A 122,836-nucleotide genomic window follows, 5' to 3' on the forward strand; every position below is an offset into this window, starting at 1 on the left:
TGCGCAATTTGGCAAAATGAGCTTGATTGTTCGCAAAATCTTTCTAAAGCAAATAACTTGTCACTTTATTGATTGGCTCTTAAATTTTCCATTTGAACAGCCTAAATTGCTTGGTTTATTCTGTACACCAGGAAACCTTGGGATGATTAGAACACTTGCAAACATGCAATTTTTTATCTTTTTTCTTTAAGTATTGACGCATTTTTTGCTTCGACGGGTCACGCAAATTAGAACAACAAGCATACAATACAGATGACAAGCAGTCAGTTCGTTTTTTCAAGATAACAGTCGTGATCTGCCGTCCATATTAAAATACCTTCTGACCTGCTCTCACACTTGGAAGAAGATTTGAGTGCTGACGTCTTTATTCTAAAAATGATGTGTTACCCAGCTGCTCTTTGGTCTGTGCAAATGAAAAATGAAAAAAAAAAATATATTTGCATATCCTGCTTCTCATACGGCGCCATAGACTTTATCAGGCGCTCATTATTCCTAATTCTTAACTTCCTCCTTTCCTTCACTCTTGATCAAATATGTCAATCCACCATTCGACTAAAAAGCACAATTTTTCATCTTTGACCAGTTGCAGGGAGGCGATCACAGCCTGGAGTGACCGGATCGAGTCCCCTGTGGAGTTCGTTGCTCCTCAAACAAATGCTGACCCTCCGGGGTATCTTTGCCTTCATTTGATCAGCAAGAAAAAGAAAATCCTAAAACATGAAAAAGAAAAATAGGCAGAAGAAGGGCAGCTGAATCGAGTCAGCTCAACGAGCAGATCATTGAAAAATACCAAATATGAAAGTCCATTTATTTTGAAAATGATATCTCATCTATAGCTTTAGTTTTCCACCGAGAAGTAATTTGTCTTCACATTCATCCTTTTTAACAAGCATGTATGTTCCGGTGACAATTTGTGTTTCATTTTCTACTTGCATGCCGAAAAGGTTGACTGGGGGACTTTTTCTTCCTTCCTTCCTCTTCTGCTCAGCACTTCTCCCATTGGCTGCACTTCACTGACGTGTAGGTGTGGTCTGGATGCTGTTTCTTGCACTTTCAAACCAGGCAGCTGTGGTCTTTTGAGGCGTTCCTCGAGAGTGTTTCAACCTGTTGTAACCATCAGGAAGGTCCGGCCAAACCCAAAATGGGAAGGAATGATGGTCCTGCTCAGATTACCTTTGACAACTTTTGCTGAAGTTTGGACTGGCGAGGAGCTCAAAGTTGCCACCTGACTCTATTGTGGTGATGATGGTGGAGGACTTTTGTTGCTTGGTAGTGCACGCATGATGCGCGGCCATGGCGTGGTGTGATCGTGGGCTGCAGACGCTCCTGGCCGTCGCGGGCGCCTTCGCCGCATTCAGCCTCATGAGCATCGCCATCGGAACCGATTACTGGCTGTACTCGCGGGCGTACATCTGCAACGCCACCAACGCTAGCGCGGACGACAGCCACGCGCAGAGCAAGAAAGTCAAAGGCGACCTCACGCACTCGGGACTGTGGAGGATATGCTGCATAGAAGGTAAACACACACACACACAAAAACAGCAACTTTTCTTTTGGTGTTCGTTTGCCGCTGATTTGGTCTGATTCCATTCGAAAGAATTGGAGTTACGCATGCACGGAGAAATGAGATTTGGTTGCGACATGGGCGTGATGTCCGTGCACTATGGCAAGCCGTTTGAGCATTTATTCCATATCCTTGATATCACACATTTGTGTATTTCACTAGTGCGGTCTTTTCCAGCACTAGTAATACATTCAGCCACACTAGTGATGCCTTTGTCGTACATGTTGCACAGAAACTCTAACAAGTGACTCATTTTTAGCAACTAGTGAGTCTTTTGTTCAACTAGTGCTGGTAGAAGTCTAACTTGTGACACCTAGATGCGCACTAGTAGTGCCAAATTCCCAGCTAGTCATCTTTTTTATGCTCTAGTGGCCCACTGGACCAAACTAGTAATGTTCAAAGTATTACAAGCTAACAGGTAAGTCACAAAAGCGTCAACATGTTAACTAGTTAAACATGGATTATTCTAACATGTTAACTAGTGACTTATGATCGCATGCACTAGACAACTAGTTGGAAATTAAATATCCACTGGTTAACTAGTGAAAGATAAACATCAACTAGTTCACTAGTGAAAGTCCCTTGAAGTCTTGATATTTAACTAGTGAGTCTAAAAAAAATTACTTGTAAACTAGTGATGCCTCAAATATCCACTAGTTACACTAGTGAAAGATTTTGACTGAACTAGTTCCACTAGTGAGTTCCAAAATGTTCACTAGTAGCACTAGTGGATGCCAACCTGCTCACTAGTTAACTGGTGAAATTGTCTTTTTGGATTAACTAGTAAACTACTGATGTCCAAATTTTCACTCGTAGAACTAGTGAAACACAAATTGCTCACTAGTTGCACTAGTTACACTAAATGCTAATGAGGAGGCGGGAAAGTACCATGAGTGTATGCCTCCTATTGGTTCTCTGATAGGAGCTCCACCCAGCAAAAAATTAACCCTGTAAAGCCTGATCCCGAGTGTCCAGTTTTTTTTACTGCCTGTTGCTTGGTATATATGCAGAATAAAACATTTTTTCTCAGGGAATGGCTCTCTGGGGGATGTATATTTATTATTTACATGGACATAAGGGGTAATAGTACTGCTAAAAATTCACTCCTATCCACTTTTAGTATACAAAATAAAAGGAATGCAGTATAATGCAGAAGTCCTGCAATTAATTCTGCCTTCACGAGGCTGTGATTTTTCAGTTGTTGAATCTGTTCAAAGATGATGCGTATTTGTTAAAGATGCTGTAATCTGTATTGTAAATGCGGATTTGGGAGAACAGCACAATAAAATAATATTACAATACTTGATGACATCACCCCCTGCTCGTCTCTAATGATTGTTTGTTGTGGAAAAACAACTGAAGTAAATAAAATACAAAAACACAATCTTCTTACCGTGTAATATCAAATAAATGAATGTGTGTGCATTTTGAGGTTTCTACAATCTTTATTGAAGCCACTGATTGTGTTTTGTTTTTTAAGACAGGAGATGTGACCGAGCAGGTTCGATGTTGGAGGAAATATTAGTTGTGGTTTCACCACTTAATTTCAGACAATGCATATCCAGAATACAGTTGAAAAACATTTTATTGTAAACATAATAAGTTACATGAAATATATAATTAATTTAACAATGAATAAACGGGATGTTTTTATCAAGATTTCGGGAAGAAGTTGTGTCTCTCATCCTCCTGGTGTTATTTAGGGAAGCTGATCACCCTTTAGCTTCTATGAACAGCATCGTGCTGCAGAAGATGCGCCGTCAGAAGGGTCCGAATGGAGCTGCTCATCTGCCGTGGGGTCTCCAAGCAGTCAGGACCTATAGTTTGTCCAGTAACATATAGCGCAACCTTATTTATAATACACAGTTACAAAGGAATACGAATACTGCGTGTAATGAAGGCAAGAAAATAATTCAAATATACAAACGCAGCTAGCAAACGATAATGAACGATTATGTTCCAACGTTAATTGAACTCTTGTTCCTACTCTATTAGCTTGTGAGCAATGAACAAACTACACCGTGAAGTCAAAATGTGAGCGTCAAATGCGCGGAAATCTTCATCTTTTGCGGTTCGCTATAAAACTAGCAGCGGCAGATTTCAGAAAGTCCTGCCGGCATGAAGCTGCTCTCGGCGGCAACTGTGAGCGTTGAACTGCCGCCATCCGCCATCAAAACCGGACACCGACATCTCCGAAATCGTTGAAGCAAGTTTTTAAGCAGGGCTTATCTTGATAAATTGACCACACATTTGACGTTTACACCACTACTTTGTCGCCTAAAATAATCGTAAAATCAAATTTGGTATCACATTAAGAGTAATATTTACAAAAAACATTGCAATACCTCTGAAGGTTTTCTCTTCGGCTTAAGTCGCTGGTTGGCACATCATGTATCGTGATTGGCTGTCCGAAAAACAAACGTCATGTCGGATGAATCCTGGGTAATGTAGGATCGTGACAAGGCGTCCGTTGAATAAATATTGAAAAGGCTTGCCGAGGCACGCCATTTGAGTATTTATTCTATGGCCTTGAGCATGCATTTCACACTAGTGCCCCACAGCATTTATGGGCTTACATGTTCACTAGTAAGATACAAAAATGAGCTTACTAGTGAACTAGTGGGCATTTTTATCTTACATGTTAACTAGTAAGATACAAAAATGAGCTTACTAGTGAACTAGTGGGCATTTTTATCTTACATGTTCACTAGTAAGATACAAAAATTAGCTTACTAGTGAACTAGTGGGCATTTTTATCTTACATGTTAACTAGTAAGATACAAAAATGAGCTTACTAGTGATCTAGTGGGCATTTTTATCTTACATGTTAACTAGTAAGACACAAAAATGAGCTTACTAGTGAACTAGTGGGCATTTTTATCTTACATGTTCACTAGTAAGACACAAAAATGAGCTTACTAGTGAACTAGTGGGCATTTTTATCTTACATGTTAACTAGTAAGACACAAAAATGAGCTTACTAGTGAACTAGTGGGCATTTTTATCTTACATGTTCACTAGTAAGACACAAAAATGAGCTTACTAGTGAACTAGTGGGCATTTTTATCTTACATGTTAACTAGTAAGACACAAAAATGAGCTTACTAGTGAACTAGTGGGCATTTTTATCTTACATGTTCACTAGTAAGACACAAAAATGAGCTTACTAGTGAACTAGTGGGCATTTTTATCTTACATGTTAACTAGTAAGACACAAAAATGAGCTTACTAGTGAACTAGTGGGCATTTTTTAGCTCATGGGGATCAGTCGGAAAGAATACAATGGTTTCCTATTGGCTGCCCATTTGAAAATAATATAATCCACCAGTCACGGCTCATGATTTTGGAATTTCTCTGCCGAACTAATTTTTCAACATAAACATGGCCGATAGCGTACTGAGACGTATCAGGCGAAGGTGCAGGGCAATAGAGAGAGTTTATCGTCAAGGATCTGCCGGTGGAAGTGAAATACGCGCGATAAACATTTCCATTGCTAATTTAAGAAGAGTTCGTCAGCACATTAGCACCGAGGCAACTCAAAATTTGATTCAAGCTCTGTCAGATCTCAGATCTGTCATCGCTACGGGACCCGCTCCTATTGAAGCACATGTTTGTTTCTCTGCGGCAACTCATTTGCATCCAGGTAAAGTGGCTATAATTCTTATTGTATTTTTTTGTGTCTGTTTCTTCTAACTACCCATGGGTTTCACAGACGCCCTGTTGTTCCTTAAGTGGTTAATATACAGTTTTCCTGTCTTTATATGAGCTCTATAGATTTAGACTGTTCAGTAACACAATGGCTATCCACTTTGAAATATATATATGTATTAAAACTCTTGTTAACAACTCATACCTATGTCATAAAAATGGTTAGAGAAAGTAGCTTCTTGTGGTTTGCAAGATAATTGTTGGTCAGATATATAAAACTGCTGCAAATATATATATATATGTGTATAAGCATATAAAAGATCACACTCATTAATTTGCTTAGATTTCTTAATCCTTTTAATTCCATATTTTAGGTAGACGCGGGAGACCAGCCCTTGATATTACAAGGGATCAAATTGAACTACTCCTCACTCAAGGCTTTACAGTGAGAGCCATAGCAGGGATGTTGGGCTGTTCCTCTTCATATCTCCATAAAAAAATGAAGCCTTTTCAGATTTCAGCCAGAAATAGATTTACTCCCATTCATGATCTTGACCTCGAGGAGCATGTCAGAATATTGCACAACCAATTTCCAAGATCAGGCTCGGAAGTAAGCATTCTGCAACATAGTCGCTTTATGTATATGATATCTTTATATCCAGTGTGAAATTTCACTTTTTTAATTGTGTTGAAATATGAACCTCTTTCAGATGATGAGGGCATACCTTCGTGCTGCTGGCATTGTAGTACAAAGAAAAAGAGTTCGAGAAATCCTCAACCATGTTGACCCAGCTGCTGCAGCCCAGAGATGGAGCCAGACTGTGGCTAGAAGAACATATTATGTGCCATTTCCTAATAGTTTATGGCACATAGATGGTCACATGCGTCTCATTCGGTAATGAAGGATAATCTCTTGTATTTGTTTGTATTTGTTGGAGCATTAGAAAGCAGATAGTATTGTCCGGACGGTGCAGATTAAATTTTATTTCGTAATTTCTCTTTGTATAGGTACATTTCACAAACTCCCGACTTGCGCACTTAAATGCGCAGCAATATAATCTCAGCCAGTAGGCCCTAACATCAGCCAAAACAACTCCTCCCTCTCTAGCACACAATAGATATTTTTTCCTTAAGTCTGTAGTTACATTTATTGAGTTTTCAACATCTTACTATTGCTCAGGTTGTTGACTGGTTGTGACACAGTCACTCTTCGTTCAAGGTCTTCACTGTTGGCTTGCAACTGGTTGAGATGTATGCCATATCTTGCCAAGCCAGTTTCCAAATTTTATTGATTATAAGGGTCTTCTCCAAATACATTGTTGAGAGCTGTTGATTGCTGATGGATGTTTGAAAGCATGCCTTCCATCCAAATTTGTGTTGGCGTCCGATTGTTTGCAGTTCTCAACCTGTGGTTGTTCCAGCCATGTCTGAATATATCCAGTCTTTTCTGAATTTCTGGCTTGTGCACAATTTGTAGTGCCATTTTGTGAACGTTGTCATCCGGGTTCAATATTTGTTCATCTTCAAAAGAATAGAAAAGCATGTAAAAGTAGTGCACAACCTGATGGAAAACGTCTCTCCAAAGTCGTTCGATACGTTGGTTGTGCACAGATTGGCCTGTTATGTGACTTGCATGTTCTTGAACCTGTTCTGTTCATTCATCATTGGGAGATAGCCTTGGTGGAGGTCTGGTGGAGTGTTTTTCTAGGGAATAATTTCATACAAATAAATGTGATAAAACTTTAATGCAAATATAATGCTATACTGATTTTCTTGTAAGGTAACCACTATTGTTTTTATTTTTGTTTTACAGGTGGGGGTTTGTGACACATGCTGGTATTGATGGAAATTCCAGGCTAGTAACATACATAAACTGCAGCACAGACAACACAGCTTTGACAGTGCTGAAATATTTTGTCCACGCTACTTGTCTATATGGGTTACCCTCCAGAGTAAGATCAGACCACGGTGGGGAAAACACTCTGGTTGCTCTTCTAATGAATCTTCTCCAAGGACAAGAACATGCAAGTCACATAACAGGCCAATCTGTGCACAACCAACGTATCGAACGACTTTGGAGAGACGTTTTCCATCAGGTTGTGCACTACTTTTACATGCTTTTCTATTCTTTTGAAGATGAACAAATATTGAACCCGGATGACAACGTTCACAAAATGGCACTACAAATTGTGTACAAGCCAGAAATTCAGAAAAGACTGGATATATTCAGACATGGCTGGAACAACCACAGGTTGAGAACTGCAAACAATCGGACGCCAACACAAATTTGGATGGAAGGCATGCTTTCAAACATCCATCAGCAATCAACAGCTCTCAACAATGTATTTGGAGAAGACCCTTATAATCAAGAAAATTTGGAAACTGGCTTGGCAAGACATGGCATACATCTCAACCAGTTGCAAGCCAACAGTGAAGACCTTGAACGAAGAGTGACTGTGTCACAACCAGTTAACAACCTGAGCCCTGAGCAACACCAAGAGGTTCAAAACTTAATACATGGAACAACAGACTTAAAGGAGAAATATCTGGTGTGTGCTAGAGCGATTGAAAACATTCAACGCTCAACAAATTAATCCACAATGGCTACACCTTCCCAAACCCCAATGAGTCTCCTATTGACTGGCAGAGCATGTCATGTAGGTCGTTCTCCTCAGTAATACCTCTTGGGAGGTACAGGCACATCATGCATGTTGATGCGTAAGGAAGACGACGTATGCCCTCAGCCTGTTCATAAAAATCAATGGCCAGTTTGTCGCGAAAGCCCAGGACAGGAACCTCATCAGCTCCAGTTATGAAGATGAGAAGGTCTTCAAAGGACATTTCTGTCATTTTGTCTGCCGTGAAAAAAAGAAGGAAATTGAAAGTAAAATCTGCAATTGTTTTTAAAGGGAAACATCAATTCTGGACTTTATATACTGTATTTCAGCTTGGCCTTGTGTAGCAAATTTAGGGTACGTGAACATAAATACACAAAAACACAAAAATAACAATACCATTACAATTTCTAACTGCCCCTTGTTCTGGTATTTACATTGTTCTCAAATGTAAAACATACAACAATAACACTTTCCGGTCAATCAAAGTAGTGTACATTTTAGTGTGCCACTTTGTTTGTGTATGGAGTTCAGTTTCATAAATTGTGCTAGAAATGCTTAATTAAAATACCTTCGATCATATTCAGAACCATTTCCCAGCTGTAGATGGTGTCCTCCTCCGCCTGCCGATGGTTGGTTCCTCTGCTGCTATAATTATAGGTGAGGATGTCTTTGAAGGCTGCCTTTGACATAGGTTCGTGCATGTTTGTGAACAAGGGCAAGAAGGCAATCCAGTTTTGTTTGACAAGGTCCCACAACTTTCCGAATGCGTTCATTCCCTCTGTGAACTGGTGTATCATCTTGGCTGTTCTATAATGCAACAGAAAGAAAACATGCAGTATAAATGAGTATATATTGTCAACCATGAAACATGTTTACATTTTGTATAGTTACATTTTTTTAACATGTCAAAATACAAGTTACAAAGGGCTGGGTTAGATTGATATCTACTCCATAGTTACAACACTTTGTAAATTCCCGTTTGATAGTGACACTTTCGTAGCAGTTAGAAGTAAAATTCTTATTTTACCTGAGAAAGATGTAATGCTTTACCACATATGCATAGATTTTTGTTACATCTTCTACTTTGGCACTAAATATTCCTGGGATGCCGCACTCAGCAATCCAGTCCCCCATCTCATGTTGGAGTGTTGTCAGGTCCTCAGTGGTCTGACACTCTTGAATCTTAGAGAGAAACATGAGTGGGAACAATGCAGCTTGGTCTCAGATTGACCTTTATAAAAAAGTAATATTTCATAGAAATGAACATATCATCTGGTACCAGTTTGATTCTTTACCAATTCCTGTGCAGTAATCCCTTGTTTTTTTTTTTTTTGCCATCAATCTTGACCAGAACCACCGCAATAAGTGAGAAACGACTAGGTATAGGTTACCTTTCTTTTATAATTATTTTTAATTTTGGGGAGTTTTATAACTCTAGTATGCGTGGCGACCGCCTCAATATGGTTCCCAACTTTCTAAATACTTGTTTGACAACAAATGTAACTTTAAAAATGAAAAATGGAAATACCAAACCTGCAGGATGAAACAGGTGATCTACAAGTCAACGTTGTGCTGCCGGACAATTACAACAGAACATTCGGTTATAACTATGTTAAAGTTTTAATTTTTATCCTAAATTTGGCTTACCTTACTTAACTAGTATCCCACGTTGTAAGGTCCTTGTTGATGTTACTGTAGTAAGCAAAAGTTAAGCCATGAATACTTTTGGCGACGAAGTGCACTGTCGTTGGAAATCATGGCTCATTTTTTGCTTCTCACAATAACATCAACAAGGACCTTTGAATAAAATGCAACTCAGGATTCTAGTTAAGGTAAGCTGTTTTGAAATGTACTTTACCAAACTCTTTAAAGCTTTATTTGCCGATGTTTTGTCACACTTGCCGTCCTGAGGGAGCCGTGCTTGTCGGGTGGACAAGACTGGCAGGATACAACAAGAGAAGATACTGAGTCATCGGAGCCAGTAAGTTCACGGGATAAATCCTATCATGATTTCGTTAGTCGTTCTCGCACCGGGAACCAATCACACGCCTTTATGTGATTGCCTGTGGGTATGTCCGAACCCTCCCATTCAACTCATCTCTTTGAAAAAATTGTCTTTCTGCATTATGGCAGCTGATATGGCTGTAATTTTTCTGTTCTTTTTTAAATGAATATTTTTAAAAAAATCCACAAAAAACTTAAGCTGCAATAATTGATGCGTGAAATGGTGGGGGGGTAGTGTACATGTTCATATGATAATATTTAAGTACCCTCTTGACTTTGCTTTGCACTTCTGGGTCCGGCAGCAAATGCCAGTTGAACTGGTCCAGTGGTGGGTCTTGACCGCACATCAACTGGAAGAGGCAAGGATCCAGGGCCCTGATGCATGGACCACCATGAGCAACTGACCAAGCAATTAGGTTGCCACCTCTGAAATATTTTTGCTGGTCTAGAGCAGTTTGGTCATAAGTTAGAAAGACCTGACCAGCCTTTCCCTCGAAAATTCCAAGAGAGGTCTGAACCTCTAACATCAGCAGTCTATGACAAAAATAAAAAAGAAAGAGTTTAAAAAATTCATTCATCTTCAGAATCGTGGTAGATGGGATACACCTTGAACCAGTCGCCAGCCAATCGTAGGGCACACAGAGAGGAACAACCATTCACACTCGCCATCGGACCGACAGACAATTTCGGTCAGTTGACCTACCCTGCATGTATTTGTAATGTGGTAGAATACCAGGTGAAAACCCATGCAGACATGGAGAGAACATGCAAACAAGGAAGGCCAGAACCAGAATTTTACCCTACATCTCAGAACTATGAGGCAAGATATCCGACAATATATAATACTGAGCAGTTCACCAGAATACATGTATAATGACGAGTGGCATTCATACCTGAAAAACTCCCGCTGTGGTCCCCCCATATCATCTGCATCTTCTCCTACAAACTCAATGTGTGGTGAATGGGTCCAACAGAAAGTCACTCTGGAGAATGCTTTAATGGCACTCTCCAGAAGCTTACGCCTTCTGATACAAATGGTGGATACCAGATTGCCTGAAATGTGATCCTCGTGAAAAGTCTTCAAAATAGTGGCAAGATCCACTTCTTCCTAATATATATTATAAGAACAATACATTAGAAATTAATGGGAGAAAGTTGCAAAATCATTCCTTCCACTTAGGAGTATTTAACAATGCACAGTCAGAAACAACCCATGAAAATTTTTTTTTACCATAGTTCTGTTTAAAAAAAGTTATAACTTACTGATGGAGGATTGTCATTTTCAAAAGGAACTGCAATGAGGCCCTCATCTTCCCCATCTTCCCCAGAATCATTAATGAAAAAGTCATTAACAGGAGTCCTAAGAATCAGATTACGCAGGTCATAATTACGCACAGGAATCCTGGAATCCAAAACCATTTGCATAATACAGGTTATGCATTTTGATTTATCTACAGCTGTATTGTGATTTAATTCATGCATGTGTAGCTTCTTAATTTCTTGTTTATTCAAATTAGCATGTGTATATAGTAATATTGACCAGTCATTTGTTTTCTGTATTTTTCATAAGAGAGTGACATTAAGCTATCTGTCAATATACACGGCACAGCACAAGTGTTGAGGACAAAATAGTCATTGAATAGAATTCAGTGTCACACATGATTCATGTTTGTAGTCCTACAAAATACCTGTTCATTGGTTCCAAACATGTTCCTCTGTAAAAGACCTTGAAAAGTACAAATAATGCATGATAATGTGTTCAAACTATAATGGCAAAATTACGGATTATTTATCATGATCATGTAGAGATTTACCTCTGGGGTCCCGGCATTCACCCACTGTGCAGAATCCAAACTTGACTCTAAACTTGACTCCTGTTTGCAAGAGTTTAGACCTTCTTATATCCAGCTGTCTTTTATTGAGGGTGCACTGAAAGGGCAACTTCTAAACTCCAATTATTAACATTTCTTATCACAATTGTCTTCAGTCTGAATTATCAATTACATATGAAATACATTATAGTTTACAATTACTTACAGGTAAAGCGTTCAAGCCGGTCCTTGGTGAGCTTCCATCAATTTCCATCTATGAAGACAAAGCCATGGCATTGAGGGGCAAAGACTGAGAACTTGCATCAGAATTGCTGTCAGATGTGACAAATGACAAGTGCGCTGCTACTGCAGGAGCAGTGAGCATAACCTGAGGGACTGCAGGTGATGCCAGAGATATGATATCTGATGATGCAGGGAATTGAGATGGAGTATTGGGTGAGACCTCAGGTCCGGTGGCTGTCGGTGTTGCAGAGGGAGAAGCCATCAGTGTTGTGGATGATGAAGGAGGAAAAGACTGTGAAATGCTGTTATGTTCAGTTGGCTGGGATGTCTCTGATCCAGCAGGAGTACTTTCAGATTCAGTGATCTAAATTGACAAGACAACGGGTCTTATTAGTCTGTCGCGATGGTAATATCCCAAAAGAATCAATTGATCAATACAAAGACAAAGACAAACCTCTAATGGCAGTGTAATGTGAGTCTGGGGAAGAATATATAATCTGCTTCTGCCAACTGCTTTCTTGAGGTCCTTTAAGGTATTTGCCTGAATTTTAGTCAGAAGCCTTGACTTATCAGCTCTTGCCAGATGAAAACCAATAACATTTAGGCTAACTGATGGGTAGCTTTGGCAGATGAAGTTATTAAATTCTGGGAGAGTCCATGAAATTACAGCATAACATTTCGGGGAGTCTGCCCTTTGCAGATCATGACTTGGAATCCCTGGAAAATAATAACAATAAAATGAAACAATTTTACATCAGTCCTGGTTATATAAAAAAAATAAAATATATATATATATATATATATATTTATATAATATATATAGATATATAATATATATATATAATATATATATATATATATATATATATATAATGTATATATATAATATATATATATAATATATATATAATATATATATATTAAATATATATAATATATATATATATATGTGATTACGGGACCACTACACCATCAGCGACCCCGAATCAATAACAATAACACATTGATTTTCCATGTAAATTAAAACAAAGCCAACAACAAAAACATTACAATATGAATAAATCTTTGAAAATATGTAGTGTGGACATTACCTAAACCAATTCTGGTCAATTTACAGCATTCTGAATGAGGTGGAAGGGCAAGTAGGTCAGGATTTGGCAACAGAAAGAGCCTTACTCTCCAGACTCCATTTGTCCCAGTGGCACGTGCTTGTGTTTCTGCATAAACAGAATATTTTATTGACATACAACTATCAGTAGTCCCTTCAGCAAATTGGGTATTCTAAAGCTAATGCTTCGGACAGTTGGGCAGACAAACAACTTTCCCTTTTTCTTTCTCACTCATACGCACACCGTGCTAATTCATAGGCCGATCATAAAAACTCGCATTTCATATTTTAATCATAATAACGCGGATTGAAAGGTTTACAATAACTAATTACTATAGCCAATTAGCTATGTCTAAAAGTTAGCTTACCTGTCGTCGTGCGAGCTCGTCTTCTCCGAAAATTATTCCTTGTCGCTCGCAATAAGTTGTCGTCCATCTGCACTGCCAGTTCCCTTCTTGCTACATCAAGGGCGTTCCAGACGCGATTAATAACATCGTTGAAACCACTTTCTGTGTTAGTTTCCGTAGAAGTCATGCTCATGTTCGCAGATGCCCCGCCAAATAACAGAGATGTCGACTCAATGCTGCCTACGCGATGTCGACTCACGCACACACACGTACTGGTCTATTCTATTCTATTCTATTCTATTCCATTCATCTATCTATCTATCTAGTATCACATCGCTGAAATATTAGGATATAGTATATGGTGAATGGATTTGATGTGATGTAATATTAAATAACTTAATATTTACTACACAGAAAGTATTGTACATGTTTTCTCTTTTATATAATTACATACCTATTTTTACACCAGCCTGTATATGGAGAGGGAGAGAGAGTAAGATTAATCATAAGTATTAAATGTTTTTATACAATCATTCTTTTCATAACTGGCATTACGGGCTGGGCTCTTAAGGGTTAAAGCGTCAAGAGATCTCATCAAGATATTGACCAATCAAAGTACTTGTCCCGCCTGCTTCATTTGAATGCAGTTCACTAGTGAACATGTTGGTGTATGAGTGACTTTAGAGACAACAATGGTCACATATTTCATTTTACATGTCATCTAGTAAGGTCCAAATGTCCACTAGTGACACTAGTTAAGCTTTTTCCCTGGCCTTACTCGCTGACTTGTCAGATTCTCAAATTGCTCAATAGTTCACTAGTAAGGCATAAAATGTCCACTAGTCACACTGGTTGAGATCTTGCCAACCCTACTAGCTGACTAGTGAGGTTCAAAATGTGAACTAGTTTACAAGTAAATACAAAGATAGCCACTAGTTACACTAGTTGGTCTAATTTTTACCCCACTTGTTAACTTGTGAAACACATGTTTTCATTCTAGTGAACTAGTTGAGTCCACAATGAGTCACTAGTTAACGAGTGACACTGATGTTTATTTGACTAGATAACAAGTAGAAGGAATTTTGTCTCACTTGTCAGACACAGAAAAGAACTTGTGCAAGATTTGACTGAACATGTTTGAATTTTCTACTACATGTTGGCCTTTTATTTTTACTTGTTAAATGTTATGCATCATGAGTGAGGCACTGTGCACAACTCGCACAACAAATATCTAACATGTGGGGATTTTTGGAGTACTAGCTAATGTTTTTTGCATACTAGCAGGCATTTATATCATACTAGTTAACCAAAATTGCTTACTAGTTGATATGTGGGCACAACTTGTGAACTTGTATAGTGTTGTAATTGGGAAACAAATCAACTACTCAAATTTGATGATTTCACTAGTTTACTTGTTGTGCGCACATGTCACCTGGTGCGCAATTTTGTCAAACATGCTCAGTTAAAGTCTGTACAAGTTCAGAATTGAGCCTGACAAGTGAGACAAAATGTCATCCACTTGTGAACTAGTGATGTGAAAATAATTGTCACTAGTTTGCTAGTGACTCACTTTGAACCCAAATACTTTACTAGTTAGAATACATGTGGTTTACTAGTTAACAAGAGAGGTCAAAATGAGCACAACTAGTGTAACTAGTGGATATCTCAGCATGTACTTGTTCACTAGTTAATATTTTGAGCCTCTCTAGTTAACTTGTAAGGCCAAAATAGATTGCAAGTATTTCACTAGTTTGGCTTTATGCATTCACTAGTCAACATGTACCCCATAAGAGGCAGCTGCTAGTAAACTAGCTTCAGTTCCCCAGGACCACTTGTCAACTAGTGTAAAACATGCACTAATAAAGTGGGTGGGACAATGACAAAAGCTGAATTCTGATTAGTGCATTTAACTGTAGAGCCAATAGGAATCTTGGATGCACACATCTGCCCCACCTTCTCATTAGTTTTTTGTGTAACTAGTTGACTAGTGAGCAGTTTGGCATCCACTCGTTCAACTAGTAAACATTTTGGACCTCACTAGTTGAACTAGTTCAGTCAAAATTTCTCACTAGTGCAACTAGTGGAAATTTGGAGTATCACTAGTTGACAAGTAACATTTTTGAAAGTTACTAGTTAAATATCAAGGCTTAAAGGGCTTTCACAAGTGAACTAGTAAGTATTTTAGCCGTTACTAGTTAACTAGTGTGTATTTTCGCTCTCACTAGTGAACTAGTGTAGGAAATCATATGTCACTAGTTAACATGTTGGAATAATCCACGTTTTACTAGTTACATGTTGCTGAAAATGAGTCACTTGTCAGAGTTTCTGTGCAACTAGTACGACAGAGGGCATCACTAGTGTAGCTGAATGTATAACTAGTGCTGGAAAAGACCGCACTAGTGAAATACACAAATGTGTGATATCAAGGATATGGAATAAATGCTCAAACGGCTTGCCATAGTGCACTGCTTGTTGCGCACAAGCCACTTTTGCTACCGTCCAAACAATGTCATCCAACGAGTATGCAACTTGTATCGGGTCTCAAAGAGGCGATGATGTTAATTATTCACTTCCCCCCCCTGCTGGATGTGCTTTGACTGATGTAAATTAAATCGAAGTTCAAATAAGTTAACAAACCGGAAAAACACGTCATAATCCGTTAAATGACAATATAAACGATTAAAAAAAAACATTTGGTGACTATATTTTCCTCCCCCATCATAATGAGAGCTGTGACTAATATTTTGCTTAATTATTTTTGAGAGACTAAAAAAATGCACAATAGTGAACATGTTATATTAATACCTGTGACAGGGTCAGTCAAAGGAGATCATTGAAAAATGTTGATTAAAAATGACGGTCAATGCTCACTCTATAATGATACTGTATAAATATGATGATCAAATATAATATTTGAGTGAGCTACAACTCTAAATGAAATATGACAATATTGTTATTTAATAAGAAAATGGCAATGATTGCCTTTTAAAAAGTGTGTTAGACTCACGCTTTGTGATGCATGTAGAATGCACTGTCAAATTGCATCAGCTTCATTTGGAAAAGAAAAAAAGCTCAGCTTCAATTTGATCGGTCGTGGTGTATGTAAATATATTGTTTTTATTTTTATATATAGTGTCATTTTTATATTTAGTCAAAGTGAACGCTTAAAAGACTGCACAAGATCAAATATTTGGTAATTTAACAACTCTAAGATAGATAGACTGTCATGGTTTATTTGACTTTTTGCCTTAGCATAAGCACAATCTATAAAATGAATAAGTAATGTTCATTTTAATACAAAATCATTTACTGCTTGTGCTTGTTAAAAAAAAATACATGGGAAGAGGACCTTGAAAAAAACTCAGGTAACAAACACAAAACAGGGTCGACACGAAAGCACCTGGCAGGAAAAGTTGGGCTTTTGATTCTTGGGCTCCCTCTGCAGTTAAGTTATCATTTTTTTTCAGTGTGATAGATAAAATAGACATTGGTAAAAATTGTGTCTTGTCTGGTCCACTAATATCGTAAACCAATTATGTGGGCGAGCACAGGTCACCATGGCGACATCATGTGATGATCTTATTTCAAAATAGTGTTACCTTATTAAAGCTGCCATGCAAATTTCAGATCCAAGCGAATAGTGCTATCATTGATCAAATTTACTTTTTTTTTCAAAAATGTGGGAGGAAAAAAAAGGGGCGGGGGGGGGGCAACATTCAGTGATTGCATGCAGTTGCGTTGTATTTGGCTTCCACTCTACTAGAATCGGATTAAAAATGCAGAACCATCTTCAAATTCAAAGAGGCATTTCCTCTCTTCTGTCGTGCTTCCAAGCACCGAGCGTAATTTAAGCGGCATCACAGCAGCGCGCACGCCACACTTAAAGCATCTGTCTGACTTTAATTTTTCTTGGGAGTATATGTTTACTCGCTCCCCATCTGTGAAGAGGTGTCTCATATCCACACAAACACACACATTGATTTCAGCTGCAGAGACGTGAAAGCAGAAGCTTCGACGCAACGGACTGGATATGGTGACTTCAAACTGTGCAATCATGATATAGTTCAGTCGACTAAAACGGAATCGCAGAAAATCTGCCATGAACATTTGTGGTTTATTTGTTGTCTTACAAAGGGATTGACAGTAGTTATCATTCGCCCATTCCAAGCGCCAAATCTTTTTTTTTTTCATCCATGACAGGGAGTAAAAAAAAAAAGGGATGGCTTTTATTGTAAGAGTCGCATTGAGTTGCACGGAATGACGAACATAAATAAAAGCTTCGTCTAAGGGCACCCTAGCTAATAATGTACAAAGCAATAAGGCTCGTCCCCATGTGGCAAACACACCTTACCTTTATGACGGAGGAGGGTGTTCATGAAGTCAGACAGGAGAAGTGTTGCACTCCAAACATTTATTCAGACTGGACTGAAAGCAGAAGCACCTCATATGTTTGGTTTCTAAATTCATGTTCGAAGATAATTCCTGAAAACATGAGCAAAGATGAGAACTTGGTTGCATCATTCCTTGGGATAGTCCACTGAAAGGGCCGATTTAGAGCGCCTCATTATAAGATTTGATGAGAGTACGGTAAAGGAGTAAGGGCCGGGAGGCGGTATTACGGTAATTCCGACAAGACAGCCGGAAAGGGGACCACGAAGATTGATAGGCAGAAGGGCAATTTTAAGGATTACGATGAATTGTGTGTGTTGTGGGTTCACAATTGTTCAGTGATATAATAATTTAGAAAAGTTCACGTTATTTTTTATTATTTTTTTTAATTTATTAGTTTGAACCCTGCGGCATGGTTGATGACTGGTTAGCATGTCCGCTTCACAGATCAGCGTTGCAAGATTCGAATCCAGGCACTGACCCTCCTGTGTGGAGTTTGCATGTTCTCCCCGGGTCTGCATGGCTTTTCCCCGGGTACTCCCGTTTCCTCCCCTATTCCAAAAACATGCATGGGTTTTTTGAACACTCTAAACTGTCCCTAGATGTGATTGCGAGCGTGAATGGTTGTTTGTCTCTGTGTGCCCTGTGATTGGCTGGCAACTAGTTCAGGTTGTCCCCCGCCTACCGCCCGAAGACAGCTGGGATAAGCCCCAAAATGGCCGCATGAAGAGAAGCAGCTTGGATAACGTAAGGCTGGATAGCTTGAATCCTTTCCAGGACAGTGGTCATCACAGTTGCTTTCTCCTCCCCACCTTATTCCTGAGGGTTCTCACGGGGAAACGATTATGTTAGCGAAATCCGGGGAGAGACTTCCGGCAAGAATCTGCTCTTTCTTACAGCGGGTTTCATTTTGAACTAACTCCCCGGACGATGACGAGAGAATGTTGTTTTGATAAACGCTACTTTTCAGGGCCTGAGGATCTGAGTCAGAGTCTTCATTTGAAAAGCCCACCACCTCAATTTTGTGCCTGTTCTCCTTCTCATGTCGTGTGGAGAAAGAGGATGGTGCCGCAACACGTAGATTGAACTTCGTCTTATGAGGTGTCCACATACGTCGTCGCAATTGTGGATACTTGCCTCTTTTGCTGCAAGGCTGTGGTCAAGACAGTGTAATTTGTGTGTGTGTGTGTGTGTGTGTGTGTGCGAATACATGAGTTAAGATGTCAAAGAAATCCTGTGAGAGGTCGGGCAAGAAATCAGATTCCGGTTTGCCGAGGGGAGGTTGTTGCCACGGTGACGTGATGCTGACTAATAAAAGATGGGCTTGCCTCAAGGGAGACAACCCCCCAGTTTCTCCTCCTCCTCCTCCTCTTTTGCGTTTTCTTTCTCTCTCATCATCCCAACGTTATTATTAAGTCTGTGTGTCTCATTCTGTCTCGTTCATCTCAATTTCTTTCTTTCTTTCCCTATTTTATTGCGACCGTCACTGGGCAATGTTTGCTTCTTCCGGGACCTTTTCGGAGGGCTCATTGGGAGAAATTATCTGGAACAATGAGCGCATGAATTTAGATGGACTCATAAATCAGTTTATTTAAAATCTAACGCAATGGCTTGAGTCCAACAGGGCTTTTTGACACAAAAATGAAAGAATAGAACATCATTAAGAAGAGGAAAACATGATAGTAGGCGATTGAGACATGATACGGTCAAGCCTATCTTACAAAGATGGAGGATAACAATTTTGCCTCACACCACTCTTGCCAGGAGCTCAATTGCATTTAAAAAAATGACTTCGAAGGTGGCGGCACGGTGGAGCCTGGGTAGCACATCGCCTCACAGTACAGAGGCGCAGGGTTCGATTCCTTCTGCGGCCTACCTGTGTGGAGTTTGCATGTTCGCCGCGTGCCTGTGTTGATTTTCTCCGGGTTCTCTGGTTTGCCACTTAAAAAAGAACGACAGACTTACTTTGACTGCCATTTAACACATTAATAGCTGGTTGTTCCAAATTTATCTGGAGTTGAATGAGGACAAACGACAAGATGTTTTTTGTTGTTTTCATCATGTGCGTTAAATTACCCGAGGAGTAAAATTCAAACTGGAAATTCCGTCGGCTCTCTCCCTTTCGGAGTCCACATGAAATGAACAAGAAAGCCTCTGAAAAAACATCGCAAGGATCAGAGACTTGATAGCAAAACATCGTCAAGAGACACTTGTGCGCTTTTTGGTATCAACTCACAAATTTAGCCACTTTTTAAAAGCTAAAATATATATTAATGGATGCTGTATGGCTGACAAAATGGTAAATACATGATTTTGATGTCGAGAACACTTACACACACATTATTTTGTAAAAAAAAAACAAAAAAAAAAACTAATAATTAAATCAGCAACGTGAGCTCCTTTAATTGAATTTTACCATTGACAAAAAGTACAGGTATCCAAAAAAAGTCTTTCTCCACGGACAATCTCAGTGCTTTGGTACCTGCGGACGTGGCTGACCAAATTCAACTCTTAATACCGCTACAATAATGTCAGAATTATAGAAACCAACGATACTATCCAAAAATGCAACATCACAGCACCAAACTGTTCAGAATCATTCGTTTTCAAATAATATAACAATCAGGAAACAATTTTAATAATACAATAAACTCACCCAGGATGCTGCTTATTGGGCGTCAAGGGCCAGTGAGATGAATTTCGAGTCTGATTATAGAATCATTTCAGCATTACTGATTCTGAAGGCCATGAAATATGATTGGACAAAAAAAAAAAAAAAAAAATCTAATGCTCACGATCTGTGTGCGCAGCCACGAGAAATGTTATAAAATGAAAATGTAACACTGTTGGGAATATATTAAAACAATTTAATGGCACGCATCTAAAATGCTTCTGATCGTGTTGAGGACAGAGTCCATACATTCCATTTCATTTGGAGCATATTCCTGTAGCCAGATCTGCTGGAGCAGTCGTATGAAATTACAAATTTGATTTTTCATTTATTTAAGTAGGAGGGGCCGGGTCGCGATGACTACGCTTCACGGGAATCGCCACAATTTCAGCATCCGTTCTTATTTTCTCGCATGTTTCTTCTCGATTCGTCATCACCACCTTCCCGCTTCGTCAACTAAATCGCTACGCTTCTTCCTTTCCTAGGTGACATAAATGCATTGTGCCACCGGGTGTTACTTGAGCTTTAAATGGTAGAGAATATTCCCCGGACATTTTTTTTTTTTAAATTGACGAACTTGAACTCCTCGAGTAGTCTTTCCTCTCAAGCGTCAACGCACGTGTCGATAGCCATCATTCAAATGACGCGAGGAAACCGAACCGAGGGAGTTGGGGGACTCATTCGTGACATCTAATCCGAAGACGAGTATTCAATATTCATAACGTTCGCATGTTTTATTCTGTTAAAAGTAGAGAAAAGAGTTAGTGTGCAAAGACTTTGAATAGAAGGTGCATGAGGGCTCCGCAACTTTCTGAAACACACAGATCCTGAGTTGGCTGCACTCAAAATGTGGCCAGAAGTGTGAGAGGTTCAACCCAGAAAAAGGAGAGTTTCTTGATGGCATTCCATTTTACAATAGACACAATATTTTTATTTTAATGATTTGTCATTGTTTGTCGCAGGTATCAACAGAGGAAGCTGTTTTCGGATCAATCACTTCCCGGAGGATAATGACTACGACACAGACAGCTCCGAGTACATCCTACGTGAGTGTGTTTCTTCGCACACTTCAATTTTTCATCCTCTCGCCTTTGCCAAGTAGCACTGATGGCTTCATCACAAAGGTGCTTAATGAGTCATGACGTTGCCATCGCGCCCACTTGAAATTTGGAAGTCATGACACTCATTGACTCCAAAGAGTTGGCGAAGGGTGTGCTCATGACTAATTGGCCCTCGTCGAATCATGTCACCTATGTGACATCCATTTAATGTAAAAAAATAAATAAATAATGTACTGAACCGATTCCACCTCATTTTGCATCTTACGTCTGGTTTGTAGATAAATGCTCCCAAGCATGGGTTTGCTTTTATGTTGTTTTGTGTAAAGTTAACCAATATAAACACTCTAAAAAAATTAATATAAATAATAATAATAATAATAAAATAGTAATGCTCCTCTTTCCCCACCACGTCATATCGGCAGGTATTGTGCGAGCTTCCAGCCTCTTCCCCATCCTCAGCACCATCCTGCTGATGCTGGGCGGCCTGTGCGTTGGAGTCGGACGAATCTACAGCAGGAGGAACAACATCCTGCTCAGTGCTGGTATTCTCTTTGTGGCTGCAGGTAATGCCATACACCAATCTGATGTATTATTATCTACCAAAAGGAGTGTTAAAAATTGCATAGATTTAAAAAAAATAAAATAAAATAAAATAAAATAGTCACACCCATTAAATGAAAATTTATTTGGCACCGCTTTTACGTCGGTTGCTACCCGACCGTTTTTATAATAATATAGATAAAGGTGAGGTATGTAGACCCTTTGTAAAATTAATGGAGAAAATGGATGGAGGGTGTTGAAGTAACTGAAGATGTTGATTTTAATGAATTTATTATTCCTTCAGCAGGGCTGGTCTGGCAAAAAAACAAAAAAAACATGGCAGGCATTTTAACTTTGTCCCGCATGACTCGTGACTACCATAGCTCTGCCACGGTTCAGTTTGCGGTGTAGATTGTAAATGGATTAATAAACTGCCCCCGCTAAATTGTGGGCCGGTCTCTTGGTGTAAAATAGAGTACATCAATAGTTCGATATCACCAGATCGGCCCCAAAAAAGACGCCCAGCGGGCATCTGCCCTGTACACCACGTGGCCAGTCCAGCCCTTCCCTCCAGTTACGTTAATGTCGTCATGTCGCGATCCATCTTGCGGCAAGGCTTCGTAATCCGTTCTTCCCGTCTCTTCAGGTTTGAGCAACATTATCGGCATCATTGTTTACATCTCCAGTAACGCCGGGGATCCCAGCGACAAGAAAGACGAGGACAAGAAGAACCAGTACAACTACGGCTGGTCCTTCTATTTTGGCGCCCTCTCCTTCATCGTCGCAGAATCTGTGGGGGTCCTCGCCGTCAACATATACATTGACAAAAACAAAGAGACACGCTGCCGAGCCAGGCGCGACTTCATCAAATCCATTGCCTCCTCGTCGCCGTACTCGCGTATCCCTAGCTACCACCGCAGACGGAGAAGCTCGCGTTCTAGCTCCAGGTCGTCTGAGCCCTCCCCAGGAGGGATGAAGCGGGGGGTAGGAATTGGCGGGGAGATGAGCTTGCAGGTGGGAGATATCTCGCTCTACACCTTCCGCAGGGACCCTTTGAAGGGGAGCAGGCAATACAGTCCTGAAAGTGACTCGGGCTTCTTACAGGTCCACAACTGCTTCCAGAAAGATGGCGGCAACAGGAGGACCACACCTGTATGAGTGCTCTTGTTGGAATTTACGACACATTATATATTACATCACGTTATGTACCGTATCGTACAGTGAAGTGAAAATGTGTACCCCATTTTACCATTTTACTTTTTTTGCATAGAATTCCCACTTTGTTTAAGATCATAAAATAATTGCAAATATCAGACAATGATAACCCAAGTTTTTAATCTGCTTCAAGTCTGGACTTTGACCAAGCCAATGCACAACCTTTTTTTTTTTTTTTTTTTTTTTAAAAGTCATTCATAAGTTGACTTGCTGTGCTGCTGCAAGACTCAAGTGTACTTCAGTTTGCGATCACAAAGTGATGGACAAATAATTGCCAGCAGAATTGAGCAGAATTTGTTTATCCATCAATGACAGAAAGTCGTCCAGGTCATGAACAAGCAAATCAACCGCAGACCATCACTAGAACCATCACTGTTTGACTGCTGTTTTGAAGTTGTTTTTCTTAAATGCCCAAAAGTATAAATATATTCAGTCAAAAGTCTTGGGGAATCATTAATTTTTTAATTATATTTTTTATTTTTTGCAAAAGTACGATGAGCCTTTATGTTCATTTTGGTCATCGCTGGTTTTTGCCTAGGAACTGAGTCATGATTGTCATTTTTGCCTTTTCTCTTCCTTTTTGTTGAGTCATGAACACTGACCTAAACGGAGGCGTGGGAGTTCTTTAGAAGTGAACCTCTTGGATGAGTCGTCGCTGTGCTCTTGGGGAAAATGTCGGCTGGCTGTTCAACCGTTGTTTTCTCAGTTTGTGGATAATGGCTCTCACCATGATTCACTGGAGCCTGAAAGCGTCACAAATGGCTTTCTAACCCTTTACAAACTGATAGATGTCCATTATTTCATTTCTCCTCGCTTCATTCATTTCTTTGAATCGTGGCATTTTGTTGCAACTAGTCAATGTTCTTTTGGCCGATTTCATTTTGTCGGACAGGTTCTATTTCAGTGATTTCTTGCTTGAACCGATCTGGCGAAACTTAGCATTCCCCAAAAATGTGATTTACAACTTGTTAATTCATGATTTAAAGAGGAGGCTAGTACTTTTTCCGCATAGGGTCAGGTAGCATGGAATATATATTTCTTTATTCCTTAGTACATCAAATCCCTGTTTTAAAACGGCATTTTTTTTGTTTACTTGGGTTTCCTTTGTCTGATATTCAAATTTGTTTGAAGATCTATAATTTGATCAAGAAGCTCTGCAAAAAAACGGAATATATATATATATATATATCTCAGACATGCACGGACGTATGAAGACTGTTACCCGTTCTTTGTTGACTGGACATTTCTCTGTTTCAAAGAGCATTATATTCCAGCAAAGGCAGCAGTCGAAATAGGAAATTTGTTGATTGGAGCGCGAGGTGCCAAAAACGTGATTAGTCAACTCCAAGCCTTAAACATCAAGGCTCATTGTACAAATCGACTAATCCGTTGAATTCTCATAATTATTGTACAGTAGATGCACAAGCATCCTCTCTTGAAGCTGGGAATCCACAATCCATTCATCCATTTTAAGTAGTGCTTATCATCATGATGACTTCAGGTAAAGGACTGGTCGCCAGCCGTTCACCAAACTACCCATATACATAATCCGATTTTAGAAATATTTCAAAATGCAACTTTTAGATTGATGACGATTTTAGCATTGTTGCTGTTCCATTTCCACCCTGCGGATGGCATCCTGTTTCAACTTGATTTTTAACTATCTGCGAAATCAAAGAGAACATTGTATCATGGCAAATTGTGGACTAAAATCAAAGACACATGCTTCATTCATCATCTGTGCCTTACTTCAAGATGAAAACCAAAATTGTCCACTTAGCGATTTTTGCTATCATCTGCTTCAACTGCGCAAAATCATTATCGGAGGTGAGCAAGGTCATCCGATCATCATGTGACGGTCATCCGGACATCTGGGTTGAAATACGCTTGACTCACAGTGTATGCTCAGCTTTAGGTAAAAACGACCTTGCGAGCTTAGATCTCAAGGTATTTTTTTTTTAACTGTCTTGTGACATGTGTATCTCCAAAAGTGTTTACATAAACTCCCATTTGTGTGTTGCTGGTGCTCTTACAAGAACGAACATGTTGTACAAAGGCCTGCTAAACACTGCCACGCACGTATAACGTGCGTTTTGTAAATAGAGATGTGCACATGTATTGCAAATTGCCAATGACAGAGTGTCTGACTTTTCCTGCGTGCATCCGAAGCACGTGTTCATTTATCTCCGCATAAATGTGTATCGTTTGCTCAGGGACGGTATCAAGGACAAAAATGTCATTCAAGGGAGTTGGAAAAAAAAAAAAGCAAGCATCTTCTTTGATGTTTACGTTCAAGCTTCTCATTGGACACCTATGGACACCTTAGGATCACAATGTTCACCGCATCAGCAGAGAAGACATGGATGGCTTCTGTAAAGCTGATGTTTATGCTGGTGGGCGTGTCTCTTTCTTTGAGTTTTCACCACAGATGAAGGCAAACAGGTCAGAGGAGCACATTGCGGTGTCATTCGTGCTGTTTTGAGCGCTAACATTGTCAGCCCACTGATGGCAGAAGTGCCTTCCTCTTCTGGATTTGTTTTGACGCTAGTTTGAAATAGTGCTGCGGACACATACGGGACATAAGTGGAACAACAAAGACGCGTGTTTATGTTTACAAGTACATAAGTAGATAAAAAAAATGGAACTAGTCAAGTATTTTCATTTTATTTGGATGCAATTATATTAATTCCAAAGCCTCATTTTTTTTTAAATTGAGTCCCACGACTGTTTATTATAATAATGTATATTATTTTAAAAATCACTTGTTACTGTGGGAAAATATATGTTCTAATCATAAATAAAAATGCATTTTGAAAAAGAATAAAAGCTGAACCCCTAACTGACACTCTGGAGTGAATGAGTACAGCCACAACATGCCACAAAGTCACTCTGTGGCCACTTTGAGAACTTTTTTTTTTAATTTTTCCACCATTTTTCACATGGATGAAATATTCTTATTTAGAGAATAAATGTGCAATTGAACTCAATTCAAATTCTAAAATCACGGCTTTGACACCATAAGCAATCAAACGACAGAGCCGAGAAGCAATTGTTTCTCATACCATCCGCAGTCAAGGATTCATGAAATAAAATGCACACATTTACCAATTTTAATAATGTTAGCGGGGAAAAAAAACAACTAACTACATCAACGAGGCTGAAAATCCTCCGCCACTGGAAATATGGTTTGTTTTTCTTACCGAAGCGGATCCGTTAATTGAGGCGAGGGCAAACTACGGCACGGGGGCCAAATGCGGCCCGTTAAAAATTTTGCATCCGGCCCGCCAAACTTGAAAAAAATTAAACGAATAAACCTCGTTAATGTTTTATTTACTAAATACTGTGGTGTGTCAAAGACATATATTTTGTTGTCATGCTCTTGTCAAATTTTAGAACCCATTGTGGCCCACTCAATAAGTGTGCCCACCCCTGCGTTATTTACTAAACTCTTTGTTATGAACGAGCAGCATTTGCACTTTCAAAGCTTGGGTTTTACGAAAAAAAAAATCTGTTGTTGGTTCTTTTGTTTGCACACAAGCACAGTGTTGGCCTTTTTCAGTGCAGCTTACAATAAATTTAATACAGTGACGTCATTGGAGTTTTTTTTTTTTTCTACGAGCAACTCTTGTATTGACTGCACATTTAAATTGTGTCATAAAAAATGCGTGAGATTCATTTTAGCATGCGCTGTCTAGTCGCTCCGAGAGGTTATATTTGGCTAATGATGCAAGCGTGCTGTGCTGAGACGCTCGATGGCAGACAGTCGGCCAACAAGGGGCGTTAAAGTGAAAATGCACGAGCAAAGTTAATGCTCGATCGAGCCAACAGGCGGCTGAACGCTTCCTCTCTCGTGTCTCATAACATGAGCTCAAGTAAAGCGGGAGGTGTTTGTATGCACAATCTGGAGAAATCTCGCTTCATTCTTGGTATCGTACACACTTGACTTGCCTTTTGGATTGTTCTCCGATTGAATATTTTTTTCCCAGTTTGGGAAAACTCAGTCAAACTCGGCCCCATTGGCAATTGTCGTCTGCAATTTCTTAACACTCAAGTCACTGCGCCTTGATTTAGAATGGACTTATTTTGAGTCCGCATGTGTGTGTGAATGTAGCTTCCTCATACCAAACGGGTCTTATGACCTTGTTTGCTCAGTGCTGAATTAAGTCGTCCTCTCCCTTCCGTCTATCAGATGGATCTGCCCTGACATTTGTATCCCTGATGATGCTTGAGCCCTAATTCTGCTTGTTGTGTCCAGTGAAACGTAATACCTGCACCATTAATTGACAAGAGATTGGAAGGGGTCACCTCTCCGTGCTTGTTAGCATTCGATCGAGATGCAGCAATGACACATGGAGCTGCAGCCTGATGGGGTGATTTGACAAATAGAAGATGACACCACAGTTCATTCCTCATATTTATGATACTGAAACACCATCGCCCAATGACACACACTAAAATCATTTACAGCCCGTGGGTGTTTATTTTGGGAGAAGTTTATGTGAAATATCCTGGGGGGGGGTTGGATGGCGGTTCGGGGAGTGGTTCACGTCATTATCTTTTTTTTTGCTTGACCAAAATTACAACAAAAGCAAATAGCAAAAATAGATGACTATTTTCTTGCCACATGTTTGCTAAGCCATTGGTTGAACTTCACCACACAGCAGCGAAAGGACGGCGACATCAGGAAGCATCCAGAGAGAGCGAGACGCTCCGGCGCACTCGCACATGGCTTCAATGCTGTTACCCCTCCCTGCTTTGTCCCCCAATGACCCATTCTAGAAAGTTTCATCACTTCACAATACTACAGCGAATGATGGATTAGTTGGAGTCTTTGAGTTTATTTTTATTAAACCGGATGACGGTCATTAGTGATGACTGTTGATAGTTTATGAGCAATCCTACTATGTCCAAGGGCATTACGGAAGTCTTCACACCAGTCAAACAATCCAAATTTTAGGCGCCAGGTACGGATTCCCACACAAGAAATCACTTGCCAGTTCAAAAGGATGAGAACTTCATTCAGCTTTAACCCATGAAGAAATGTTAAGTCAGATGGAGCTTCACCCCCCACCCCCCCGTGGCGAGCTTGGCTCTCCACAGGCACCCGCTCTCCTCTTAAGTTCTTGAAAGTGTAAAATGGCTGACATTTCTCCCGGCAGGGGTCTTTATTCACTGCATCCTGTGGATATTGATGCCATATAGTGGATCCGGAAACCACAGGGGTGACTTCTGTCACTGGGATGAGGCTCAGTTTAGCTAGGAGCAATCGGAGCGGCTGTATATTCTTTTCATTTGACTCGGATATTGACGCTTGACCTAATTATGTCACTTCCTGTATGTAATGGACACAAAAAAAAAAAATTAACTTAATAGTTTCGGGGGCAACTTTCCCAAAGTCTCATCCGGAAGTAGGGTAACACTTGGAGAGTGTTAGACAAAACTTTTGAAAGTCACAAATGTCACAGAAAGAGAAAAATTCAGGACCATAGTGGAATGGAAAAGACGAAAGAATAAAAAAAAACTGAAAATAAGGTGAAGGATAAAAACAGGTGGGAAATAACCAGTTGAGATATATTACAGAGCTAAGGTACAGAACGGAGAAAGTACCAACACTCAAAACTTGGATAACAACGGTTTCTTGAAGTCTTTTACGTTTTTAAAAGCTTCGCACAAATGCAGTAATTCCTTGTTTTTCGCGGTTAATTGTGAAAAGTGAAAAACCGCGAAGTAGTGGTTGACTTTTTATTATTATTAAAAGATTTTACCACCATAATTAGCGATTATTAGACCTACGATCCTAAAAAAAAATTTAAAAAAATAAATAAATACTACAATGAATACATTGATGTATTCAATATACTGAAATTGAAATTTTAAAACGAATGAACCCTGAAAAATCTAATCATTCTACACACTGTCCCTTTAAGGAGATTCTAAATAGAAACAGGCATAACAAATGGTGACTTAAAGGGAATAGTTCATCTATTAGTAGTCTTTTTCGGTACTCAGTGTTATTTGATAAGCGCTTCTCCCGATCTCACCTGTCCATCCTCACATGAATGACCTTAACATGTGTCTCGCCGAGCCGAAGCAAGCGTCGGGATTCCTCCATATTGCCATTATACCATGTCAAGTAACGACAGACTTGGCTTGTTAATTGCCAGCATTTCAGCGTGCTGACAGCTTGGCTTGGCTGCAAGAAGAAAGATTAATGTCAGCCATACATTCCTCTCCAAAAGAATTGGATCAGTGCAGCCGGTTCTTTTATCTTTGCTGTACACTTAAACCATTTGGGTCAGACATAAACTATGGAATATTGGACAAAATGTTGGGATTTTTGGTTACGATTCGATTAATTCAGCGTACATCTGGATCTAGCAGGTGCTCAGGGATCTATATTAAGCCTTTTTTTTTGTCCACCATGAGCCATGTTGTGGTATCCTGCCAGAACCAACACTGGCCCTGTATATTCACGAGTCAGCGTCTTTATATTGTATTACTTAAAGTGTAAGGCACATGAATAAAAGACACTCTAAAGCAGGCCTGAGCAAACTACGGCCCGGGGGCCACATGCGGCCCATTCAACCTTCTAATCCGGCCCGCTGAACTTGAAAAAAATTACATGAATAAACCTTGTTAATGTTTTATTTTCTGAATACTGTGGTTTTTCAATGACATATATACATAATGCGTGTGTTCATTTTCATTTAACATGAAAAAGTAAGCCGGGGTTGTGGCCGTTTGACCCAGTGCGAGCGTGACGTCACTGACCCAACGGGGTCGTCTTCACACTCTGATGATGGCGATGACAAGCTGTATGTAAATATTGTTTGCTCCGTATTTAATTAAAGGGGTCTCACAGCACACAAAAGACAGTAATATTTCAAAATAAAATACAGGCCCATATCAGTCACATTTATAGCATCACAAAGCCCCGTCCCCAATCCCCTCCCGCCCTGGCCATTTAAAAAAAAAAAAAAAAAACAACCGCCACTTACAGCTCCGCACCACCCAACACCACCGCTATCCCCGAATGCCTGCAAAGGCTTACAGTCGGTTGGGTCATCAGCTTTCCTGATCTACCTCAACAGCTGTGCCTCTAAACTTGCAGCCCCCTCAGTCGGAGAGCACATCGGAGCGAGCAGGATAAGGAGCATTAGTAGGACGGAGCAGTTTGACCCTCTTCATTTGGAAGCACAGGCACACATTCAAAACACAGACTGACAGAGAGACAAGAGCTTGCTGCTGTCTAAGTGAAGTGGAAAGGGTCGTTGAATGTGTAGACGACAAAAGATAGTTGTATTTTTTTCGCTAGAGTGAACACCGACAACCTGGGAGCATGGAAAAGCGCACCAAGATAAATATTGCCATTTTTGTGCTGCTGGTGGGCATGGCCTGCATGTTCACGGCGGTGGTGACGGACTACTGGGCCGTGCTCAGCCCTCAGGTGAAGAAAGTCAATGAGACATGCGAGGCGGCCCACTTTGGCCTTTGGAGGCTGTGTAAGAAGAATATCTACATCAGCGCTGACGACTACGAGGAGAAGCATGGATGTGGACCCATCACCCTGCCTGGAGGTGAGGCGAGGTTTCTTGTCATTGTAGTCCAATAAAACAGGTCCTTTATAGACCATGTCCACCTGGTTCCTCATTACCGGGTGTAGGGCAAGGTCATTGTTAACTCCAAAATAACGGAAAGATCAAAACATTTTTGTTAATGAAATAAAATAGAGAGAGCTTTAAAAAATAAATAATTGAAAAAAAAAAATATATATATATATATATTTAGAGAGAGAGAGATGTATTAAAAAAAACTAAAAGTAATACTAAAACTAATGACAACTGAATCAAGACAAACTATTTTTGTAAAAATTAAGTCAAAACTAACAGACCCACTGTAAAAACTAACTACTGCACAGTTAACTGAATTTAAAGGTAAAAGTCAACCTGGAATAAAAAATGATTGTGCTTCTAAGTCATACATGCTGAGTGGTGAATTCTCAACTTAAACAGTGACGGACAAATGACGGATTCAACATAGTAAAAAGAGTTTGTGACTCAAATATTACGGACGCAAATATGGCGTGTGATTAGAATTCACAGCCAAGCTTTCTTCTGATCATCCTCAAGAGTTTGAAAATAAGAGCCGCAGTTCGAAAATAAGCTGAGTTGAAAGTTGGAAACTGAAATCCATCATTCAAAATGTTGTGGGTTTTCTGCACTTGAGAAACACAGTTTCGGAAAAACGTTTAGAATTATCCTCCACTGTCTTCCACTCTGTGATTTTAAAACATTATTGTGCTTTGCAAAATATGCTGTGGAGCATCAAAGTGACAAATGAATCTGGCAGTGCTCCTTTTTGGGACAAACGGCAGGGTGACACAGACAACATCTGAGCCTCCTGAGCTAGCAGACTAACGCAGATGTGCAGCCCGTGATTGGAACCCTCAGACAGAAAAAATAAATCTAAATAAATCAATGATCAGTCTCAATAGGTTTATTTATTATTAAAATATACTTTTATAGCAACGGACTAGTCAAAATAAAATTTCCAGCATTTGATTTGTCAGTGTGAGTAAGGAATAAAAGTGCAAACGTCAATGCCATCTGAATTCTTGAAAAAAAAAAAAAAAAGTTTACGACAATTAAGTATCAAAACAATTACCTACCCTAGTGGTGGGCGATATAGGAAAAATATCATATAATTTTTGGGGATTTTCTTATCACAAATTGATAATGATTCAAATTGATCATTGATTTTTTTTTTTCAAAGTTTTTTAGACTGATTAGCACATTTATGACCATTTCATGTTAGACAAATAAAACATTTAAAAAGTAAATTAAACATTTACATAAACATGTATACAAAACCCTAAAAGACAAAAACATTTTAAGCCAACTAAGCTTTCTGAACAAGTTTCAATAATTTTTTTTCTTAAAATGTGTAGTGAACATAAACGCTAACATATCCTAAACACAAATAAAAACACAGCTCAGACTTCAGACTTCATTTTTGACTTTCAAAGCGCAATGGCTGGCAATGCAGTCAGCCTGCGAGCATCCAACGCGAATTCTACCGCAGCGTTACATCTGTAAAACATAAACGATTATTACCCATATTTATGTGCATAAGAGTAGAAATGTGAGGGGGGGATTTTCAAAAATGAAAAGAAAACTACTTTGATCCTTATTTGGAGTTGGAAACACGACCTTCCACTCTTTAAAACAATCTAATTTTTGGAGCTCAAAAAACAACGTCGTTCATTTTCATCAACATAAGACAAAGGACATATCGGTTCACGTTGTATTATGTTTCCGATTCCCATAGAAGCGTCATCCTTTGCAGTACGGTGCCGGCCCCCACGTGAACAGGTGATCTTCTTGCGTGTGACTCATGCAAATTGGAACTAATGCCGCTAACGAAGCAGAATAATTTTTTAGGTCTGCATAAGCAAGCCTGATTAGCGGCCACGGCGGCGCCGGCAGCCGTTGTTTACGAACTGAGTAAACCTGCTTGAGAGTCGTGAACCTCGCGGGGGATTCTGTGAGTCGGCTTGCTGTATTTGGAGAGGAACGTTATTGTTTATCGCAGCCACAAGTCTTTAAGGGTGGTGTCAAAAGCCAGTGATAAAAAGCAGGACTAGTACCATCAGTAATGCGGTGAGATGAGGTCATTGTGAGACACTCAGGGGGAAAATATTGCTGGAGCCACTGTTGAGGTCTTATTGGAGATTGCAGGATTACATGGCCGCCCCAGGGGGCCCATTTGATCTATTTGTCAGAATTAAAAAAAAAAATAAATTCTGATTGTAAATAATGAAAAGAAAAATAGTCTTTTCCAGTATTAAACAATTAAAAATCAACTACAGGCAAATTATAAGTACGTAACGTTTAAGTGCAAAAAGAAGTGAACAACTCATAAGTGTACAACATAAGAAAGGGAGGGCGTGTCTTAGCTCTTTGAATTCGCGTCAGCTTACGTCATATAACTTCCTGTGTGCATTCTTCTTCATTCTTATGTTCTTTTTCTGCTAACAGAGAGGTTCCACTTGATCTAAAGAAATTCCATCCTCGGCCAAATATGACATCACAGCTTGAATGAATGAGGTTTGACTTTTATGTGACCATCATTGCTGACATTAAATGAGGACAATGAACCCAGCATGCGACCAGACGGAAACACATGTAGTATTTATATAATGTATTTTATATATCGGAGGTGATGTGATGCTATGTAAAGTCTGCGGGAGGCAGTCATTAGAGATATAAATATAGGCCCCGCAAATACTCAGCTGTCCTGGCAGCCAGCCGTGGCGGTCAAGTGTTCACGACCAGTCCGAGTCTCCACTTGAGTGACGGCGCCACCTGGAAGAACCCAACTGAGTTCCAAAATGTGTTGGCTCACCAAAGCAAAAATTCGGCCCGCTGCCTTCACATTTGCAGACGTTCAAATTACCCCACACTCAACAAAAGTTGTGAGGCGTAATGCCGTCAAGAGAAACGGCTGCTGCCATTTGGCCTCCATTAAGTGCACACAGGACATGCTCTTCTCTGGAAAGAAGCATGCGGGTGGGGCATTTGCCGGCCTTCTCGGTGGTGCGGGTGTGTGTGTGTGTGTTGGGGGGGGGGGGTCTGTGATTTCCTATTCGGCGTTTCAGAGCGCTGTAATTGTGATAAACGCAACAGCCATTTTATTAGGTACATCTAATTAGCTCCGATATAAGAGCTTTACCAAATCTTTTACAAATATGGGTGAATCCTTTTCTTACTCGTGGTGAAATCCGGTCTTTTTAGTTGAACACAAAGCTGACTGTCAGGAAGCCTTGACTTAAATATGATGGATGTGGAGAAACAGGTTGATTGCGACGTCTGCCATCTAGTGGTCGAGCATTTAATTGTTTGTCACTGGCATTATTCTTGGAGAGTGGCCGAAAGCAATACTTGATGCAAGTATCTCAGCAGAAACGAACTTTGGTAGAAGTTAAAGTCACCTCTTATGAAGTCTAAATGTACCTGGTATTTTCTTTACTTAGGTCGAAATTATATTAAATGATATTAAATCCTCATGTATTTAACTCATTCACTGCCAGCCCAGGTAAAATGAAAGTACGTCTATATCCGTCAATGGTAGCGAATGAGTTAAGAATTGGATGTAAAACAGTATTAACAAAGTGAGGAGTCAGAATTTTTTTAGGCCTTTATTTATTGACTTTTTTTTTCTTTACAGCAGTGTAACCACCGCCTGACTTGCGTCTTATTTTCATGATTTCCCCATAGTGAGCTAGGCAGGACTATTCTTTCACAGTTCAGTTTCTTCCAAAAACAATTTAACTATGCATTTATTTTTTGGGCAAATGTAGAGGCATAGAAGTGAAGGTTTTTTGCATGTTCTCCCCGTGCTTGTGTGAATTTTCTCCAGCTTCCTCTCACACTCCAAAAACAAAGCAGCAATTTGCTGTCATTAGCTTGCATCAGTACTGCACATCAAATCCTGCGGACCACTAATGCATTTTATTATAATTTAGCGAAAACACTGAAAGGCATTCACATCACTGCTTCTAGAGTAAACGCCGATTTGGTGGCGTGCGCATGATCAACTATTTCGCCAACACAACTGAAGTTGTCATCACTTGTGTTATCTTACAAGGTGACAACAACCACCCTGTGATGACAAGATTAAAAAGAAGCTCCAACCGAAAATAGACCTTTGCTGTGGATGAAAATAAAAAGACTAATGACATAAAATGTGCTGAAATATGACGACTTTGGCGTCCCTCCCCGTATGATCCCTGGATAGATGACTCAGAAGGCCCATTAGGAACAAGAGTGGCTTTAAAGAGCTCTCAACACAGCCAAGTAGACTGCAATAAACAAATGTGATTGTTGCCTAGTTGACTTGTGGCAGCAGAAGCTAACAGACGGTTGCATTTAAATTTATGACGAAACAAGATGTCCATAGAATGGCTCAGGCCTCTACCGAGACCAACCTGAACAGGGTCATGACCTGGTTGCCCTACAGCGAAGGGCAATCAGCAGCCGGGACTAATCAGCTGTCGATTGCAGAAGATTAAGGAAGTGACCCGACACTAACTGGACAAAAGTCAGCTCCGTGAATCGTCAACTGTCCCGGATTAACAAATTTGAAAATGAAAATCATTTGCATCGCACACATGGAGAATGTGTCAAATTTTATGAATAATTGGGCAGACACATTTTTTCTTAATTTTTAATTGCAGACACAGCTTGTGATCCTTGTATACTTTTGCTGTACTATGAAAAAAAAACTTCCGTTAATTTTTTTCAGATTTTTTTTTATTTTTACCTAAGTGGGGTTTCTGTGTTATAAGGTATCCCCCCCAAAAAATCTGAATTGGACATGAATGCGACATATGTACCTTTATGAGGAACAAGACGCTGCCGCCCCCCCTCTGCATCGAAGGCGTGTGTGTGGAGAGGGTCCACACGTTCAAGTTCCTGGGAGTACAGATCTCCGATGACCTTTCTTGGAGTCACAACACCACAGCAGTGGTAAAGAAGGTCCGCCAACGTCTGCACTTCCTGAGAGTCCTCAGGAAATTCAACCTGGACAGGAAGCTGCTGCTGGCCTTCTACCACTCGTCCATCGAGAGCCTGCTGACGTACTGTGTCTCCACCTGGTACAGCGGCTGCACTGAGGCCGACAGAGTGAGGCTCCAGAGGACAGTCAAAACAGCGCAAAGGATTATTGGCTGCCCTCTCCCCCCACTGACGGACATCTACACCGCCCGGTGCCTCAGAAGGGCTCTCAACATCGTCAATGACAATACCCACCCAAACTCACACCTGTTCGACCTGTTGCCCTCTGGCAGGCGCTACAGATGCATCAAATCAAGGACCAATAGACTGAGAAACAGTTTCTTTCCGAGAGCCATCTCCATACTGAACTCTCACACACACACGAGACCACCCTAACCTCGCAAAACAGCATTGTGATGTGTTTCTATATGCCCTATTCAGTACTGAATTCCATTGCACTGTCTTCTTTATTTATCTAATTTATATATTTATCTGTATTATTGTTGTATTGCACTGGAGAGGGGAGCCCTCTAATCTCGTTGCACACTTGAGTACAATGACAATAAAGGGATTTCTATTTCTATTTCTATTTTATCAGGATCCTTAGCAAAATGTAATGGGCTTTTCATTGGCCCATGTGGAACACCTCAACAAAGTTTTTTTTTTTTTTTTTTCAATTGCACGACTGGACGTAGTTCACACAGTACTTTACCGTTGGGAACATTTTGAAATTGACAAAAATAGTGACACGTGCCATCCACACTTTTATTCCTATTCTCGCCAAATTGAAGCCGTCATACTTTGGTAAAACACCCAGCGACAAAATTTCATGCAATTTAGTTTCTTAATAAAAGCCAAAAAGAAACAGTAACTACTAACTAATGAATATGCAAAGGAACAGCGGTCAAAACATTGCCTTTTGGTGGCATAATACTACTATTACTATTATTATTATTTATAAAATAGTAATAAGCCTAAAGAGAGAGAGAGAGAGTCACATGTGAGCAAAAACCAGATTGAAATAGTGTTTTATCATAAATCCTGCAGACTGTAATGTTCTCTCTCCGTCACAGGCACTCTCTCGCACTTGCTCTACTCTAATAACTTTTGCAAGGCTACATTTCAACACAAATCCAAAAGCATGTATGGATTTAGTTAATGAAAGGATGTCACTTGACCTGCAAAGTGTTCCAGCACTTTTTGTTTTACAAAAGAAGTCTGAGTGTAGTGACAAAGGAAATATCCTGACATGTTGTACTTAAAAACAAAAGAATGACAAAAAGTGAAGCAAGGATTCGAATTTCAATAAACAAACTCAAAGCAAATATGAAATCGCATTGACTGCAAACATGCAAATCTCTCTAAAAAAAAAAAAAAAACAAGGTTTGACAAAGTAAAACTACTGTCAACAAGTGTGTCCTCCAAATGGGATCTTGTTGCTAAGTAACAATTGTTTCCCCCTCCTTGATAACATAGCCTCGCTTTCATTGGAAGCATTTTTAGTGCAGTGGATTTCTTGTTTGCTTTTTTGTTATTTTGACAGGATTGCGTACGAAGACACTTTGCGGTGGGGTGGCCTGAGGAGTAACTGATGAAATTTTGGTGCACATTCGGATAAATATGATTCCACGATTTAAAAAAAAAAAAAAAAAAAGTCTATGAATAATGCATAAGTCATGTCAAAAAGCAGAAGAGCTGCGAAGGTATACAATTTGCTACTCATTCTATTTTTGTATACGGCACTCCGAGATGAATCATTTCTAGTTAGGATTTGCAAACACAGTGCTGAGTATGTTTGGTAAAATGTAATTCACAGAAAATACGTCAATTTGTTGACCATATATATACTTGCCTTATTCGCTGTTCCATGTGACATTCTTTCAACTCATCTGGTTTCTGTTGGAGAAAAATTCCGTCAGTATGGTTCATAAAACACATACAGGGAAATGATGAATTCCACATGAACGCGTTGCAATGATGTATCAAGAGTGAGAGTGCATGGAAAGCGGGATTAAGGATCCACATGCATGTTGAACCTCATCGCACAACCCGCGTCACTGAAACGTGCTCCACTTTTCACGAGTTAATGCAATAGCATCTTGTCATGACGACTTTTCTGTTACACGCGTCAACATTCTCACTCCATATCACAAATATGTCGGCCTGAAACACGCCTTTTTCATGTTCAGAAAAATGCTGCCATTGAAATAAAAAGCTAATTTGTGGAAAGTGACAGAGCTTTATTGCGTAACCTCTTCTGCCCATGTCCGGTGGAATGAACCTGTCTGGACTATTACATATCAACTAACATGGCACCATGACGCAAATAGCTTCGATTGTGTCGGGAAAGGCGGCACGGTGAGCAAGTGGTTAGCAGTTCCTACATTGTCAGTTTGAATCTGGGCTCCATCACTTCTATGTGGGGTTTGCATGTTCTTCCTTGTGCTTGCGTGGTTTTACCCGAGACACTCCAGCTTTCTCACACATTTAAAAAACATGCATGGTCGGTACAGTGAAGACCCTAAAACCAGGGTGGGGTCACCAAGCTTTTGGACATTGAGAGCTACGTTTTTAGTAGTGATTAATACGATCGGCAGCAAGTTTCATTCAAACTTCTGAAATAACAAATTATATTTTAAATAAATAAAGAAATAAATACATACATACACATATATATATATATATATATATATGAACGAGTGTGTCAAATATGGGCTTTGTGAGAAAAGAATGTGGGAGAGACGTGAGAGTGTGAAGTTACTGATAGACTTGCATATTCACACACAGGTGGAGGATAATGTATATGAAGTCACATTGTGTGGGGCAAAACTTGAAGCATACTTTGGAAAAGGTTTGGAGGCTTAGCAAAAAATAACAAGGAAGATAACAGTCACAGTTCACTCAACAGCTCTTTATATTGCTTGCAAATTGTTGCACACCAGCTCTAAGTTTGAAGTTCTAAAACAAAATGACAGCTGGCGGCTTGCAACGTACACGCAGACGTGTTAATATGCTAAAGCTCTTTGAATAACTTGTTACATTGTTCGACTCAACAAGAAATTGCAGCTTAACCTCTGAAGTCGAGCACGTTTGTCCACCTCTCATTTGTTGGCATTAAAACATTTATGATAGAATATTATATATATATAACGGCCAATGTATGTATACCTGCAACCATAATGAGGACAAGCTCCACAAAAAATGGATGGATGTACTAACAGCAAAGAATGTTTCAGTTTTCCTGCTATTCATAGTCTTTTTTTCTCCCAATCCTATCTACCTAAATAAAATATTCTCATTTACAGAACATGAAGTGAGATATTAATATGCCAATGTCTTGTTCAGCTTGTTGCATTTTTACTCTCATTATGAAATGAACGAATATGTGACTGAACAGCTGTTGTTTTATCCCCTTAGATGAAAACTGCACTTACTTCGGCCACTTTACACCTGGACAGGACACCGAGATATTTGAACACAAAACCCAAAAAGGTGAGTCTCTTACCGTGGCTGACCCACCCTCGCAATGCTCTCCATTAAATACCCCAACCCAATTCGACAGTAGCTGCTGCTTTCAATCTGTCATCGTGCGCTTGTGCTGCTTTGCCACATTTGCATTCCCAGCTGCCCCCAGTGCAGCAGATGCATCGGATGCTACAAATGCGCGCATTAAGTTGCATACGCCTCCACACCCGAAACTAAAGATACTAATGCAGACATTCATAACATAAGCAACCTCCACACCCACCCTCCAACACTCACAAACAGTCCATCAGCCACGCCAGGGACACAGACGATGCAAGTTTTCTTGAATGATTGCCTCGTTGTTGCGTTATTCACTCGTGCGTGGGTGCAGTGTTGGTATACCATCAGAGCATGTTCATGACATGATCATGTCACCACAAGCGCCACTACAGTATAATGTGCTGTCTGTCAGAAATAATTCACTAAGGGAAAATAATAGAATAGTAAAACATCTGTAATCTGGAGCTTTAAATGAAGGATGTATAGTAATGGCTCAGTAACTCTTTTCAATCTGGTTACTCCTGATCAGTGGCGGGTTGTACGTTTCACACCGGGATGTTCAGTGAAGTCCTACTTACTACGATTTGAATCAATCCCCCTCATAATACCATCATTTATGACACCACGGCTGGAAAAATAATATACAGAAACACACTTACACAGTACTAAGTGAGTGTTGGACGACCTAGCTTCTCTTGAAAGGTCCGTCTTGAAAATGGCCTTGCAAGTGTATCTTCCATTAATCCACACTTTCCCTCCTTCGGCCATTGTGGTTTAAAAACGAAAGAATATATTTTAGATGTTCGAACGGTCGCCAGTTACGACTTCCGGGTATGTTGATTCCGCATAGCGCTGCCCCCACACGAGTGAGTAACCAATCACAAAACGCGTTCATCACCTGCAGCTTAAAGCTAGCGAGAAGGCTCACCGAAAGCAACTAGTGATCTGATTGGCTATCGCAACTGTCTATCAAATCTGAAAACTCAAACGCTTCGAAGAAGAGATATGCCCGCACGAATCACGACTGTATCTGAAGGCCTCGGAAAGAATAGTGCGCGCTACTGGTATTGTGAAACCTGCCTGGCAACACGAGCTAGCGTGATTCTGATTGGATAAAAACTCTCACCTAAAAAGGCAACGCTAGGATATAATATGATGTGAAGAACATGATCATGATGCATTAGCTCTAGCATCAGTTCTAATGTTACAATTCAGAGTTGTATGCAGTGCATGAACAAATCGTTCTATGCCATTATATGATCAATGTTAATTTCAAGACATGATGGAAAGTAGGCTAGTTTTGCTAACTTGACTTCAATTGCTTTTGCTTATGCCTTTTAACGACGTTGGTGTGTGCTGCAGTTTATTTGAAAGTAATTCCACCTCACAATACTGGGATGGGAAGAAGACCTACAAAATAAAAAAATAAATAAATGTGGATAGGGCTCTTTATTGTCGAACAGAGGTTAATTATGAACAATTTAGTACTTCTTTTACCGATCGTGAGCACTGAGGAATGTTGATGTTTGACACTTACGTGTTGCCAAACGTTGGTGTTAGCCTGCAAGCTGCAAAGTGACAGGAAGAGTGTACGGCCCACCTCAAGATGAAGCTTCATTCCTTTCCCCAAAAGAGTGGCTCCCCACTGGGTACGCTTCATGCGAATTGGCCGCAGGTCAAATAGCTTGCAAATGATCCACTTCCAGGCTGGGAGAGAGAAAAAAAATCTACTGCTCTTCATCTTGCTCAGGCAAACATGATCTGCAGATTCCATCACGAACATCCGAGCAGCAGATAGGATAACCTTTTTTCCCCGTTTTTCAAACATGCACTGACAGGATCATCAGTAGCAATCTGTCCACGGAATCTAAAATAGATAAAGATGACGTGATGCAAAACGGTTATTTTGCCTTGGGAAATTAAATCAGATTGGAAGTTTACTCCAATAATTACACATTGTTATTTTAACAATACAAAAGATTTTTTGTCATAGATACAGTATACTATAACACATAAGAGTTCGCATTGCATTTGTGTTGTGTCTCCCAAATAATTCATGGTGTCCCTAGCAGTGCTTGTGATGAGTCCTTCAACTCGTTTGTGCACTTTAAATGCATTCCACAAAATGTCATGCTTGTTTAACAAAATAAGGAGTGGAAGAAGAATCGCTGTATTTTTATTTATTTTTTTGCCTTTTTCAATGAATGAATGGAAAAAAAAGTGATTTGTCATTACAGAATACAACATCTCTGCTGCGGCCATCTCCATCTTCGGTGTGGCCTTCATGATTTTAGGGTCTCTGTGTTTGATTGGCTCATGCACGGGTAAAGGAAAAGGAAGACTCTACCTCCTCAAACCTTCCGGAATGTTTTTTGCCTTTTCAGGTAGGTTCCCTCGGCCAAACGCGGCCTCCACGCGGCAGGGCGACTCCTTATTCTCATTTTTCTTCCCAGGTCTATGTTTGTTCATTTCACTGGAGGTGATGCGTCAGTCGGTCAAACGCATGATCGAGAGCGAGGACACCATCTGGATCCAGTACTACTACAGCTGGTCCTTCGGCTGCGCTTGCGCCGGCTTCGTCCTCCTCTTTCTCAGCGGCATCGCCCTCCTCGTCCTCTCCATGCCACAAATGCCCAGGAACCCTTGGGAGACCTGCATGGATGCCGAGCCCGAGCAAGTAGAGTGAAAACCCGACTGATATAAGAGAGTGAAAAGAAGAAGAGTTGCAAGGACCGTTGCCATGATGGGAAGTTTACCTCTCAACCATTAAACAACTTGAATGTAGGTCTTTTGTACGGTTTCTAAAATGCGTGCGAGAAATGAAAATGAACATGTCATCTCTTAAAGCTGTTGATGATGGAAATGGAGAACACGGAGCCCGCTCGTTCACATGCAAAGAGACAGACTGGGCGAGACAGAATTTTGCAATTTTACATTAAACAGCCAAAATCTTAGGCAAGCCAGCATAATGATATGTTAAGCTATTCTCAGAACTCTTGGTTTTCATTAGTATGTGCAAGTGTACCTCAACCAGGTGTCAAATTGATTTCTTACCCCATAACTCGGAATCAAATAGTTGCATAATGTGACCATGGTGTGATTTGATAATAATTATACAGTGCATGACGTCTCTTTCCTTGTGTATGATATTGTACATATTTAGTGTTCCTCTTCTCATTTATTTTTGAGTATTTCACAAGTGACTGCAAAAAAAAAAAAAACGAGAATGTATTCATCTATTGAGTTTTAGACTAGTTGCATCAAGTTGAATTATGTTGTTTTGACGAATGTAATTGTGGAGTAAATGAACCTTCAGTTAATGAGCATCTTGGAGTTGCGAGTACAATGTTAAAAATGACTAATTACCAGATTCCAAATTTTGTATTGGCTGTTATTCATACTAAAAGCCCCCCCAATGATCCTCATGATGTGCTCTGCTGCAGCTGTGCTTGTCTCCTGTAGTGCATATTGTATCTCTCGACTAATTTTGTGAGGTTTTTATTGCCAACTGAAAAACAGAAAAATAATTTTGCTGATACATACTTTTTGGGAAAGTGACTATATATATACATATATATATATATATATATATGGGGGGGGCTTTGTCTGTTTTTAACTAACAAGGTGTGGTTGAATTTCAAATTGCTGCATATTCTGTTTGTGTGTAACTTTTTAATGAACAATAAATATGCTTGGGAAACTTGCCTTTGTGTTGATGATTGTGCAAAAAAATGAGATGATGATCCGGCAGCGTGCTGTAAGGAAAACAGTACCTGACACTGAATACATTTTTTTTAGTAGTTAGTATAATCTTAAAAGAAGAGTTCCCTTACTTTGTCAGAAGATAATTGTATTGAACAGACCAGATTTTATTTTCCCCAGTGTCGATTGTCAACAAAACCAGATGTGTAAGAAACAACATTCAGGGTTGTAGAAATATCTATTGGAAACAAGGTGCGTATAATATGGTCGTTACTTGTAATTGGTCATGTGACCACAGCGATTTGACCCCTTAGGCACTGTGATGTCATTTTTAGTTGACAGCAAGTGGCAAAATAGTCACCCAAAATGGAATAAATTAGGCTGATTTTCCTCCCCAAAATCACAATCTTAAAATGAATCACAATGTCTTTTTCATATAAAGCAACGTGATGACATTTCCCAATGGGACTAATACTTTATAAAATATGTCATTTCTGAACAGTTATGAAAGGAAACAAATAACTCAAACAAGTTTCAATAAAAACACTTTAATAGAGAAACAAAGTAAATAACCTTTAAAACACAGTCTAAATCCTTTATTATAACCACCATCAGTTGAAATGGAAAAGAGTAAAACAGATCTATTCAGTACTTTTGCACCCACATGGGATTAGCCATTGGGGTTGGGGCGTGGATGGACGTGCCAGTGAAGATTCCCTGCAGGGGGGAACAGATGAGAGCAAAGGGGATGACAGCAAGAGGTGGACACACTGAGCTATTTCTACTGGCTGGGCTGAAGTTGCTCCCCTCGTGCGCCGCTCACCGATTGCTCGACATTTGGGTTCGTCAACAAAAAGGCAACCAAATATGCTGTCGGGGAAAAAAGAAATTAATAAAGGCTAAACTGGAGGGCAATACATTTCAAGCGAAGCAACAGGTACAGAAGAGAATGTTAAAAAGAGAGGATAACCCATCTATCGTCTACTATCAGAATAAAAAAAATAAAATCCTTCAAGAGTCTTTGGGAGGCAGTGAAATATTAGTATTGCACAAGTTCAGCCGATGAGCTTCAGACACATCAGGGAGCAACCTCAGCTCGAGCCCTGCTTGGAACGCACAAACAAATGAGCGATACATTGTTGAATGACATGTCAGTAAAATAGAATAGCTGTCTTATGTCACATTGTTCACATCAAATACACTAAGAAATTTTGACCGTGTAAATGGTTGAACAAACGTTTTCTTTTCCACCCACAATTGATACAAATAAAATCAGGGATAGAAAGTCTAACAAAAAAATGACCATGCAAGAAAAAGGAAAAAAAAAATCATGATTGTAGTATAGCTGCATTGTGGCACGACAATTGTAGTACAGTAACATAAATGTAAGTATTGTACAGTGGAAGGGGGGGGGGGCTACGCAACAAAAAAATTTGTCATCTTGAACAAAATAATTGAAGACATTTTAGACTACCAACTGGAGTTTTGTATTTTGACTCAATTTTTTTTTTGTGAAATTGCATAATTAAAAAGGACATATCGCTTTGTTTGAACAGCATTTACAAAAATTCCCAAATTTGTGAAGACCTAGAAAATGCATATTTACAAGTATGCGTTTATCCAGCGCTATTAGACCCGAAGTGAGAAGAATATGGACCTCAGCAATGCAACGCAAATGCCAGCAAGAGTGGACAGAGGTCCCTATTCACATTTTAAGAAGTTTTAACTGCTGCATGAAAAATCCTGGCACAGTGTGATGATGTCACTTGTTTGAGCCAGACAGGGCAGTGAACACAAAATAGCCGCTGCTTACAGCTTTTTTTTTTTTTCATACTGGATAAATTAGTAGTTTTCTTATACGTTAAAAACTAGCACTGCCTAGCAAAATGTCTAATGAGGAAGTAAATGTCGCCCCTGACCTATTCAATTCATAAACCAATTCGGAGCAAATGAAAAGTTGATTAAGGATGTCACGTTCACATTGTTAGCAAGTAGATTGTCTTATTGGGAAAACGTATCATGATCAGTGTGTGCTACAATCAGATCTCAGCCATATCCAATACATCTTGATCACAAATGTCATTGGGTTCATATCCGTAAAAAGACATTTTCACTGGCAGTGTTTCCAATTCCTCAGAACGCCACACCACTCGGACTTCAAAAGCCGCCCTGTTCACATTCACGAACCATCACAGTACTGCGACATTCTAAACCATTACACCTTCTTGTCCTTCTACTAAGAGCACATTTCATATCCGCTCTGAAACGTTATCAAATTTCACTGGCGGTTGTGTTGATGCTGAATCGAACTGCCACAGCCTCATGTTTTCAGGAGTGAAATAGATTAAAAGCCGCCACAATGAGAGGGGATTGCTACCAAAGGAAAAAGTAAAAAAATAAAAATCTGCACTGTATTGAGATGATTAAAAAGTTAAAAAAAAAAACAACAGTATTTGTGTTGTTACTTTCAATTTAAGAGAATAATTATGACGACATCACCGTTTCACTGTTTAAAATTCAAAATGAGCTCGCTAGAATAATGGCGGGGAAACCAATACATGACAATGTTTCAAGAAGCCAAATGTGGAATATTCGGGTTAGCTGGCTGTCCAGAATGTCCAACATGTCTGAAAGGATAACAAGCGTCTACAATAATTTAAGGACATGTATGTGGCATACAATTCAGTCATTTATTGTCTTTAATGTACAGATTAGAGGAAACGGTCTATCTACTTCTATACACTTCTCCATGTAGATTGTGTCAGCTGACCACTTAGCTTTTGACCCTAGCCACAACTAGAGTAGTACAAAAAATAAAAGTGAAAACAACAAGCTTGACAGAAATGCAAACACGTGTGTTTAGTAACCAGCAAAACCAACTTCAATATGGAAGTAAAAATGCAGGGAAAGCTAAGTGGCCAACCAAAATTTCTTTAAAATTTTTAATCCTTTTTTTTTTCTTAGCATTACGTACATATACAATTGTAGATAATATAAGTATATATGTTCATATATACATAATGACTATGTATATATTGCAGTAATGCATTCATTATATATACTTGTTTTCTTCACAGATATGTGAAATAAGAGAAACGCTTACAGATAAAAGGTTTAAAAAGGAACAAAATGCAGAAAACAAATTTACTGATAGAAACGATTTGTAAATGAACTGCACTATTTTTTTGGGAGGTATTTTCCAAGACGAGATTTTTCTTTTTTTTTTTTTTATTTTTAAGTTTGTTTTTTTGTTTTATATTTTAGCGTGTATATATAGGGTAGAGGGTGACGCTCATTTGAAATAGGAATAGTAGCCATTGCTACCATCTGAACTTCCTATACTGAGCTCCTGAAGGAGCGAGAGTGGGTCGCTGTTCTTTTTGGCCTGCTCGGGGCGAAGGGCGCGTGGTTTGGGTGGAGCGCGGAGAGCACTGGCATAGGACATAGTGGGTGCTTTGTTTAAATTTGGAGTTGCCTGCACGGGCTCTGCGGGAGCCTGCTGTGGCTGCTGCTGCTTGTTATTGTTGGGCATGAGGGGCGGGAACTGTCCAGGGTGCTGAAGGGAGTTGAGCGCGTGGGGGTGTGTCGGTTGTGCTGCCGGGGGCTCCGCCTTCACCTGCTCCTCCATCTGACGGAGGGCCTTGGAAGCTGGCAAAATCACAAAGAGAGTAACATCACATATGCGGCACACAAAGGAATAAGCTGCCAAGAGAAGTGAACTCAGCCCTGATTAATGGAGCGTTTGTGGACTATAAATCTCAGAGGCAGCCATTTTGACACTTGCTGTCGACTGAAAATGACATTACAGTTGCCGAGGGCTCAACCACCAATCATAGCTCACTAAAGTCAGTTTGGTCATCTGACTTTGGCAAGCTATGCAATGGTTGGTCATTACGTGAACCCTGAGCAACTGTGATGTCATCGTCAGTCAAGAGCAAGTGGCAAGAATGTGATGTGAATTGTGTTTGCCATGATTTGATGTAAAAGAATGATGAATTAAACGTGGGACCTTCTTCCCACTAAATAAATGCACTTGAAGGTTCTGGATTTCCTTAGAAAAAATTAATTAATTAAAATCTTAAAGGGGAAGTCAACCTAAAAATGCAAACTGGTTGAAATATGGCCTTCTGGTTCATATTGTGTTTGTGGAATATGAGTTGAGTGAAGTAAGAGCAATAAAATCCATCCATTTTTATCCATCTCAGGGGGCTGCTTTTTTGTCACAGTCACTCAGGGCTCAGATAATGAGCAATCATGGTAAGCTTCAGAAAACAGGTGGCACACAAAAGCACACTAAATTGAAAATTCAGAATTTTGAATGTAAACAGTATGACTCATGAGCCATGTCCAAGTCAAGTCTCATGAATGCCCTGTAAGTCAGAGTCTTTCATAAGTTTTAGCCCCCCAAAAAATCTAAGTACTAAAATTGCTGATTCAAGCCTTAGTCCCGCCCCCACCACTCGCATGTCATGCAGATGTGCATTTGTGGCACGCGTCAATGATGTGACATCGTCTTTTCAAGATGTCGCAACCAAATGATAACATCAAGGAGTCATCATCTCATGACCCCAAAATATTTGTAAACCCCCCCCCCTCTGGGTAATTGGGGGACACAATGCAATCAAAAGAAAAATATTTCAAATTTTTAGGCAACCATATGAGGTGCTACGAGTGTACTCGTACATGAAAACATTTGTGGAAAAAAATGTTCATTTGCGTACCAAGAAGTTCCCGATGATGAGCGAGGGTCCCACCTCCATTACATGGAATGTTCTGGAACGGACCCGGACCACCACCGTTACTGGGCCAGAGCTCATGTGAAGCGTATCCGTAGGGGGGATGCGGGTGCTGCTGATGATGCTGTTGCTGCTGCATGTGTGGGTGGGGGTGGTCCTGATTCCTGTCTGCTGCACAGGACTGGGACTGCTGGGACTGCTGGGACATGGCATTGTGGCTATTGGCAAGAGAGGGCTGATCGGGATAGCTGGAGGATATACGGCGCTGATAGAGGGGCCGACCAGGACCTCTGGGTTCATACTGGATGCATGGTAAAAGAGGGAAAAGGTTAGTAATAGATCTAAGGCAATGTCACAAAATAAACGTTTTAGCAACTTTTTTGGTCATATCTGCACACAAATATTTTTTCTCATTGCGTGGCGCAATTACATATACAGTCAATGCGAATTTGCTTATTCATATATTCCTATTTGGAAATTTGAATGCAAAGCCAACTTGCGTCAGCCAATTGGCATAAAATAAATTACTTATTGCGTGCACTCACACACACGGAAGCACATAGCACATATGCGCGAGAGCGCACACACAATGGTGAAACTGACAATGTAGGGCAAGAAAATCAATTATTTGAAGGAAATTGAAAACGTGGCGCAAACATGTGGTGTGACCATTACAGGTTGTTTTCAATTAAAGGTAACTATCATCTTAGTGGTTTTTAACCTTTTTAAGGGGATTTAAAGGGAAAACAGGTCAATCGATACACCAATGAAGATGACTGCGACATTATGGGAAGAAAATATGATGTTGAAAATAAAGAAGTCAATAAAAAAAGAGCAATTCCGGAATTTGAAAAAAGAAAACCTAATTAACCATATTGGGAAAATGTAATTGAGATTGCGCACTTGACCTTTTTTAAAGGCCACATCCAGTTCATCTATATGAAAAACATTAAAATTACTTAATGTAACAATTTCATATTAATTCTTATAAATAAATCAATATTTTTGAAAAGTTGCACAAGATTATTTTGTGTATTTTAAAATTTGCACTTTTTAAAAACCTTATGTCACCGACTCAGAAAGCAAAAATGATGTCCTGGTTACACAAAAACGTAGGAAGGCAACTCCAAGCTAAACCTCTTCACATCCAATATAGACCAAACATCTTTTCAATTCAGATTGCTGAAAAGAGCCTGAACCAAACCAAATAAATATTTGACATCTACCTCTTCTACGCTGTGCAGGGCAGTGGTTGCAGATGTTCTGGGTGACAATGAGTGGTAGGACTCCTGGTCTTGACTTTGCTGAGATTGTTGTTGCTGCTGCTGCTGCCGCTGCTGCTGCTGCTGCTGTTGTTGTTGTTGTTGTTGTTGATGATGCTGCTGCTGCTGATGGTGGTGGTGGTGAAGCTGCATCAAATGGACTTGCTCCTGCCTGCTGGGTGCAGCCATAATGGGCAGTCCATACGGAAGGCCATGGCCCTGGTTACTTAACAGGTGGCTCTGCTGAGGCGGACTCACAGATGCACCTCCACCATGGGACCACTGGGCTTCCTGTAGAAGGTATTTGACCTGGGAAGGAGGGGGGCTGGCAGGGTGGGCTGGTGTCTGATGTGGGTAGCAACTGCTATTGTAAAGGGAATTTCCAACGGGATGCTGCTGCAGAGCTGCGGTGTTGAGAACGTTGTTGTTCAGCTGATCACGTCCGCTTTCGTGGGGGAAAGGCCCAGACGCAAATGGGCCGGTGTGATTTGAAGTGGCAGCTAAAGAAGATGAAGGGTCAGCTGAGGCACGGGACTGGCGATACTGGAGAAGGCGAGATTGAGGAGGGGGTTGAATTTCATTTGCTTCGCTGGTTTCAGGTGGTTCCTGTTGGGGGATTTCTCTCAGAAGACCCGTGTACCTGACGAGTAAAAATGCAATACACCAGATCTTGAGAACTTTGACAGCAAGGAAAATTAGACAAAATGCAGAAATCACACCACTAAATCAAAACTTTATTTTAAAAATATTTTATGTCTGGTATATATGGGCTAACCTGTTGAAAGGCGGACCAGTGGAAGCAGGTGAACCAGCTTCCTCCTCCATGTTGGCTCCAAGGCCCCAGCTGGCTGCACGGTGCAGCTGGTGGGAAAAGCGAGTCATGCCAGGCTGAGCAAGGTGGGGGATTTGCTGGGGCAAAGGGAAGGCAACGCCCCCTGGGAGGAAAGGACCTGCTGCTTCATTCCACTGGCCTAGCCTGGCAGCCTGCTGCTGCTGGTTCAGGACCTCTAGAGCTAAGGGCCGCCGAAGCTCTAAAAACAAAACAAAACATGACATTAGCTCTAAAATGACTGCCGTTCTCACTTTGCATATGACTAAGCTCAAATGGAATATATTCAAGACAACTCACCAAGACCATCTACGTGCATTGCATCTTGTCCTTCCTCCCCAAAGTTACTGACTCTGTTGTTGTGCTGTGATAGATTTGGGTGGTGACCTCCCAGGTGCGCCACGGGAGTTCTAATGGAGCTCCCCATCTCTTCAACATTTCCGGATTCTGACACATCCAAGGTGGGAGACTGGACAGCCCTATGTGGGGCGATATTGCCACTAAAGAAGGATGCACTGTGACCTCCACTAGGAAAGGCAGGGCTGAGCTGACTCTGCTGGACCATCGCTGGATGTTGAGGCTGGTTGACCCGATAAGGCAGCCTTGAGACTGGACACTGCTGGGGGAGTGCTCTTCCACTGGCAGGATGTGTGGGGAAGGCAGGGTTGGGTGGTGCCAGATGATAATTGAGGGCTCTCTGAGCAGCCGAAGGGTCTTTGCGGTGAAGCAGTGCATTTGGAAAACCAGCTATCCCATCAGTCTGTGATTCCAGACTACGACCTGTGTCAAAATCACCCTGGAAAAAAATTGAGTGGAGGAAAACAATGTGGTGGAGTTAACAACTACAAAGTTAATAAGCCTTTGATTTGATACAAAGTCTTAAGATCACAACACTGCGCTTGCGAAAACTGGCAAACTAAGCAGTTCGGACTTCCCACCCATGCAGACAAATGACACAGGCCATGTCATGTATATCTTAGTCTATGCTCTGTGCTGCTAAAAATATTTTTTAAAAGAAATGGTTGGCTGTAGTTTGGACACCACTAATTTAAACCATGCAAACTTTTTTTTCGACACTACATCTTAATAGAATCTGAATAAAGAATCGTTTAGAGTCGGAATAGGAGTGATCTAAGACAATGCACTGCATATGTTTGCTATACATGTAGTCACAGTGTACCTGTTTATCCTTAATTTCTGTGTTTTTTCTCTCAGGTGTCTGCTCCGACTTTGGACATCCTTCTAATTTTCCTTAAAAGTAGTCAACAACAATGGTGTTACTAGATAATAACTTATCACTGAACTTTTGTTTTAAAATAAAAATGACAGTAGACCATTTCTGACTGCATCTGACTGCAGATCTGTGTCAGGGCTGGGTTGGCCCACTCCAAGGGGAGAGGGGTGTACCACTCCACTGCAAGGAATCGGGGAGCCTCGATTCTGGGCCTGCAAGAGGTTGAAGTTGTAGGCCATGGCTGCCTGGTGGCTCATGATGCGCGGGTCGACAGCAAAGCGATTCTGATAACCTGGCCATGGCAGCTAAAGAAGAAATAAAACGCAAACAAAAACAGAATTCTTATCTAATATAAGAAATCCAAGCCATGCTTTTTAGCTCTTTAACTTAAATTTCAAACTACTAGATTAATTTATCAAAATCTGGCTTGCATACATTTGTTTATGTACTCAAGTGTTTTTATAGAAGCACAAAACTCACAGGAAGTGGCATGGGCATGACCATGTTTCCACCATATACTGCCGGAACGTAAAGGATGCTGGCGCCTGTGTGAGGGTCTATCCTTTGAACAGGGCTTGGTGACTTGCCCAAGCCAGCTGGGGCGGCACCCACGGGCGGTGTAAATGCCTGGATTGGGTTTCCCATCAGAACAGCTGGGTTGGGCTGGACTGCAATGAGATAAGAGTAGAAAATACTGTTTACTATGGGATTAAATATTATTTAAAAAAAAATTAACTGCATGTATGTTACTGAGCTCACTTCAAAATGTTTCCCTAAATTTCACAAGAAATTTATCGAGACAGGGATGGTGTTGGTTAAAGGGAGGAGTAGGCAACCAAAAACATTTGTTAAAAAAATAAAAATTAAATAAAAAAATAACTATACGATTAAAAAAACCTTAAGTATTGAGTCCTCATTTGGTTTTGTACTAAATGTTCAAAAAATACACACACAAATGCGGGCACGCAATGCACATACACACCTAATTATAATGAATAATGAAAAGAGACATTCTCAGTTATTTTAAGCATAATGTGAAAATCCTGTAGTTGACATTTACAGGTCACGAGATCATGGTTGATTGCAGGTTTGGTTGCGATTGTTAAGGATCTTTTCCCACTGTGAGTGATTGGCACTGATTATTTTTTCATGAGAGCGGAGGATATGACAATGATGGTGAGATGTCACTATTTTACCTCAAGCAATCACCTGCCTGCCAGAGGTGAATGCACATTCAACATACATTGGACTATGATGACACTGTTGTTTTTGAGTTGGCAACAAGTGCCATGCATTTTTCTCTCCTTAAGCAGTATCGGATTGAATTTTTTGTCCAAATTTATGCAGCCTAGAAAATGAGCAGACGATGCAAAACACTCACCATATCCTTCAGGCGGAAGGTGCTCTGTGTGGTTGGCATGTTTGCCCTGCAACATAAAGGATCATTAGAAAATCGTACCGCGTAAAAGTGAAATGTGGAGCCATGTATGGCCCCTCTACTGGAAAATCAGGACGGTTAAAGGTGGTCCTGGCTGTAACAGATGTCATGCCTGCTATTGTCGCACCATTTCATTAGTAGCGGGGAGGAGAGGCAGCAATCAAAGAGGGCAATATAGCAGAGCAACTAAATTAATCTAAATATTATTCAGACATGCAGTACTCCCTGGCAGAATAAACAATTTCAAATCTAATTTGGAGCGCAGATCAGTTATATAACTACATGCCTACGGAGCTTATGTTGCAAGTACCCGGAGCCAAATCTGTCATCAAAAAGCTAGAGTGACAGTTGTAAGTACACTATGTCACTCGTGAATACTAAAACAATGAGATGACCTTTTAAACAAGCAACATGATGCATATGCTGAAATAACACACGCTGAATGTGTCATCGGATCAACTTTCATAGCTTAATTGCAATGTCTTGTGTCGCAAAAGCCAGCTGATGCAGCAGCTCATTAGGCCCAGCGGGCGATGGCAGCAGGTTGGCAGACGTGGCGATTTCGTTAACCTTTACCTCGGGGGCAAGACAGCGGGGATAATCAAAGGCACAGTAAAAAAAAAAAACACACACTAGCTTCGAAAATGAATGACCATAAAATACTTTTCCTGTTAGGATTTGCTTTCCACGCATACAGGCTTGCTTAACAGAGGGCATTCACACCAAAACCATATTTACAAACCTGAGCTTTATAACAACTGAATAATCTTTAAGCTATTTTTTGTCCCAGCTTGTCTGTATACATAATGTTGCATATTGCTTATATTAACTTTCAAGAAAACTGCCACCCCAACCTCCAGACTGGAGGAAAAAAAAATAAATAAATAAAAGCTTACCTTAGGTGGTGATTGTTGCTGTTGCTGCTGTGCCTGCTTTGTGGATGTCTGCACATGCTGAGGATGCGGATGGTGGTGGGGATGCAGTGCCTGTGAAGATGGGTGCCCTTGCAGGGGCCTGAGAGCACGTGGGATAAATTCGGGAGCCAAAGGGTTGAGAACATAGGTCTTCTTTAGCTCCAGAGCCTCAAGTTGGGACTTTATTTGCTCGAAAGTGATGCCATGGAGGCTTGAGTTTTCATGGCAGATGGAAACAAAATGCTCCCAGAACTTTCTGAAAATGAATAGAGAAGAGACAGCCTTTAGGATGAAACGATAGACGGAGCAATCCGTGAATTGGTCAGAACAACAGAAGTTATCTTCTTGGAATGAACTGCCACATGTCAACAAAGACAATAAAGCAGGACTTCCTCACTGCTGCCGTTTATTTGTTTAATAGTGGGTTGGTTACGCTGCGTCAAGTTTTATGCTACGCCATGTATGCAGCTGACCGTTATTGCTTTGCTGCCTTGAAAATGCAAGACAGATCAGGCATTGTAGGCTTTCAAAACATTCAGATATGAGTTTTTTCTCAGATATGAGATAATTTAGATTCTCTACACTTTGACAAATCTTCCACTGGGGCGAAAAAGAGCCTATATTTACCTGCATCGTCCTACAGAGCACAGTGCAATTGGGTCTCCCACAACCGCAACCAGCGACTGAGCTCTGGTGATGGCTGTGTTGAGCAGCTTGTAGTTGGACAAAAACCCATAGTCCAGGTCCTCAGTGGAGTCCTCAACAAGTTGCTCTTTCCTTTTGATGGCTGTTTGTTTGCGCTTGCAAGTATGCCGCGTCCGCACCGTGCTGAGGAACAGCACCCGGAACTGTTTACCTAGAAAAATGCCTTGGTTGAGTGAGGAGTGCTGAGAAACTGACATTTCATTTCATAAAATAACAAAAAGGAAAAAAAGGAAAACTCCTAGAAATAATCTCACAGCTTTTAAAAAATATATATATTTCCCAAAAAGTTGTCATTTTGGAGGTGGGGGGATTCTGCCCGACAACGACGATAAATTAAATATGAGTAAATATGCACTTGAGAGCAAAACACATCACCACGCGTCTCACTAAAAAGAGCTTAACGTTGCCTTTGTAGTCAGTTTGCTTTTGAGATGTTCGAAAGTGTTTATGAAGCTTACCATTAAAGTATGAAAATGTTAATGCTTATAAAACGGCTATGTGATAAATTCGACTTAAAAAGTAAAATAAGTTGTTAGTCATTTAAAAAAAGAAACCACAACTCTAACTTGCTCCAGTAGACCAAGGCGTTACCAGAGGCATTGAACTTCTTTTGAAAGCCCTTTTGCCATTTTCTTAGACCATTTACAGGGCCAGCCATCAACAAATAGAAATTGACTTCATCTCAACAAAAGGACGAGCATTTTTGGATTTAAGTGCAGCTGAAAAGTCTTCGATACAAAATAATAGTTAACCTGGAAAAGGCTTTTTCCTCACCTTGGACATTGAGCACTCTTTCCACGCTGACCTCATGCATTCTCTTCTTTCTCAGCTCGGCCCGAATGCGAAACACTTGGTCCGAATACGGCGAAACCACTCCAATGCTGCCCTCATCCAGCTTTCCCCAAGCTACTGGCCACTTCTTGCGCAACTCCTCAACACGCTCCACAATCTCAAACACCTTTAAAACAAAACAAAAGGTAATATTTTAACAAACAAAAATTAAAAACAAAATACTTTGCAAAAGCCCTTTTTGGAATAGGGTACTGGCCCAAACCGTTTCGTTTTGTCAAACGTCTTAATAGTTAATAATTAGTTTGTAACAAAGGAACTGCCCAAACTTTACACCATCACAATAAATATAATGAAAACATGGCATGTGGTTGTGGATAGTTATGTTAAACGTCAAAAAAGTAATTAAATAATGATGAAATGAGGATTAAAAAGTAACAAGCTCAGACAAAATTGTTCGAGAATGAAAACCCCACACTGCACACAAAAGCAATTAAATCAGTAAACGTAAAAAAAAAACAAAAAAATATAATTATTTAAAAAAACAAACAAACTCATGAAACAGACCTGAACAAAAAATGTCAAGTTTAGAGGACGCTAAGTAGAGAGTTGTCTCGGGAGACAAAGACAATTACAGACAAGCATGCGAATCGTAAAGGCTCCACGACTCTCCAAGCAGCTTGATGAGCCTGTGAATACAGTGGTGAGAAAACTGAGACAACTAGAGCAGTTAGCTCATTAAAGGTGGGCCAAAATATCTGCTGAGAGGTGCAGAAATCTCATCAGAAGTTACGAAAATTATTTGATTGCAGTGATTCCTTCAAAAGTATTCAGTTATGGATACCAGAATTTTCGTCCATAATTTAGCTGTTGCGGCTTTTAATCAGGAGCATTTTGTAGTGAGGAAATTACAGTAAGTGCATTCATCAATACCTCAGCGTTGTTGTAGTAGGCAGTGCTGTTCTTCTCCTGGACATCTTCTCCTCGTGCAGTGAAGAAGGTTAGAGGATAGAAGTCTTTGTGACAGGGCTGCTTTCCACTTGCCATCAGCTTGCCATCATAAAACAACTCTGACGTGTAGCTGCAGGGTGAAGACGATAAGGAATAAGACAAGGAGAACAAACAAACTTAAGCCACTTCATACATTAGTTTCCCCAGTTATCTGCCAACCACAGGTTCATCGTTTCACAATTTGAAATTTCCATACATATGCGGTTAGACCAAAAACAACAAAAGACCTTGCCTTAGAATTGAATATGTCAACTTGCAACTGTGTTCTTTTTTTATTTGATGTTTCACAGGTCAAACTGTTGCTTTTTGACAGCATCTGCAATACGACAACTCAGTGAGCCCTAATCATGAGACGAAGCACTTTGAACACCTTTCTTTCTTTCTCTCTCTCTCTCCACTATTTAGCATTTCATCTCTCCACCATCATTACGAGACCATTGCGCTGAGGGCTCACACCTACTTGATGATAGCTTCATGGGAGCGGTAGTTCTCGCACAGGAGGATGCGGCATGGGAATTCTGAAGGGTAGTGCTCATACAGCCTGTCCAACAAGGACACATGCAGGTTTCGCTCACGGGCAAACTCGCTGTACACGAATGGACTGAGCTGTAAATCGAGAAGGAAAGGCAATTAGAGGTGATCGGTCAATTAAGCTTCAGTTCATCAGATCTGTGGTCAAGCAGCTTGTAAAAACGTATTCAAGGCTGTTCTCTTCTGATTTCAAACAAATATCACAACTGCTATCTGCAGCAAGCTGTGCTGCTCTCCCGCAAAGATATTTTGAATTAAGGAAGCCAGACAATGTGAAGACATCTCTGTATGGAAATAAATGTCAAACATCATACAAATGTACAGACTAAATTATGCTCTAACCGTTTGATTTTGAAACTCACCTGCATATGGTCTCCAGCCAGCACAATGCGCGTGGTACTGCTAGCTAAGGCAAAAGGCATGATCGTCTCGCACTCCATAGCCTGGGCAGCTTCATCCAATAAGATGTGAGTGAACAGGCCTGAACGGAATGTACAAACAGCATATTTGATAAATGGTGACTGATAAAACTGATTGGCCAACAGGACCCAGGGTGAGAAGCAAAGGCCACGATGAGCAGCACTTTGGGAAAGGTAACTGCAGTATTTAATAATAAACGACAAGTCATTCACTTCTCACACGCAACCCCGCACAAGCTTTCACATCTGCCTTTGGTATTTTTCCTTCTAATGCAGTGTGATGTATAATCCAACCATTTAAAACACATAATACATGGGCCGTGTTGTTCAGTACAAATAGTTTAAGTCAATTTTTAAAAGCTTTAATTATACATATATAAATGATCAAAATGTAAGTATATATTTCAGTATCTTGACAATCAGCATTACATACTTTATCCACATGCCAAATTCCACTTAAGAGTCCATAAATTGACATGATTAGGAACAAAACATCTTTCCGGGGTGGCCAAGCATAGCGTTAAGGATTTGTGATAGCAACTTGGTAGCTATTTCAGTAGCCATTGCCTCTGTTCCTGACTGTTTACATCACCATCAAACACTAGGCGAGCCCTAGAGATGGTACGTGGGGAGTAGGCTAATGATGTAAAATACATTCAAACTGGCAGATGGCATTCCCATGCAACAAAGCTCCCTCCACTAACATTAAGCGGCAGTCATTTGCCAGCCTTGACAAAGTGGTTCATTTACCTTGTCTTTTTACGCTACTTAAATGAGTTTCATCTCTGACTGAATAGTTTGCCTCTGTTAGGATTCAGGGTAAGATCACGGAGCCTATGGAGACAAACGGGATGAACATGGCTTTCCTTGGGCTCTCTTGCCATGCTCATGGACCAAAACGAGAGCTAACATGCTTTATTAAATGGTCATACAGATACTCATGTAATCATGCCAGTTAAGCCTTTTAGAAAAATAGGGCGCCACAAACATTGGCCACTTTGCGGCATCCGTGTATAAAGCTGTCACCTTTGCTAAATATGGAAATAATTAAAAATAATTAAATTAAATGAGTTTAATGTCTATTTCATGGCCTTTAATTTTTCATTAATCACGGAAGAATGGAGTAAAAAGTCACAACATCAAACTTATTGGTGAGCCACCAAAGGGAAGCTTTAGGCAATCTTTAATTCCCTTTAATCAAGGTATGCTTCCAACAGGCCTTTCGGATTTTATTGAAACACACAAGATGAAATTCATCTCACCAGGCTCCAAGTCAAGCTGACAGAGGTACTGGGAAGTGCTCAGGGTGACCACAACCACACGATGCCTGAGGATGTCATCCCTTGTGGGCATTTTAAAAGTGACCTGTGTGTTGGCGATGAGACAGTACTGCTGGACCACTGGGTGGACCGTCTTCACCCAGCGGTTCCTAAAGTATACCCTAGAAAAAGAGAAAATAAGAATCAACATATTAAACCAATATTTGGCAACATGGCGAGCTCCAATTATATAATTTAACATCAATTAAGGCGTACAGATGAGAGTTCTTAGGACCAGGATTCTGAGCACCTTTCTTTCCTTTCCATTTAAACCCACTTCATAAACCACTTTTATTAGATACCACAGTCAGATCTTATCGCTATGTTCTGGCTCTCTTCGGTACAGAACTCTTAGAAGGTGGGATCCTGTAACCGTTTCTCCCAGTGAACTCACAAATGATATTGAGCTCATATTAAATAAATAAACAAACAAACAAATATGGCATTGAGTCATCTATTGCCGGTTGTGCATCAGTGAAATTGTTTCAAGTTGGACATTTACAGTGGAGTAGCATCGGACCCCACCAATCCCCGTTGGAAAAAAATGTAATAATAGGTATATAATGGCAAGGAAAGAGTTAAATTTATTTCAATCTGATAAGGAGTAGAACCCTCTTCACTTCAGGTTTAAATATGAAAAATACATGAATAAGAAATAAATAACATGCAAGCAGTAAAGCCATATGAAGCTTGCATTGGACCTCAGCCATCATGTCCTAGTGTGCACATCCATACCTGAGAGGTCTGGCATGTGGATTGCCTGCTTCAACATAAGGATGAAGGTAGTCCTTAATGTAAAGGTCAGCTGCACTGTTGGAGTGGGTGCAGATCAGAACCCTGGAGAGACAAAAGACAAGCCAGGAAGAAATTATACACTGCACTTGCTGCAAATATTCTGCCCCAATTATTTCCAGGGTGAATCATCTACTCATTGAAGACAAACACCACAATTCTCCCTCACAGAAAAAAACAAACAAATGAAGTGACTAAGAAATAAAGCGATGTTATCGTTTAGACATGGGCATTTAAGAGTCAGCTGCTAAGCCTTTTTGACTTTGGTTGCAAAGGAAAACAGCTCAAAGATGATCCAAAGGGTGAATTTGACCATTTTGTTAAGTTACTTGCTAGAATTCCGGTACATTAACGAGTCGCCACTGTGCAACGCAATAGACATTTTACTTTGAACCAAAATGCTAAATTTTCTACATATAATTCCAATCTCATTCTAAAAATACAAGGTCTTCAATACCAACATAGCCTTAAATGACGTGACATAAGAGGTCAACGTCAGAGAGTAACACGAGTAGGGCTGGGCGATATGACCTCAAATCAATATCGCGAGAAATTGAGCAATTTTACCTCGATAACGATAAATGCACGATAAATTCCCCCCATGGACTAAAATCAAAATAAATGCAGGAAATGTATATTGACTGTTTTTATTATTGACCAACTGGTACACATAACTTTCAATGAAAAATAAAAGTACAAAAATCATTTGTATAAACGTTCCAAATAGCTTGCTTTGCATGACTTGAACAATGTCACAAAGAAAAAGGGTAACTCTTGCAAAATCTTTTTCTGCAAATAGATTGCGCCAAGATGCTCTCATGATGTAAATAATGGCAAATAAAAAAATGCGAAATAAAATTAAAGAAAATGTCAATGCAAGCCAAATAAACATGTGTGCATCATCGGGGAAAATGTGCCGTCTCGAGTACTCTGGTGCGCAGTCGCCACTTGTCATCTATGTAATGCACAGTCACGCTCAATCAGGGATCCATGTTGCGACCCGACCACAAGTCGGATGTAGATGCAAAATGCTTGACATGTCTAAGCTCCCGGCCCGATTTAGTCCATATCGGGAAATACGGCTTTCATGAAGCGTTTAAATCCTGTGCGCGCCACTGTAACTAGAGGAGCTAAATCTTTAGCTATGTGCTAGGCTATCGCGTCCACCTCTGAGACGTTCTCTCGTATGGTGTCGCCTCCGTTAATGGGCTGTTGTCACTTGTTGAACCTTGCTTCTCACTTTGAACTTTCAGCACAGCATGGTTGTGTTGTGGGTGGTGAAAAAGCTTCTGGATTTGAATCGCCAGCTACGACAGCGACGTCTGTTTTCTTTCTCGATCAGACGGGTGGGGTCACATGACTAGAGGCGCTGTAGCGGTCTTAAAGGGGCATGAACATTGCCACAGACAGAAAAGGCTTTTCTTTTTTTATTAAACACTGAATTTACCGACATGGGCAAAATGATTTCGGTCATTGTAATAAATTTCGGTAATTTTCGGTTTATTGCCCAGCCCTCGTGTTACACGAGTATGGTATATGTCACTAAATGAGAATGCTCAGCCCTGTTTGTCTTGGCTTTTAAAACATAGATTATTCATCCTAAACATTAAATATTGCATGCATTCAGAGTGAAAAGAAAAATAAATATTACATTTGCTGCATGTTTTTGCCCAAAGATCTTTTTCATTCGCTTTCATGTTACATATAGACAACCGTCTGACACTTAAAAATTACATTCAACAAAGTATTGCAACTTTCAGAGAACTGAGAAACATTGTGCAATTGTTTCCATCAATTGACGTTGCATAATTTATAGTGGTTATCCGCACACCGACTACTATCCGCACTAAGGATAACATTCCAAAAATGAGCACCGCTCATGACAAATTCCTCCAAATGACTCGCCTATTTCAAGAGAAAGCCAATTAGCCACACATAAAGCCAAAATGGGAAAAAAAAAAAAAAAAAAAAAAAAAAAAAACTTTAATTCATTACTCAATATTTAAATGATATTGATGGAAATATTGCCTGGAATTATATTTTATATTAAAGGAGAGCTATTATGATTGGAGTGAAACAACGGTGACAAAATCATTGGTCAAAATGTGGCCCAAAATAACACATAAACAAACGTACCTGCTAGTTTCCTGGCGGAGGATGTGTTTGACAGCCTGTGCCAGGGTGAACGTCTTGCCAGTGCCATAGGGTCCAATTATGAGGACTGGGGGCAAGGCAATTGAGAGAGGGGTGGTGATGGCAAGAATGGCCTCTTTCTGCTTGGCATTCAGACGAGGATCCAGTTGTTCATCCCACTGCCTGAGGGTGGAAGAAAGATGGGCACAATAATTATGAGAAAAAGGTTTTATTGAAATAGAAACCACTCAAAACAGACATTTTTAGGCCTTATAAAAACATTGCTTTTTAATTGAAGACGACTTTGGCCCCTTCTTCCATTAGCGTACAACTTGTGGGTGAGGCCAAGAGGGTTGGTTGTAAAAAAGAACCCGATGGCGGCTGAAGGCGGGGACATTGAGGGTCCGATCCCTGGCTACACAAGCTGGCTTCAGTGACGTGGAATGTAACCACCATAGGAGGGAGCGAGCCTCAACTGGTGTGCGAAGTAGCGAAGCTTCTACTGGATAGAGTCGGTCAGGCCTTCACACACACCTTAGGCCGTAGTATCCGTCCTCTCAAGAGGCGTTGGAGACCCTTCCACTTTTGAGTGGCCAACGTTGAGACGGGCCGACCAACTGTGAACATTGCTGCCTGACAACGTATTAAGCAGTGTTTTATACTGCATCTACCCTTAACTCTAGTTATGAAACTATTTAAAAGGTGTGGGTACAGTGTGAATTACCTGTTGGGGCTCCAGGGGATGGTTGGGACAAGGCTCACATCAGGAAAAAGAATGCTGTTGTCTTTACCATCTTTGATGCGATCCAGGGCATAATGCATCTCGCACAGTGGAAGCCTGTTCAGCTGGAACTGGAGCTCCACCTGATCCATAAACAACATCACAGTTTGACTTAACAGAAAATTTACAGCTTTCATCCCAATAACATCAAAACTCTGTTAAATGTGACCTCTAATTAGAAAAAGAGGTTAATAAAAAAGAAAAGGGACACGATGAACACCAGATCAGGGATGTCTGAGGTGGGGCTGCAGAATAAATCCTAACGTGACACACACAATTTTGGCTTTCATGATTATGTTAACCTGATCGTTGGTGATATCAACATCTAATCAAGCATTATCTCAAACAGTAGCCAGATAACTACCAGGGAGCAAATGCATTGATAAGGCATCATAAAACTGCAAAATAAGCGAGCGTATCCTGCAATGGGATCCTAAAGTCAGTCTGCAAGCCCACACATCTCTTCCTTACATCTGGGTTGATTTATTTCGACTTTCCCATGATGTTGCACAAAGAAAACGTGTGATCCAGGCGTAACTTCAATTATATCCACAAATGTCTCAAACTTAAATATTGTCAATTAACCAATCAGAAGTTTCAAAACACATGACATCATTTGCGCATAAAGGCATAGTATTATTTGGACATTTAGCAAATGGAAACAGTTTTGGTAATCCAATGGCTAAAGCAGGAACACTTAAGTCTGATTTCATGTCAGGCAATGCGAAGTTATATACTGGATGTAAAATTATGCTTTTAACTGTCGATTACAACACTGGTGGAAAAGGATGTGATTGATTCATCTTGCTCATTTTAATTTATCAACACAAACCTGTATTTTTCTGTCAGGCAGTAGTCCGAGCTCATCGCAGCAGTCTTTGCAGATCCTGAGGAAGATGTATTCCTTGGTCTTCTCCTCAATCACAGCTTCGTAGACGCGCTCTTTGACCCCTGGAGGAGGATGGCTACTGAAGCCCTCCGAGACCAAAGGTAGGAAAAGAACGGAATTCACCTTGGTCATCACTAGTCGCCCTGCCAGTGTGTCCTGAGGGGTTATGGAAACAATGTTGGATTGAACTAGCAAACATCGAATGCAAGAATAGGATCTGAAAGGCACTGACTCAATACCTCAGACAGTGTTTTCGTGAGTTTAAAACGTGCAAAGAGTTGTCCATTCTGGGCATACTTGGCTCCAACGGAAATGCCAGTCAGCATGAAGCTGGATACCAGCTGCAGGTTGACTTTGATGTTAAACCTTGGGAAACAAAAAGGAAAAACAATAGTAGAGTAGCATCATATTTGAAAACCAAAACAGAGGACCCTGAGAATTATTAAAAATTTAATTTCACGCAGAAATGAATCTTTCATGAAAATCATGAGATGTATTTGAACTTTAGAAATGCATCCGAATTCAGAAAGGTTCTGTAATTTTGCCTGTGAATCAGTAGCGGAAAGCGATTGAGTACACAGAGGAAATAATACATCAGCTCTGCCCATTTAAGGATTAAAAAATAAATAAATTAAATAAATACAAACATAAATAAACCTGTTTTTATATATCCTATTCAGTATTATTTTCCATTGCACTGACTATTCTCTTATTTATCTAATTTATATATTTATCTGAATTATTGTTGTATTGCACTGGAGAGGGGAGCTCTCTAATCTCGTTGCACACTTGAGTACAATGACAATAAAGGGATTTCTGATTCTGATTCTGTTATCATTAGACCTTATTGGATGTCAAATTGTGTTCCAGTCAAATATCAAATTCACAATGAAGATCAAGTCTGACACCTAGTGGCGGGTTGAAAACATTTTTTCCACATATCAAATTTGAAAATTCACAATGGCAGTATTTTTGTAGGTAAGATAAGACTGGCAAAAAGAGAGGTGTGGTTTTAATATTATCCCAACTGCCAGGATATGTGCAGTATACATTGAACCTTTCATCTCGTAGTGCCTAAAAACATGCATTTACTGTGGCTTAAGATAGATGGCGGAAACCTGCAAGAACGCTAAGAGGGCATGACAACTACTTTTCTTTTCAATGAAAAAAATCCTTGCCTTCTTTATTTTTGTAGATCGTGCTATTTATTCATATCCGCCTCCTTAATCGTGAGAAAATCCTTGCACCATACAACAAGAAAATAAATACAAAGGACTCACTTGCTAACTTCTTTAAATTGTGCAATCTCCTCTATGTAGAGAAGGTCATGGAGCCGGGCCTGGTAGTTTTCTCTGGTCAGAGTCTTGTCCAGAACTGACTGAGTAAAGAGCTGGTCCGCCGACAGTGGGATTTGATAGCGGGAAAGTAGACTGCGCTCCAGATCACACATGGTCTCATTAGGTGTGAACCCGACTAGAGTCTTACAGGAAGAGTCCCAACGTTTTGCAGTCATCAAGAGCTGCTGTCTGGCTACCATCAAATGTTCGATATCTACAAAATAAGAGCGGGCAAGCAACAGAGATTTAAATGCAATGAATGCAGTTTCTTTTTACAATGTTTTGTATACAAAAACAAAGCTTTCTTTGTGGGCATATACCTTCAATGGAGGCAGCATCCACCATGATTCGCTGCATTAGCACTGGTTCTGAGCCAAAGTCAAAAACGATGGTCTGTCTGAAGGTGCCAAAGATCTCTGTGGTGAAGTCCACAGTGACCTTGTAGACACAGTGGTCTATGCCATTGTCTGATGCCACTGTCCGCACAGCAAAAATGACAATCAGTGCAAAGAACCAAAATTTACTTGAACCGTTTCACACACAGTGACAAGTTGCAGCTTATGGCATTTAAATAACATAAGAAGAAAAAAAAAAAAACAGGTGACCTTGCATTATATAAGAGATCAGTTAAGGGTGAGTTACTCCACAATTTGTGAATGGATTGTGGATGCTTGGGCTAACGTGCCTGCTTTTATCGTTGTTTTAGCTTTCGCAAAAGCCGGCATCATTTCTGAGAAGCCATACGGGAATAAGACTGACTGACAATGACGAGAGACTTTGGCTCTGTCGACCAGGCTTAAAAACTGCCAAACGTCTTGTGAGTCATTTGCCTAGAATCTAATAAAAAAATTGTGTACAAGGAAGGTAATGGGAGGTGACCCATACTATGACTATTGATATCATATATCAAATGACATACCTATTGTTTCTTTTTGTGGAGTCCACTCTTGAGAGCCAGCAGACACGGTTTGTATCTGCTCCCCAGTAGAGACTCCTGTGATGGAAAAGTGGGGTCTGTGGGCATCGTAGAGCAGGGCTATGCGATATAGCTTTCTAGGAGGCTGCTCAAAGACACACGGGAAAAAAATTGTTTAGAACAGAAAATACTTTGCATTTTTATTACATTTCCCTTCTAAACTTGCAATGCTAAAATTCAGAAATATGCATGTGCTGGTTAACAATATTTGTACCGCTAGTATGAAAACATTAATAATAATAATAATAATATTCCCTTTATTAGTCCCACAATGGGGAAATTCGACATTCGAACCCAGGCCTCCTGGGGAGACTGGGTCCTGAACGCGGCGCCTTAGACCACTCGGCCATCCTAAGTTCAATTTGTTGGGCAGTATATGGATGTTCTTTTAGGCAGTTGTCAACATATTACGAGGGAGTGCACAGTAATGACGTGAGTGGGGAGTGTGCAGTGTTTTTTGGCTGGAGTTAACAAAGTGGTTGTGTTAAGTTGTTGAGTGTGACACGTTGACAAAACAACTTTAACTTGTTCTATTATTGGAGATTCACATTTGCATGAGATTCAAGATAATGACAAAAATAAAATAAAATCCGGCACAAACCAAATTCGGATTGTTGCCAACAAACCATCTTTCTTCCTACCTTGCAAAGCAGTGAGAAGGTCCAAGAATGGAAGGATTTTTTGGTGGTGACGGTGAGAGAGAGGCTTGTGCTGGTTTCAACGTTGACGCCTTCTAAACAGTCACTAAGCTGCAAAGAGGGAAAAAAATTTATTTTGTATTTTGAAAACCCTGACACGTAGACAAGTCAGTTCTACAAATAAATGAATGCAGACTTAGGACAAGTCATTCTCTATGAAGCTCGCATTGGGAATGAAGATTAGAAGGGTTAAAAGTGCGTCATACCACCGGTATTAACACATTTATTTGTCATGCATGTTTGACATATCATAGCCTGTGGTCGGTTTGTTGGAAACAAAAGCCAGCTATCCATCATAAGGCAATAAATTCAAATCTGAAGGTGAAGCTATTCACCATAAAAGACAGCATGATGCACCTTCACTCGGCACGTAACATCATGTCTAAAGTACGATATCTTGTGTTGTCTATCAAGTGAGTCACATACCACTTTCTCCGGGGAGAGAGAATTCATCCACTTCTCTATTAGTGTCTCCATGTAATTTTCAGTGAAATGCTTGCTCTCCTGCTGTTGTTTGAGTCGGATGAGGCGGGATGCGTAGCGTTTCTGCCATTCCATCAGCTCCTCCTGCGAGTGGGCCGACGTACACTGGGCCCCGTACCGACACAGGCCCTGCTCCAAGTACCTAAAGGAGAGGGGAAAAGTGTGGTTGGATGATGATAGTTCTCTGGAAGTTATTTGTTGTTTTTAATCCTCAATTAAAAACATCATATGCTCTCATTAATGTGACACTGGTCTGACAGATTTTTTTTTTTTTTTTTTACCTTTTACAGAGGGTGTACTCCTCACTGCTAGTAACTCCCCGAGGAGGGGGCCTGAACTGCCAGCCATCTTGGACCTCTGTCAGTGCACACAAAGTCAAACAGTCAATGAGGCTGAATCAAAACGTTTTTAGCACACCTCAAAGTTGGGTGCAAAGCGGTGACAGATTTTTGCCTACCCTCCTCCTGGTCATCTGTGTATTCTGGTGCCATGTCACACTTCTTTATAGCCTGGTGGAGAAAAAGATGCGGATGAATATTGTGTCATGGCTACTAGCCAGTCTGACCAGTGGAATAATTAAAACCTGCCTAAGAGGCGTGAACAAAAAAGGATCTAAGCATAACAGTGTGGTGTATGATGACTTACTGACCTCGATTTCTGAAAACAGAATTTTTAATCTGGATATGTCTTTTGCAACAATGCCATTCTGTAAAAGAAGATGGAGAAGGGACATTACATAACAACAATAAATTACAACATTAATTTGTGATGAGATATTTTTAAGGAAACAGTTTGGTTTTAGAGAGGACTGAAAAAAGTGAATCGTGTTACAGCAATGATCAAATATTTTAATATTTACATGAGTCCACGACCTTATGAGACGGAATGAAAAAGTCCAAATGAATCACAATCTGATCTGACAAAAGTAAATCCCCAGATGCCAACACCTCAATTATTATTCGATTTTAATGTTTTCATGATCGAGCGAATCCTAAATCGAAATCACACTTTCAATTAGTCGTCCAGTCCTAATTTGTAGTACACATTTATCCTGGCCTAAGATGGCTCTGGACATTCACGTCAATACTGTTCATTCAACATACCATTGGCTCTCCAAACAAGGTTTTAGACAGGATGTTGGTAACATCCTGCAGGCTGCCATCCAACTGCATGGAACTCAAGCTGGCTTGGAGCAAACCGTCTCCCCCCATCCTATCTTCTGCCAGGACTAGGTTAGAAAGAAAAGCAAGAACATGGGGTCTCAGTCACTAATAATGTACAATGTCAATACTCTGCACACAAAAAAATAAAATGTTTCAGCCATATCTCCCGTCCCTATTTTCCAAGTTCCTATTATCATGCTTATGCAAACAGTTTAATTGGTTTTAATTTGTTAAAATTTATTTTGAACAAATATACATACTTTTTCATTTTTATTTCGTACTTTTGTGAGTTTATTACAAGTATATTTCAAACTCAGAGGGTTGGGTTTTTTCGGGGGGGGGGGGGACTTTAACTCTGTCATTTAATTGCAATGTCATGCATCAAAAGTATTAGTAGTGGTATCAGTTACAGGGTATTGGTGATTACTTAAGTGTTGATTTCTTATACTCATATCGGTCTGAAAAAAAAATGATATTGAACATCTCAACTTCATTGTTATATTAATTAAATGTTAATGTCTCAATCATTACAGCCTTTCGACTCAATGTAAATTTGGAATTCCGGAACAAAATGCTTACCATGTTTGCAGTCTTGATCCGCTTCATCATATTTTTTCTGTTGCAAAAGAAAGAAGAAATTTAACACCTGCAACAAATATTCTCTGGACATGGACCTGGGGTCAAACACTCGCAACGGACTTGCTTCCACTATCACCATCCAATTTAAGTAATTTCCATAATTATGCAGCACATTGGTCCCCAAATGGGCTGCGGACCACTTTGGACCAGACTGTTGCGGGTCATACAGACAAAAGAAAAAAAAAAAAAAAAAAAAAACATACCACGTACGACACCTCCTCTGCATATGTGGCGAGCGGCTCTTGATAAAGCGTTATGGTGAGGTACATACGTCCATACACTTGTTCTGTGGTGTTTTATATTGGCACATTTCAGTAGGGCCCTGCTAATATAGTTGCATAATATGGCTTCACGTTTCTATTTACAAAATGGCCCAGTTTATGTGTTGCTCGCATGCACGTTATAGTTGTTCTGCGGTGTCTGTTGCGTTACCAGAGTGACCATATTACGCCATATTTTTGGGGTTAATGGCTCCTTGTCGTACTTAACGGGGTACGTAACCATCTTCGGCAACATGCAAAACGCATTGCTATAAATTCAGAAATCGTTGTATCCCTGCGGCAGCAGGCAGAAAACCATTGCATGCGTCGGCAGAAGTCCGCCTCCGCACCCTTCATCATCCAATCACAAATGTTTGATGTGCTAGCCTAAAAGAACACTCTCCCACTGTGCTGTCCCGGCTTTAACTATCAATGAAATGATGAAAAAAAAAAAAAAAAAGAAATAACAGGCTTTGGTTCATTAATTGACTCTTTGTGTATGGCAAGACATTGGAACAGCATCGTACTCACCAACTGAAGAAAGGCAGCGATGCGGTAAAGCAAGGCGCGGCTGCGGAGGCTTCCGGAAGGCGGGTTCGGTGAGAGGAGGACGCCCGTGGATTGGACTTGTGGATCTAGGACCGCCAAGGTGTCTGTGCTGTGACTGACTACCGCCTCATACTCCCGCCTGACTAACGATCTGCTGGCTTCTTCACATGATTTCTCCGCTCTCCTGTCCGCCATGACTCAGGGACAAAACGTCTGGGAGAAAAAAAATACATTCAAATCAGCAGTGGCACACGTGCACAGATATTTGTGGCCTGTACAGATGGGTATCCATCACATTTGAACCCGTTTGGTTGCGATAACTGGTACCTGAAAATCTATACCAGTACAACGGTACCAATTTTCAGTACTTTTTTGATGTTTTGGTAATAAATGTTAATGTATTTGTCAGGTTTAAATGCCCTGACGCTTTGTGGGAGAGCTGTTACTAAAGATGGCTGAGGCCAGAAAGAATCAGGCAAGGTTGTTCTTTTTCCGGTCGCGGCAGGGAGAGAGAGGGACAGAGAGCAAGCAGCTCACCTGTACGCAACCCAGCTCCGTGGGTCTCTCTGGCCTCCCGCCCCGCCGCCTCCGCTTTTATTAAAGCTTGAAGCAGACTCATAACGAAACAGAAACTCACTCATCATGGCTTAACAGACAACGAAAGTAAGATAACAGAAACTTAACTCATAACAAAAGTTAGATTAGACAACAGACACTTAACTCTAGAGCAAAAATATGGGCGTGTGTGCGTGTGCAATCATTAATACAATTAGTGTATAAAAACATGATTAGAAATACACAAACTGATTACATAAGGTTACTTGAGGTTAAGATGGTCTTCAGTTTATCTTACATTATTTCACAATAAAATGTCAACATCATCGAACTCATTTGCATAAAATATCTGAAATGTTATCATTAATGGGTTTGACATGAATGCATCTATGATTAGACTTCTTTGGGAGACATTTCGTGTTGCGTCCAGTGCAATGCAGGTTGGCACCCCCGCAAGTAAAAATACACAATTTGTGATCAAATGGACACTTTATCTCTTTTCATACCATGATAAGGAGGGTACAATATGCCCTACAGGAGGAAAAAAAAACACTGAGCTCACAAATTGGCAGCCTTGAACTGAATCCTAGTAACTTTTACTTGTACAATATTTGCACTTACCCCTTAGAGAACAGTTTAAATGAAAACAGATTTTTTTTTTTTTTCAAACAGTTTGGCAGTTCATTAAGATGAAACTGAGTTTCTGAAACAGAAAACATATCCTAAGGGGTCTCAACGCAAATTTTTTTTTAATATAATGGTTACCGTAGACATGCTTCTACAAGTAATTATAGTTGTGACGAATTAATCTTTTCAGAATCGATATACTGATTATTCCATCGCTGGTAGGGATGAGTCTGAATTTCCAGGTAGCCATCAAGCTATGCCCATAACCAGAAAAAAAAAACATCTTTGAAAAATTGTAATTTGGGTAACCATGTCTTTGGCGTGTGCATGTTTATTTAATTTTCTTTGGCTCTAATTTTCTTCGGCACAGAATTTCTTACTTTTTCATCTGCAGTTAAAAATGTTGGATTCATGAGAATAGTTTTTCTTTTTGCAGTTTTATAGTATTTGTAGTGCAACTTTGCATTTAGTACAGTTTTTTTGTTCAAATGAGCTAAACATTTACAGCTAAAAATGTTGAGGCCTCATTATCGCCTTAAATTTATGGTGGGAGGAGTTCGGTGAGGCCATGGAAAACGACTTCCAGACGTCGTCGAGGAAATTCTGGTCCACCATCTCAGGAGGGGAAAGCAGTGCATCATTGACACTGTTTATAGTGGAGATGGGATGTTGCGAGTCGGTGGGGAGAACACTTCAAAGACCGCCTCAATTCCACCGAAACGCCTTCCAATGAGGAAGCAGAGCCTGAGGACTCTGAGGTGGGCTCTCCTATCTCTGGCGGTTAAAAAGCTCTTTCGTGACAAGCCCCTAGGGGTGGATAAGACCCGTCCTGGTTGACATGCCTCTACAACTTTGCGTGGACATCGCGGAGTACAGTGCCTCTGGATTGCCAGACAGGGGTGGCAGTTCTCCTTTTTAAGAAAGGGGAAGAGATGGTATGTCCTAACGACAGAGGAATCACACTCCTCAGCCTCCAGTCCTAGAAGTGGTGAACACTATATTGTTATGTTATTTTACAGTGACAAAATGAGCAGAAGAGGATGCTACAGATAACCGTGAGTGGCTAACCGCTACGCTAGCACATACATTACATGTACAATGCTACTGAAGGTACTTTGTTGGATGCCATTTGCGAAGGTAGCAAAGCTAAAGTGCTATGATTGATTTTAGTCAATTTGTTTTGATAATGTAAAAATCTAAAAATTTACACAGTTCATTGAAAGCGATTCATTTCGATTATTAAAAAACAAGAATGAGAAATGCTACGCTCTAATTTTGTGTAGGTCTATCAAAGGATTTTGTAATGATTTATCTTGTTTTAAGCAATACAACAATAAAACTGATTTATAATTACTAAGCATTTTCTACACAGTGTGAAGATTGCTCCCCCCTCCCTTTAGATTCGAAATGATCTTGGTTTCTGAACCGTGAGCGGTTTGGTGGGGAGCCGAAACCCAGGACAAAGACAATGGACAGGACTGCGGTGTGGCCACCCAGGGCATCTGCCCTGAGGATATCAAAATTCAAATTTATTCCTCTCATTGACACATATGAAAACAAAAGGTAAACATTAACACAGGGATGTGCCTGTGTTCCAATACAGTCAGAGAACCTCCTAATATCCAATAGTATTCTTAACACAAACAATTTTCATTGCCGTCTCGATGTGGCGAATGCTAATACAGTTGTGACCAGAGTTTTCACCATTTCTGGCTCTGACCATCATTGGAGGAGTGTATCGCCGCATCTTATTTGGCTATCGGCGCATCTTATTTTGCGCCTTCACAGACGGTATGTTTACACCAATAGCCCGTTTTTGTTGAATGGAGAATGTCAGCGGGAATGAATTGTCTGCGATGGTAAGGCTGCAAGGAGCAGCACCACGAGGAGCTTCACCACCCCTCAAAACAACTTATCAAATGCCACATAGAGCATATATGGAGAAAGATGAGAGCAGGCGTTAAAAAGTCAAGCGAAGACAAAATGGGGAAGGAGAATTGAACAAATCTTTCTGTAAGTGCGTCACTTGCCAATGGATGAAATTTAATTGTTAGAACCTACAGCAGTTTACTTTTAAGCTCAATGAAGCACACGTGACTGACATGATGTATGCTGTGATCCAGGCAGTCAATAGAGACTTGAGGCTTGCTCCGCTGACGTCTTCTAACAGCTTCAAATATGCTCAATTTGATGGGATGTTATGTTTGGTCTGGTTTTGTGATGGATGTGTATAACAATTTATTGCAGCTGCACGTGTTGTTAAAGTGTTATAGAAATAAAGTTGCGTTTTAAGACGGTGCAACTGGTACGGCAACAAATATTTTGGTGGGAGGATTCCAATGTTGTGTGTGAAACTCGCTTGAAAGGAAAAAAAACAGCACTGCACTGGTTGAAGTAACGGATCAGCGATCTTATTAGGAAAATAAAATAATAATTTCCAAATAGGTCTCGGTTTGACAGAATTGTGCGACGCCGTTTTAAAACTAGCCGACATATCTGATCTAATCGAGAAGATCGGTAACGTTTATGCTTAAGAGGTGGCCGGGCAAGGGCTTACTTTTCTCTTTGGTGAGGAAAACTTGTTTTGACTATGACAAACGGTGACGTTTCAAAGCCTCGAAAATATCTCTATTGCACCGCGTTTCCACAGGCACAACTGCAATGCCGTTTAACAAGGGAACGCAGCGCTTGCAGTTTGCTCGCTTGACAAAACATGCATCTTGGCAGCACAAAGCTTGAAAGCTCGAATAAAGAGCAGCAGGCTGCTGGGTTAACGTTAGCAAGCTAGTTTGGCTAGCTCGGTTCGCCGTAACAAAACGGGTTCGGGCCTGTGATTCCGCTACGGTATATTGGCGCATATATTCCATATGACATCGCCCTGATGTTTACGCATAAAATCCAAGCATGCTTTATTTTCCTAACGCTCCGCATAGGTAATTATTGACATCAGCCTCCAAATAAAAAAGAAAATGAAAGGTTTGAAAATGGGAAGTCAACACTTACCTAGCTTTACTTTCTACGCCATCTTGGATCTACTTGTCAGACTCGCGCGAAGGATCATGGGATCAAATCATCTGAAGGTTGAAGGGAGTGCTTGCGTGTTTTGTTCTGTGACATTCATTTGTTCAAAAAGTCAAGTCTTACCGTGGGATTTGCCTTCTTGTCCGAAGAAAAATATATCGACAATATCAACAGTGTTCATGTAAAATATTTGGTCATAGAAAAGTAAAATAGGACCCGGTAGGTGGGTTGGCAGCAATATTGAGGGGAGAAAAAAATTCAATGTATCCATGACGTTAAAGGTCAACAGGTGAGCTTTAAACTATCACTGCTGATGTTGAGCAACCTCGACTGGTCCCAAGCCCGTCGCTAGGAATGTTTTCATATTCTATAGCGCCAGTTCTCATAATTTGCTCCCAATTAGTCAATCCCAACCACTGTACCGTGCATCAATTGTGTCACAAGAATTTTTCCAATTTCATTTCACTGGTAGAAAAACAATTCCATACAAGACAATTCTAAGTACATTTTTCTTCATCCATCACTGTCAGTGACATAATGTGACAAGCAGAACAATTAAATGCGCTTCCTGACCTGCTGCCATTCTTGTACAAACAAGATAGCAATGTGTTGGTTGCCATACTGTAAACAAATTTCAGAGTAAATTAAGACAAGATCATCATTTTATCTACTTTTTGCACCAGTTCTCAAGTGTAAAATATGTGACTAGCTCCAGCAGTTGAAAAATGCAGCTCCTGATGTGTTCTTGTCTGCCATTGTTTGCACAAACATATTTTTGGATGCAACTGGAATATTCATGAAAGCTCAATTGATTATGTTGTTAGTACCTTGCTCATTCGTATTGTAATGTTTGTCATTAATTACTATATTAGACATTCGTTACACAAATGGGAGTTTATTATTCTGAGGTTGTATTTTTTTCAACAGTTAAATGGTCAGCCTCTAACAATGCAAGATGAAGTTACCGTATAGCAAGAAGATGTGACAGGAGTATACAACGGCCCTTCATCAATTTTTAATGGACAAAACAACTGCACACAGCTGTGCTGCTGTGTTTGAACTGTGAATCTTTTGTAGGCCAACATATTGTGTGTTCAAAAAAAAAATCATCAGAAGGAGGGAAAGCACGAGAAATAAAAAAAAAAAAAATTTCACTGCAGGTTGTGGATCATTTCCTCCTTGGCGATGAGATGTGTGGTTTTGTTGACCAGTGACATGAGGGAGTTAAGTTTTTGTGACCAGTCATTGAGGAGGTCATTGGGATCTTTGGGCCTCTGGAAGTTGATGATTCCGGCAAGACGGTCCACTTTGGCGTAGATGGTCTTGTTCACGACAAGGCTGGAGAGAAACTCCTCGGATTCCTGAAGAATATAAGACGTCAACTTTTTCCTCACAGCATTTTTTCAAACTTGGTAAGACTGTGTCCTTAATTCTAAAATTTAAACAAGGATCACACTTTGCATCATGCATTAAAATTGTCATTTACATTCAAAAAAAGCATGCGACAAGTGGCCGACTGGGCGGACATGTTTGCAACCCCAAAAGATGCCCCGCCCACATTATGCAGTCCTTACATCGATGGAGAGGTCAAGGAGCCCAGCCATCCTCTTCATTGTAATCCTGGTGTAATATTTGGCCATTATTCTTATGTTCTGCGGAAAAGAAGAGACATTTGTTAAATACACGTGTATCACAATCAACAATATGTATTTTATGCTGATGTGTGTTTTAATAAGTTTATAACTGGTAAAACATTGTGGAAGGGGTGATATTTTCACCAATTTCGGGTGGGTCTGGAATATATGTCTCTCAAACTTGGGCGGTTGTATTTAAAGGCTAATGGGTCATGTGAGGGTTGCTAAAAGCATTGCTGTCCATGTCACATATTCAACCACTGAGTCCTCAACTTACATGCTCCACCACTCTATTTTTCAGATCCTTCCACCGCTTCTCCCCCTCTTCAGAATACAAAAAGACATCTGTAGCGGGGCTCGCGGGTGAGCCCTCTCGCAGCTCCTTGCCATAATCTTCCACAATTGCAGCCCAGCGCATAAGTTCCATGGTGGTGAATTGCTTTAGAAGCTCCCTGGAGATTGAGTACAAGTTGATGGATCACAGATATCACATTGTACTACTGAGGACAGACAAGTATTCAGCAGTCGAGTTGATTTTTCTGTCGACTACAATTCAAAACGCTTCCACATTTTGTGTTTGGGAAGTAAAACAAAAATCGCCATGTACATCATTATTCATTGCCTTTGCTCAATATTTGTTGCTGCACATTTGCACGTTTTTTTTTAATTGTGCCCACTCCCTTTTTGTAGCACCTCCCAATTTGCATCAGGTTTAATGAGGAGCATCACTGCATAGCCAATGTCAGTATCTCCCTGCAGGACGTGATGGATGGTAATTTTAAGGAGATGCTTCCCAATGTCTTCCATTTACAGAAGATGGAGGCCTCTGTGATTGTTAGAACCCAGAAAGCATCAGATTTATTTCTGTACCCTTCCTCAGAGCTGTGCCTCAACATATCCTACCTCAGAGGTCCACGTTTGACTTGCTGCATGGTTTCCTTTCTGTCATGCACTGTCAATTATGGGACCTCACATAAACAGGTATCTCCCAATCCAAATCTTTTCCCATCAAGTGATTTTACCATTGACTTATACTACAAATAAATTGCAGAAACACGCCAAGGATAATCAGTGAAAAGAGGATTGACCTAAGATTAATTTGAATTTCAAGGTAAAGATTATGAACACTGATGTCCAATGATGTTAATTTCTTATTCCGAATAAATTCTAACGAATTTCATCATCTTCTATTTCAGTAAAAGGCTGCAATATAAAAATGTGCAAAAAAAATTAAGTGTTCTGAATACTTCCTGAATGGAGTGTGCAAGTCAAGACACTTACTTGTATTTGGGAATCTCTTCCAATTTCTTATCTGCACTGATTCTGTGTACGAGGTCCGACTGTTCATTATCATATGGGGCGAGAATCACATAAAGCACGACACTCTTCAGGGCCTAAAACACACGATCATTTTGTGCACACATTAGTTCATGAGGACAATTAATCAGCTAATGGGAGAAATCGTGTTTAATGTAACAGATATACCTGCTGCCACTTGCTGCTGTCTTCCAAGATGCACGGGGTGTCATATATGGCCCGATAGTGTTTGCAGATAGACAAGTAGGACCCCTCATGCTGGTCCACCTGTATCATCAGGTTGTAGTACTTCAGCTTCAGTTCCTAAATTGTTCATAGGGAAGATAGTTTTCATTTCATCCGTAACATTTGTTCAGTACTTTTGCTCATTATGGTTGTAGTTTAGTTGGAGCCTATCAGAGTTGACGTTGAGCAATAGACAAGGAACACATCGATTAGTCGCTAGTCAATCAAATCCGTCTTAAAATGTGCAAAAGAAGAAAAAAACACTTTCACTCATTCTTTCTACTGGACAACAATAAAACATTGTTAAATCTCTAATTGTGTGAAGTGTCTTACCTCACTGCCCTCCTCTTGGAAGAATTTGGTGTTTATCTTTTTGCTAATGATTTGCGTGCGAATGTAATCCTTGACAGCAACACAAAGCCTCATCTGTTCCAAGATGAACTCCACCTTTTCTTTTTTCTCCATTGAGCCATATGTTTCTACCTGAGGTAAAAAAGAAAAACACACTCTGATCAGGACCATAAATGGTTACGTATTTTGTTTGCAGGACCAAAATAAATTTAGCAACAACCACCATAGAAGCCCAATCCAGTTATTACCATAGTCCCTTACCTGCAGCTCCTGAAGAATGGATGCCGCCTCTTTTACGTCTCCACTTTGTTCCTTGATATTTGCCAAGGTCTTTGTGAGCCTGGCACGCTCAATCTCGACATAGATCTGCAAAGGAAACAAAATGCAAAACTTAAAAGAAGCAAAGTTCTTAACTAACATAAACATAACCTGAAATTGGGTCTTTTACCCAAATACAGACACATAGCAAACCTTTCCAGCAGTCACTGTGCGAAGCGTGTCGATGAGCCGCAGCTTGATGGACAAATCCGTCACAGAATCGACATACTTGTAACATTCTTGCACCATTTTTGCAACAGCCTAATAAGAGAAACAGTGCAACACATAAGCATTTTTAATACAAACTTAATAAACACTATGAGCACTAAACATTAAACGATATCTGGAAAAACTTCAGAAAACTTTAGGAAAAGAAATATTGACTGACTGACTGGTAGAAAGGGACTTTGATGGAAAAATCATGTCTGACCTGTTTCAGCTGACTCCTCCTCTTGGAAAGTAGCATAATGTTTTCGTTCAGGGCATCCCAGTCTTTTGCTGCATAACACATCTGGACCACAGCAACAAGGATTCTCGACGTGGACACCATGTCAGATGCCTTTGCAGAGAGTAATTTAAACGGAAAAAAAAAGAAATTTCTTCATCTATCAGCACCAAATCACCCAATAAAATATCAAATGAATATGCCAATGACTAAATGTATCCAAAACCCCCCAAATTTATGTTATAAGTACTAGCCAGCGAATTACAACAATAAAAACACAGTTAATGATGACTTACCGTTCTTGTTTGCTTCTCCAATGACAACATGCTTTCAACTGCTTCTTGCAGCTTCCCTTCCTGATGAATAAAATATATGGAATTTATATCACACGCTTCCATACTTTTAAAATTTGCCACACTTTGCGAAACATAATCTTTTACTCGAGTAAATAAGATTGATGACTGATGATCACTGCACGGAGAGCTAAGTATGTTAGCATGCTAGTAGGCTTAATTACACCAACAAACTCACTAAAGTGTCAGGGAGTGAAACTGAAGGATATGTTGAAGCTCAACATTCTAGTGTCTACAAGCTTTTTATTCCAACACATTTGTCTCAATTAGTAAGGTAGTATTTTTCAGGCGTGTAGCATTAGCTCAAATGCTAGAAGACTATTTGACACCATGACTCAGCCGGCGGTGGCCTCTTTCACGACCACTTACTTTAGCCATTTTCTCGCATTCCGGGAGACGTTGATCGACAGTTGAACTGTAGTCGATCTCCATCTTTACAATCTTTCCATCGGATCTTTCGGATCGTTCTTCTGCCATGTTTACGACGTCCAGGTAACTATAATGCACAATGGGTTTATTGCTCGTCAGGCTACCACAAGTATGTTGCCTGTCAAATGAACGCAACTCGGAATTGACCAATCAGTTACGAGCGCCTGAAAGGTGTCCAGCACGCCTGAAGGACCCTGGAAGGACTCATATTGGTGCCTTGTTAGCATGCCTGATGGGGTATTAGTCATCCATGCGAATACTTACGCGTGTGCATGGGATGTTAAAGATTTTACGATAAATAGACAGCTGATTAGCACTTAGAGCGTTCGGACATTCACACTGATACGACTTGGGTGTGGGTGTGTTCGGAGAGCCTGAGTGCGCACTGGCTCACGGTCGTGTTTCCAGTCTGCAGACGGAGCGCCGTGTGCGCTCACCGTTCGCCAAGTCGTTTTTTTTTGTGCTCAAGGAATAAACAACCGGCAAATTTAATTAACGCTCTGAGTTTCCGAACCGTCGGTGAGAACCAGTGCGTGCTTGGACCCCATTTACAAACGCGCCCTTAGCTGGGAAGTAAAATAATGTGAACTTGTACATTAACCTGTACAAATCTAGTTTATATTTCCAAATAAAAAATGAATTATTCCCACTCTCCCATTACTATATACGAAAAAATGTAGTTTGGATTTTTGTCTGTTTGAATAAAGATTGCGGAGATTTGGGGGCCCATGTTTAATTTTTACAACGGATAGCTGGAGCAGCACATTTGTAGATGAGAAAAAAAAAACAAAAGCAGCTAAAATGTGTTAGTTAATTATCCACCCATCCTTCCATCTATCCACTCATTCATGCATTATCCAACCCTTTTATCCTCAAGAAGGTCATGTGCTTGAAATCTGAAAATTGAAATGAAAAATTAGAATCTAGTTTAAAACAGTACAATTATTAAAATATACAACCACAACTTTGTGAATGGACAAAATTTTGGGCATGAATGACTCAAGCATGCAATTTCTAATATGTACCAGTAGAGGTCTCTTGTAGCTTTCACTGGTTGCAACAGTACCACGGGCCATAAAATGATTTTAAAGGGGTCAGCAATTTCCCCGCTTGTGGCACAAACAGCCCCGAAGGCTTGAGCAATATTTGAATCCCAAACATAAACATTGAAGGCTTAAAAAAGCTAAACATGGCCTGCATGCAAGGCCATATCAAAATAGGGCAATGACTATGTGTCATCTACAGGCCTTTACATTAACTGTGTTGATTATACTCTGAGAAGAATTCAGATACATTATAAATAGCCAACCTTAATAAAGTGGGAAGAAACAAATACGTGACCTATATCACAATTGTCAACAGGTCTATTATTTTCACTGAAATGGGTTCTGAAAATAACAGCTTAATATTTGTAATACTAAAATCCAAAGGTATTTATTTAGCATAAATTTTCCGAGGTGGTGGTGTGATTCTCTGCTGTGAAACAAAACAAAGGTCTTTCACAGTTTACAGATTTGCTTTTCATGTATCACGCCTTTTGCGTGAAATCACAGCTGAGATGACATCATAGTTTAATCAGTTTTTTAATAAAGGAGACCTTATTGAAATTGTTGCGTCATCTACAGGCCTTTACCATTAAAGTTTCTGTGAAATACAGAAAGCTTTATACTTCAAAAGCTGTCAGAGTAAATGTTTCTTATGCCACGCATTAGATCATCATTAGAAACATAATGAAATCTCTGTTTGGTCACCCAGTCAGCTCACATCAAATCATGTCTCCTTTCTATATGGCCAACGGCACTTCACAAAAGCCACAGTATGTGAACACCAAAAACCTGGTTGTCTCGCTGGAGCATCTTCAACTGAATCGCCAAAGTCAAACACAAGAAGTAATAATTATTTGGCGCGCTTTCAAATGAAAAATCTGCAATCAAATCTGAATCAAAGTAGTTATGACACTAGTGCACCATCATGTCGGCAGTGTTGGGCAGCAGTGATGCTGTTTCGTCTAGCTTTTCAGGTGTGAAGCTACTTTCGAATTTTTTGTTCCACAGACACTTGTGAATTTATGTACCTATTTACCTACTAATGCCTGCCTAGACAGTGCCCGTGAATTTCGCAGAGACGTATGGGGGTCACCAAGATGGTGCCTATGGGCACCAGATAGCTCCCAAGGACCGCATGAGTAGTTTGCAGGCCTGTTTTAAAAATAGCTTACCAGTGATGGGACGTTGTGTTTTTCTAGGTCGTTTGAAAACATAAACATTGGAAGACTTATCAGTGGTTCTTATTCATATTTATTGATCCGTCTCTTCTTATAAATGATTATTATTAATTAATAATAACATAATAATCAAATTATTAAAGAAAGAGAAAATGTACCTCAATAATATTAACAGTTGAGTGAGTTGATTTTTTGGGGGAAAAAATGAACAAAATTAGTTCCTGCACTTAATGTTGGATTCTTGCTCTGCATTTTTGTGCCATCCTTGAATGGTGATTTTTATGCAAATGAGCCGTTAGCACTGGAATAAAAAAATACAGGATGGGGTTATTTAGTTGTTCGTTTCAAACCTTTTGTTGTTGTGTTTGTAGCTGATTTTTATACATAAATACTTTTTATACATATATTTATGAACTACAAGATAATGTATTTTGTCAATGTTAAAATTAGAATATTTGTCATACACCTGGTTAGGAAGTTTATGGTCCTACATGAGTCCCCCTAAGTAGCACTGATGGAAAATTTGAGGCCCCCTTTAGTATTTAAGGGGCCCAACCCTGCTGTTGAGTGTAAACCAGCCCACACATTGGAACCAGTGACAGGCTGGGCTAATTGGAGACTATTGTATGAGTTTGAAATGACATCATCGAGAACAATGTACTGTAGATGGTCCTTAATTTTATTTTATTTGTGTTTGTTTTTTAGGCGAAAACTCGTTTCGCTCTTATTTTGAAGCAAAGATGCTTCCTATTTCCGGTTATGCTTAGTGCGAGCTTGTTGCTAACTCCTGACTCTTGAGCTTTAAAGGAGGGGACAAATCCTCCAAACTGAGCTGGTTTGACGTTGTAACGTTCCGCTAGCGGACACTCGCTTCGCTGGTTCGGATGAGCGAACTTCGTAAATCGAGCCTTACTTGGAAACCGTCCTCTCGTATTCGGTAAGACGAAGCGAAGGAGTTTTGTATTTCTTTTTGTGGAACGTACATCCCGGTGAGGAGGGAGCGTTGTGAGACACGTTCTCGGCAGCACGCAGCACGGGGAAGATGTTACTGAAGGAGTACAGGATATGCATGCCGCTCACTGTGGAGGAGGTGAGTTCTATGCATTTGTGGCGTTATTATGCTCGTATGGAAGCTAAGTGTCGTTCAGCAAACTCTGTTAGCTAACTTGGATAGTGTGTGTGTATGTGTGTGCGCGCGCGCGCTCGTGGGCTTAAGTTCATTCGTGACACCCACATATCAACAGCACGCACTCATGTCATATATTATTTTATTTGATGTATATGTAGGTATTTATTCGCGCTGCGCGATTTTAATCAAATGGAAAATCACCCGCTGGTTTTCATGGGACAAGTCTATTGAAGCTCCACCAGTGTTTTTTGAAGAAGAGTTAGGTTTTGCCTCGATACGGTTCTCCTATTGGATGGCGATGTGCATTTCTAGTTGCATCTGACTGATCAGTCTTTAAAATGTATCCAGTTCCGTATGAAACTTATTGCATGTCTACACGTATTTCGCACGGCAGTATCGTGCGTCGATATGTTTCCGATATATTGTGCAGCCCTAGTATTTGTGTGAAATGTTGCTGTTCATTGCATATTTTTATTTTAATGCATTGACAAATTTTATCAATGTATTTCTCTTAACTGTGTGTGCGTACGAGAATTTATTTTTGTGTTCACTTTGTGGTGCCTCTCTCGCTTTAACTTTTGCATGGAGGCGTGCACGTATACTTACGCAACTGTTTTCATGTAGTATGAGGACCTACATCTCGCTGCTCGCTGCCCCCATCATCGGTCGAGGGAGGGGGGTCACAGCGCTGTGCAGATACTTTGAATGTCCTTGCTAGACCGTTCTTGAAGCTCAGTTTCAGTTACTAAAATAAGAGTACTGTACAATGAATTTAGGAATAAGACTTTTGACTTCAGTGTCACACAATTCGCATTGCATTTTTCTTTTCCCACTATTATTGCGGTTGTAAGCGTACAATTCTACGTTTTTCCAGTGCGAGTAAGATGCAGGTGATGGAATGACTTGTGCCTTTTCACTGTCTGTGATTCTCGGTCGACCCATGGTGTGTCTCTTTTTTGCGGTGCTTTAGCTTTGGTGATGAAGACGTGAAGAGTAACTCTTCATCTGATGGCAGTGATTTGTATGGCTTGTGTTTTGGTATTTCTTTTTTTTTTTTGGAATGGAAAATATTGCTAAAATTAAAATTTTCGGGAAGATGCTTAGCAAGAATTGTCAATACTAAACCATGGCCCTGTTCATCATTGCTGCCAATAAGCGTTTCAATCTCATCAAACAAAAAAGTAAAAAAAAATATTCACAATCCATTTCAGCAGCTCTCATTTTTACTTGATTAAATCACAGTATGTTATAAAGATGAATTCTTACCCTGTGTATCAGAGTTCACTCTTTCCCACATGTTTGTGTAACCTTTTCAAACATGATGCACCGTCTCTCATATGGCCTCGGTCCAGTGTACTCAATGGTTGCCTATTTTTGGCCCCTGAACTGTTACAGCACTTTACAATATCTGTTTAGCATGCAGGAAACCAGCCCTGTTCATGGTCTATGCGCCGCTTGTCATGTGGCAGGTAACACCTATCCAGCCATCGATTTTCGAAGTCGCTTCTCCGCATAAGGGTCGCGGGGGTGCTGGAGCCTATCCCAGCTGTCTTTGGGCAGGAGGCGGGGTACACCCTGAACCGGTTGCCAGCCAATCGCAGGGCCCACAGAGACAAACAACCATCTGCGCTCACACTCACACCTAGGGTGTTCAATCAACCCACCATGCATGTTTTTGGAATGTGGGAGGAAAGCGGAGTACCCGTAGAAAACCCACGCTGGCATGGGGAGAACATGCAAACTCCAGACAGGAAGGCCGAAGTTTTTGTTGGATCAGTACTTGTAAATTGGGGCTTTTCCTTGCCCACCATACGCAGACAGCCGGTAGAAACCCCCCAAAGTTATTCATCCACCCATCATCTGCACCGTGGGTGTGCTGCAGCCCATCCCAGCTAACTTCAGGCGTTTCGTCGGGAAAAATATGTTCGTCTTTATAAAGTAGGTGCCTTAAATATTTAGCATTTTTGTGTCCTTTTTTTTTGTATATTTGTTTTTCGAGTGGACCATTTCACCTGGATTGTGAACGGGCAGAGGTGTCAGGAACTGAATTTTGGTTCCCTCGACGGCATTGTGGAAATACATTTCTGTTTCTCAGCAGTCATTTCACACATCGCTATAATTAGTTTGACCTCACTGTGATATTGCACCGGCATGCAAGCTTTTTTTTAGTGCACACATACATGCATGCAGAGTTGAGATGTACAGCCACACACCTGAGTGACGGACGTCTCCCATTGTGCGCGTTAAGATTTTTCTATCAGGTCTAAAATTAGAAGCGGACGATAATTGCTCTCCTGCACTCGCTTGCACAACACCTTTTCTCGCCCTCAATTGTCCTCATGCTGTTGCTGGTCGTTCATTGTTGAGCATTTTTGTATTTTGAAGCCTCAGTGCTTCCCTGTCATAGGCGTTTGTCGACACCATCTGGCGCAAGGGAACCTTAACGGGATAAACGGAGCATTCTGGAGGCAGTCATGCTTACTTTGATAGAAAGAGTGAGTCCATCCAAAATGAGTCCAAAATGAGTCCATCGAGCGTGTGTTTCCTCTCGTGGCTTTTCAGTGAATTGTGCAATTTGACGGGTCTCACCAATGCCGGCGAGGTGCCTGCACGTCTGTCATGAGGAATTTTACGGTGAGCCATAAGACCTTTGCTCTTGTGACCATCTTCCTGTTGTCATGAATTGCTGCTAAGAAAAGAGTTTCCTTCGTGATGCAAGTCAAACCTCACATGCTGAAAGACCCAATAATGACATAATTACAAAACTTGTACGTGACCCAATGAAAAGTTTGGTGTTACTAACCTGTGAGAAGTATTGAGGTGTTTTCACACTGCACTTAGTTTGCATAGTACGTATCCACCACTGGGTAGAGCTCAGAATGAAGAAGGTAGGACACCGGCACAGTGCAGGTGTGCCAATGTTTGGTATTTGTTGCTAAGTGACTAAACAAAATATTTTTCCAGCCTGGTACCTTTTCTCACTGGTTTGGACATAAATTAAGCCGCAGCTCGGCAACAATGGATTTGTCAATGTTTCAATGGAACGCCCGAGCTTTTCTGATGATGATCATCATAATGATGAGGAGGAGGAGGAGACAAACAACAGCTAAAGAAGGACATGGGTCCATCACATCCTAAATGGCACAGCCAAATTTCAGGGAGTTGAGGCTTGCAGACTTAAATGTGCACCAACACCCAATAGTTGAACAATAATTATCCTGTGGAATTACAGTTAATTAGCTAATAATAAATTGAACTTGCTTATTTTGCTCCATGGAAGAAAAAAAAACTATTTTCGTCTGAGGCACATGTTAAATATCGCAATATTGACATCGCTATATATGTCACATCACAGATCGCATGTTTTTCCAATATCGTGGAGCCCTAATTTTAACACAGCATATTAGTTAAAAATTCATAACAAATTCACACATTTTCTCCCACTTGCAACTAACCTAGCACATCCAACATCATGACGATCTACTTTGGAATCAAGTTTGTTAGGTGTTGGGAAGACGCAGGAGAAAATGTATACACAAGCATGGCCATGAGATGATGTCAGATTTGCTGTTCCGTCGTAGCAATCTTTTAGTCCTTCACAACGGCCAGGTGGTTGCCGGTCTTCTAAACTTATGTTGTTGTATGCACGGGTCAGTGGCGTAAAAAAGGTTGGGGAAAACTTCTATAGACTATATACTCTCTATATTCGCTCCTACACTGTCGCAAACAGACTTCTGCATTTCCACAACCCGTTCCTCCCTTACACATCTGCACAACAACCGCAAATGGCTCAGACAGTTTCATTGGTTCAGTGTCATGTGTTCGGTAATTTCATTGGTCGGATGGGACGAGATGTTAAATCTAATGGCGGCTTGCAGCTAATCATTAAAAATTCATAAACATACCGCATAACATTAAGAACGGTTCAAAAAGTGGTGAAAGAATTAGCGGTTTATAGTCCGGAAAGTGCGATACATCTAAAATGGATGGAGGCAGCTAACGAGGGAACAGCGGGGTTATCTCTTACTCCACTTGCAAGGAAAAGTCCGATAAAGCTACCGCGCGTCTTACTGTAATTTCCCTTTCGTGACCAAATGAACCAGGATCGAGACAAAGAGGCCACTTCTTGTGTTTGTTCTTATCACGGCAGCACAGATGTCATGCCATCTCTTGTGTCTTTAAAGTTTCCTGCCTGTCCGAGTCGAGAGGAAGGAAGGCGGCTTGAGTGTCAGATGCAATGATGTAAAAACAAAGTGACTGAAGCTGACTGTTAAGGGGTCAAGCTCCACAAATGAAGGAGTTAGGAATTAGAAAATTGTGCGAGATATTTTGATGAATTTTCTCAAAGTTCTGAGCTAATACCAAATGTTTGTTTGTGTGTGCGTGCGTTTGTGTGTTTTAGTCAGACAAGGTCATGTCTCTGTCTGTATATTGTCCGGAAATGAGGTCCCAGTTGGCGTTATGACACTGTTGCATCATCACAATTGCAGATGTCGGACAGACTTTCGGAATGAACGGTGTTTATTCAAGTAGAACTGTAAATACCGAAGAAAGCAGTTAGCGATGTCAGATTGAATGAGGTCTTCTTTCATCCATCTGTCTTTTTTTGGTGGTGCTATGTTACTTTTTTAGTCAAGACATGTTGATGTTGGACTGCAATCTAAATCAACTGAAGAAATAAGGCAAATTTGTTCACATGGATTTATTTTTGTGACTCATCACTTGTTGCTAATAAGAGAGGTTTATGTTTTATTCTGACAATTTCCAGAGCTGGTCGCTTGACCCTTTTTTGCCTCAACCCTCTGACCTTATTCATAAAAACTGTCGAACCCGACCACGTTCCGTCCCCCGTGCCCCAAAAATGGGCGTCCGGCCGGGCCTGTGGGCCGGACCGTTCTGAACCCGGTACGAACTGCCCAGCACCATATTGGAAATGATTATCAATAGACTTTCCACTTCAGAATGTGCTGTACTTTTTACATGAAATGTTGTTACGCTGTAATAACATCAGACATGATTTTTTTTTTTTTGGGTGCTGTTATGTTACTCATGCTCAAGATCAGAACCTTCTGATTTGGAAAAATTAACTGTTTTGCATTTATTTATTGTTTTTTTTTTTTTGGAAATATTTTTTTAACTCTTTTTTTTTTACGCTATTGAGGATAACTTAACTAATTTTTTTGCGGGGCCAGCTCTCTGCATCTGCTGCTCCACCCAACTGCGCTTGGAAAGAATGAGAAAGGGGATGCGTCACTCTAGATGTAGTACCACTGCGCCTTTTCTTGCTCCAGCTGCTTTCACTTACACCTCCCAGTCTTCAGCTGACATGCTTATTTGCACGCTCGCCCTCAAAATGCTGACATCATGCAAAACTACCATAGCTGCCTTTAGTCAGCATACAGTATGCCTCCAGCAGCATCAATGCTGTCACGTTCACCCAAAATGATGAATAGTATTTTCATTTTGGTTTTGTGAAAATACAACAATAGGCTGCTTCTGCGTTAGTCTTTTTAATGCAAGAAAAGAATCGTTTTTAAAAGCACTCGTTTTCAAGTAGGCCTTAAATTGAAACGGTTGTTGAAGGTCAACTTGTTAATGTGCTGCTTGATAAGTAGCTCTTTGCAACATCGTAACCAAATTTACACTGCCTTTAAATGTCATCCCCCCCCCCACGCTTGTTATCGGGGTCACTATTCTGTTGACATGGCACTGACAGAGTGGGGGTGATTACCTATCTTCTAAGGTAGTATCAGGCCTGTGAGGGAATGCTGAGCGAAGCTATGAAATAACACACTCGACACTTCTTGTGTGAAAGATTTCGCAAATGGATCAAACCTTTGATTTGTTAAAGAAGAGAACCCATGTCAATAACTTGACCATTATGAATTTACTCTGATTGAAACGAATATTAACTTACGCATGTCCAAGGCACCCATCCGTCATTTTTTTCAAAGATTTCGCTTTTTAATTTTTTTAAATTATTTTTTTTTATTAATTAAGTAAGTAATTAATTTAATTGATTATTTATTTATTTATTTATTATTATTATTTGTACACCTGTGCCCGTGTATGCCAGTTTTTGATAAGTGACACCGCAGGACTGATTAGACAAAATGTATCTCTCGCAATTTCATATGTCCCTCGCTTGCCAAAGAATACTTACAAGTTAACATCTAAAGCCTCATTTGGCTTTTGCGACGCAACTCTATCTCACAACTTGCATGTTGGACAGACTGCTGATGTTGTTGTTGTTTTGAAAATGCATGCACCAAGAAGTGTTTGTCTTCACGCAGCTGGCACATCGTCATGCAGTCAACACCTGATCCGGACACCTCGTGGTGGCACTGTAACAAGATTACAAGTGTCATTTTTGCCTGTGGAGGATTATCTGTCATTGATATCCATGGAAGCACTCATGTTTTTCCATACATGATGTCATCACTCACGAATGGCATTGACAATTTGAAACCTTTAATGAAACATGAACGTATCTCTTGCTTCAGGCGATCAGAAGTGGACGCTAAGATTCAAGATTAGTTTTAAAGAGATTTTTTTTACATGTATTTTTATCTACATGGTGAGAGCAAGGGGTTGGTGAAGGGCAATAAAATTCCATCAATTTCATCTTCTACCACTTCTTCTGGTCAGGATCACAACTGAGCATGATTCTATCTCACTTTGGGTGAAAGGCAGACTTCACCCTGTCACGGTTTCCAGTCAATCCCGGGGCACATTTGAACAAAAAACATTCACACTGAAAAGGGACAATTTAGAATAATTAATATTGTCTACACTGAAGGATCTGTCTTGAGATTAAAAACTCAGAACCTCTTGACATGCTCCAAAGCTTTAACGTGTTGTGAATCACCAAAGTTTTTTTTTAAATAAACATGTGCTTAAAAAGATTTAAACTAAGTCAAGTTTTGGAGTTTTTATTTTGCTGAATTTTGACACCATTTATCCCTTTTTTTTAAACAAATAAATGTCGGCTTCAAAGTTCGGTTATCGGCCACCATGATTACTAATAATCTGTATCGGTATCGGTTTCAGCCCTGGAAAAAGCTCTATCACTAATTCAAACATAAACAACACTATATGGAGACACCAACAATTAAATATAAACAGAGGGCCCCAAACCCCTTTAGTTTCAAAAGTGTTTGATGCACTTTCCATCCAAACTCATCCAACCTCTCACATTAGAGGAGTAAAGATTTTAGATACAGACCATCTAACTTCTATGTATTAGGCTGCAACAACTTTTTCCACTCGGTGCATTTTTTTCCCCCCACCACCCCACATGGTCAGATTCCTCCCATTCACTGAAAGGGTTGTTTAGGAAATGGGCTGTTTGCTTCTTTGGTGTCATGGTGAGGTGCAAGGCTTTTTGACATCTGGTCTACAAGACAATGCTGTGATTCAATCAAAATCCCATTTACTGCTATTTGCTCCTGCGGAGGAAACCATCACGTGTTGTGATGGCCCATTATCCAACCATTCTCATTTCCTTTATGTGCGCGTGCTTGTGTGTTTATGTTCCCGTGTGCTTTACGATTGTTTAATAACACAAAAGCAACATGAGAGTTTTGCACATATCCAACAATGAAGGCAGAAGGCTTTGTTGGCTGCGGAGCAAAATGTGTCTCTCGGCTCGAAACTGTTAGGAATATGCTCGCAAATGTGCTCAACTTTTCATTGTGTGCCGGTAAAAATTTTCATCCGGTCGCACGAGAGCGAGTGCATGTTTTAATGCTCGACTGCTACTTGGGAGTTGCTTAATACAGCAAAGGCGATTGGAGCGCCTGTGTGTCAGTTAAAATGTGCACACGAGGCGCCTCTCTGTGACGCACATCGGATTATTAAATCCTTCCTGTATTAAATAAATAAATAAATGACTAAATATCCAAGTCTGGATGTGTACTTTGCCACATTAACGGCCATCTAACTTAACTAGCATTATTTTTTTCATAACTGACATTTTGAGCAGGCTTCCCATTCAGTTCGCTTCACTTCACTAAAGCGCGTCACATGACCCGCTCTGCATTTTGCAAGGGAGAACTGCCCGCTTGTCGATTTTTCTTTCAGTGTTCATGTGGAATTATAAATGCTATACTATATGAAATGTGTCACACTCACATGGTAAAGAGATGAAGACAGGAGTTTATGAAGTTTGATGCGAGGTGAATGCTCTTCGCAGTAGTACTTGACATTACAGTAATTTGATTTGCTACCCTGAGCTAAGTACCAAGGAGCAGTTTAAGAAGAAACACTTAGTACGGGCTTTTCTTAAGCTCGTTGAGCAGAGTGGAGAGAGCGACCAATGGACTTGGGAAATGATTCTGTGCAAACTATGGAGGCACTTTGCCCTGAAACACATTTTCTAATGCAGCGATATTTGGAGCGCCGAGTGCTGACTGATCGGATGAAGAGGGTATCCTTATATGTGGGGCGTTTTTATGTACACTCACACCGATCTGATTAGCAATAGGTCAAATGTTTAGCCCCCCCCACCCCCCATACTAAAAAATACTAAAATCATATTAAATCAATATTAAGATGAGTAGGAGTTTAATGTAAGTGGATGATTGTATCAGACTGAACAAAAGACGTGCATAGTTTCAAGAAGATGCCCTCCACAAGCAGCACATGCTTTATAAACTCTTTGAACACTCCATCCTGTTCTCATTTCATGAATTATTGAACAGATTCCCGTCAAAAGCAGCAGAGGTATTAACACAATAAACTGGGTTAAAAACATCATTGAAAGTTTGCATCCTTTGGTCCTCTGCTCCACTGAATTCCTTGCTTTTATGTAGGATGTTGTTGCACATTTCAGTGTCATGATTCCTTTATGTACGTTGCAGACGGTACCTTCAAGTGTGGCGTTTGCAAGTCTCCCCCCCCTCCAGATACTGCAAAGAATGTGCCCTTTGTAACCCATCTTTCTTCAAGTGACTGACTCAGTAAATTCCTCTGAGCTCTTTGTGGCACTTTGGTGTTACCCACTCTCTATTTCCAGCCGATTCTCACAAGTCTCCTGAGACTTATCTCAAATGACTGCAGTTTGTTGATGACTTTGGCAACCACTTAGGGAATGGAATCCCTCAACTTTGCTTTTGCCATAACATTTCTTCTTATCTTTCATGGTATACTCCTCCCTACTGATATGCGTTCACTTGGCTTGTCATCATTTGTGTTCACTGCTGACTCTGACCTTCAGTTTACATTAGCAGTAGTGTGGTCAAACTGATAATGATGACAACGATAAGAACTCAAAATCAATCTTGTCAACAGGCGTAAGATATCAGTCTGCTGTTTTCCTTTTAATTAATTCATTATTATTTTTGATTATTGATTATTTTGATTTATTCATTCATTTTTTTAAATTTATTTCTAAACGCTATTACAGACCTCACCGCGGTTACAAATCTGACTCTGTTTATAATAAATAAATATATAAATAAATAAATGTAGCTACTGTATATCTACAAATATTTATTTTAATTAAAGTACATTTCAATAGAAGTATATTTCAATTCATCTAATGTTAAATGGGTGGGAAAAAAGTTCTAAACGTCCCCTGAAAATTGGCACTTCTATCATTTGAGTTGAACAAACACCACATTTTTTACAGTGTGGAGAGTCTCTGGTCCCATTCTGACGGTGTGGTCAATTTCTATTCCGAATCTTTATTTTGCGCTCACCACACTCAAACGCCAAAGTTGCGTGCTCCCAGCGCTTCCCTGCCATACAAAACTTACAACAAATGTAACGATATTGTCAACGTGAGCAGGAGATAGCATTAATCTAATCAACCTTATGTCTACCGTGCTGAGTTGGAGATGCAGCTTTAGAAAGTGTGGTGATTTAAAATTCAGGCCGAAAAGTACACATTCAGACATTGTTTTGTACCTTAAACGCATCATAGTTGTAGCACACAATATTGCTGCTGTCCTGCGAAAAACACTTAAGTCCAATTTTTGTCGTTTTTTTTTTTAATTTTCACACTAATGGAATGTTTTTAATGCTGAAACCCCATTCACGTCAAAAAGAAAAAGAAGAAAAAATGAAAAGAAATAGCCTCAATGCCCACTCCAATGTAACAGGGACATTACCGGCGATTTTTGTCACCATACGTGAAGAAAATGGAAGGAAAGTATCGCAATCATAATCTGCACTGCTATCTGCACGCATCGTCTTAAATGTATCTCCGGGAATAGTTTCCCTGTGCATTGGAGTTAATTGAGCTCGTCTGTGCAGTACTAAGAAAAGCAGAAAGTCTTTTCAGTTAAACACATATAAAGCAGGCTATAGATAGCCATATGCCTCCACGCTTGGCTATGATCTCTCGTTTCTGTGGCAACCTTCGCTTTTTTATCCTTGCTATTACCCCATAGCGAGGTGGATTATAGCGCTGTGGTGATTATAGTATGAGACCCTCCCCAGGATAACTGTCAAATAATGAGGCAGATCAAGTCTTACCTTCCCTCAAGCTTTTCCCGCACCAATCAGGTTCTTTGCAGTATGTTTTCTAAGCCCCCCCCCCGTGCTCAACACGATAAATCCTGTTAAAAATTTATGGTCGGACAATTCATTCATATAATTCACGACCCCGAAAAGCTTCTGTGACATCCATTGGAGCGCAGTTTAACAGTGATGCCGGACTGGTATCCAATGTAGGACGAGCTCGTACCTGTACTGTATGTCTGAGCTTCCCCTTGGGTTCATGCATTTTTTCTTTTTTTTTTTAGGCACCATTTGGCAGCTGTGTTTAGCAAGCCTGCCAAAATGTGCAAGGTCATGTTATCAATTCTCCTTTCTTCATCGCCCATGAGAGGTGTGTTACAACGAAACTCTGAATTCAACTGCTGTTTTCTTGTAATAGCTTCCCAAGTGGATGTCAGTGTTAGCATCCGGCAGCAGACAGAAAAGTGCATGTGGGATGGCCGTTGGATGTAGTGGCTGGATTATATTGATATCGATATTGCCTACAAAATAAACAACAAATTATTTAGGATTTCGGAAAGCGAGACCATCCTAGCTCTAGGTAAGACCTTAGAGTTGTGATTTTTTTTGGGTGAAATTTTACTAGACACAATGTGGTGTTTTTATTTTTTTATTTTAATCTTGCACATAATACATACACACAAAAAAATACATAAACTAATAAAAATTAAACTAAAACACAGATTTTGGAAAAAACTAAATCTAATAAAACTAACAAACATGCTCTCAAAACTACTTAATTCTGCTGCTAATATGGGTTGCTCTGTTTTTGTCTGTTTTTATCTACAATGCCGGATAGCCCATCAGTGAAAGTTCAGTAAAATGCGTTCACTCATTCACACCCATGTATGAATTTGTTTTCATGAGGTTTTCCAAAATGAACTTCTCCAGTGACAGTGTAAGCCAAAAATTAACATAAATTCTATGTGTGATATTAACATTGATGCACCTGGTGTCACGTTCATTACAAAATACAACAAATTCGGCAAAACAATTCATCCATAAATTTTTCCTATCCACTCGTGCTTTGAATCCCCGTGTCAGTGCAAGTTCCCTAGGACAACGCAGGCAGTCAACATAGGCCGTGATGTTCGTTTTAGTCCCTGCATACGAGCTGCTTTAAAAAAAAAAAAAAAAAGGATGGCTGTAATTTGGTCTTTGGGACCCAGAATCTGAACCCAGAACTGGAATTGAAATAAGCAAACTAAATTGTTCAAATTTAATCAATGCCCAAATCTAATTGATCTGAGCCTGATGAATTTGAACCGAACCCTTAATTTAGCAATCTTACACAATACATTCCCGTATTTTTATTGTCATTCTAACATGCAAAGACTCAGCGCTCCCTGACTCTGTGCTTTTGGCTCTGTAGAGTTTCCATAACAACTGTGCATCTATCTTCAGTTTAAACGCCCCAGGAAAGAAACCAAATACTCTGATCGAGATCACGTTATGTTCATTTCAAAGCTGAGGTTGAACAATTGAAGCATGTGTCTTGTAAAGACTGTTTCCTCCTCTCACATTCACACTTTACCATGTTTTCACTCTCACGTCATGGTCGTACGAAGACAAACAGGGCAGACGTGCCGACTCTTTAAATGGGCCTTGAGAGGTCTCAACAAGTAGCTTCAAATCTATTCAAGTGTCTCTTAAGTGGCTTGCAAATTTCCCGAAATCACATCTAATTATAAATGCCGTCTGTCTCTATTTTGTTGTTCTAACATTTTCATTGTATTTAATTATTTGCGTTACTCTGCATGCAGATTTTATTTCTGCAGCAACATATGACTAAATAATTCCTCAGTGTTTTTTTTTTGTTTTTTGTTTTTTTTTGTCAATCATCTTGCACATATTTCCTCCCTTGTTTATTGCATTCTGGCTCCAAATGTTTGTTCAATGGGAGCAGACAGCTGATCACCTCCCACACATTTCTTTTTACATAGACATTCCTTAGTGTTTCACTTTAACACCTCCCTCTCACTTGGACACGACCCTTTTTTTATGTGCGTTCTGCCAAAATGACTCAGTTCACTGAGATGTGGATTGTTATTCTTATTCGTGCTGTCATAGTGAATAATATGAAGGTAGACTGTTCTCTCGATGGAAAGAATGTGAAATGACACTCAAAGTGCATGCCTCCACCAACGCCAAGATTTGAAATTTAATGGTGCAGGCGGTAGTGTTCGGGCAAGATTCGTTGTTTGTGGGTTATTATTTAATTTTTTTGGTCCAATCAGACTTCAGCTTCAATGTGTTGCTATGCACATATTATTTCGTTCGACGCCTTCAGAACCTCGACGTTGGACACACACACACACACACACCCACTCACACTATTGGAATTGTTTTTTTCTTTAAGCCAATCAGTTTGTAGCTTCATCTTCAGAATGCATTTCCGCAGCCCTTGAGACAAATGAGTTCCTCCATCCTCTCATTGGTTCAGCTTGTATCACTTCTGATTGGTTCATCTCGATGCGCACCGGATTTAGATTTACGATGCAGGACCAAATTAGACTATGATTAAAAATTCACTTTTCAAGAAAATACAACACATTTTGTAAGGCTACGTCAATCAACACTGCTTTGCTGAGTAGCTTTTTTCCAAAATGGAATTTTTTGTGCTGGAAATTCTCAGAGTAGTTATGTATATATAGATGAATATTAAAAATTGATTGTGAACCATTAGATTGTCCTGTAGAAGTTTGGAACTGTTGAGGCATTGGAAGATAAAGATATATATATATATTTTTTTGCTTTAGCAATATTTCCAAATACTTCAAATGCTTTTCTTTAATGCCACACATTGGCCTCTTTCAAATGTGGGTATAAATCGGATATGTGTGCAATGCGTGCCGGTGAGAGTGTATGCAAGGCAGACTATACAGAAAATCATCTTTGAATCTGCAAACTTGTTTTTAGTAACACGCTCTGCAGTGCAGTGCTTTTTCTAGACGTTGGTTGAAAATTAGATCTTTCTCACACAAACATTGAAAAACCCACAAAACATTGATGGAGGAGGTAATAATAGTAAAATCTGTTGCCTCCACTTGACTGTAATGTACAGGCTTTCCCCCCACCACCCTTGCCCCTCTCTAAATGTTCCTTTCCTGCGGGTGTTTGCATGCATGTGCTTTTCGACTCAATATTTCCTCCTGCATGCAATCAAAGGTCATGTTTTGGCATCCACACAGCTGTTAGAGTAGGGTGCATATTATCTTCCCAACGCCATAGAAAAGCGTGTCAGAAAATGCAAAAAAAAAAGTGTGGTTTGTCTCTCTGCAGCATTTCACTGGTGATTTCCTTCTCGGTTGTCATTGGCTGCGTCACTCTACCACTAATGTGTCATATTTTCCAAAGACGAGTTAGCCGTTTTGGTTTGCTGCTTGTAACTTAGATGGCGGAAGCACAACTACAGTATGTATTCGCAATTATTTGTTTGTGTGCTGACATTTTGACCTCCATTTTTGACACTTCATATATCGCGATATTGACTGATATGAAACCATTTTACTTTTTGTATTATGATAAGATGTTTTTCCCATATCGCCCAGCCCTAATGTCTTAAAAAGGGTGCAGAAAAGCTAGCGCCAATTCAGCTGATTCTGTAAGCCTTAAATTTCATCCGGTCAGGTCAGTGGGTCTGGAAAATATAAAAGCTTTTTTATTTTTTTTTTAAATTTTATTTATTTTCATGCCATGCTTTCAAAAGGGTATTAATTGCTGCATCTTTTCAGTCTGTATGCATTTTATATTTGATTATTTTATTTATGAATTCATTTGTACTATACCCCTAGAGCTCATATTTCATTATAAATTAGGCTTAAAAGCCTGGATTTCATCCATGCGGTCAATTAGAAAAATTGTTTTTCACTGTGTGACTTTCATTATACTTATCTTTTTCAAAGTTGATCCAAGTCATGGGTTTGTGTGAAAAGCACCTTTGTAGCATCTTTGGAGATGGATGACGTGAGCAGATGTGGGAACTGATCCAGAGGGCTGAAACACAGGCCGGGGCCTCACGTTATGTTTGTTTACTGCCCCATCTCCGTCCATCCCCCGCTCCTCTTTACTTCACAGCTTCCGTCTGACTGAGGAAAGACTGGTGGAGGAGGATGGACAAAGAATATGATTGATGAGTATGTTGAAATTAGTTGAAGCCACTTATATTGTCATTTTTCAATATAGTACCCCCCGCAGTTTTTACACCGGGGGGGGGGGGGGCTTCCTGATGTAACATACCCACAACAGTGGCTACCATTCACCCCGACCAGGATTTCATTCTCTGCCTCGGGTGTCCGACATCAACAAAGGTGCTACCTCTTGCGCCATGCCGCCGCTTTTGAAGTTCAATAAGTTCCTAAGTGCGTCACAAATGTAACGTCTTAAATAATGCTAAGGTGGTTGCGTTCCATAATTTTTTTTTTTGCCCAGTTGCCAACTTCTTAAGTGGTTTTGTGGCTTGAATTCCTGTTGAGAAGTATTCCACACATAACACTACAAGCCACTTGCGTTTACCTGTGAGTTTGTGTGGTCTGGCGTGTGCTCTTGAGAGATTTCACGAGATTCAAATGACTTACAATGAGTCAAATTTAGGTGACTTTAAAATGTTATGATTAACCGTCGACTGGTTGGTGACTATTTAGTTTATGTAAAAGAAATATTCTTCCAGTTAAAGGTAGGCTGCTTTACCTCATTGATTTGATTGATTGATTGCTCTGCGGATTTAATCTGGTTCGTCAATCCTCGCAACACACTACTTATGTTGACTTGTGTTTCTGCAACCATCCTCACTTTCGTTTGTGTCATCACCCACCCAACTGTACTACTGATTGGCTCGCAATGAAATTTGATTTAAATGAAGCCAATCCTCATCATTTGAAGAAGAACAATTTGTAGTAATCTGATTTCTATGATTCGGTCGTACATCAGATGGATAAACTGGGAAGGGAATGCAGTAATGTCTCACTACAATTTGAAGGAAATGTCCGGGATTGTTGTTGTTTCCGAGTCCGCTACGAGAAAATGTGGACAATGCAACACACACGCAGCTCGCCTTGACAGACTCACTCTTCCGATCAGGGAGTCATTGGAGAATAGCCACTCAGTGAGGGTAGCCCTATTGATCTACTTGCAGGCAGTGAGGTAAAAGAGCCCATTAGTGCTTCAGTCTCACTTCTTTGGGTCGGCCTGCCCTATTACATGACTCCACTGCTTGTGAATGTCACAGACATCATTGACAGAATGCACTGACTGGCTTACTTAACTCAATGAATGACATCTTTTAGCGTTTCCATCCGTTTGTAAGTTCAGAGAAAATTTTAGTGGTGAAGTGGAAAATGTCGCAATTTTCTTGTGATTTTCTCAAAATGGTGTCTTCATGATGTCTATTGATTATTTTCCTTGTGCCACCGTTTGGACGATTACTAGTAACATAAACATGGTTGTTTTGTTGGCTGTAGAAACGGATTATTGCATGGAAGTTTTTTATGGGAGTACATTAGTGTTAAGATTTCCCAAACTTTCAAAGTAACTGAAATGTTAAACTTTCATCGATTATTTTTTTTATTTATTTTTTTTTTTTCCTTCCTTTTTTTAAAATTAATTAATTTATTTAATTATTATTATTATTTATTTTAATTTCAAAATGTCTACAGGGTCAGAAGCATCTCTTTTAATGAGTTATTAATTGAACATGTAAATAAACATTTCCATGTAGTTAACAATTTTTAATTGATCTATCGGCCTTCGGGTTTATAAATGACAATAAATTGATAAATACGATTTTTGAAAAAAAAAAGGCAATTGGGGGGAAAAAGGGGCCGACAATTGTTCTATCCCTATTATATACATTTTTAAATGAATCAACCGATTAATTGGTAATCCGTATTTTTATTTGTCTGCCAACTATACCATCAACGTCAAAAACCATTCATGCCCTAATAAACACATCTAACAAGTGAACAGACATAAAGGAGTCTGGAGTTCCACAATGTACATGTGTTTTATTGTGCAGCTATTGATGTAGTGTTAACGATACCAGGGGCCACACATGCAATGAAAACATGCATATATCATTTTTTCCCCCTTCTATTCCTAAAGCAGTGTAAACACAGCCTTATGCTTATCCCAAACATCACTGAGTAAAGGATAACACATTGCTATGTTCAACTCATGGTGAATCCGAGTTAGCGCCAAGAACCGTTGAATTTTTTTCTGTATTATCTTGTTAGTGAACATAATTGACATACTGCAACCCAGTCACTTGGACTGTGGTGTGCATATGTGGACGAGCAGCATATTGTGTGATACTTGTCCACCTTTTTTACCTTTTAGCTAGCCTCATCGCCATTCACATTTCAAATTCATTTCAGGGTTTCCCAGAAATCTCTTCTATTATCTACTTGCTGTAACACTTCAAATTTCCCCATTGTGGGACTAATAAAGGACATCTTTTATCTTTTTTATCTTTTTTTTTTTATCAGGAATCTCTGTAATGAGTGAAAGGAAAACAGGAGCCAATTTGCATGGCATCCTGATTTGGTCAAAAGCCAAATAAACGCGTTTGTATGCTTCAGCTGCGGTTTTCTGTCCTTCCCTTTATTTTCCCGCTGCTGATTCACTTGTATACTCGGATGTGTTGGACAGAAAGTGAAGGTATTCTAGAGGGAACACTTTAGTTGGACCATTTTTGTCTTTCACTCTGGAAGCGAGTGCGCCCACACTGAGGGGAAAAAAAGGCTACTTGCTCACATTTTCATTTTCATGTTGCCAGGCATTTGCATGCGGGATCATTTTCTTGGAAAAAATAAATAAAATAAATAAATAAATTAGTGTCTTTGTATTATGCGTTACAGTCTTCGGATTTACAAACCATTTAATTCCTTACCTAATCTTTGAGTCATCTCTCTTTAATTTTATTTGGCATTCCCTTATAAAATTTTAAACTGGGCAAGCCTTCATACTGAGTATGTTTTTTTTTTTGAGCCAGCTGAATTAATTGACAGCTCACACACACACACACACAAAAACGTATGCGCATCTATGTTGTTACGGTGGCCGAGAGGTTAGCATATCCGCCTCACAGTCCTGAGGTTGTGCGTTCCAATCCCGATACCTTCCTTTGTGGTGTTTGTGTTTTCTGCCTGTGCCTGTGTGGGCTTTCTCTTGTTACTCAGTTTTCCTCACACATTCCAAAAACATGCTTGGTAGGTTAATTGAAGAGTAACTTGTTCCTAGGTGTGAACTTGAGTGTGAAATGTTCCGGGTGTACCCTGCCTTTCGTCCAAAGTCAGCTGGGGTCGACTCCAGCACACCCACGAGCCTAAGCGAGGAGAAGCGGCACAAAAAGTGGATGCTTGAACGTTCGTCCATGTGACTGAGTTTTGTCTTGAACTCTACAGCATTAACTATAATTAACTCTTGTTATTTTTGGTTGCCTTGGTAGCGCCGCTATTTCTTGTGGCTGTGACTGATTGTGTTTGTGCCCGATTTGTAAGTAAAGGACTAAAGAAGTGTGCATTGGTTTGTCTTATCTTTAAACTCCTCAGCTTTACAGATCAGGGAAAATTTGGGGCAAAGTCATAAAAGCAGAAATTGCACAGATGGCTGCTGTCAGATCAACAAGCGCTCCCAAGAATAACGGTGAGCAACATCACACGTTAGAATAAATAGAGGAATTGTGTTTGCAGATGTCGGTTATCAGCGGAAACAGGGGTGAATATTTCCTCATTGATCTGCTCTTTGAGATCAAACATTTAGTCGTTTTATAAAAAAAAAAAAAAATAAAGTCTCATTAAAAGCCTACATATTCATCAGATTTTTATTTTATTTTTTTACTCATTCAGAATAAAGCAACAATGAAAGATAATTATGTATTGTCGATCCTAGGGGCAAATTAAGATCTGAATCCGTTCAAGTTTTAAACCATGAACTCCTAATATGCGGCAAAAAAAAAAAAAAAAAACTGGAAGCAAGCAGTTGTCGTAACAGATTTTGTGGAGGCTGTGAAAGTCACAGAGCTATGTGTGGGCTGACACACGCACAGCTATTTTGGACTTTGACGAGTACAAAATAATTCAAAATAGATCCTTCCAATGGTTGGGGGTAAAAAGCAAAAAAAAAAAACAAAAAAAAAAGAATTGGTGTGAATTCACCAATAGCAGAATCAGTGCCTATACTGTACAATTGTACTTGTAGTCCTACTCATACAAATCCAACACTAAATCCGACTGCAGAAACCGCCGATAATGAGGACGATGAACTAAAACAGCGGGTTTGGTGCTGCCCGTTCAACATGCATCTAGTTTCTCAAGCCTCGTCTCCTGGAAAAATGAAAGATCAATTATGCTGCATGATTGATTTAGTAGTTGAATTGAAATAAACCAAACCTGTAACTATAAACGTTGTCTCAAAGCGAAACTTTTGCAACCAAAAAAAAGAATTTTCATATCAATAATATCTCGAATTGCCGCTTGCTTCTCTTGTTATGAGCTCATCAAAAATGAACTGATGCAATGCGTGAAGAAGTGCTGTGGTCTGATGAGTCCACATTTAAAATTTTTGCTGGAAATCATTGAAGTCATGTCCTCCAATGTACTTGTCAAGGAAATGCCTTTCTTATTTGTGTAACCAGCACTTCTAGTTTGATGTTTAAATATTGTGCACGTTCCATAATAAAGGTACCCGGAGCTTCACATCTCGACAGATGTGGAAAAAAGGCGGTTTTTGCACCTTGTTGTTATGCTGTCACCCAATCACAGCTAAAAATAGCCGAAATTCAAGAGTGAGCGCACCCACAGCCCTAGTGAGGATAAGCGGTACAGAAATTGGATGGATGTTCAACACTGAAATTCATCGACCTGAAAATGTTTTCCAGCATCCTATGGTGCCAGCCGAAATATCGTTAACGTGGCAGCTTCTCATATACTCTATTGTTCCGAGAAAGTAACCCTGGCCCTGTGGACAAAAACAGTGTGAAGTGCCATTCCGGAGAACATTACATCAGTAACGTGCACAACAAAAGGTGTTGATGTCAGCGCTGGGTGAGATTGAAGGAAGAATGATGTCAGCGGAGAGCTGCCGCATTTTCCACCCTTTCTTGTCTTGCGATGCCCGTTTTCTAACTCCAGTTTGCATCAAGCGATCTAAAAATAGTTCAAAGCCCAATTGAAGTCAATACAGATGATCAATCAACTGTGAAGTCGCTCATATTTGGTTTTGGTGTACACATCTGTCAGACTGCAAGGACAGCTTATTATGACAATCAAGATAAGCAGCTACGACTTGCAGAAGCGCGTCAGCACACTGACGGAAATAAGCGCGCACCCATTGCGGCATGAAAGCAGCCAGTGTGTTTTCACTCATAAAGACCCAAAAGTGACTAAAGGGTGAAAGAGGAGGCAGCACATACATGGGGGCGCAAACACACACACACACACACACACCTACGCACGCACGAATGCACACTCCCAGTGGGCATTCCCCATCAAAGCTGCATTCACTCAGCCTGACCTTTTCATTTGAGATACGTTTACTCACCAAGTCCCTCCCTAGTCACTTACCCACATGATTAGCCACTGTTTAACACAGCAAATGAGGTCACTCATAAAAAATAAAAAGAAATCGCTTGAAGAAGCATTCCCCAAATGCTTATCACCCCACTGGCGCATCATATTTAATAGAGAAACGGATTATGTCTCCAAAAGCTGTTGAACACAATGTGCCAGATGGATCATCAACAGTATCCAGACACAAAATGTACAAGCACAAAATGGGCATCAGTGAAAAGGCATTTTGGAGTGCACCAATGTCAGAACTTGATGGCACAAACTGCAATGTGCAATGTCTTGTGTAGCAAGACAGGATGCCATGTCCTCATTTTTTATACAGCGCAAAACATAATGCATAATTGTTTGTCTGCTCCCCTTTCATCGTCTGTGGAAAAACACGTTGGAGAATTACGCGTTTCACAGTTTACCCGTGAATTTATTTTCATTCATTTTTGCTATCATTGTAACAGCAACCAAGTGGCCGTTTTTATTCCTCTGAGGATATTTGATACTCTTGTGGTCACAGTGACAGTGGCAAGGCAGAACTATATGAAAGAGACTAGTTGAACGTTCAAGAGCAGCCCGAGTAATGACAAGAGGACGGAAAGGAAAATGGGAGAAGGCAAAAGAAGAAGGATACATTTGAGGGGCTGGTGATGGGAAGCTAAAGACAGAATAAATATGTGAGCCAACATAAATATTTGTTGCATTCTCGTGTCTCAAAATTAGTGCCCTTTTCTTCCCCTCAAGCTCTCACACTATTACCAAAATACTTCTCCAAGCTTTCTTGACCTCAAGATACGATTAATACAATTGCATCTACTGACTCCTCTGCACTTTTCCTTGTTGTAAAGCATTGCTTCTCAAATAGTGGGGCAGGCTCCCACCCGGAGGGGAGGGGGGGGGGGGGTTGGGGGGGGGGTGAAATACACATTATCATGGTGTGGCAATTACTGCTCTAAATTGTATTATTTTTATCTTTTGGGTACATAAGTGACGTTTTAAAACTGCGGTGTACGTTAGAACCCGTAAGTGGGCACGTACAATGACGTCATTTCTCGTAGTCTGCGTTTTTATACAACTTTGGCGAGTTTGTCAGAACTCCACCACCTCAATATAACCTTCTTCTCTTTATTTTAGTCTCTGTTCTCTTCATGCTTCCCTGCTGTCTGATTCATTTTCTGCCCCATCACGTCTGTCATTTATCCGGTGTTCTTTCATCCTTCCGCTCCTGCGTGCCGTCTCTTTGTTCTACCTGGGACCTTCTATCGCTATACATTTTTTAGTTCTCTGTTCTTACTTTGGCTTTTACTGATATCAAAAAATGAAGCACCTTCATGAATTCCTTATTTGGAAGTGTCATAAAGTCCAATTCCCCCCTTAACTTTCACTTCCCCGTATATAATTATGACAGCAGCCCGCACCGGGGCCAACTTCCTGCTTTTTTTAATTATTTTTTTTTATTTAGCCCCTTTGTTAAAACACCAATTAAAATGTCATCATTTCTATGGAGAGTTGTTGAGCTTTTCCACTTAAAACATTTACAAGAAGACTTGACTGATTGATTCACATTTAAGACAGATTCCTGCCTTCACTTATGTCTTTGCGCTCATTTGTTCTCGACAAGCCTCGTATGTAAAACATACTGAATTTATTGATTAGTTTTGACTTTGAGATCATTTCTCAACTGGAAAGGCAATCATATTTACTCGAACCCTACATACTATAAGATGGGGGTTTGCTGTGAGTTATAAATCCTGTTCACGTTTCTCCGGAAGAAAGGTTTCACATCCATCTTTTCTCTTCAACGTGGTCATGAATTAATTGTTCTGAACGCACATGCTGTGAATCCTTAATGAGCACAGTTAACGTCGTTGCTGGAACTGAAAAAATGACAGAGGAGATCTAAAAGGGCACGTCAGGAAACGCAAATGTACACACGCCAACATGCACGCATCGGAAACACTCGCAGCCAATGACGTTATGTCACACTATTCTCTTGCCACATGCCGGCTGCAGCAGGTGTGTTCTCGTTCTGGATATCGCAACGTGCTGCTACGACCTTCAGGTCAAGATGAGAAGTTAACTGGCTTTTAACATGCTGGGTCTCGGCTGTTGCCAGCTATTGATCAATCGTAGTTTATCTGCAGCAAGAGGTGGAGGCATCGCAAGTGCGCATGCAGCAGATGTCACAGATTGCTTGATGTTATCATGCTCAGATGGCTTGCACCAATATATATTTTTTTAATAGCGTTTATCACTTCCTTGGACTCGGGCGCAATCTTTGCTGCGGTGTTTGTTTTACCCTTTCTTTCTGCTCCATCCTCCTGTCATGTATGCTGCTACTAATTACACTCCCGGTGCCCCTATTGACTCGTAGGCTTACAGCTCAAGAATAATCTTATCTAGAGAGAGCAGCCAAACGCATGGTACACTTGCCCAGTTGATTAAATGTGCACAAAAGTGTGTGTGTGTGTGTGTGTGTGTGTGTGTGTGTGTGTGCCGTGGCAGGTAATGAAAGTGCAAAGGGATGGCGGTCCGTCACAATGCCAACAGGCCTATGGGATTATTTAAGTGTGTGATTAATGATTGTGGGAAAGAATGCAAAGCGGTGTTACACAAGCCAACTTTTTTTATTGGAGTTGGAGTGAGAGCAATTATTTATTTTTTATTCATTTATTTATGTTTCGGTGGGATATCCATCGACATAAAAAAAAAAAAAAATTCAAACTGCGTTTTTTTTTTTTTTTTTAGGTGTGGGAATTTCCGCAATTCTAATTCGCTGCACCCTGTGGATTATGTTGTGATATTTTGCTAACAATAACAATACCCCAATATAGCAGTTATGCGTTAATCACTACATTGAAAGAAAAACATTCACAATAAATGTAAACATCTGTGTGACTGAAAAAAAAAAATGTAGAACGTTTCACTTTCAACATACGGAAATGTAATTACAAAATAGTAACACTTTGCAAAAAGACTTCACCAAGTATGATGGTTTAATGGTGAATACCTGCGCTAGGGATTTTTCCCCGTTTTAAACTATCGCTGAACTATTTTGGTATATACGTCATTATTGTGCAAATAAAATGATCTGCATTGGGATCAGATCTTTTTTGTCCATATGGCAAACTTCTACCGTAAAGCAGTAAACCATAAGACTTTTACCAGCCAGTCAGCAAAGACCAGTAATGACGATAATGGGAAACTTACATGTAAATCTGTTTAAATGAAAGTATACTGCACTGACAAATTGTATCGTTGACGTGCATATGATAAACATAATTTTAAGATATATCGCAATCATTTTTGGAAAGTTTGATTTTCTTACTTACCAAGTCTTTCATTGCGTGCTGTTAACAGAGATGTTTTATGCAAATTTCCACTTTTCAGTTTTATTTTAGGAAAGTGCTACTGAAGGTTTGCATTATTCAAATTCCCACAAGAGCCTCTAATGCATCACCTCTGCCTGAACAAGCCAATTGAGCGTGATTCTCATTATTAAAGTCTTGATTTTTTTTTTTTTCTGTTCTGTTCCATTTTTTTCCTTTTATTGGCATAGATAACCATATTCAGGCCTCTGAAACACAGTGTCTCCCTTTTTACACCTCTACACAGTATTCCACTGTTACCTTGAATAAGACGCTAAGTTACTTTACAGGTGACTTGATTTAATAGTTAACATAAAAATGACAACAAATACTTGTTGCCTTTTTTCCGTAATGTTTAGGGATGTAATTTTAATTTAAAAAAATAAAAACAGCCTTTTTTACTATTTATTTTATACTAAAAAAAAGATTTCACTAACCATGATTTTTTTTTTTTTTTTTGCAACTGTAATTGTGACTTACTGTGTACCCTAACATTTATAACTCACTCAAGGACCTCCTGCATTACTCCCAGCTCTGCTTCGAACAAGCTGTTGTCACTTTGTAAGCTTCGAATGTCCCATGCTGCAACTCCAACAACCTCAACATAAGGGACTTTTTGCCAGCTTGACTGTGAATTTCTCGACTTCCTTCATCGATATTTACACGTGAGAGGTCAATGTTCAGAAAATGTGATGTCATTTCCCCAGACAATGGCGCGTAGGTGACCTCATCCCATGCATTACCGTTGGTGTAAATTTGTTTCAGTTTATTATCTTTATATAAGTTGTTTGTTGTGTGTTGGTTAGTAAAAGGTTGCGTTTTACCTTCTTTATATTATTTTTGTTGCATGTGCAAACCGTGCATGTAACCGTGGGCTCACACTGGTGCAAGTTTTTAATCATGCGACCATCACTGCGGGTTACAAGCCGCCCACACACGAAAACCAAAGAAAGCACTGAGCTCATTTACTCCAACAATGAACCCAGTGTTATTTTTATGCTGTTACTGTCATTGCTTTTGCAATTTTACATCTCCCATGCAGAAATGATGCAATTAAAATCACAAGAAAGGTACCCACTGTGGAGTTACAGTCCAAGAGTTTTTCACATTTAGTGACCATGGGCAAAATGGCCCCTCAGATTGGCAGAGACTATGCTCCCGGAGGTCAACAATGTGTCCCTATTGCTTGCACAGTTTCATAATTAGCAAAGCCCTTCGTCTGCTTACTGCCGCTCTATGACATTCAAGCAGGGAGCTGTGCTGCCAGTGTACACATTAGTGTGTTTTTTTTTTTTTTCACAATTGAAATCACTTTCCAGTTGTATTAATGGAAGGTCTCTGGCATTCTTTGGTCAGCATGCTAAAGAATAAATTAATTTTCAAATGTTACTTAATTGTTATTTTATGCTTATTTATTTATTTTTAATGGAATCTCTTGCTGAGTGATATGAACGCCTGCTTGCATTGAACAGGATAATGCTGCCCGGACATTTTATGCCATAGCGGAGGCTGTATCTCAATTTCCCGTGATCGTGAACTTTTCCCTCTCTAGACGACAAACTTGTCATCAAAAACATCTCTGTTGGTTGCACGAGTTCACTCCGTTTTGTGCCAATAAAAATTCCTTCAAGCCATGATTAAATTGGTCAATATCACATAATATTTATTTCTTCAGTAAGATGTATTTGACAAAAAAAAAAAAAAAAACACGCTACAGTAAATTGAACCCTTGGCCTTAATTGTATCAAGCATCTTGGCCAAGAACATGAGGAAACTTAGTCCTAAAACTAAAACACAATTTTAAATTGACTTTCTCATCCTGAACAGAAATGTGGTGGTGCGACCTGAAGACTTAATTTGCCGGCCATCTCGCTATCATTTAAAAAAAAAAAAAAAAAAAAAAGAGTTGTTCCGGAAAGACAGAAGTGAAGCCATTAGCTGACTGCCAAGAAATCACAATGGACATGTTGGACTTAAAACTGATTTAACAACTCTCTCGATGGCTTTCGATATAATGGAGTGTGTTGCATAAGAGGGACAGAACCACCACATATTGATTGATAGAGCTTAACACATCAAATTATATTTGTGTGTTTTTCTGCCAACACTACGGGCAACCTCTCAAGCCCATTGACACTTTTAAACCCTTCTAAGATGTAAAACCGCATTTTTTGTTAATGGGTTCAAAGCACCTGAGATTTCTGTGAAAGCTCAGTGCTATTACATAGAAAAAGAGCCCGAAATGAAATGAGATGGAAAAGAAGCAGATTGAAAAATGTACTGAATCATGAACTGTTTCGATTGAAACTGACTCCCCTCTTGATAAAGATGCTCATCAGTTTGAGAGGAAAACATGATTGTAGATCTCCCTGAACAAGAAATTCATTTCGCATGTACTGACTGAGCAAGCCAAGCACAATGTATCTATTAATTATGATAATTTAATCAGTATTTTTCAGTTAGATTTTTTTTTTTTAAATGACAGCCTGGTTGGTACTTCAGTGCTGGTTCCTCACATTGCGCTATACTTGTAGTCATTTTATGGGTTCAGCTCAATAAATGACGTTATCATGGAAAACTCAATTTATTGTTATTCAAAATGTTGGAATGTGTAATTTGCTGCATAAAGTAAAATAAAAAAAAATATTTTAAAATTTAAAATTTTTATTTCTTTTAATTTAATCATAATTTGCTCCTTACGAAAATCCTAAATTCACGTTCCCAAGAAACGACAATTACCGTTTTTGTCGAACAGTGAAGCGCATTCAAAATCCTTTAATTTTGCCTTTCATATGGCTAAACGTCAACTTTTCAATTCATCTTCTTTAATTCCGATTCCTTCTTATTATGGTTGCATTCTCATCCACATCTAATGGCTAGCAAGAACTCTATTTTCAGCATAGGGCAACTGGGACTACTTCCTGCTTCCGTTTCTAAGAATCATGGGAAATGTAGTCCTATTAGCCTAATGAGCACAATTTCTGTCAGCACCTTTCCAATGTTACAATATTGCGCCCTGTAAAGTTCAATTCCTTTCTATTTACGCCTATTTACGTGTCTGTTTTTGTCATAGCCAAACGAGAAGCTCTTCTTTCATGTCAGCGGTTAGATCCAACGTAGACTGAATTTTTCTGGAAGCATATTTCCATTGTTGCGTGCGACTGGATCAGCGCAAGGTAATCAGCACAGCCAATTACAATAGCTTCCGGGACCTAGTGAAATAGGTTGGATAATATTAAGGGCATTGAGTTATCTCTGCATGACGTTGCATATTTTACACAAGACTGACGTATGCTCTTTTATCGGGTAAAAAAAAAAAAGTAACACTGGACTAGTGGAATAATCATGTTACAGTTTTATGTGTAGCCCACTCTGCGCATAGTTCTATTAAATTAGTTTGGCATTTCAGTATTGTTAGACAAGAATACTGCTCAATACCACCAAGCCGGCTGGAGCTCTGGTGTGTTTTTGGTGTATTTGTTGCTGTGGTGTAATGATGACAACCCACTTCATTGATTTTTAGGACAATAACAAATCAGAGTGGTTTGTCAAATCACATCAAATCAAATCAGGCCGAGGAAAGCATTGGCCTCTTTGTTGTTTGACTGCGGCATGATTGTCTTGTGAAGATCCCTGATAAGGACAAGCCAGTAGTACTTCATTATTGCATTATTTTCGCAAGCGATTGCTCGTTTTACTTGTGAGTGGCTGTAAACAAAAGCGCTGTTCAGACCGTTTATGCAAGCTGCTGTTGTTATAATCTTTCATAATAAAAAATAAACGTACGCATCCTTGTGATTTTTGGGTGATGACGCCAGGTACTGCTGATGTCTTGATTAAATGAGGCTGATGTCATGCTATTTTTGTTTCGCCAACTCTGCTCTCTGTCCTCACCCTTCGTTCGTCCTCTGCATCAGCGTCCTTCAATCCCTCATTTCTTATGTGGCGTGAAGACGAGAGAGTAAAGCTCAACTCCATTATTCACAGTTGCTCTGAGGTTGGCGGGGTCACTCTTGCCACAGCTGCTTTTAGAAACGCCTTCTTCATTGCGTTTGGGGCTTGGTGAAAGTGATGACACTTTATTAACGGAGCAGATGTGACAGATTGCTTTCAGGAGAAGGAGCGAGTAGGAAAAAAAAAAGAGCTTGTTCTTTAAATGTTTTTTTATCATTGCAGAATCTAGTGTTAGATAAATTCATTTAAGGCCCTTTGAAATAATTGCTTGGTCGCATAAGTGGATGTCAAACAACTGGATAGATTAATGGATAACGTCAACCCGAGAAGGAAATTGAATTTGCTCGCTTCCTAGCAAAGTTTCAAACCTTGTGTGTTTGTTTTAATGAGTCAAATTTAAAAAAACAAAAACAAAAAAAAGGCCAAGTTTGTGAAGACATTTGCACGCACACACACACATGTAATTTAAAAAAAACATTTCTGCATTTCCAGCTCTGGTGATGCGTATACTGCTCACAGCCTCTAGGCCAGTGATTCTCAAAATAGGATATGAGGACATGTGCGAAAAGATGTAAATGTTCTAACTGCGCATAAAGTTGCAGTGTTTTCAACATTTTACCTCGTGAAGCTGAACTTGGCAGTTTTCAAGATGCTAGCGAGATTTTTTTTAGTTTTTTTTTTAGGAATGATTTTATTGAGCGTTACTAATGTTGGTAGTGGTATTTTGTACCCTTGACATTTTTGACTAATATAAACTTCAGCAATTCCCTATTAATAGTGCAATACCACAAACTGTCGACTCTGTGTGCAAAATTTGAGTTAATACATTTAGTCACAGTGCTGGGTTGTAAGCCTTTCACACCCCGCGGGTGTCATTAGTTCGGAAAATTCCCAATCTGTAGCTGCTGATCGATCCATTTTCTAATCTTGTATTTCACATGCTACTCCATTCCACCGCACAGGTTTGACCTTTAGCTCAGCGCGTGTCTGGTTTGAGAAATATTCAAACAGGTTTTGAGATCAGCCACACGGCGAACTGAGTGTGTGTGTGTGTTATGACTTGAACAACGGCAGCCGCTCCTAAATGTCACGTGAAGGTGACCCGATACAGAAGAGTTCACTGCAACTCACTTCATTTTGTCTTTTCAGTTCTTGCATTGATTCTCAGCAAATTTTGCTTGTAAATTAAAAAAAAAAAATGGCCAGCCTCTGTCTTAAAATGATTGTTTAATACATTTGGGAGTTTCTTTGATATACTTGTCTGAATGCTCTGGTAAGCTGCAGTTTTTGCTTGCTTCTGCATTCTTTTTCACCATCATCTGATGACCTCCTGGACCTGGAGGCATTTTTTTTTTTTTGTATTGATCTTTGCCAGAAACCGAATAAATTGCTTGAGTGATCTGCAACAGAGGCAGGTGCTGACTTGGCACATATTTAAATGTATTTCCGAAGACTGCGTGGTCTTTCCCCTCTGACAGCATTTCACAGCGCAGCTTCGTGACAGGTAAAGGTCAAAGAGAAAGAGAGCAACAATGTGTGTGCTGTGGGTTTCAATTTCCATCGGCAGGCCCCTCCGGCCCCTTGCTGCTTTGGAGCATGTGAAAGAAAACGAATATTCTATAGCGCCTGTTCTCGTCACAATTTTTCTTATTGACACTTGTTTCCAGGTTATATTTTCTTTTCTTTCTCCATCTTCCAGTACCGCATCGGACAGCTTTACATGATTAGCAAACACAGCCATGAGCAGAGCGACCGAGGGGAAGGTGTGGAAGTGGTCCAGAACGAACCTTTTGAGGACCCCATGCACGGGCAGGGACAGTTCACAGAAAAACGGGTCTACCTCAACAGGTCAGTCTCTTACACCGCTTACGATTGACTGAAATCCGATCGGCGTTGGCCGTAACCTGTTTTTTGTTTACTCTTTATCAGAAGCACTTGATCCTCAATTGGTTTTTCATGTTGCATACATTTCTCTTGACTAGTGTCACCCACTCAAATCTACGCTTTTAATTAACGCCTGCGTTTCCCTCAGTATAGTAACCCCTCTGTCTCACTTCATAGGCAGTGGTGTTCGCACGAGCAACGACTGCTTGAGTTCTTTGTGCAATATTAAAGTTAATCTGGTTTCTTTTCTGACAGTGGTCCAGGAGGCTGGCAGTTTTTTATTTTTTTTTATTTTTAATATACCACCCCAAAAAAAAAAAAGCCTTGGAACGAAGAAACGCCCGGTCTATTCTACAGTTGAATAAGTAAGCACCTTCGGCAGTGCTTCTCAATTATTTTCTGTTATGCCCCCCTTTGCAAGAAGAAAACAATTTGCGCCCCCCAGCCTCTCCGCCGCAACTATAAATGATAGCATTTTCGTTGCAAAACAAACAGCGAAGAGTTAATCCTCGCTGTGCACAATGGGCAAGGAGAGCGCCACTGCCAACTACTGGAGTGGGTGTGCAATTACACTTTATCGTGGTATGGCGAGAGAAAAAAAGGGATGTTCCCCAGGTTCACACGCACACTGTAAATTTTGTCAATACAATTTTTATATAATTAAGTTGTACATTAGGGATGCCCACTCCTGTACAAAGTGTACTCCTGCTATTTATAATTTTTTTTGCACAATCCTGCAAACAAAGACGATAAACTAAAATACATTGAGCCGTTCTGTGATACAGTTTCATCCCTGAAGTTTAACATGGATTAAACCAGCAAAGTAGAGTATGACAGAAAAGGAGCCAACAACGGCAGGCGAGAGGAGAGAAAAGAGGTTGAGAGAGACGTTGCAGGCGACTGATTGGAGCCCAATCACCTGTGTCAGCATTCACCATTCAAGGGGACCATTAATGCTGAGTCGGCACCGTGCAACCCTGCAGGAGCAAAGTAAAAGCTCAAGAAGTTGTTTCTATTCATATACTGCCATTTAATATCATCGTCAATGGAAATTACTTCCAGTAGTTTGTACGACTCGGCAACAATGCTGATGAACAGCTTCCAAGCCTTTCTTGGCAAGTTGTAGCATTCCTGCCGATGTGCCATGCTATCACTAATTACTAATTTATTAAAGCGCAGTCAGTGTTGCAAAATGTATTTTTCAAAAAAGGTAACTTAAATTCCTACTAATAAACAGACATGCAATTATGTAGTCAAGCTTGCTGGCTAAAGACGCAGAGGCCTTTTATATGTTGCAAAAGCAATGATTTAGCCACATTTTGGATACGTTTGACTCAAAGTAAGTGCTTCCAAGCCAATATTTTGCCAAGGTCGCCTTGTTTCACCTGTATGCCTCTGCAGAGAAAAACGACCCTGAGCGAGCTGGAGGGGCTCTGACCCTTATGGAGCAGTTAAGCCTCAGCATTTCATGGCTTATTGGAGAATGGTAAATTTCCTGAAGGGGCATTTCTTCCAAGATGAAAATGTTTATTTTTATAGAATTTTCACATTTTCTCAAAACAATTTCGATGATTGCGAAACAACTTTCATTGCTCCTCCCACAATAGCAATCTCTGTTATAATCTGTTTTTTTACCTTAACCTCCGCAGTGTATTTTTTTTTTGTGTGTGTGTTTTTTTGTTTGAGAGAAATAGGCCTTTTGATGTACGTGTGTCCACATATGGTGTACAGTATTTACTAGATACAAAATAGCTCATTAAATAAATTGTTATTTCCAGACATGTTCTTCCCACAGTCAAAAAACTTGTGGCGTGATTACCCAAAATGATCTGTCGGTGTGAACGTGCGTCTCTGGGTTTAAATGTTCCAAATGATTTTTCTAACCATTTAAAAATATATATTATTTTACACTTCGTAATTTAATAACCGTTTTGCTTATTGTTTTTGTTTTGGAGAAGAATTTGACTGAAGCATCACCGCATCGTTTTCTGTGTTTGCAGTAAACTTCCCAGCTGGGCTCGAGCAGTGGTTCCGAAAATCTTCTACGTGACCGAGAAGGCGTGGAACTATTACCCGTACACCGTCACAGGTTAGCATGATGTTACAACCATCAGCATCTACTCTAATTTTTACTGTCTTTATTAACTAATGACTGTTGTTTATTTTGTTTTGTTTAATGATTACACTGAACCAAATAACAAATCAAGTAATTTCACATGAGAGGGACCAACATTTTTGAAACTGAGAGCCACTTCCTGGCTATTGATTCATGCGAAGCTCCACGTATCGGTTTCAGGTTAATCATCAATTATTCCTACTGACAGCAAGTAGGGATGATTTATTAACTACTTTAAATTGACTATTTTTTTCTATAAATTAACTATGATTCCGTTTTTAATTTAGATCCGTAACATGTCAGAAAATAATGGGGGATGATGATGATCATTGTACTCCAAAATAAAAGCAGATGTTTGCAAATTTATTTTGATTAAATACAGATAACCCATCCATTATTCAAGCCGCTTCTCCTCACGAGGGTCGTGGGCATGCTGGAGCCCATCCCACCATTAATAATCGCAATAATAATACTCAACTGCTCTCATGAAGAACCACAGAAATCAAAGACAATTTACTTTTGAATGGCTGCAATCACAGGATTTGGACCATTTAAAGCGAAATCATGTCTCGAAACGATTAATCCATTATTGAAAAAGTTGTCGATTTAATCGAGCAATTTTCATGAACCACCACTGCCAGAATCCTCACTTTGTTTTCCAAGTTATCGAATATTGATGAAGCTCCGAGCAGCAGTGAGTTAGCCTTGGACGAGAGACGGGGTACACCAGGGACTGGTTGCCAGTCAACTGCGCTTATCGAGAAACAACCATGCATACTCACATTCACACCTAGTCTAACATGTATGTTTTTGAAACGTGGGCGGAAGCAGGGCCACCTTGAGAAAGCCCGCACACATATGGGAAAAATAAATAAACTCCACACCATGCTGTCTTCCGAAAACGCAGGACTAGGAAATGGACAAACCCCCACCAATAAAAACCAAACCTCCGTGTTGACTTGAATAGTTAATTTATTGAGACACACGGCTTATACGGCGCATCCCCCAGTGCTCCTATAAAGCTACACACTGCCAAGTACCTGCACACAAGGATATTTGATGCCCCTTCAGAGGAAACGCTGTGGAACACCCAGTGCGCCTGCACGCCGTGCTGACATTTAACGACTAGATTGATGGTGACTCAGCGATCATGCCATAAGTCACACTTGTTCCTCACTTGGCCTCAGTTGGACGGCACAGTGAAAACATGAACATGTTGCCAACATGACAATGTATTCAACAGGCTGTTCATTCGTTTATGTTATCAATTAAATGTGATACGATTTGAAGGTATTGGGGAAGCTGTGAGTGTTTAATTTCATTTTCTTTTTTGTTGTTGTTGTGCTTTTCTGGACATGACCTGATGTGTGTCCTCCGCCCTGTAGAATATACAGTAAGTATATTTCCTGCCATTTTTTTTGGACATGTTACAAATTGCATTTTACTCGCGCTTGTAGGTAAAACCGAGAGTGTGAGAGAGCTTGTTAAGCGAGATATTTGTGTCAACTTGTCCGTAGAAAGAATTAAAAGTAAATGCATTGGCTGCATTTAATTCAAATCACATTTTTTTTTTCTCTCAACAAAACCTTCAATAGTAGTAGTGGGACTATTTTCTGTGCTTGAAAATAACTTCAACACAAGTTATTAATTTTACTTTAACGTTACTTTGAAGTGATTCCATGCTGGGAATTTAAAAAGAAAAAAAAGGGGTCATCTCACCTTAAAAAAAAAAAAGGGGAGCATTCTGACCTGCGGTTAATTTATAGAAGTATTGATGATTCTCAGTATAATATTTGCTTTGCTTCTGGATGTTCAAAACTGAATATTATGTGTTATGTAGATGACAAATGTCAACATCGTGAGTCAGACACGTTTATGGGATGAAAAATAAGACAGTGACAGAATGACTGATATTTATTTTAGTGTGGGAGGAATTTGCCACACATGTGTCAGTGTTGACACATTAAGGCTGAATTGACTTTGTCAAGTGCTGACGGTTAGAGTGACTTAAACGGCATCTCTTCTCACCGGTAAAAAGCGAGTTTTAAAGTAGCATTTAGTTTACAAGTCACTTTTTTGTTACAATTCATAAACTGGAGTTCAAATGTAAAACGTCAATGTGAATTATAGAGCAAATAAATTAATATGACTTAGACGCACTTAAATAAAGTGTTGCATTTTTTTTTCCAGTGCTCATTCCTTCCTAAGTTCTCCATTCACATAGAGACAAAATATGAGGACAACAAAGGCATCAATGATAACGTAAGTGCACTCTGAATTTAAAGTACACAACAATGAGATTGTATATATTAGAAAATTTGGCACGACAGAAGCCATTTGTATTATTGAAGATCACTTTGCAAGAGAGTTGAGTCTGCCTAAGAAATTGCTCGCCATCTTTTGTCTTTATAATCCTTCGCCAGGGATGTGCAATTTAAATGGTGGTGGAAGGGGGCCGCAATTCTCAGCAGTGACACCGTTGATCCTCCCGTTGATTTTGAGGATTGAGGAAAAAAATTGAAATCGTCTATTATGCAGGGATGTTAGATTTTCAGTGGCGACATGACAGCAGGGATTTTATTTGTCTCAATGCTGCGGTAGCAAGGATTATTTTGGTTTATTGGTGCATTAGTCCCGGTACGTCCAATAGGTATGCGCAATTTAAAATTCATACCACACAATTGCAATTTAGTGCTGAGTTTCTGAATGGAGCGTTGAAGTTCCAGGAACTACAAAGTACCAAAAAATTCAGTTCTATGAACTTCAGTTGGTTCTTTGGGAATTTGAACACTTTTCCTGCTTGCCATTTCTGGTTCTTTTTTTGTGGTGGAATTACATAATGATAAAAACAGGGTGGAATTACCCCCTTGACATGTCTTGAGATTATTCTGACATATTGCAAGGCATCATGTGAGATTGAGGTTTGGCCCCATGACTGACAAGAAACCTAGGAAATTACAATTTCAATTTGCTACGTTGACAAAGAGGAGACTAAGTGAGGGAGTTTACACACACACACCTACACACGTTGAGTCTTCCCACTTTTACACACCACCCAGCCACTACTTTATAGCGGGCTGTAGACGGCCGTGAGATTTATTTGGTGGCTATTGGGAGGGAGGTGATATGCTGATCACACATACTGGTGAAGAGCAAAGACTCATGAATGAATATAAATGTTTTGCAGGATTATTGTACTTGACTTTACGCTTATTCTTTTAGTGTTTTTATTGTTTGGGCTCCTCAGTGTATAACGCACTCATTGAAGCGCTTTATACCATTGTGAGGAATTTACACATGGACATACTGCCCCCTGCTGGCTTTGTCAGGTGTTACAAAAACGATCACACAATCAAGCCTTGGTCCTTTCTCGATGTAAAGTGAAGTGTTTCTTTTATTAGATATTTGACTCTGAGTTGAAGGACCAGGAAAGGGAGGTGTGTTTCGTCGACATCGCTTACGACGACATCCCTGACCGCTACTATAAGGAGTCAGAGGTGAGGTGGGCGTCTGCCGTCGTCTCGTGTCTGTTGAGCGTTACCAGCATCGTCTGACTGCAAATTGCACCAAGTGGTAAAAGACTGGAAGACATTTTTGTTCGTCACAAATGTACAAAATTCACCAATTTCTAGATGATTAATCTCTTCACTTTGAGCGGACATTTTTTTTTTCGCAAACAATCTTTTGCACCGTTGTAATCAACTATACATTAAATATGTGTGTTCCTAATGCACCAATGCAGGACTTGCGATACTTCAAATCAGAGAAGACGTCGCGGGGCATGCTTCAGGAGGGATGGAGGGACACGCAACATCCCATCATGTGCTCATACAAGCTGGTCACGGTCAAGTTTGAGGTCTGGGGTCTGCAGACGCGTGTCGAGCAGTTTGTGCATAAGGTCAGAAACAAAGTTTTGTCAAATCGTAATAATCCTGAGAATAAAAGACTTCATTGGTGGTGATAATTTATAAAACAAATATTTCTATGACTATTACTTTTCGATGACTTTACTTTTTAACTTTGAAGTACATAAACTAAGATTGATGAGAAGATTACTCATCAAAAATGAACTGTTTCTGTGTCGCAGGTGATTCGGGATGTGTTGCTGCTCGGACACCGGCAGGCCTTTGCTTGGGTGGATGAATGGATTGGTGGGTCAATAGTTTCTTTCCGGCTACACAATGTAGTTATTTCTACGACTTAGGATCATTCTTATAGATTTCATGTCCACAATATAGACAAAAGTTCATCTTGGTATAATACATATTTAAAAGAATTTACTGAGTGACTAAATGTGCTCACACGCTGATTATGAGTTCTCCCCAAATCAGTAGAATGCATCCCTTTGGACATTTTCTGGACTTTCTCATTCCAGTTTGAGAAGCGGGTGAATTCACAATTAGTGTGTACTTGCTCATTCATCTGGGGAAAAGTAACTGAATTTAAATGGGATTTAATTATTAATCAAACAGGGGCTTGAGAATGACCCATTTGTCTGTCATGAATATTTATTCTTTGTCTTTCTAAACATATTGAAGAGTTCTGTACTTTCTTGTTCTTTGGGTATATTTGAGGCTAGAGCTTTTTTATCTCTACTGTGAATATTTCAGAAGTGTTCCTGATATCGTGCATGTCATTTAACCATACCTTTACCCCGCCATATTAACCACACAACTACCCGTCCTACAACTCCCCTGATTGTATCGATGCTTTTTGAAAGACTTTTAACACTAAAGTCTGCCGTGCTTGTGTATTACCCACCGACCTAAAACCTTTTTCCCCATCTTGATTAATCTTAACATGGATTTCTTTTGGCTGAAGAATCACCAAACCCATCTCAGCTTTCATCCTGGACCTGTTTTTTTTTTTTTTGTGCCTTGTCTGCATCTTGAAATTCTTCCGTGTGGCTCTTCGACTTAAGACGCTTGTCCTTCTTCGCACTAGTCTTCTCGTTCAGCTTTCTGCTCAACCTATTTTTGCAACGTTCATCTTTTTTCCTCCCTCTCCCCGAGCCGGAGTGCCTTTTGAGAGGAGTTACCAGTTTTGCTCCCTCCCTCCTTCTTCCAGATATGACTTTGGAAGACGTCCGGAATTACGAGAGAAATATGCATGAGAAAACCAACATTAAGGTTTGCCAGGAACAGGCAGAGCATTCCACAACAAATCCATCTTCACTGGATGACATAGAAATCCATGACAAAGCAAGTGTATGTGACTTTTTCCATTATTTATTTATTTATTTATTTTTTCACTCCATCGTTCTTACTTTTTCTCATTTTGAACCCTTGATGTGTGATGACCTTTACGGGGGCTCCAATTGTAACAAAGGAAAGTTTTATTTTCTGCTTGAGTACGTATGCAGAGCTGGAAAGAGGCTACGCGATTTAATTAGCTCACACGAAAAGAAACAAAATATTACCGTGGGTTTGTTCAAAGCCACTTTCGCTCGGCTTCTTCTAATTTAGTTTTCACCAAACGCCTCATTGTTGTCACTTAATCTCTCCTCAACCCAGACATGACAATGGATGAGGTGAGAGAATTTGAACGGACAATCCAGGAGGCCACCAACCAGAAGATCGGGATGTTCCCCCCGTCGATCTCCATCAGCGAGACCCCCCTGTCTTCCTGTTCCCTCACCGGCCCCGCCAGCGCACCCTCCACCCCCCTTTGCACCGATGCGCCAGATTCCCTCTCTGTCTCCAAGGACCGGCCCCGCAAAAAGTCAGCTCCCGAAACCCTCACGCTTCCTGAGCCATCTCCGAGCGGTGTGCAGCAGGGATCCGCACCCGTCCCACTTCCTTCTTTGAATCACCTTCAGTCTTCGTCGCCTTCCTCCAGCTCCGATTTTGCTGAGATGGGAGAACAGTAGATGGACCTCTCTGAATGTCTTCTCCACACTTTTGGTCTGTCGTTATCCCAGACGTCTCATTAAGTTTAGTCTAACCTCCAAATATCGGTGCCCAAATAGTCACACGCTTTCGGCATTTCCAATGAGAGCGAGTCAGGCTCTGAGTATCGTCCAATAACCCCCCCTGTGATTTTTAGGGTATGGTTGCACGACAATGATCTATTGACTTTTTTTTTTTTTTTTTTTTAAATCTTTCTTTCAAACATTTCGACAGCAAAACAATCCCTATCACACGCCGCTATTATTAGCGTGCCAGGACAGTACCGTGCACTGCTCGTCTTTTCAATCTCTTCTTCAAGCGCATCTCACACGCCACTGCAGCTGTGTTATCAAGCTCGTTATTTTGAGCGGTACATGTACTCGCAGAATTATTCACGTGATCTGCCATTGTTGTTTAGAATGTGACATTATTAGATGAACGATTTTTCAGCCTTGATAATGCAACAATCCAACAGTTTGAAACACAAATTTCCATTTTACTCTTCAAAATCGTGGTTTTATACACCGATTTTTTTTTTTTTTTTCTGGCTTTAGTTGAAAATGTCCCTGGGTAAACAACTCCGTGCGCTCAGATCCTGATTTATTTGACCATCACTTCCACTTGAGAGCGTTCTTCATTATATTGTTGAACGTTGCCGTTTCCTTTGTTTTTCCTTGGTTGCTAATAGAAGAAATCGATGCCTTATTCTAGCGTCACGGGGCCACTAATTTCCTTTTGTATTGACACAAACATTCACACGTTTATAACAAAAGTGCAGGAGCACAGAATGTTCTCAGTTGCACTGCACAGTTATGTTCTTAGGGGCCTACGGTCTCATCATTTCATTTCGGATGACAAGATCAGTATTCATACCTCAGGTCTCAACTCCTCAAATTACAGATGTCACTGCAACCTTCCTCTCCTTGCTTGTTGCCAAACAGCCACGTTTTCTATGACAACACAGCCTATACCTTCCAATACCAAACCCTCGGAATGTTTACAATTTTAAAATGTTTGCCTATGCGTCGTAAAAGCCATTAAGTACACTGGCAACCTTGACATGACAGTGGAACCGTACTCAAACTTGTGGTCAGTATGTATGCTTGAATGGCTCATGTGGCGTACAGTGCTGTACAAAACTATCGCTCTCGCTACTCTGTCTTGACCATACTTAACTATTGTCGCTCGGTAGACCACCGTAAAGGCTGAAATGTTCGCAAAAGTTTGAAAAAGAAAAAAAAAATTACAAGGCGTTATGTTGGTTTTTCTCCATCGCTTGGACACCAGGCTACTTCCTGGTTCAAGCCATAGAGGTGACTTCTGTGCCTTTATTCAGAGTCTCACCAACATCAACCAATGCACCGTCACTCTATAAAATCCTTGGATATCATTTTTGTATTATTTATTAAAATTTTTTTTTTTTTTTTAATGCTGCTAACCGTACCAGTTTGCTAAGTGAAAATGACTGTGAGATCATTTGAACAACAATCGTTAGTGGTGGCTTTTGTACAGTACTGTAAATGAGATCTGACCTGATCAAATCACTTTGTCGTATTGCAAAGGGGGAAAAATCGGAAGGGGAGGGTCCCTCAAAACTTTCTCTAAAGACGGGGGGGCTTGTGCATCGAGCTTTGCCTAATAACTTCATCTGTGTCGTCTGACAAATGATTGAGCCTTGAGAATCATTCTTAATTGCGACGTAACCCAAGTGGCCAATATATTGTCTCTACCTGATGAAAACTATGTACAGTATCCATTAGTAGAAAAAACCCAAAACACTTTCTGAATAAAAATAAACTGAAAAAAATGCGGAGATGCCTACTTTTCAATGAAATGAGACCATGTGAAAAATCAAATAGTATTATTTCATGGGAATTATTCAATTAAGACCAAGTGCTTCTATATGCTGCATGGAACGCTCCGAACTTCGTATTATGCAGTTATCAGACGGATTGCCTCGCTGCATTTGATGATGCAATTCTTTGGAAAAAAGTGAATGCCTCAATACTATCATTTTATATTGCAGACGTTTTGAGTGAGATGTAAGCATGCGACAGAACTTTGGCCTACAAATGACTTCAACTCAGTGCCTCTGCATGCCACAACCGCATTGTCACTTCGGACATGTAATCCAACGTATCGAGTATCAGCACTTGAAATGTATCACATTTCTGTTGACTTTTTTTCTACCAGTTTCTGAGAATGACGACGAGAATCTAGTAGGAAATCATACAAAAAAAAAAAAAAAACCGAAGCACAATACCCGCGAACTGGACTATTTTGTGTGAATGCCTCTGCGTCACCGTAAACGGCATACATGCCAGGGGGGTAGAATTGTGCCACAAAAGTCAGTTTATCTGTTATTTGTGCACTTATTGTTGTGTGAAATCCTACTAGACTCCCGGGCTACAGCATCACATGCCGTTGGAAGCTGAGCTCGGCGCCGTTACACATGCTGTCATACCCCAAATGATTTTGACCCTAGAAACATTTGAAATGAATTTGCACGTGTTGAAGATCTTCTGGCAGGAAATGACACAAGAAAGTCACAAATGACCAAGTGTCTCATTGTTTTATTTCTTTAGAAAATAATTCACGTCTCTTGATTTTGGCGATTTTTTTTTTTTTTTTTTTGCACCGTTCTGGAGGATCAAGCTACACAGAGCATTCTAATCAACTATACTTTGAGAACATTCCATATGCCTGTATTAAATATCGATGAATAATTTTCTGAATGCAATATCCTCGAGATTTTTTCCACTTTTTTGTGTCTATGAAAGGATCACAACATACAAAACTGTTTTAGTTCACTTTATCCAGGGTAGAAATTATTTGGGGTTTAACTGCAAGTGTCAAGGCGTAATTGTTGCTCAATTCCATTTTTATTTATTTTTTTTTTTTATCCTTCCCCGTCCATGAAGCTATTTCTTTTGAAATCGACAGCTCCTGCGCGTTTTGCACATTCCAGTTTCTGAGAATGGAGCATGGCGTTCTCCTGCGGTCTTGTTAGTGGCAACATGAGAGCCTTCTTGTGGTCTGACTTGGCATCAAATCTCTTTAATATTCTGTACAGTTTCTGACTTGCTTTTGTTAAACAATAATAATAAAAAAAAAAAGATATTAATTTTGTTTATCATTAACTGTAGCTTTTGTCTTATAATCATGTTATGTAACTTTTGTAAAGAATACACAGACAACTCTGGTATTCACCGCCTCGTTTGTCAGGGATACATTTGATCAATCAATTAAATAAAAAAAACTATGTCACATGGTCTGCTCTGTTTAAAAGAGTGATGTAAATACCGATGTCATTGATTAGTTCGAGGAGTTTCCTTGCATCAAATGTGTTCGGAATGACTTCACTGTTGTAACTGAAAGTCTTTAATTAAATAGATCGAAGGGTGTCCTCGTCACGTGATACGGTCGGCAGCGTCATGAAAATGTTTCTAAGAAGGAATCATTGTTTGATTAAGTTTGCATTAAGTAATGCTCTTGGTGTTAGTGGTGCACTTCATACGGTAGTCGCTGCTTTTTCTTTTGGATTTTATTTTTTGTATAGATTGTAAAAAGGGTTTCTGTTTAGTGAGGCGTGTTTGACCTTTCAATTGTGTTCTGTAGTGAACCTGCTCGATGATGATTTCACACGCATGCTTTTTTTTGGGGCTGCTTTTGCAGGATAGATATTTTGAAGGACCAAGGTTTTCTTTCTCTTGTTTTTTTTTTTTTTTTTTTTTTGCATCCGTGCGAAACCTGACAATTGGGACCTGTCCCCACAAACTAGAAGCTGTAAATGAATCAACTACTTTGTGTATTCCTGTTCACTTATGCCCCCAAAAAAGTATTGATCTAGTTGTTGCTGAGTTCTTCCACTTTGATAATTTTCTCTATTATATTTCACTGGGTTCTTTATTGTAGTTATTGTTTTACTATTCAGAGCAAGACAAATAAAAGAATAATTAAAAAAAACAACAACAGCCATTTCCTGCACCGTTTTTGTGTCTTTTTATTTCCATTTTGTTGCTTCAAATGACATTTTTCAGATGACATCAGATTT

At 40.0% G+C, this 122,836-nt stretch overlaps 5 protein-coding genes across 5 annotated transcripts; 3 read left to right on the top strand and 2 right to left on the bottom strand.

Annotated features, from left to right (window-relative positions):
• The first annotated feature begins 1,021 nt into the window (after positions 1 to 1,021).
• Positions 1,022 to 24,402, top strand: LOC148332439 (voltage-dependent calcium channel gamma-4 subunit-like). Its single transcript, XM_088303669.1, has 4 exons — positions 1,022 to 1,516; positions 21,366 to 21,449; positions 21,887 to 22,027; positions 22,651 to 24,402. The coding sequence occupies exons 1-4, from the start codon at positions 1,294 to 1,296 to the stop codon at positions 23,160 to 23,162; spliced, it is 960 nt and encodes a 319-aa protein (XP_088159795.1). The 5' UTR covers positions 1,022 to 1,293; the 3' UTR covers positions 23,163 to 24,402.
• Positions 24,403 to 30,302: 5,900 nt separating this feature from the next.
• LOC148332440 (voltage-dependent calcium channel gamma-1 subunit-like) lies at positions 30,303 to 42,817 on the top strand. Its single transcript, XM_088303196.1, has 4 exons — positions 30,303 to 30,796; positions 39,191 to 39,265; positions 41,536 to 41,682; positions 41,752 to 42,817. Exons 1-4 carry the CDS (start codon positions 30,559 to 30,561, stop codon positions 41,982 to 41,984), a joined length of 693 nt encoding a protein of 230 aa, XP_088159322.1. The 5' UTR covers positions 30,303 to 30,558; the 3' UTR covers positions 41,985 to 42,817.
• Positions 42,818 to 43,532: 715 nt separating this feature from the next.
• Positions 43,533 to 73,139, bottom strand: helz (helicase with zinc finger). Its single transcript, XM_088302689.1, has 33 exons — positions 73,073 to 73,139; positions 68,870 to 69,100; positions 68,019 to 68,055; positions 67,380 to 67,504; positions 66,926 to 66,982; positions 66,734 to 66,785; positions 66,558 to 66,633; positions 66,220 to 66,418; positions 65,737 to 65,844; positions 65,039 to 65,180; positions 64,440 to 64,595; positions 64,063 to 64,333; positions 63,022 to 63,148; positions 62,726 to 62,938; positions 61,837 to 61,976; positions 61,116 to 61,295; positions 58,923 to 59,024; positions 58,131 to 58,309; positions 56,812 to 56,930; positions 56,379 to 56,524; positions 55,841 to 55,988; positions 54,893 to 55,076; positions 54,041 to 54,269; positions 53,396 to 53,669; positions 52,443 to 52,488; positions 51,542 to 51,729; positions 51,162 to 51,366; positions 51,008 to 51,078; positions 50,128 to 50,623; positions 49,774 to 50,029; positions 48,963 to 49,638; positions 47,722 to 48,037; positions 43,533 to 46,648 (listed from the first exon to the last, which is right to left on the bottom strand). Exons 2-33 carry the CDS (start codon positions 69,080 to 69,082, stop codon positions 46,293 to 46,295), a joined length of 6,087 nt encoding a protein of 2,028 aa, XP_088158815.1. The 5' UTR covers positions 69,083 to 69,100; positions 73,073 to 73,139; the 3' UTR covers positions 43,533 to 46,292.
• Positions 73,140 to 73,969: 830 nt separating this feature from the next.
• On the bottom strand, positions 73,970 to 78,321 carry psmd12 (proteasome 26S subunit, non-ATPase 12). The gene is made up of 11 exons (XM_088303844.1): positions 78,103 to 78,321; positions 77,677 to 77,736; positions 77,366 to 77,494; positions 77,089 to 77,196; positions 76,879 to 76,983; positions 76,600 to 76,749; positions 76,210 to 76,344; positions 76,006 to 76,118; positions 75,002 to 75,176; positions 74,665 to 74,742; positions 73,970 to 74,451 (listed from the first exon to the last, which is right to left on the bottom strand). The coding sequence occupies exons 1-11, from the start codon at positions 78,208 to 78,210 to the stop codon at positions 74,242 to 74,244; spliced, it is 1,371 nt and encodes a 456-aa protein (XP_088159970.1). The 5' UTR covers positions 78,211 to 78,321; the 3' UTR covers positions 73,970 to 74,241.
• Positions 78,322 to 81,172: 2,851 nt separating this feature from the next.
• Positions 81,173 to 119,320, top strand: LOC148332443 (cytoplasmic phosphatidylinositol transfer protein 1-like). Its single transcript, XM_088302929.1, has 9 exons — positions 81,173 to 81,476; positions 110,594 to 110,742; positions 112,779 to 112,867; positions 114,280 to 114,287; positions 115,085 to 115,156; positions 116,296 to 116,391; positions 116,637 to 116,792; positions 116,982 to 117,045; positions 118,408 to 119,320. The coding sequence occupies exons 1-9, from the start codon at positions 81,429 to 81,431 to the stop codon at positions 118,761 to 118,763; spliced, it is 1,038 nt and encodes a 345-aa protein (XP_088159055.1). The 5' UTR covers positions 81,173 to 81,428; the 3' UTR covers positions 118,764 to 119,320.
• The last annotated feature ends 3,516 nt before the right edge of the window (positions 119,321 to 122,836 follow it).

The sequence above is a fragment of the Idiotropiscis lumnitzeri genome, chromosome 8 (assembly GCF_059441095.1).
Source record: "Idiotropiscis lumnitzeri isolate Australia: NSW breed Sydney's pygmy pipehorse chromosome 8, RoL_Ilum_1.0, whole genome shotgun sequence".
NCBI classification, from domain to species: domain Eukaryota; kingdom Metazoa; phylum Chordata; class Actinopteri; order Syngnathiformes; family Syngnathidae; genus Idiotropiscis; species Idiotropiscis lumnitzeri.

Coding starts and splice junctions, on each gene's coding strand:
- LOC148332439 (XM_088303669.1), top strand. CDS start 1,294: ATGGCGTGGTGTGATCGTGGGCTGCAGACGCTCCTGGCCGTCGCGGGC. Junction 1,517..21,365: donor GAGGATATGCTGCATAGAAG/GTAAACACACAC, acceptor TGTTTGTCGCAG/GTATCAACAGAGGAAGCTGT. Junction 22,028..22,650: donor TATTCTCTTTGTGGCTGCAG/GTAATGCCATAC, acceptor CCGTCTCTTCAG/GTTTGAGCAACATTATCGGC.
- LOC148332440 (XM_088303196.1), top strand. CDS start 30,559: ATGGAAAAGCGCACCAAGATAAATATTGCCATTTTTGTGCTGCTGGTG. Junction 30,797..39,190: donor ACCCATCACCCTGCCTGGAG/GTGAGGCGAGGT, acceptor TTATCCCCTTAG/ATGAAAACTGCACTTACTTC. Junction 39,266..41,535: donor TGAACACAAAACCCAAAAAG/GTGAGTCTCTTA, acceptor TTGTCATTACAG/AATACAACATCTCTGCTGCG.
- helz (XM_088302689.1), bottom strand. CDS start 69,082: ATGGCGGACAGGAGAGCGGAGAAATCATGTGAAGAAGCCAGCAGATCG. Junction 64,596..65,038: donor TCCACAAAAAGAAACAATAG/GTATGTCATTTG, acceptor CTGTGCGGACAG/TGGCATCAGACAATGGCATA. Junction 53,670..54,040: donor TGCTCTGTAGGACGATGCAG/GTAAATATAGGC, acceptor ATTCATTTTCAG/AAAGTTCTGGGAGCATTTTG.
- psmd12 (XM_088303844.1), bottom strand. CDS start 78,210: ATGGCAGAAGAACGATCCGAAAGATCCGATGGAAAGATTGTAAAGATG. Junction 75,177..76,005: donor GAAGAGATTCCCAAATACAA/GTAAGTGTCTTG, acceptor CTCAATCTCCAG/GGAGCTTCTAAAGCAATTCA. Junction 74,743..75,001: donor AAAATAGAGTGGTGGAGCAT/GTAAGTTGAGGA, acceptor TCTTTTCCGCAG/AACATAAGAATAATGGCCAA.
- LOC148332443 (XM_088302929.1), top strand. CDS start 81,429: ATGTTACTGAAGGAGTACAGGATATGCATGCCGCTCACTGTGGAGGAG. Junction 110,743..112,778: donor AAACGGGTCTACCTCAACAG/GTCAGTCTCTTA, acceptor CTGTGTTTGCAG/TAAACTTCCCAGCTGGGCTC. Junction 115,157..116,295: donor ACAAAGGCATCAATGATAAC/GTAAGTGCACTC, acceptor TTCTTTTATTAG/ATATTTGACTCTGAGTTGAA.